At 44.0% G+C, this 144,179-nt stretch overlaps 4 protein-coding genes across 7 annotated transcripts in view; 2 read left to right on the top strand and 2 right to left on the bottom strand.

The window, feature by feature from the left end:
- anxa4 (annexin A4) overlaps window positions 1-16,418 on the top strand; it is a 20,128-nt gene extending 3,710 nt beyond the window's left edge. The window contains exons 3-13 of the mRNA XM_066650580.1: window positions 1-29; window positions 1,354-1,448; window positions 7,264-7,377; window positions 7,582-7,672; window positions 8,125-8,204; window positions 13,397-13,453; window positions 13,561-13,654; window positions 13,925-14,020; window positions 15,540-15,598; window positions 15,727-15,849; window positions 15,938-16,418. The exon at window positions 1-29 is cut by the window's left edge and continues 59 nt beyond it. Of these exons, the coding sequence (XP_066506677.1) occupies window positions 1-29; window positions 1,354-1,448; window positions 7,264-7,377; window positions 7,582-7,672; window positions 8,125-8,204; window positions 13,397-13,453; window positions 13,561-13,654; window positions 13,925-14,020; window positions 15,540-15,598; window positions 15,727-15,849; window positions 15,938-15,997 (898 nt within the window). The 3' untranslated portion in view covers window positions 15,998-16,418. The remainder of the gene's footprint in view (window positions 30-1,353; window positions 1,449-7,263; window positions 7,378-7,581; window positions 7,673-8,124; window positions 8,205-13,396; window positions 13,454-13,560; window positions 13,655-13,924; window positions 14,021-15,539; window positions 15,599-15,726; window positions 15,850-15,937) is intronic.
- A 2,396-nt stretch (window positions 16,419-18,814) lies between these two features.
- LOC136674986 (E3 ubiquitin-protein ligase RNF34-like) lies at window positions 18,815-29,761 on the bottom strand. The gene is given in 11 exon segments (XM_066651347.1): window positions 18,815-19,900; window positions 19,903-20,019; window positions 21,397-21,438; window positions 21,599-21,628; window positions 22,042-22,087; window positions 22,089-22,220; window positions 22,222-22,245; window positions 22,338-22,400; window positions 23,105-23,545; window positions 25,495-25,725; window positions 29,606-29,761. Coding segments are annotated over 11 exon segments (1,203 nt in total). The 5' UTR covers window positions 29,612-29,761; the 3' UTR covers window positions 18,815-19,829.
- Window positions 29,762-37,792: 8,031 nt separating this feature from the next.
- Window positions 37,793-54,566, top strand: ggt1b (gamma-glutamyltransferase 1b). The gene is made up of 12 exons (XM_066651346.1): window positions 37,793-37,965; window positions 38,037-38,167; window positions 39,515-39,604; window positions 40,932-41,124; window positions 43,390-43,550; window positions 43,971-44,120; window positions 48,023-48,159; window positions 48,752-48,939; window positions 53,027-53,154; window positions 53,447-53,559; window positions 53,857-53,970; window positions 54,420-54,566. The coding sequence occupies exons 1-12, from the start codon at window positions 37,793-37,795 to the stop codon at window positions 54,564-54,566; spliced, it is 1,725 nt and encodes a 574-aa protein (XP_066507443.1).
- A 7,523-nt stretch (window positions 54,567-62,089) lies between these two features.
- On the bottom strand, window positions 62,090-104,229 carry ggt5b (gamma-glutamyltransferase 5b). Of its 4 annotated transcripts, none has more exons than XM_066650344.1 (12): window positions 103,909-104,229; window positions 94,081-94,208; window positions 77,764-77,859; window positions 75,628-75,823; window positions 74,880-75,040; window positions 72,023-72,169; window positions 71,756-71,886; window positions 70,657-70,838; window positions 70,201-70,534; window positions 69,142-69,252; window positions 65,114-65,297; window positions 62,090-64,599 (listed from the first exon to the last, which is right to left on the bottom strand). In XM_066650344.1, exons 1-11 carry the CDS (start codon window positions 104,073-104,075, stop codon window positions 65,151-65,153), a joined length of 1,800 nt encoding a protein of 599 aa, XP_066506441.1. In that variant the 5' UTR covers window positions 104,076-104,229; the 3' UTR covers window positions 62,090-64,599; window positions 65,114-65,150. The 4 variants fall into 4 exon arrangements, with proteins under 4 accessions (XP_066506441.1, XP_066506442.1, XP_066506440.1 ...); XM_066650345.1 differs by lacking the exon at window positions 62,090-64,599 and having other exon boundaries at window positions 65,068-65,297; window positions 70,201-70,313; window positions 70,443-70,534; XM_066650343.1 differs by lacking the exon at window positions 62,090-64,599 and having other exon boundaries at window positions 65,068-65,297.
- Window positions 104,230-144,179: the final 39,950 nt, after the last annotated feature.

Genomic DNA, 144,179 nt, shown 5'->3' with positions numbered 1-144,179 from the left:
AGCCCTGAGGAACGCCATGAAGGGAGCAGGTGAGGAGACAACCACTAGTTCACTTACCCCGATTAATGACCCGGTTCACTTACCCCAACCACTGACCCTGATCACTGACCCCGATTACTGACCCGGTTCACTTACCCCAACCACTGACCCTGATCACCGACCCCGATTAATGACCCGGTTCACTTACCCCAACCACTGACCCTGATCACTGACCCCGATTACTGACCCGGTTCACTTACCCCAACCACTGACCCTGATCACTGACCCCGATTACTGACCCGGTTCACTGACCCCAATCACTGACCCTGATCACTGACCCCGATTACTGACCCGGTTCACTTACCCCAACCACTGACCCTGATCACTGACCCCGATTACTGACCCGGTTCACTTACCCCGATTACTGACCCCGATTACTGACCCTGATGACTGACCCCGATTACTGACCCGGTTCACTGACCCCAATCACTGACCCTGATCACTTACCCCAACCACTGACCCTGATTACTGACCCGGTTCACTTATCCCAACCACTGACCCGGTTCACTTACCCCAACCACTGACCCTGATTACTCACCCGGTTCACTTAACCCAACCACTGACCCCAATCATTGACCCCGATTACTCACCCAGTTCACTTACCCCAACCACTGACCCCGATTACTGACCCGGTTCACTTAACCCAACCACTGACCCCAATCATTGACCCCGATTACTCACCCAGTTCACTTACCTCGATTACTGACCCCAATCACTGACCCTGATTACTCACTCGGTTCACTTACCCCAACCACTGACCCCGATCACTGACCCCGTTTACTGACCCGGTTCACTTACCACAACCACTGACCTGGTTCATGTACCCCAACCACTGACCCCGATTACTGACCTGGTTCATTTACCCCGATCACTGATCCTGATTACTGACCGGGTTCACTTACCACAACCACTGACCCTGATTACTCACCCGGTTCACTTACCCCAACCACTGACCTGGTTCATTTACCCCAACCACTGACCCCGATCACTGACCCCGATTACTGACCTGGTTCACTTACCACAACCACTGACCTGGTTCATGTACCCCAACCACTGACCCCGATTACTGACCTGGTTCACTTACCCCAACCACTGACCTGGTTCACTTACCCCAACCACTGACCCCGATTACTGACCTGGTTCATTTACCCCAACCACTGACCCCGATCACTGACCCCGATTACTGACCCGGTTCACTTACCAAAACCACTGACCTGGTTCATTTACCACAACCACTGACCCTGATTACTGACCCGGTTCATTTACCCCAATTGCTTATAAAATTTTGTTTTCACATTTTGTTGTTTGTTTGAGGCACTGACGAGGCAGCGATCATCTCCATCCTCCCTCACCGCACCATCGCTCAGAGGCAGCAGATAGTCGAGGCCTACAAACGCGCCGTGGGGAAGGTAACGTCCTCTCACCACTGATCCCTGTCCAAGGGGTGGTCCCCTCTGACCCAGGGGTCCTCTCCCACAACCCTGACCAGCAACAAGCGCTTACTGTACGTGGACCAATGAATGAGTGGACCAATGAATGAGTGGATGAAGGAATGAATGGACCAATGAATAAGTGGATGAATGAATGAGTGGAGCAATGAATACGTGGATGAAGGAATGAGTGGACTAATGAATAAGTGGATGAACGAATGAGTGGACCAATGAATACATGGTTGAACGAATGAGTGGACCAATGAATACATGGATGAACGAATGAGTGGTTAAAGAATGAGTGGACTAATGTATAAGTGGATAAATGAATGAGTGGACCAATGAATAAATAGATGAATGAATGAGTGGACGAAGGAATGAGTGGATGAACAAATGAGTAGTTGAACGAATGAGTGGACTAATGAATAAATGGATGAATGAATGAGTGGACCAATGAACAAATGAGTGGATGAATGAATGAGTGGGTGAAGAAATGAGTAGTTGAACGAATGAGTGGACTAATGAATAAATGGATGAATGAATGAGTGGACCAATGAACAAATGAGTGGATGAATGAATGAGTGGGTGAAGAAATGAGTAGTTGAACGAATGAGTGGACTAATGAATAAATGGATGAATGAATGAGTGGACCAATGAACAAATGAGTGGACGAAGGAATGAGTGGATGAACAAATGAGTAGTTGAACGAATGAGTGGACTAATGAATAAACGGATGAAGGAATGAGTGGACGAACAAATGAGTGGACTAATGAATGAATAAATGAATGAATGAATGAGTGGATGAAGGAATGAGTGGATGAACAAATGAGTAGTTAAATGAATGAGTGGACTAATGAATAAATGGATGAATGAATGAGTGGACCAATGAACAAATGAGTGGATGAATGAATGAGTGGGTGAAGAAATGAGTAGTTGAACGAATGAGTGGACTAATGAATAAATGGATGAATGAATGAGTGGACCAATGAACAAATGAGTGGATGAATGAATGAGTGGGTGAAGAAATGAGTAGTTGAACGAATGAGTGGACTAATGAATAAATGGATGAATGAATGAGTGGACCAATGAACAAATGAGTGGACGAAGGAATGAGTGGATGAACAAATGAGTAGTTGAACGAATGAGTGGACTAATGAATAAACGGATGAAGGAATGAGTGGACGAACAAATGAGTGGACTAATGAATAAATGAATGAATGAATGAGTGGATGAAGGAATGAGTGGATGAACAAATGAGTAGTTGAACGAATGAGTGGACTAATGAATAAATGGATGAATGAATGAGTGGACCAATGAACAAATGACTGGATGAATGAATGAGTGGGTGAAGAAATCAAATCAAATCAAATCAAATTTATTTATATAACACTTTTCACAACTGATGTTGTCACAAAGCAGCTTCACAGAGTTCCAGTAAGAAAAAGATTTGACATGAAATGTAAAAACAAATGTAAAACCCTCAAGTGAGCGAGGCCAGGGGCAACAGTGGCAAGGAAAAACTCCCCCAGCTGAGGAAGAAACCTTGGGAGGAACCAAGGCTCACAAGGGGTGACCCATCCTCCTCTGGTCAATCTACTGGTGATGATAGTTAGTAGTCCATGAGAACTTCAGTGTAGGGACAGCTTCAGGCACTTGGTGGTTGCTGGAGCGTGGGCAGCAGGTCTGAAGCGTGGAGGAGGATCTCGACAGTCATCCATCAGTGTCCAGACAGACAGGTGGGCAGTCGTTTACTCGGAAAGACGTAAAGGGATGGAATTAGTTTTGAACTGTTTGGTGTTTGTAAAGTAGAAAATATGAAAATTTCCAGAGTGTGGCTAATGACTCCGGCAGATCTGACTATGACAGCTTTAACTAAAAGGAGAGAACCAGGAGGACACACAGACACGGGAGCATCCTGAAACACTGGCATCCCTCCGCTCCACCATCAACAAACCTGAGTGATCGCGAGAAGCGGCGGGACGACACCAGCGTCTCAGTTTACTATAATCCCTGTGTCCATGGACCCCCCGGATCTGCCGCCTTTATCTATGGGGGAGCATTAGCTACCAAATGATAAACTAAACAGATGTGTTTTTAGCCTACATTTGAAGATTGCGACTGTGTCTGAGTCCCGAACATTTTTTGGAAGATCATTCCAGAGTCTGGGGGCTTTATAAGAAAAGGCTCTTCCCCCAGCTGAGGCCTTCTGAATTCTGGGAACAATTAAAAATCCAGTATTCTGTGATCTGAGTGAACGTGGAGGCTCATAATAGGAAATTGTATCTTGAAGATATTCAGGAGCAAGCCCAAGCAAGAAATGAGTGGATGAATGAATGAGTGGACCAATGAATGAATGGATGAACAAATGAGTGGACCAGTGAATGAGTGGATGAATGAATGAGTGGACGAAGGAATGAGTGGACCAATGAACAAGTGGATGAAGGATTGAATAGACCAATGAATAAGTGGATGAATACATGAGTGGCTGAATGAATGAGTGGACCAATGAATGAATGCACAAACAAATGAGAGAACGCTGAGAGAACAATGACTGAAAGAATGTGAGGGAATGCTGAGAAAACACGAGAGAATGGGCTGAAGTGAAATTTTCAGTGAAACCTTACTGTGTTATACAATCCTCCCTCTGTGTGTGTGTGTGTGTGTGTCTGTGTGGTCAGAAAGTGTGAGTCACTAGGGTGGGACCTTACTTCTCCTCTGAGTGTCTTTCTGTCTCTCTCCCTCTGCCTGTTTTTTCCATTGCTCGCTTTCCCTGTCTCTGATCTGATCTGGTGTGGTGTGTGTACAGAACCTGTCTGATGATCTGATCTGATCTGATGTGTGTGTACAGAACCTGTCTGATGATCTGATCTGATGTGATGTGTGTGTACAGAACCTGTCTGATGATCTGATCTGATGTGTGTGTGTACAGAACCTGTCTGATGATCTGATTTGATGTGATGTGTGTGTACAGAACCTGTCTGATGATCTGATCTGATCTGATGTGTGTGTGTACAGAACCTGTCTGATGATCTGATTTGATGTGATGTGTGTGTACAGAACCTGTCTGATGATCTGATCAGATGTATGTGTACAGAACCTGTCTGATGATCTGATCTGATGCGATGTGTGTGTACAGAACCTGTCTGATGATCTGATCTGATGTGTGTGTGTACAGAACCTGTCTGATGATCTGATTTGATGTGATGTGTGTGTACAGAACCTGTCTGATGATCTGATCTGATCTGATGTGTGTGTACAGAACCTGTCTGATGATCTGATTTGATCTGATGTGATGTGTGTGTACAGAACCTGTCTGATGATCTGATCTGATCTGATGTGATGTGTGTGTACAGAACCTGTCTGATGATCTGGTCAGATCTGATGTGGTGTGTGTACAGAACCTGTCTGATGATCTGATCTGATATGTGTGTGTACAGAACCTGTCTGTTGATCTGATCTGATGTGATGTGTGTGTACAGAACCTGTCTGATGATCTGATCTGATGTGTGTGTACAGAACCTGTCTGATGATCTGATCTGATCTGATGTGTGTGTGTACAGAACCTGTCTGATGATCTGATCTGATATGTGTGTGTACAGAACCTGTCTGTTGATCTGATCTGATGTGATGTGTGTGTACAGAACCTGTCTGATGATCTGATCTGATGTGTGTGTACAGAACCTGTCTGATGATCTGATCTGATCTGATGTGTGTGTGTACAGAACCTGTCTGATGATCTGATTTGATGTGATGTGTGTGTACAGAACCTGTCTGATGATCTGATCTGATCTGATGTGTGTGTACAGAACCTGTCTGATGATCTGATCTGATCTGATGTGTGTGTACAGAACCTGTCTGATGATCTGATCTGATGTGATGTGTGTGTACAGAACCTGTCTGATGATCTGATCTGATGTGTGTGTGTACAGAACCTGTCTGATGATCTGATTTGATGTGATGTGTGTGTACAGAACCTGTCTGATGATCTGATCTGATCTGATGTGTGTGTGTACAGAACCTGTCTGATGATCTGATTTGATGTGATGTGTGTGTACAGAACCTGTCTGATGATCTGATCAGATGTATGTGTACAGAACCTGTCTGATGATCTGATCTGATGCGATGTGTGTGTACAGAACCTGTCTGATGATCTGATCTGATGTGTGTGTGTACAGAACCTGTCTGATGATCTGATTTGATGTGATGTGTGTGTACAGAACCTGTCTGATGATCTGATCTGATCTGATCTGATGTGTGTGTACAGAACCTGTCTGATGATCTGATTTGATCTGATGTGATGTGTGTGTACAGAACCTGTCTGATGATCTGATCTGATCTGATGTGTGTGTACAGAACCTGTCTGATGATCTGATCTGATGTGATGTGTGTGTACAGAACCTGTCTGATGATCTGATCTAATGCGATGTGTGTGTACAGAACCTGTCTGATGATATGATCTGATCTGATGTGTGTAAAGAACCTGCCTGATGATCTGGTCAGATCTGATGTGTGTGTACAGAACCTGTCTGATGATCTGATTTGATGTGATGTGTGTGTACAGAACCTGTCTGATGATCTGGTCAGATCTGATGTGGTGTGTGTACAGAACCTGTCTGATGATCTGATCTGATATGTGTGTGTACAGAACCTGTCTGTTGATCTGATCTGATGTGATGTGTGTGTACAGAACCTGTCTGATGATCTGATCTGATGTGTGTGTACAGAACCTGTCTGATGATCTGATCTGATGTGTGTGTACAGAACCTGTCTGATGGTCTGATTTGATGTGATGTGTGTGTGTGTGTACAGAACCTGTCTGATGATCTGGTCAGATCTGATGTGGTGTGTGTACAGAACCTGTCTGATGATCTGATCTGATATGTGTGTGTACAGAACCTGTCTGATGATCTGATCTGATGTGTGTGTACAGAACCTGTCTGATGATCTGATCTGATGTGTGTGTACAGAACCTGTCTGATGATCTGATCTGATCTGATGTGTGTGTGTACAGAACCTGTCTGATGATCTGATTTGATGTGATGTGTGTGTACAGAACCTGTCTGATGATCTGATCTGATCTGATGTGTGTGTACAGAACCTGTCTGATGATCTGATCTGATCTGATGTGTGTGTACAGAACCTGTCTGATGATCTGATCTGATGTGATGTGTGTAAAGAACCTGCCTGATTATCTGGTCAGATCTGATGTGTGTACAGAACCGGTCTGATGATCTGATCTGATCTGATGTGTGTGTACAGAACCTGTCTGATGATCTGATCTGATCTGATGTGTGTGTACAGAACCTGTCTGATGATCTGATCTGATGTGTGTGTGTACAGAACCTGTCTGATGATCTGATCTGATGTGTGTGTACAGAACCTGTCTGATGATCTGATCTGATGTGTGTGTACAGAACCTGTCTGATGATCTGATCTGATGTGATGTGTGTGTGTACAGAACCTGTCTGATGATCTGATCTGATCTGATGTGTGTGTACAGAAGCTGTCTGATGATCTGATCTGATGTGATGTGTGTGTACAGAACCTGTCTGATGATCTGATCTGATGTGATGTGTGTGTACAGAACCTGTCTGATGATCTGATCTGATGTAATGTGTGTGTACAGAACCTGTCTGATGATCTGATCTGATGTGATGTGTGTGTACAGAACCTGTCTGATGATCTGATCTGATGTAATGTGTGTGTACAGAACCTGTCTGATGATCTGATCTGATGTGATGTGTGTGTACAGAACCTGTCTGATGATCTGATCTGATGTGATGTCTATGTACAGAACCTGTCTGATGATCTGATATCGGAGCTGACTGGGAATTTTGAGAAGGTGGTGATCGGATTGTTGATGACGGCTCCAGTGTACGATGCCTACGAACTCAGGAATGCCATAAAGGTCAGAATTCAGAATTCTGTCTGTCTGTCTTTCTCTCTCTGCTCTGTCCCTGTCTCTGTGCCTGTGTCTGAGTTAACATTAAACCAGGGACTCCGAGTGTGCAGATTTATTAGCACTCTGATCATACACTAAATGGATCACTGATCAATACACTATGTGTGTGTGTGTGTGTGTGTGTGTGTGTGTGTGTGTGTGTATTTTCAGGGTGCTGGAACAGATGAAGCCTGTCTGATTGAGATCCTGGCGTCCAGGAGCAATGCTGAGATCAAAGCCCTATCTGCAGCCTACAGCAAAGGTACATACTGAAATACTCACAAATACTAATAAACACTACCTCAAATACTCATACTCACACCAATTCATACATACTACAATACTCAAAAATACTCGTCAATACTCCCATGCCCATGAATACTCAAATACTCATAAATACTTGAGATAATCATCTTAAAAATTAAAGAGACACGAGGACGGGTTTTGTCAACGTTCTCATTCAGAAATGCGGCAGCCGTTGGGTTTTCCTGCTTTGACAAATAGACAAACTCTGTCAGAATAAAAGCCTGTGTCACAGGAACATTTATAAAATACTTAGAGTTTAATAAGTGTTGTATCTACAGTAACAAACCTTGTGCATGACTGAGTACTGCATGGTGTGTCCAGTGGACTCTGCTCTGGTTATGACAACTGATTTGCATAAATATGTCATTATTTGAATATGTAAATCAATGTGTTTTATTTTTGTTACAGAGTACGAGAGGAACCTGGAAGACGATGTGTGTGGAGATACGTCCGGGATGTTTAAGAGGGTCCTGGTCTCTCTGCTCACGGTAATAATCACATCATCACAACAATAATCACAAACACAGTCACAAACACAGTTACAAGCACCATGTCAAACAGTCACACAGTTACATAAACAATTACAAACACAGTCTCATAGTCACAAACACAGTGACACCATCACAAACTCCCTCACAAACACTCTCAATAACACGGTCTCAGTCACAAACACAGTAACACCATCACAAACACCCTCACAAACACAGTAACACCATCACAAACCCCTTCACAAACATTCTCACTAACTCCCTCACAAACACAGTCACACCATCACAAACTCCCTCATAAACACCCTCACAAACACAGTAACACCATTACAAACATTCTCACTAACTCCCTCACAAACACAGTCACACCATCACAAACACTCTCAATAACACGGTCTCAGTCACAAACACAGTAACACCATCACAAACTCCTTCAAAAACACTCTCACTAACTCCCTCACAAACACAGTCACACCATCACAAACTCTCTCACAAACACTCTCAATAACACGGTCTCAGTCACAAACACAGTAACACCATCACAAACACCCTCACAAACACAGTAACACCATCACAAACACAGTGACACCATCACAAACTCCCTCACAAACACTCTCAATAACACGGTCTCAGTCACAAACACAGTAACACCATCACAAACACCCTCACAAACACAGTAACACCATCACAAACCCCTTCACAAACATTCTCACTAACTCCCTCACAAACACAGTCACACCATCACAAACTCCCTCATAAACGCCCTCACAAACACAGTAACACCATCACAAACATTCTCACTAACTCCCTCACAAACACAGTCACACCATCACAAACACACTCAATAACACGGTCTCAGTCACAAACACAGTAACACCATCACAAACTCCTTCACAAACACTCACTAACTCCCTCAAAAACACAGTCACACCATCACAAACACTCTCAAAAACACAGTAACACCATCACAATCTCCCTCACAAACAGTCTCACTCTCACAAACACTCTCACAAACACAGTCACACCATCACAAACTCCATCACAGTCACACCATCACAAACTCCCTCATAAACACTCTCAAAAACAGTCTCATATTGACAAACACAGTAACACCATCACAAACACAGTCACACCATCAAACACCCTCACAAACACAGTAACAACATCACAAACTCCTTCACAAACTCCCTCACAAACACAGTCACACCATCACAAACTCCTTCACAAACACAGTAACACCATCACAAACTCTGTCACAAACACAGTAACACCATCACAAACTCCTTCACAGACAGTCACACGATCACAAACTCCCTCACAAACACAGTCACACCATCAAACACCCTCACAAACACAGTAACACCATCACAAACTCTCTCACAAACACTCTCAATAACACGGTCTCAGTCACAAACACAGTAACACCATCACAAACACCCTCACAAACACAGTAACACCATCACAAACCCCTTCACAAACATTCTCACTAACTCCCTCACAAACACAGTCACACCATCACAAACTCCCTCATAAACACCCTCACAAACACAGTAACACCATCACAAACATTCTCACTAACTCCCTCACAAACACAGTCACACCATCACAAACACTCTCAATAACACGGTCTCAGTCACAAACACAGTAACACCATAACAAACTCCTTCACAAACACTCTCACTAACTCCCTCACAAACACAGTCACACCATCACAAACTCTCTCACAAACACTCTCAATAACACGGTCTCAGTCACAAACACAGTAACACCATCACAAACACCCTCACAAACACAGTAACACCATCACAAACACAGTGACACCATCACAAACTCCCTCACAAACACTCTCAATAACACGGTCTCAGTCACAAACACAGTAACACCATCACAAACACCCTCACAAACACAGTAACACCATCACAAACCCCTTCACAAACATTCTCACTAACTCCCTCACAAACACAGTCACACCATCACAAACTCCCTCATAAACGCCCTCACAAACACAGTAACACCATCACAAACATTCTCACTAACTCCCTCACAAACACAGTCACACCATCACAAACACACTCAATAACACGGTCTCAGTCACAAACACAGTAACACCATCACAAACTCCCTCACAAACACTCACTAACTCCCTCAAAAACACAGTCACACCATCACAAACACTCTCAAAAACACAGTAACACCATCACAATCTCCCTCACAAACAGTCTCACTCTCACAAACACTCTCACAAACACAGTCACACCATCAAACTCCCTCACAAACACAGTCACACCATCAAACACCCTCACAAACACAGTAACACCATCACAAACTCTCTCACAAACACTCTCAATAACACGGTCTCAGTCACAAACACAGTAACACCATCACAAACACCCTCACAAACACAGTAACACCATCACAAACCCCTTCACAAACATTCTCACTAACTCCCTCACAAACACAGTCACACCATCACAAACTCCCTCATAAACACCCTCACAAACACAGTAACACCATCACAAACATTCTCACTAACTCCCTCACAAACACAGTCACACCATCACAAACACTCTCAATAACACGGTCTCAGTCACAAACACAGTAACACCATCACAAACTCCTTCAAAAACACTCTCACTAACTCCCTCACAAACACAGTCACACCATCACAAACTCTCTCACAAACACTCTCAATAACACGGTCTCAGTCACAAACACAGTAACACCATCACAAACACCCTCACAAACACAGTAACACCATCACAAACACAGTGACACCATCACAAACTCCCTCACAAACACTCTCAATAACACGGTCTCAGTCACAAACACAGTAACACCATCACAAACACCCTCACAAACACAGTAACACCATCACAAACCCCTTCACAAACATTCTCACTAACTCCCTCACAAACACAGTCACACCATCACAAACTCCCTCATAAACGCCCTCACAAACACAGTAACACCATCACAAACATTCTCACTAACTCCCTCACAAACACAGTCACACCATCACAAACACACTCAATAACACGGTCTCAGTCACAAACACAGTAACACCATCACAAACTCCCTCACAAACACTCACTAACTCCCTCAAAAACACAGTCACACCATCACAAACACTCTCAAAAACACAGTAACACCATCACAATCTCCCTCACAAACAGTCTCACTCTCACAAACACTCTCACAAACACAGTCACACCATCACAAACTCCATCACAGTCACACCATCACAAACTCCCTCATAAACACTCTCAAAAACAGTCTCATATTGACAAACACAGTAACACCATCACAAACACAGTCACACCATCAAACACCCTCACAAACACAGTAACAACATCACAAACTCCTTCACAAACTCTCACAAACTCCCTCACAAACACAGTCACACCATCACAAACTCCTTCACAAACACAGTAACACCATCACAAACTCTGTCACAAACACAGTAACACCATCACAAACTCCTTCACAGACAGTCACACGATCACAAACTCCCTCACAAACACAGTCACACCATCAAACACCCTCACAAACAGTAACATCACAAACTCCTTCACAGACAGTCACACGATCACAAACTCCCTCACAAACACAGTCACACCATCAAACTCTCTCACAAACACAGTAACACCATCACAAACTCTCTCACAAACACAGTAACACCATCAAACACCCTCACAAACACAGTAACAACATCACAAACTCCTTCACAGACAGTCACACGATCACAAACTCCCTCACAAACACAGTCACACCATCAAACACCCTCACAAACACAGTAACACCATCACAAACTCTCTCACAAACACAGTAACACCATCACAAACTCCTTCACAGACAGTCACACCATCACAAACTCTCACAAACACAGTCACACCATCACAAACTCCCTCACAAACACTCTCAAAAACACAGTCTCATAGTCACAAACACCCTCACAAACACAGTAACACCATCAGAAATTCCTTCACAAACACAGTCACACTCTCACAAACTCTCAAAAACACAGTCACACCATCACAAACTCCCTCACAAACACTCTCAAAAACACAGACACACTCTCACAAACTCTATCACAAAGAGTCTCATAGTCACAAACTCCCTCACAAACACTCTCAAAAACACAGTCTCATAGTCACAAACATCTTTACAAACACCCTCAGGCATACCCTCACTTTATCGTTAACTCCCTCGTTAACAACGTAAATTGTCATTAACAACGACATTACCTCAGTCATTAAGTCTATCATTATCTCCCTCATTAACACCATAAACTCTGTCATTATCACTGTCATAAACTCCCTTACTAACACCGTAATTAACCCTGTCATAAACTCCCTTATTAACACAGTAATTAACTCTGTCATTAACTCCGTCATTAATTCCCTCATTGTCTCTGAGCCAAGCTGAGAGCTGTGTGGAGCTGGTTGCTGAGGAAACAGTAGTCTCTCTCTCCTCAGGGCTGCAGCAACTCTGATTATTATTTGAATTGTAAATCCAGCCCCGGGCCTCAGTGACTCACCTGCTCAGGTGGGTTCTCTCCAGGTGAACGAGTGACTGCGCCTGTGTAATCATTTAAATACTGCAGGAGCTCACCTTAACCACCTGCAGACAAGTATCTTATTCATTCATTGATTTCCTGTAGGCACATTGTCCTGCTCGCTCGCTCACTCACAAACACTCTCACCCAGTCATTCACGCACATACACTCACCCCTTCACTCAGTCAATTACTCACAAACACACCCTCACCCAGTCAGTCTCACACAAACACACACTCAGTCAAAAATACACACTCTCTCTCACCCAGTCATTCACACTCATTCACTCACTCACAAACACACTCTCACCCAGTCACTCAAACACACACACTCTCACCCAGTCACTCAAACACACAAACACACTCTCACCCAGTCATTCACACTCATTCACTCACTCACTCACAAACACACTCTCACCCAGTCACCCAAACACACACACACTCTCAGCCAGTCACTCAAACACACACACTCTCACCCAGTCACTCAAACACACAAACACACTCTCACCCAGTCATTCACACATACACTCACTCACTCATCCAGTCAAAAACACTCACTCACTGACTGGGCAGTCCTGTGTATGAAGGCTGTGTGGTGTAATCTAATGGTCTGTGTCCTGGTGGATGTGTGTTTACAGGCAGGTAGAGATGAGAGCAACACTGTTGATGAGGCTTTAGCCAAACAGGATGCCAAGGTGAGCACACACACACACACGCACACACATATGTGTGTGTGGGCGTGTATATATATCTATATATATATATATCTATATATGTATGTGTATGTGTGTGTGTACTGTAGGAGATTTACGAGGCGGGGGAGGCTCGATGGGGAACAGATGAAGTGAAATTTCTTACCGTCCTCTGTGTGAGGAACAGGAGCCATTTACTGAAAGGTAATCAGTACTGTATACACACACACACACACACACACACACACTGAATGGAAAGATAGATAAAAAAAAGACAGTTGAATGAAAGAGGTGAGAGAGAGAGAATAAGGCTTGTGTTGGTTTGTTGTATTGATTTTAACAGGAATGTGTGTGAGATATTTATCTCCTGTAACACTGAACCTGTGTCCTGTAGTGTTACAGCAGAGTGATGCCCCCATGTGGTGGAGCAGAAGAAGTGCAGTGGACTGACCTGTGTTTTTTCTGTTGCTGCAGTGTTTGAGGAGTACAAGCGGATCTCTGGCAGAGACATCGAAGACAGCATCAAGAGGGAGATGTCCGGCTGCCTGGAGGAAACCTTCCTGGCCATCGGTGGGTGGAGACGCTTTGAGAAGTGATTTATAGCCAGTTCAGGATCAATGGAGGAGAGCTCGGGTTTTATAGAAACAGTGTGGAACCGTGTGGTCAAGCCCTTAAAGCAACCCTAGGTCTTATCTTTACCTTAAACTTCCAGCTTCAAAATCACACTGACGCTCCACTGAGCCGTAAACAGGGAAAACAGGGCCTTTATCGCTGCTGATCTGGGCTCAGCCCTGCAGAAACAGCACTATGTAACTTTTGGAGGGGATGGGGGTAGGAAGCCACCCTGACACCGTCCCCCACCCCCTTGATTTCAGGACTGTGCTGTAAAAGTGAATTAAACTGTAGGGGGAGCCCAAGAGCAAAAATACCACGTCTCGCCTAGTGTTTCTTTAAGAGAGGGAACCCTTTGCATGTTCTGAATCTAAAACCACCAACTCGCCCGAGGTGAGATAGGAACCCCGTCTGCTCAGCTGTAGAGCTTTGGTCCCCAGTGTCCAGTGGAAGATGCCCCCCCCCCACTTCAGGGCAAGACCCGCCTGCTCCTCCACGCTGAACTTTCCCTTTGGCGTCCAGGTGTGTGGATCGCAGCCAGAACAGCGCACACCCTCGCGACACACACACACACACACACACACACACACACAGATGCTGTATGCGGGGTCGGCCCGTAGTGGGCACCACGTCTGTCCAAGAGAGTGTTTCTCACTGTGGTGCGGACAACTTCCAAACATTTAGTACTTTCACTGAAAAAGGAATTACTGAGTAACACAGACTCTACAGCCGTCTTCTGTAACACCACACCATCTGTGGAAACGTTAAATAAATCTGTGCCACTTTCCAATCCCAGAAAAACCTTCCTGCCGTGTGTGTGTGTGTGTGTGTGTGTGTGTGTGTGTGTGAGAGAGAGAGAGAGAGTGTGTGTGTAAGAGAGAGGGTGTGTGGGAGACAGAGAGAGAGAGAGAGAGAGTGTTTGTGTGAGAGAGTGTATGTGAGAGAGAGAGTGTGTGTGTAAGAGAGAGGGTGTGTGTGTGAGAGAGAGAGAGAGAGAGAGAGAGAGAGAGGGTGTGTGTGTGTGTGAGAGAGAGAGTGTGTGTGTGTGAGAGAGAGAGAGAGAGAGTGTGTGTGTGTAAGAGAGAGGGTGTGTGTGAGACAGAGAGAAAGAGAGAGAGAGGGTGTGTGTATGAGAGAGAGAGAGAGAGAGATTGTGTGTGTGTGTGTGTGAGAGTGTGTGTGAGAGAGAGGGTGTGTGTGTGTAAGACAGAGAGAGAGAGAGAGAGGGTGTGTGTGTGAGAGAGAGAGAGAGAGATTGTGTGTGTGTGTGTGAGAGAGAGTGTGTGTGTGAGAGAGAGAGTGTGTGTGTGTGTGTGTGTGAGAGAGTGTGTGTGTGTGAGAGAGAGGGTGTGTGTGTGTGTGAGAGAGAGAGTGTGTGTGTGGGTTTGAGATAGTCTCTTTGCCAGGGAAGAAGATGATGATGATGATGGTTTATCTGCAGGTTTAACCAGTGTGTTTGTGTGTATTTCCTCTGCAGTGCGATGCATCAAGAGTAAACCCGCCTTTTTCGCAGAGAGACTCTATAAATCAATGAAGGTAACCCCCCCCCCCACACACACACCAATCAGCCTTAACATTAAAGACACCTCTCTACTCTTACAGCGAGTGTGTTTAATGCTATAGCTGATCAGTGTGTGTAATAACGTGTGTGTGTGTGTGTGCAGGGTTTAGGGACCACAGACAGTATCCTGATCCGGGTGATGGTTTCTCGTGCTGAGGTCGATATGCAGGACATTAAGGCGGAGTTCCTGAAAATGTACGGGAAAACGCTGCACTCCTTCATCAAGGTGAGCCTGCGGGTGGCGCTGTGTGCACATGGCCCTGAGAGTGGCGCCACTGAGGGAAACGCTGAGTGTGTGTTTTGTGTCTCCGCAGGGTGACACTTCAGGGGACTACCGTAAGATCCTGCTGGTGCTGTGCGGAGGGGAGAAGTAACCAAAACCCTGGTATAATTAGCCTGTAGCTAGCAGCCTGTAGCTTGTTCATTAGCGCATGGCTAATCTGCGTCTCAGCTCTGGGCTTCTGTTTCACCGCACGCTTCAGTCTGAGTTCCTCTGTCCTTCTCAGCGTCTGATGCCAATTAAAGACCAGTCGAGTGCCTTTAATGAACTTGTGTCCTGCCCTTTCAGCTCACGGCCTCCAGGGGGCTTCATTTCCTTTAGCGCTCTGCTGCTGTCAATAAAACCTTTTCTCGGAGTAAACCGCGTCAAGTCAGTTCCTCTCAGCTCACTGATAACGTTACAAACACTACTGCAGCTCTTCCCCTCTCTGAACACCTCCCAGTCCGAGTCCACGTGGCCCATAATCCCCTGCGTCAGCCATAAACATACCGATGAAGGGTGAAAGGCTGATTGTAGAAAAACATCTCAACACGCTTGCAGGAGAACACTAAGTGTCGCTGGTCTTCATCAGTAAAGACATCAGAACAGAACGTGGTGTTAGTCCAGTGACAAATTTTATTAAATCATCTTTGATATTATCAAAATAAAAAGATCTAAATTACAAAGACCACGCTCCTCAGACACCCCCCCCCCCTCCCCAACACACACACACACACACACACACTTCTGTTCAGGGTCAGTTCCATATTCATCGTCCTGGTAGTCTTCGTGTTAGTTTCCTATTCAATAATAGCAGCATTAAACACACACACACACACACACACACACACACATTATCTTTCATTCATGCAGCTGAGCAAATGATCCAAGCTGATTAAATCTAATTAAGATTTAATTAGCCAGCCCCTCCCAGTTGGAGCGCAGCACGCTCGGAGGAGAACACTGCTACAGAAAGATCAGGTGTTCAGTGTTTTTCTCTGGAGGCGGAGTTTGAAGTGAATTGTTTAGTAAAATGTTCTGAAACTGCGCAGCTGCAGGAATCAAACGGAAGTCGTGTTGACGTTTTATTGTGTGGCGTGTCTTTGATGAATTTATGTGGAAAAGGTCGGGCTTTTTGGGGATTTAGAACAAACAAAGAAACAAACACTAACAACAAACAAAGTGTGGCTTAAACCCTGGAGATGAGCTCAATCTGGACACGGCCTAGTTTTCACTCTGATGACCAGCAGTGGACTCGGTGGATGTCTCTGACCTCTGTGGGGCAACAGAGAGCTGTGGGTGGGGGGGGGGTGGGAGTGGACACTTGCACCTCAGAGAGGGGCTTACAGCATTGGACAGAGTCACTCCAGACTACGCTAGAAATGATTAATAAGAACACAAACATAAACAAAACATAAACAACAACAACAAAAAAAAACCAACACACAATAAACTGAAGTGAAACCTCCGCTCCGCTCGGGCTGGGGATCAGACAACAACAACAACAATAAATAATAAAATATTCTGATATTGTTACCATCTAAAGTCACTAAATTATTTCCAAGAGAAAACTCATCACCTGCTGTAACCCTCTCTGACTGTAGGGGTCCTCTCCCGTCGGCGTCTGTCTGCTGCCCCTCGCCCTGGGGTCGGAGGAGTGGTCTCTGCACTGGAGAAACATTTACAGCTTTACATTACAGCTTCCACACACACACACACACCCACACACACACACACACACACACACAGAGAGAGAGCTCAGAGCGAGGGGCGTCAGACAGACCCCGGGGTTCAGAGGGTCTCCTGCTGAAAACACAGGTCGCTACACTGTTTATATTTTAAGCTCAATTTTTCAAAGCTGTTCCTCGAGAGCCCCCAGATGTTCCACGTTTAAACGCGAGACACAAGGCGCTGCTGAGATTTAAAAAATAACAGGTTCAAGTGCCGACAAAGTGATTGGTTTAGTGGAAGCATTAACTATTTACAAACTACAGCTGTCAACAAAACCTGCTCCGTACTCAGAATCATGCCATAAAAAGGAGTTGTGGTGTGTGATGCTTGTAAAAAGGGCGTGGCTAAGGAGTTGTGGGTGTGGCTGGTTGTAAAGAGGGCGTGGCTAAGGAGTTGTGGGTGTGGCTGACTCGGGGGAAGGAATTCTGGGCTCATTCAGTTTCTGGTTCATTTTCATTTACTTTTTTAAACAATAACCCACAGATCCGCTTTCTCCACAAATAACTATAAAGAAGTTTATATGTAATTCATTCGTCCTCGTGGTCTCTGGTGCCCCCTGGTGTTCTGCACTTGTTTGCAGCATGATGGTGTGAGGCCCTCCTATCGTTTACAGAAACAGAGGCTGGAGCTCCTCATTAATGTTTATCCAGTTTATGACGTGGGACGAGCAACAACACACAACAACCGAGGGCCTCAGAGCGGAACAGGGAACGCGGGAACACCGGAACACTGTTTATGGAACATCATTAACTTCAGACTGAACGGAGATTAGACACAAACCGGATTTTCTTCCGTTTCAGCCCATTCCCGACCGGCGGAGAAGGAAAAAACCTCCGGGACCTTTATGGGTTCAGGTACATTTTTAAGTAACCTTTGGTCCTGACTAAGGGCGTGTGTTCAGATGTTTATTTGAATTTTGAGTGCTTTAAGTTTACTTTATTAACGTGACATTTCAAGTCCTTATTTCAGAGACAGTGGGTCAGGACCGGAAACAGGAGAAAACACGTTGAAGATCATTTTTTACATTATTTTTCCTCCTGTAATTGTCAGGAAAGGGCTTTTATTTTGAAATCACTGGCTACATTTCGAGCTGGAGCAGATCCAGTCTGGAGGACTAAAGTGGTTATTACAGTGAGAGTGTGTTGGCACCTGCTGCTGGCTCCGGTCCTTTGATGGACGACCAACAACTCAACACTTTTCAGGAGAACCATCTACTCACAAAATGCATTTTCTTCATCTAATATTGCACATGAGACATTTAAAAGAGTGTAAACCATATCAAAACCCCCTCGGGACACGTTAGCTTCATCGCTGACATCACACCACAGCCGTCACACACTGGACCTGGTCAGGCGTCTGCATGTTCGGCTGCGGGTCACGGGGGAGACTCTACGTCCTGGAAGAGTGGGATTGGGCCGGAGGGTGTCTCTGCAGACGTGGAACAAGCAGGGATTATGGAGCTCAGGATGGAGACGGTGAAGCGTTGATGTGGACAAACCTCCAGACGCTCTCTCACTCTTTAACCCTTCACGGATCAGAGACCTGCTCCTGGTCTTCTACTGAGCTCTACAGTTATCTCAGCTCTTAGCACTAAGATAAACGTTCTGTCTGCGCAGTGCACCGTGTGGGAGTGTGCTCCCCGTACACCACGCCTCCTCCACCCCGATCTTTACTGATATTTCAGTTCAGAAACTAAGACTTCCTCCATCTTCACGTAACGGAGCTGATCTTCTACAGGAGAGAAGGCCTTTTCTGCTCGTCAGCCCACACTTCCACTCATCCCGACGGTTACGGTATTCCTGCTCGGACAACGGCAGGCTCCCGATTTTTAACCCTCAGAAAAACACAACAGAACCAGGTCTGAATTTTCAGCCCGTTCCAGTCGCTAGAGTTTTTTTTTAAAGATCTGTGTGCCTCTTTTCCCCAAAAAGGAAGAGGTTTCCCTCGGTCAACATCATGAGCTCCTTCCACTGATTTCTCGAGCAGTGACGGTCTCCTCCTCCTCTGTAACGTCGATAAACTGTCCGAGTAATCCGGCTCGGTGTGTGACGTCCATCCCTCGCGGTTCCGACAGAAAAACTCACAACAGCTGAGGAGTGGAACAGCGAGAGTCCTGTGACACTGAGAGACAGAGGGCGCTTCTGGCTGAGTGTGTGTGTGTGTGTGTGTGAGAGAGAGAGAGAAAGAGAGGGAGAGAGAGAGAGTGTGTGTGTTTGTTATGATTTGAAGACGTGAACCGCTCGGACCACATACTGCCGACAGATCGGACACTCGTTCATTCTCTTTCGCACTTGGTGCAGGTGACCATGTGACCGCACTCCAGCAGCACGCAGTCGATCACGGCGTCCATGCAGATACGGCACAGGTTCTCATCCACAGAACCCAGGGGAGCTACAGCGCCTAAATCTGGACACACACACAGACACAGACAGACAGAGGGGAGAAGAATCATTTCTGAAGACCAAGTTCACCTTTTCCCACACATTCAGCATCCAGAATAAACAAAGTCCAAACACCAAGAGAACACTTTCACAAACAAACCTCACATCTCACGTTTTTTTGTAAAACTTTAAATCCACATTCATGTCTCTACACTCACTGCCCACTCTGTTAGACGCCCCCACCTCATTGGTCCACCTAGTCCTTCATCAGTGACACAGGACGCTATCGGCTGGATGTTTTTGGTCGGTGGACTGTTCTCAGTCCAGACACTGAGGGGTTTAAAAACTCCAGCAGCACTGCTGTGTCTGATCCACTCTACACCAGCACAACACACACTCACACACCACCACCACGTCAGTGTCACTGCAGCGCTGAGAATGATCCACCACCACATCACACCTGCTCTGTGGGGGTCCTGAGAGCTGAGGAACAGGGGGAAAGGGGGTAACAAAGTATGCAGACCAACAATGGATAATCTCAAATTCTCTCTCTCTCTCTCTCTCTCTCTCTCTCTCTCTCTCTCTCTCTCTCTCTCCTCTTCTCTCTCTCTCTTCTCTCTCTCTCTCTCTCTCTCTCTCTCTCTCTCTCTCTCTCTCTCTCTCCTCTCTCTCTCCTCTCTCTCTCTCTCTCTCTCTCTCTCTTCTCTCTCTCTCTCTCTCTCTCTCTCTCTCTCTCCTCTCTCTCTCTCTCTCTCTCTCTCTGCGAGTGTAAAACTGCGGTGATGATGTATGGTGTATTTACAGAGAGTGAGGAAGGTTGTAACAGAATGTTACAGTGAAGATTGCGCTGAATCACTTCTACACGGTCACAGCGTGTTAATTATTACAGCAACAAACACCACAGATGAAACAGGTCATGCAAAATAAAATGAACACCTTAGGCTGTGGGAACAGAAACAGGACCGTGTCAGTGAGCTCTGTGTTTATAAAGATGTGTAACGCTATTACACCTGCTCCAGTTACGATTACACTTCATAAACTTCAAACATACGGCAGATTCCTTAAAGCACTAATAAACAAACTGTGAGAGGGTCTCGGTCTGTAGTGTTATCCTGTGTCTTACAGAGACTCAGCTATAATGTGTTTACACAGGGTGTTAGACCACGCTCAATCACCTGCACCGTCCACTCCTTTAACTCCTTCCCATTCCCTTCTGCTTCTGTTCCCACTGCAAACACCCACAGACCCCCCTCAGAGTCCCCTCGGCCATGGTCCATGTGTAGGAACATCTCGTTAATGCACTTTAAAGCCATATCCAGGGTCATGTTACCAAGGACTTCATTTCCCAACATGCACTGTGGAGGACTGAGAGTGACGGAATGATGGTGAGTAAAAGGCTTACCTCCGACATCTCCGTCACACACCGGAGGAGGATATGCCACAACTTTAAAGTCAAATGCAGGAGAAAGAAATTGTAAGTCAGAAGATCACTCAGAACTTTCCTTATATATAAAAAACAAAACAATCATTGTGCCCCTGGAGTGACGAAAACAACAACAACAACAACAACAACAGAGCTCTCTCTGTAAACAACACACACTCACCTGCAGTGACGCTGTTACTGACATTCTCCACTGCTGAGAAAACACACCACAGGGCGATTTACCCACAAAATAAATAGAGTAAACAACAGAGTATAAACTGTAAACAACTTGACTGGTTTAAGCAGTGTAAACATAAATTAATAAAGAGTAAAAAGTAAAGAGAATTATTAGTGTAAAGAGCCTAAAGTGTAAACAGTGTACGGAATAAACAGAATAATGGTGTAAAACAGTGTTAGACAGTAAACTGAGTTCAAATATGGAGTAAAAAATATGAACGAAGTACAAACGTAATGGTGTAAACAGAGTAAATGGAATAATCGTGGTAAATGGGGTAATAGTGTAAATAGAGCAATGGTGTAAACAGTGTAAATGGAGCAATGGTGTAAACAGAGTAATGGTGTAAACTGTGTAAATGGAGCAATGGTGTATCAGAGTAAACTGACTGGATCTGCGGTTGATCTCGTTTTCTCTGTACAGTCGGTGGACCCTTTTCCACCAGTTCCCACTTCTCACAGCAGCCGGAAAAATTAACGAAATTCCGAGCCAGGATTTCCTTCAGCTGCCGGACCGTCAGAGCCTCGATGTCCTCCTCATGAGCGAGGTCAGAGAGAGATGCCCTTGCCGCGCCGCTGGAGCACTGGACTCGACTGGCAACACACACACATATGACACAAATGTTTATACCTCATTCATTCATTATGTGTTTACAGATAAATTTTGTGTAATTCAGATCACTGACCTCTAGTAAATGTTCAGTAGATTCCAGGGTCAGGAGGGAGATGGAGGCACTCTCCCCAAGATCCTAACACACACACACAAAAAAAGTCCCACACATTTACAAAACCAATCAATGACATTACCATCCTTCTCCTCACTACATTATAATGAGTGTAAACAGCTCACAGTGGAACTCCAGACCATTTAGATAAAGAAGGGTGTTTTCTTACACACACACACACACACACACGGCTAAATCAGCCTCGTGTCTTTTCAGATATTAATGGCAGAATGTTCCTCATTCAGGAGATGGATCACGGGCCTTCCAGCTTAACCACTCAGACCGAGTGTGTGTGTGTGTGTGTCTATGTGTGTGTCCATCTTCTGGCTATGGAGGGCATAATTATAGCAGGCTGCAGGCTGTTCTACAGTTACATAATCAGCTCAGCCAGGCGGCTCACAGGGAAACACCCCACACATGCACATGCACAAAGACACACACACACTCAAAAACATTTGTTTATTGTAAATAAACTGGTGTAATATAAAGTAACTCGCTGCAACAGAACCATGGAAACAGGTGTGATGTATCCATAGCAACGGGAAGCATGGAACTAAAGAATAATTGAATAGTGTAACCATGGAAACCGTTGTAGTGTACACTGACATTACTAGAGCATAAACATAGCAGCAGGTGGAGTTCAACTACAGACATTAGGACACTGCAACCACGGCATCATGTGTAGCATTGCCATGGAAACAGACGTGAGGTGACTGTGGAGATGTCACCTGGCTGGTTCCTGAGCTGTTGCTGGGGCTGGGTGTATCTCCCTGAGAGGCAGAGACTGACTGTTGGGAGGTGGATCGTGCCACAGGGGGTGGGGTCAGTGCCGGGGGAGGGGCAGGGTGAAGGGTGTCTGATTCTGCCCCCTCTTCTTCTTCCTCTTCCTCCTCCTGATGATGCTGTTCCTCCTGGTCCTCTGGAGGCTGGAGCTCCGCCCCCAAATGTCGGAGCACCAGCTCCACCAGGTCCTCCTTCTCCCGGCAAGTGTCTGTGCTGATATTACGCAGACGCAGGTACTGACGCAGGTCTTTCACACGCAGACGCATGAGCCGACGACGCTGGAATGCCGTTCCCCACAGCAGGTGACAGGTCACACACCGGCGCAGGTTCTCTTGCAGCACCGAGCACAGCGAGCAGAAACACTTCTTACAGTCCGAACACACATGCTGCACAAGAGAGAGACAGAGAGAAATATACAGAGTGACATGTATGACAAACAGAGGGATTAATAAACCTCCAGGTCCAGAAATGTGTTCTTTCATATGCCCCTTTCACACAGGCACAGTAATCCAGACTACCCGGTGTGTGTGAATGCAACCAGTGTAGGGTACAGTGGTAGGTACAGTGTAGGGTACATTATAAGGAACAGTGTAGGGTACATTATAAGGTACATTGTAAGGTACAGTGTAAGGCTTATTGTACAGTACAGCATGGGGTTTAGTGTAAGGTACAGTGTAAGGCTTATTGTACAGTACAGCATAGGGTTTAGTGTAAGGTACAGTGTAGGGTACATTGTAAGGTACAGTGTAAGGCTTATTGTACAGTACAGCATAGGGTTTAGTGTAAGGTACAATGTAAGGCTTATTGTACAGTACAGCATAGGGTTTAGTGTAAGGTACAGTGTAAGGCTTATTGTACAGTACAGCATAAGGTTTAGTGTAAGGTACAGTGTAAGGCTTATTGTACAGTACAGCATAAGGTTTAGTGTAAGGTACAGTGTAAGGCTTATTGTACAGTACAGCATAAGGTTTAGTGTAGGGTACAGTGTAAGGCTTATTGTACAGTACAGCATAAGGTTTAGTGTAGGGTACAGTGTAAGTTACATTATAGGGTACAGTGTAAGGCTTATTGTACAGTACAGCATAGGGTTTAGTGTAAGGTACAGTGTAAGGCTTATTGTACAGTACAGCATAGGGTTTAGTGTAGGGTACAGTGTAAGGCTTATTGTACAGTACAGCATAAGGTTTAGTGTAGGGTACAGTGTAAGTTACATTATAGGGTACAGTGTAAGGCTTATTGTACAGTACAGCATAAGGTTTAGTGTAAGGTACAGTGTAAGGCTTATTGTACAGTACAGCATAGGGTTTAGTGTAAGGTACAGTGTAAGGCTTATTGTACAGTACAGCATAAGGTTTAGTGTAAGGTACAGTGTAAGGCTTATTGTACAGTACAGCATAGGGTTTAGTGTAAGGTACAGTGTAAGGCTTATTGTACAGTACAGCATAAGGTTTAGTGTAAGGTACAATGTAAGGCTTATTGTACAGTACAGCATAGGGTTTAGTGTAAGGTACAGTGTAAGGCTTATTGTACAGTACAGCATAAGGTTTAGTGTAAGGTACAGTGTAAGGCTTATTGTACAGTACAGCATAGGGTTTAGTGTAGGGTACAGTCTAAGGTACATTATAAGGTACAGTGTAAGGTACATTATAAGGTACAGTGTAAGGTACAGTGTAAGGCTTATTGTACAGTACAACATAGGGTTTAGTGTAAGGTACAGTGTAAGGCTTATTGTACAGTACAACAAAGGGTTTAGTGTAAGGTACAGTGTAAGGCTTATTGTACAGTACAACAAAGGGTTTAGTGTAAGGTACAGTGTAAGGCTTATTGTACAGTACAGCATAGGGTTTAGTGTAGGGTACAGTGTGGGGGTTTACTGTACAGTACAGCATAGGGTTTAGTGTGGGGTTTAGTGTAGGGTACAGTGTGGGGTTTAGTGTAGGTGCAGTGTGGGGGTTTATTGCACAGCACAGCATAGGATTTTTTGGAGGGTGCAGTGTGGGGTTTAGTGTAGGGTACAGTGTAGGGGTTTATTGTACAGTACAGCGTAGGGTTTAGTGTGGGGTTTAGTGTAGGGTACAGTGTGGGGTTTAGTGTAGGTGCAGTGTGGGGGTTTATTGCACAGCACAGCATAGGGTTTTTTGGAGGGTGCAGTGTGGGGTTTAGTGTAGGGTACAGTGTGCGGTGCAGTGTAGGGCTTAGTGTAGGATACAGTGTGGGGGTTTATTGTACAGTACAGCGTAGGGTTTGGTGTGGGGTACAGAATACGTTTGAAGCATAAATTTGCCTTAACAGGGTGTTTTTGATAAAGTGGCCAGTGAATGAATCTGTGTGGTACCTTGCGTCTGAAAACAGAGAAGGCAAGTCCACAGGCTTTACACACAAGTCCGGCGGGGTTGCTGGGGGAAGGAGAGGGTGTGGGAGGGTATGTTGAGTACCCTGCACTGGGGGCAAATCTGAAGGGTCCGGCTGCTGCCCCAAAACCAGGCTGCTGCCCCCGAACTGAACCAGTACCGATCACTTCATTCAACAGCCCACAACAGGACGCCCACATAGAGGACGCCCCGGCCTAGGGAGAGAGAGGGAGAGAGAGAGAGAGAGAGAGAGAGAGAGAGAGAGAGAGAGAGAGAGAGAAAATAAATAAAATTAATTATTGCTGATCCACTTACACCAGCACAACACACACTAACACACCACCACCACGTCAGTGTCACCCCAGCACTTAGAATGATCCACCACCACATCACACCTGCTCTGTGGGGGTCAAACCCTGCGCAGTTAAATCCAATGCAGTCAAACTCAACATATTCAACCCAGAGGCAATCAATCTGATCACAGTCAAACCCAGCTCTGTCAAATCCAGATAAGACAAACCCAGCTCAGTCAAACCCAGGTTGGGGAAACACAGCTCTGTCAAAGTCAGCTAACTCAAAGTCAGCTCTGTCAAACCCAGCTCTGTCAAAGTCAGCTAAGTCAAAGTCAGCTAAGTCAAATCCAGCTAAGTCAAATCCAGCTAAGTCAAACCCAGCTAAGTCAAAGTCAGCTAAGTCAAACCCAGCTCTGTCAAAGTCAGCTAAGTCAAATCCAGCTAAGTCAAAGTCAGCTCTGTCAAAGTCAGCTCTGTCAAAGTCAGCTCTGTCAAAGTCAGCTCTGTCAAACCCAGCTCTGTCAAACCCAGCTCTGTCAAACCCAGCTCTGTCAAACCCAGCTCTGTCAAACCCAGCTCTGTCAAACCCAGCTCCGTCAAACCCAGCTAAGTCAAACCCAGCTAAGTCAAACCCAGCTAAGTCAAAGTCAGTTCTGTCAAACCCAGCTCTGTCAAACCCAGATAAGACAAAGCCAGCTCTGTCAAACTCAGTTAAGTCAAACCCAGCTCGGGGAAACCCTGCTCGGTCAAACCCAGCTCGGGGAAACCCAGCTCGGTCAAAATCATCTCTGTCAAATCCAGATAAGACAAATCCAGCTCGGTCAAATCCAGCTATGTCAAACCCAGCTATGTCAAACCCAGTTAAGTCAAACCCAGTTAAGTCAAACCCAGTTAAGTCAAACCCAGCTCTGTCAAACCCAGCTCTGTCAAACCCAGATAAGACAAAGCCAGCTCTGTCAAACTCAGTTAAGTCAAACCCAGCTAGGGGAAACCCAGCTCGGTCAAACTCATCTCTGTCAAATCCAGATAAGACAAACCCAGCTAAGTCAAACCCAACACCCACATAGAGGACGCCCCGGCCTAGGGGGAGAGAGAGAGAGAGAGAGAGAGAGAAAATAAATAAAATTAATTATTGCTGATCCACTTACACCAGCACAACACACACTAACACACCACCACCACGTCAGTGTCACCCCAGCACTTAGAATGATCCACCACCACATCACACCTGCTCTGTGGGGGTCAAACCCTGCGCAGTTAAATCCAATGCAGTCAAACTCAACATATTCAACCCAGAGGCAATCAATCTGATCACAGTCAAACCCAGCTCTGTCAAACCCAGCTAATTCAAACCCAGCTCTGTCAAAGTCAGCTAAGTCAAACCCAGCTCTGTCAAAGTCAGCTAAGTCAAACCCAGCTCTGTCAAACCCAGCTCTGTCAAACCCAGCTCTGTCAAAGTCAGCTAAGTCAAAGTCAGCTAAATCAAACCCAGCTCTGTCAAAGTCAGCTCTGTCAAAGTCAGCTCTGTCAAAGTCAGCTCTGTCAAAGTCAGCTCTGTCAAACCCAGCTCTGTCAAACCCAGCTCTGTCAAACCCAGCTCTGTCAAACCCAGCTAAGTCAAATCCAGATAAGACAAATCCAGCTCGGTCAAACCCAGCTAAGTCAAACCCAACACCCACATAGAGGACGCCCCGGCCTAGGGAGAGAGAGAGAGAGAAAATAAATAAAATTAATTATTGCTGATCCACTTACACCAGCACAACACACACTAACACACCACCACCACGTCAGTGTCACCCCAGCACTTAGAATGATCCACCACCACATCACACCTGCTCTGTGGGGGTCAAACCCTGCGCAGTTAAATCCAATGCAGTCAAACGCAACACATTCAACCCAGAGGCAATCAATCTGATCACAGTCAAACCCAGCTAATTCAAACCCAGCTCTGTCAAATCCAGATAAGACAAATCCAGATAAGACAAACCCAGCTCGGTCAAACCCAGGTCGGTCAAACCCAGGTCGGGGAAACACAGCTCTGTCAAAGTCAGCTCTGTCAAAGTCAGCTAACTCAAAGTCAGCTTGGTCAAGCCCAGCTAACTCAAAGTCAGCCAAGTCAAAGTCAGCCAAGTCAAACCCAGCTAAGTCAAACCCAGCTCGGGCAAAGTCAGCTAAGTCAAACCCAGCTCTGTCAAACCCAGCTAAGTCAAACCCAGCTAAGTCAAACCCAGCTCTGTCAAACCCAGCTCTGTCAAACCCAGCTCTGTCAAACCCAGCTCTGTCAAAGTCAGCCAAGTCAAAGTCAGCCAAGTCAAACCCAGCTCTGTCAAAGTCAGTTAAGTCAAACCCAGCTCTGTCAAAGTCAGTTAAGTCAAACCCAGCTCTGTCAAACCCAGCTCTGTCAAACCCAGCTCTGTCAAACCCAGCTAAGTCAAACCCAGCTCTGTCAAACCCAGCTCTGTCAAACCCAGCTCTGTCAAACCCAGCTCTGTCAAACTCAGCTCTGTCAAACTCAGCTCTGTCAAACTCAGCTCGGGGAAACCCAGCTCGGGGAAACCCAGCTCTGTCAAACCCAGCTAAGTCAAATCCAGATAAGACAAAGCCAGCTCTGTCAAACCCAGTTAAGTAAAACCCAGCTCGGGGAAACCCTGCTCGGTCAAACCCAGTTAAGTCAAACTCAGCTCTGTCAAACCCAGTTAAGTCAAACCCAACTTGGCCAAACCCAGTTAAGTCAAACCCAGCTCTGTCACACCTAGCTCTGTCAAACCCAGCTCAGTCAAACCCAATTGGCCAAATCCAGCTCTGTCAAACCCAGTTAAGTCAAACCCAGCTCTGTCAAACCCAGTTAAGTCAAACCCAACTTGGCCAAACCCAGTTAAGTCAAACCCAGCTCTGTCACACCCAGCTCTGTCAAACCCAGCTTAGTCAAACCCAATTGGCCAAATCCAGCTCTGTCAAACCCAGTTAAGTCAAACCCAGCTCTGTCAAACCCAGTTAAGTCAAACCCAGCTCGGGGAAACCCTGCTCGGTCAAACCCAGTTAAGTCAAACTCAGCTCTGTCAAACCCAGTTAAGTCAAACCCAACTTGGCCAAACCCAGTTAAGTCAAACCCAGCTCTGTCACACCTAGCTCTGTCACACCTAGCTCTGTCAAACCCAGCTCAGTCAAACCCAATTGGCCAAATCCAGCTCTGTCAAACCCAGTTAAGTCAAACCCAGCTCTGTCAAACCCAGTTAAGTCAAACCCAACTTGGCCAAACCCAGTTAAGTCAAACCCAGCTCTGTCAAACCCAGCTCAGTCAAACCCAATTGGCCAAATCCAGCTCTGTCAAACCCAGTTAAGTCAAACCCAGCTCTGTCAAACCCAGTTAAGTCAAACCCAGCTCTGTCAAACCCAGTTAAGTCAAACTCTGGACAGAGGCCCACTGCACTAAACCCAACAGCAGAGACCCAACACCCAAAAAAGCATGAACCCAGAGCAATAAACCCAGCAATAAAAGCCCAATGTGATAAACCCAGGGCCCCACACTATCGCCATTTAACGACCTCAGGTCCACTGTGGACACTGTTCCCACAGATCCTCCTCCTCCTCCTCCTCCTATTTCTCCTCCTTAGCTGATGACTGCAGATGAAGATTAGCATGAACAAGCAGTTCATACCAATCTTCATCTTCATCCTCCTCCTCCGCTGAGAACTGCACCACTGTCCCCCGCCGGTGGCCGCGGCACCGGGCCTGAGCGCCGGGAGGCGAAGTAACGCACCCCCCGCGGTGTTCCGCCACAGGTTCTCGGTTTTTTCTGTACCTTCATCGCGGTCCCGACTCTGAGCTTCTCCTGAAGCCGCTTTCACTGCTCCCTCCGCTCCATCAGCACCGCTCTGCTGGCCCTGGCCTCTCTGTTTAGGGATCTGAGCATGACGTAATGGGCCAACGGGTCTCCGCCAGTCACAACACACGGACTGAAACGTAAACCCCAGGAGCCAATCAGCTTTTCTGAACTGACCCGGGTGGGCGGGCCTGACAAAGAGAGACTAAAGTTGGATTATTTTATCGGAATTGTCCATTCCACCTTAAGAAATGCAGCGGATAATGTTCCATACCACCTTAAACACTGCTGTTACAGGCTGCTGGCAATTTCTTCAGCATTTAAGGTGGAACGGCACATTCAAATAATGCAGCTGATGGATCATTTAAGATGGAAGTTTTAATTCCAGATCTATAATGTGCAGCATTTAAGGTGGAAAGAAAATTGTAGTAACGTACCTGAGGCCACTTTTATTGTGGAAAGGAAAATCCATACACATCAGTTTATGGATGTAATTGATACATCGTTTAAAGTAGAAATGAAATTCTAGTAATTTCGTTTCTTTTGCATTTAAGGTGGAAAGGAAAATCAATAAAAATAAAATGGAATGAAAGAATAAATAACGTAACGGAAAAGAAGTAAACAACTTTTTTAATATTATAATTTATAATATCAAAGTTTTAAAGTGTTTGATGCTTCTAAAAGTCATTAATATGATTTGTATAATTTTGTACCGACTCAGTGACTCCCAGATACAGCATTGTGTTCATGAAGCAGCAGCGCCTCCTGGAGTCTAATGGAAGCATGTCAATATCTAAATTAAATGTAATATGCGAAACGGGAGTGTGATCCAAAGATACTTTTCAGTATCATACATGTTAACGTTAAAATGGTTGTCCCTATGGTGTGTGTGTTTTGGGGGGGGGGGGGGTGGTTGAATAATCCCCGGGACGCTTGTGTCCTGTGTGACGGACTGTCCACTAGAGGGAGGTGTTTATCGCTGTATGAATGAGCTCCGCCGGGAGAAACACGTGATCCACTGTCCTGACGTCACTGGAGTAAAGAGGCTCTGAGGAACGTCACACTAGTGATGGGAATTTCGGCTCTTTTTGGGGAGCCGGCTCTTTTGGCTCGGCTCTTCATAAAGAGCCGGCTCTTTCGGCTCCTAAATAGCTCTTTGTTTTACCACTTATTTCCACTGGTACAGAACAATATTACCTACATTTTACATGACTATATGGACAAAACATTATTGTTCAATATTCAAAATAATAGTTTTGCAATGGCCAATTGTTTTTATGGCTGTCTTGTAATAACTCACTGATTGCACTTAATTGTATAAATAACTGGATTTTTATGTAAACACCTTGTAAAACCACTTGTAAACTCTGAAATACAGCCAATGGAACCCAAAGGTAGGTATTACAAAATAGCTTATTAAATTAAATAATCATCCATTTCTGGGAAATAAAATAAACAAATACAAAGTGCAAAACAGCAGCATTCAATGATGGTGAATAAAACAACAACAACTGTCAACAAACATTTAACTGATTTAACATTTTCTTCTACTATTTTTTGGAAGGCAGATTGGCATTCAGGAAAACCAAGTGTCTCAGCTCGGAGGGTTGGAGCTTGCTTGGTGTTCTCTGATTGGTTGAATGACAAGCCTTAGAAAAAAAATGGCTCGGTCTTAGACGGGAACCGGCTCTCATCGTTCACTTACAAGAGCCGGCTCTTTGAACTGGTTCGTTCGCGACCGACACATCACTACTTCACACTCACACTGTGTCTGAAACGTTTCACTTTATAGGGCACTGCTTTGGGACCTTGTAATAGTGTAAAGAAAACATTGTGCAGTGGTTCTCAAACTATTTCTGCCATGCTCCCCTTTTGTAGATGACAGTATTTTAAGGGAAATTTACCTCATACTTATAGTGTACCTTCACATAACTTACGGGTTATTTTTATGAATCGGTAAATATTAAATATGGGTCCTTTCTAGTTCTTAAATATTGAGGACTATAACTATAATGTCCCATATTTTACCATGTAGTTTCTCAGAATTTATGGTGTACGTTCTGTGTGTTTGACAGTCATTAAACTTTGGATGACCAGCCTTCCATAGCTGTGCATTGAGAGGTATCTTCTTTGTACTCATTCTGTCATGAGCCGCTGTAGAACTGAACCTACAACAGACCTGACATTTCAAAAGTACAGAGCCAATGCTTATCATATGATTCAGAACCATACAACGAAGTACAAGACAATTAGAAGCATAATAAGTCCCAGGAATGTGAGTGAAGCTTGCCCTCTGAATAACAGCGTAAAACAAAGTCCACCATAGTTAAAGCACCAGTATGAACAGATAAGTATTTTTTACTGATTCATATAAATTTTAATCTGTTTGTTATGAGGAGGTACACTGTAATTATCAGTTAAATCCCTCTTTAAAACATGTGTGTGTGTCAGGGTGTGAGTGTGTGAATATGAGAGAGAGAGAGAGAGAGAGAATGTGTGTGTGTGTGAGAGAGTATGTGTGTGAGAGAGTGTGTGTTTATGTAAATGTGTGTTTATGTGTGAGAGAGAGTGTTTGTGTAAATGTGTGTTTATGTGTGAGAGAGTGTGTTTGTGTAAATGTGTGTGTGTGTGTGTGAGAGAGTATGTGTTTGTGTAAAAGTGTGTGAGAGAGAGTGTGTTTATGTAAATGTGTGTTTATGTGTGAGAGAGTGTATGTGTTTGTGTACAGGTCTGTGTGTGTGTGTGAAAGTGTATGTGTTTGTGTACAGGTCTGTGTGTGTGTGTGTGAGAGTGTATGTGTTAAAACTTTGTCTTGTACATAGTAAGCAACAGAAGATACCCATATTTGATCAGGGGCTACAACTGCAGACCCACACAATCAGCCAATGCCAAGTCCCTTTTACAAACAGAGTTATTTGCCAGTAAATGAACAGAGGAGTCTCCATTCATTTCCTGAACACTTGTAAATAAGTTGCTAAGATCAAGTACATCCTTGTTAGAGCATTGGGATCGAGTTGGGACACACACGGGAAAAACAAGGAAATTCAGCCAACTCATTTAAGGAAGGTTCAGACTCAACCTCTGGGATGGGGAACACTTTTCCACCAGCAAGGTCATTACCTAGTATCATATCCACCCCTTCAACAGGTAATCTATTTCTCACAGCAATTCTAACCATTCCACTGACCGACTTAGAATGTAAACAAATGTAATGCAACGACACACCCTCGGGGGACAAATCTATCCCACATACCACCACATAAGAGCCACAAAAAGAGTGTTCACCCAAATCAAGCACATCACTAGAAAGGACTGGGCTGCCCAGGTATCCCGTAAAATCCTAACTGCCACAGTACCCTCATCACTTTTAGACAGAGAAACACAACCATCCAGTACAAAAGGCTGGAAAGTAACATCACACATCTCCTGACTCTGTAGAGCCTCCACAGTATTAGCCGCGGCAGCAGACATACAAGCCACATTCTTAGGTTGATTTCGTTTTTTATTCCAGACTTTACAGTCCGCAATCAAGTGACCAGCTTCCCTACAATAAAAACACACACGCTTCTCAGACGTTTGTGAGGAAGACTGAACAGCAGGAGTATTAGGAGACTTCTCTCGTCTTGGTGACCATCCTGCTTTACCCCTTTTGTCCGTACCACCAACTACAGAAGAGGTAGCATTCCCAGACGGAAAAAAACATTTTGTGGGTTAAAACAAATTAGTCTCTTAAAACAGCAGCATCTGACAGTGTAGAAACCTTCTCCTTTAGATGGACTTCGGGCACAGAATTCTTAAAATCCTCCAATAATAGTAACACTTTTAACTGAGGCAAAGTAGTCACTTTAGAGGCTGAACACCACTTCTCAAACAAGACAGTTTTCTCACGAGCAAACTCAACAAATATACAAATATTTGGTCCGCAGATTTTAGGTGAGACCTAAATCTTTGACGGTACGCCTCAGGCACCAACTCATAGGCTCTTAGAACAGCAGCCTTAACATTTTCATAATCTGTTCAACACTTGGGGATGAACACAATTCCTGCGCCTTACCATGTAGTTTGAACTGGAAAAGTAAAGACCACATCTTTAGGCCAGTGAAAGGTAGCTGCTACTCGCTCAAATGCAGTAAATTAGGAGTCAACTTCAGATTCTCTAAATGGAGGCACTAGAGAGATGTGCTTAGTGATATCAAATTCAGGCAAGTGTGAAGCAGTATGCCTGGGTCATGATTCACGGATGTCGGACGCAAACGCTAATAACACAGACATTTATTTTAACAAGATATAACAAAAGCAAAGACAAACAACGGTGGAGACAAACAGACTCGATACCAACAACAGAAAACTGCAGAGGTAGACAAACTAGACTGATTAATTTGACAAATGGAACAAATAATAAAGACAGACCAGACACGGGAAACAAAACGAGAAACAGCAGAGACCGACTAATGAGCTAAACAATGCAAAACCTAGACTTAGAACGAGGAAACGACAGAGACAGACATACACGGAGCAACAAGCAACAAGACACGGAAACACTGGAAGTGAAACAACACGACTTAGCGAAAAGAAACAAGAAGCAACGTGACTAGGAATTGTAACAAATGACCAACATGAGGAAGAGAGACAAGGGGACTTAAATACATGACACAGACAAAAAACACCTGGAACAGATAATGAGGGCAGGGTAACAAATGAGACACGGACGAGGAGGAGGAACAAAGGCGGGACTAGGGCGGAGACATGAACAATAACAAACAGAGCCATGTGCTAAGTGAGCACATGGCAGGGACAACAGACCTGACAGGACAAGGGCTTGACAGCCTGGAGGAGGAACCCTTATTTGCCTCCAATTCCAAAGGCACGGACCCGCAGCAACTGTGTCTCATGCTCTTGCTGCTTTATAGCAAGATCCAACTCCTTTAGCTTAATAGCCATGTTCAAGTTCATCTCACTAATTGGACCAACTCCAGATGGAGAAGTAACCGGATCTATGCCGGATGGTTTACCTGGTGACTGTCCAGTAGCCTCCTCCACTGTCAAGACATCTGGTTCACCTGAGGCAACACCAACACCATCCACACTAGACAACACGGCTGGATCTGTACTCGCAGCGCTCCTTGTATCAGGGGACACAGGCACACGTCTGTCTTCACGAAGCTGAGAAATCAACACATCCCGTATTTCACCTACTCTAGCTGAGCGAGGTATTGAAATGTCATAAAACTCAGTAACCAACAATAAATCAGCCTTTCGACAATCCCAAAGAGAAACTCACACAGTTTAGAATAAATGGGTAAAATATGGATATTAAACCAAACCAAACAATCAAATAGTATAACAACAACAAACAAAACTTAAAGCCATATCTCCAGGGGTAAGCCACGGCCAAAATAACAAACATAACCCAACACTGACTCCAACCCCAACACTAACTTTGCTATTCAAACAAATCAATGACAATGAATATATCTGACTCCCTATTTATCAATAAACCAAGAGAAAATAGGCAAACTCAAAAGGCGCTTACCCCCTTCCGGCACAGGTGACCATGAAAGTAATAAACAGAACACAACTAACAAACACAAGGAAACACACAGTCTCCAGATCTACACGGTTCTCACACAGAGACAGAGCAATCACCAAGCTTCACACCACATGACAATCCACAATTGGAGAAAGGGGCATGACCATCTTCAGCTTCCTGCTTCCTTTATAGGCAGACACAGGAAACACCTTCTCAGCACCCAGCAACACCGGAGAGCTCCATATTGCCACCTAAAGACAGGGAGGGATAGCAACAACAACAAGTAAAGAAAAAGAAGAGACACAGACATACAAACCCGTAAACAGTAAATTTTGCATTTCCTTTGGAAATCAGGGTCCCAGAGTCTGGAGGAAGAGAGAAGAGGCACAGAATCCACGTTGATCGAGGTCCAGTGTAGAATTTCTCAGTCAGTGATGGTTTGGGGCGCCAAGTCATCTGCTGCTTCCTGCTGCTGACCAACTTTATGGAGATGCAGATTTCATTTTCTAACAGGACTTGGCACCTGCACACAGTGCCAAATCTACCAGTACCTGGTGTAAGGACCATGGTCTCCCTGTTCTTTATTGGGCACCAATCTCGCCTGACCTTAACCCCATAGAGAATCTATGGGGTGTTGTCAAGAGAAAGATGCAATACACCAGACTCAACAATGCAGAAGAGCTGAACGCCACTATCAGAGCAACCTGGGCTCTCATATAACACCTGAGCAGTGCCACAGACCGATCGACTCCACGCCGCGCCGCATTGCTGCAGTAATTCAGGCAAAAGGAGCTCCAACTAAGTATTGAGTGCTGTAAGTTTCATTTTTTGAATGGAATTACTGAAATAAATCAACTTTTTCATGATATTCTACTTTTATGACCAGCACCTAAGTGTGTGTGTGTGTGAGAGAGAATGTGTGTGTGTGTATGTTACCCAGTGTGCTCTGTTGGGTTTAATGTCTCTTACAGCAATAAGTCTGAGTCGTTAATGTTCACCAGGGAAGAGAGAACACCATTCCATTAATGTGTGTGTGTGTGTGTGTGTGTGTGTGTGTGTAGAGCGAAAGGTGCTGAAGCAGAGAGAGTTCAAGGGTTTCACACACTGCACACACACTCTGCCCCCTGCTGCCCCACAGTCACCTCTCACTGAAGTTACTCCAAGTTGAAATCAAAGTCAGAACGAGAGAGACGTGAGACTGTGGTCCTCAAGCCTTTCCTCCTAAGGCCAGATTAGACGTGTGTAAAAGGGCCAGAGTGTGTTAGACTGGACTTGGCAGTGAAAGTGTGAATGGGTGAGAGTTAGGGAGATGTTGGTGACTGAGTGAAGAAGGTCCCGTTGCTGTCGGTGGTGTAATAAACACATGACTGACTGTTTTTACAGATTAACGACTGGTTAAATATTAAAGGCACTGTAATTTCTCTCCAGTCTCTGTCTCTGCCACTCAGTCCAGACCCAACCTCGTCAGGTAAGAGTCCTGTCCTCTCTGTCCTCACGGGGGTCCTGTCCTCTCTGTCTTCACTGAGGTTCTGTCCTCACAGGGATTCTGTCCTCACTGGGGATTCTTTCCTCACTGGGGTTTCTGTCGTCACGATGATTCTGTCCTCACAGGGATTCTGTCCTCACGGGGTTCTGTCCTCACTAGGGTTCTGTCCTCACTGGGATTCTGTCCTCACTGGTGTTCTGTCCTCACTGGGGATTCTGTCCTCACAGGGATTCTGTCCTCACTGTGGTTCTGTCCTCACTGAGGATTCTGTCCTCACAGGGATTCTGTCCTCACTGGAATTCTGTCCTCACTGGAATTCTGTCCTCACTGGAATTCTGTCCTCACAGGGATTCTGTTCTCAATGGGATTCTGTCCTCACAGGGATTCTGTCCTCACTGTGGTTCTGTCCTCATGGGGTTCTGTCCTCACTGGGGTTCTGTCCTCACTGGGATTCTGTCCTCATGGGGTTCTGTCCTCACTGGGATTCTGTCCTCATGGGGTTCTGTCCTCACTGGGGTTCTGTCCTCACTGCGATTCTGTCCTCACAGGGATTCTGTCCTCACTGGGATTCTGTCCTCACTGTGGTTCTGTCCTCACAGGGATTCTGTCCTCACTGGGATTCTGTTCTCACTGCGATTCTGTCCTCACTGGGGTTCTGTCCTCACTGGGGTTCTGTACTCACTGCGATTCTGTCCTCACAGGGATTCTGTCCTCACTGGGATTCTGTCCTCACTGTGGTTCTGTCCTCACAGGGATTCTGTCCTCACTGGGATTCTGTTCTCACTGCGATTCTGTCCTCACTGGGATTCTGTCCTCATGGGGTTCTGTCCTCACTGGGGTTCTGTCCTCACTGGGATTCTGTCCTCATGGGGTTCTGTCCTCACTAGGGTTCTTCCCTCACAGGGATTCTGTCCTCACTGGGATTCTGTCCTCACTGGTGATTCTGTCCTCACTGGGATTCTGTCCTCACTGGGATTCTGTCCTCACGGGGATTCTATCCTCATGGGGATTCTGTCCTCATAGGGATTCTGTCCTCACGGGGATTCTGTCCTCACAGATCCAATGTCCCCGCACTGTCCCCTCCTTAGCTCCACTGTTCACATTGTAATAAATATGCAATTATGCAAGTGTGTTTGTGTGTTTTATCAGGATGGTGAAGAAGTCAGTGGTGCTTGGGTTGGTGGTGTTACTGCTGGCCGCAGTGGGGACATTTTTGGGCGTTTTTTTTGGAGTTGGTGGAAAGAAGCCACCCACGCTGTCAGACGGGTCGTTCTCTCGGGCGGCGGTGGCGGCAGATGCAGGGAAATGCTCAGAAATAGGCAGGTCAGGAAATACACACACACACACACCACAAGTGTGTCCTGCATGGTCAGTTGATGCTGTGAATGTTGCAGGGACGTGTTGCAGCGCGGCGGCTCGGCGGTGGATGCTGCCATTTCAGGGTTACTGTGTGTGGGGCTGATGAATGCTCACAGCATGGGCATCGGAGGAGGACTGTTCCTCACAATCTACAATAGGAACACAGGTACAAACACACTTACACACACACACACACACACACTCAAACACTCACACACTCACACACTCACTCACACACACACACACACACACACACACTCACTCAAACACTCACACACTCACTCACACACACACACACACACACACACAAACACACACACACACACACACACACACACACACTCACTCACTCACTCACACACACACTCACTCACACACTCACACACTCACTCACACACACACACACACACACAAACACACACTCACACACACACACTCAAACACGCACTCACTCAAACACTCACACACAAACACACACACACACTCACTCACTCACTCACTCACTCAAACACTCACACACTCACTCACACACACACACACAAACACACACACACACCCACTCACTCACACACACACTCACACACACACACTCAAACACTCACACACTCACTCACACACACAAACACTCACACACAAACACACACACACACACTCACTCACTCACTGAAACACTCACACACACACACACACACTCACTCACTCACTCAAGCACTCACACACTCACACACACACACACACACACAAACACTCACACACACACACACACACACACACACACACACACTCAAACACTCACACACTCACTCACACACACAAACACTCACACACAAACACACACACACACACTCACTCACTCACTGAAACACTCACACACACACACACACACACACACACTCACTCACTCAAGCACTCACACACTCACACACACACACACACACACACACACAAACACTCACACACACACACACACACACACACACACTCACTCACACATACTCACACACACACACACCTGTGCATGTTGTGTGCATTGTATTTGAGAGAGTGTGTGTGTTGTGTGAGTGAGTGTGTGTGTGTATATGTGTGAGTGAGTGTGTGTGTGTGTTCTCAGTTTCTGTGTTGTGTTTGTGTGTGTGTTGTATGTGTTTCTCAGGCTGTATGTTTGTTGCGTGTTTGTCAGGCTGTGTGTTTGTTTCTCAGGCTGTGTGTGAATTGTGTGTGTTTCTCAGGCTGTGTGTGTGTTTCTTGGGCTGTGTGTGTTTCACAGGCTGTGCGTGTGCATGTGTGTTGTGTGTGTGTTTCACAGGCTGTGTGTTTGTGTGTGTGTTGTGTGTGTGTTTCTCAGGCTGTGTGTGTGTTTTGTGTGTGTTCCTCGGGCTGTGTGTGTGTTGTGTGTGTGTTTCTCAGGCTGTGTGTGTTTTTCAGGTTCTGTGTGTGTATTGTGTGTGTTTCTCAGGCTGTATGTGTGTGTTTCTCAGGCTCTGTGTGTGTGTGTTGTGTGTGTGTTTCTCAGGGCGAGTGGAGACAATCGATGCTCGTGAGACTGCTCCCTCGAATGCGACTGAGGACATGTTTGGGAACAGTACAGAACTTTCACAGAAAGGTACTGACAGCAACACGTGATTCCAGCGAGACACGTTTATGAGAGACTTCAGGAGAAAAGAGAGAAGAGATAAGAGATAAGAGAGAGATGAGAGAGAAGTGATAAGAGTTTCTCAGTCTGATGTTTACAGCTGTTTATGACTTTATCTCACTTCAGCTGTGCACTGACCTCTAGAGTAACAACATTTTAGAATTTTCTACTCGTTCTGTTTAAAGAGTCTCACCTGTTCACTCTAAAGTTATGGTTCAGTGTTTGACTTTTTTTCAGGAAAGTATTAATTTAAATACATTTTCTAGGAGTCTGTGCTGGGTGAATTGTCCTGAAGCTTTTTTTAAGGATAAAAGCACAAAGAAAACATTTCCAACAAGTTCCAATCAGCGAGGGGAGTGGTCTCTGCTCTGTGAGGGGTGTGGTCACTGTTCAGCAAGGGGCGTGGTCTCTGCTTGGTGAGGGGTGTGGTTTCTGCTCTGTGAGGGGTGTGGTCATTGTTCAGCAAGGGGCGTGGTCTCTGCTTGGTGAGGGGTTTGGTCTCTGCTCTGTAAGGGGTGTGGTCACTGTTTAGCAAAGGGGCGTGGTCTCTGCTTGATGAGGGGTGTGGTTTCTGCTCTGTGAGGGGTGTGGTCACTGGTCAGCAAGGGGCGTGGTCTCTGCTTGATGAGGGGTGTGGTTTCTGCTCTGTGAGGGGTGTGGTCACTTTTTAGCAAGGGGCGTGGTCTCTGCTTTGTGAGGGGTGTGGTCACTGTTCAGCAAGGGGCGTGGTCTCTGCTTGATGAGGGGTGTGGTTTCTGCTCTGTGAGGGGTGTGGTCACTGGTCAGCAAGGGGCGTGGTCTCTGCTTGATGAGGGGTGTGGTTTCTGCTCTGTGAGGGGTGTGGTCACTGTTTAGCAAGGGGCGAGTTCTCTGCTTGATGAGGGGCGTAGTCTCTGCTCTGTGAGTGGTGTGGTCACTGTTCAGCAAAGGGCGTGGTCTCTTCTTGATGAGGGGTATGGTCACTGTTCAGCAAAGGGCGTGGTCTCTGCTTGATGAGGGGCGTGGTCTCTGCTCTGTGAGGGGTGTGGTCACTGTTCAGCAAGGGGCGTGGTCTCGGCTTGATGAGGGGTGAGGTTTCTGCTTTGTGAAGGGTGTGGTCTCCACTTTGGGCTTAACTTCATGAGAAAATCAAACATCCGAAAAAGGGCATTTATTTGAGCCTTTTCTTTAAATAAATCTTCAGGAGAATTAACAGAGCACAGATTGCTGAAATTACGGCAGGGTTCAAAATGGACATGTATATAATTCTGAATTAAAATACAAGGAACGTATTAGTAGCTTCCTAATGTTTTTTAAGGTGGTCTGTCCATCGCTGTCCCTGGGGAGATACGAGGTTATGAACTGGCTCATCAGCGTCATGGGAAGCTGCCGTGGAAAGAGCTTTTTGAGCCAAGTATAAAACTGGCTCGCGAGGGCTTCCCGGTGGGCAAGGCACTGGCTTCCGCCATCTACAGCAAGCGCAACATCATCCTCACTGACCCACACCTGTGGTGAGGACAAAAACCTATCTCCATCTTGTGTTGTCATTGACCGTGTCAACGTTTCACATCAGAGGTGTTCCAGCGCAACACTGAATCACATCTAGTTTCACTGATTACATCAAACCAGGATATTTCCTTAGTGTCCTTTAACCCCCTGGATTCTGAGGCCCTTCAGCCTCGTCTGAGGTGATTGGACATGCCTTGACATTTTTACAAATTTCACCTACCTTTAAAAGTTAGTTCCCACAAAGTTACACATGGCAATATTCAGCACAAACCCAGCAACAATAACATGAGATACGTCTGTGTGTCATCCATCTGTGTTTTGTTTAAATTTCCTTTAAACATGGACTTCCCAAAAACCTATTTTCAAAAGCTGATCACACTGTGAACATTTATGAAGTTTTCTTTAGAGCTCTGAACTTTGTACACATGGGTGTTATCTACAAACGGGTGTTTACAGCTTTCTAATGTTTTATTTAGTTTTTCTTCTATTTTGCTCTGAATCTGACATGACACTGTGTTTTTCTCAAAACCTGTGGCTCACACATTGACTCTTCATGAGGTAAGTGTGAAACAGGTGAGGAATCCCCTCCCCACAGTCAAAGGTAATGGCCCACATCAGCCCCCACCACATCAGTGAGAACAACTGAATCGTTTGTTATTTTAGTTATTTAACAACTGCTTTGGAGCAACGTATCCACTATCATACCATAACATACATATGAGCTACAGGCGACTGCTTGAAAGCAGCAGAGAGCATCCAAACTTTATTACAAGCCATTTTTTCCCCCTCTATCAGTTGAGCTCTGTGCCTCTATGTATTTACAAAACATTAACTGTCAGCTTCATAGATTCCACCACTGGATTATGTACTGAATTAGGATACTGTTGAAGCTAACCATCCTAAACGTGCTGCAGAAAAACTAGTCAAATGTAGTTCACTTACTCATCACAACAATGAAGCCATTTGACCTCAGGGAACTGAAATGTGTGAATGTGCCGTCTTCGGGCTCTGCGCTCAGTGCAAAAACACAGCCAGGTGCATTTGTTTATGAGACTAAAAGAAGCGTTTTCACATGTCGTAATCCTCCAATAAGAGTGGCCGGATTATCATGCTATTATCATATGAATATGAATGGGTGGCCATCAAGGGTTGCAGAGTCTCAGAGAAAGAAACATGCCTCTTTTTACATATCTTTCTATAACAACCAGGTAAAAATGCATTTCCTCTGGGGGTTTCTGGGGGTATATTTATTATTTTTCTAGGACAAGAACTCTCCGATTTGCGTAAGTGCTTTGCCACTGGAGAGTTTGGACATGCCAAATTCATTCTAAGTCTGCTGCCGTGTTCTGCCACTGTCTGCATCTCATATGCTGGTGTGTCCATGTGCTTCTGTTTGGTCCTTTGCTGTGTCCCTGTCCACAAATCCTCCCAGGAGCTGTCATTAGTGATGGACACTGACAGCTCGAAGGTGTTAGTGTTGCAGTCACACAGCTCCAGGGACCTGGAGGTTGTGGGTTTGATTCCCGCTCCGAGTGACTGTCTGTGAGGAGTGTGGTGTGTTCTCTCTTTGTCTGCGTGGGTTTCCTCCGGGTGACTGTCTGTGAGGAGTGTGGTGTGTTCTCCCTGTGTCTGCGTGGGTTTCCTCCGGGTGACTGTCTGTGAGGAGTGTGGTGTGTTCTCCCTGTGTCTGCGTGGGTTTCCTCCGGGTGTGCCGGTTTCCTCCCACAGTCCAAAAAACACACGTTGGTAGGTTGATTGGTGACTCAAAAGTGACCGTAGGTGTGAATGTGTGAGTGTGTGTTGCCCTGTGAAGGACTGGCGTCCCCTCCAGGGTGTATTCCCGCCTTGCGCCCAATGATTCCAGGTAGGCTCTGGACCCTCCGTGACCCTGAATTGGATAAGGGTTACAGAAAATGGATGGATGGATGGATCTCTGCATTTTGAAATGTGTTAATAACACTACCTTCACACTTGCATTGTGCTTTCTCTGCTGCTCCTAAAGGAAGACTCTCAGAGCACGTGTGCATCACACCTATATAAGGCTTTGTGGGTTCGGCTTGATTCCCATATTAAAAATGGTGGTTTGTCTGGGTGCCCATATAAGGACATGTGAGTGTGGCTGGGTTTCTCAGTGAAAAAAATTAAGGTGGTATTTAAAAATCACTCTTTTTGTGTCCTGTGGGAAACAAAACAGTTCAGAACCAGATGGGTTTAATGGGCTGGAGGGACTGAGGAAATGTAACTAACATCTGTTTCCTGTTTCGCAGTTCTGTGTTCTGTGATAAAAACGGAGCGATCTTAAAGGAGAACGAGACCATCACCTTCACTAAACTGGCCGACACATATGAGGAAATTGCAGAAAAAGGACCAAACGCCTTCTACAGTGGCTCTATCGCAGAAAAACTTATCAGTGACATTCAAAATGCAGGTCAGCCCACATTCGCAATTCCCATTCTTTCAAATGGCTTTATTCGCATTCGTAAGCCACACAGACTTCTTCCCCAAAACTTCTGAGTTCACTTCCCCGTCTCAGCCTTTACGGGCGCAGTCTGTACTAGCAAATAGGCAGTAGAGATAATGAACATAAGAATGTCTCATTTTCTACACACTCTATTTCTTTTAAGAATATCTATGTTTGGAGATATGAGGTTTTGTCAGCAGTGTGTGAAAAGATCTGAGTGAATGATTAAGTGAAAATAGCACATTGCTGATTTACTGCATGACACGATTCATTCCTATAAAACTCTAACAATTAACTCACATCTCTCTCTCTCTCTCTCTCTCTCTCTCTCTCTCTTTCTCTCTGTGTGTGCCCGTGTGTGTGTCTGCGTGGGTGTTTGTGTGTAAGGCGGTATTATAACTCTGGAGGATCTACAGAACTATACTGCTCTACTTAATGAAAATCCTCTCAATGCATCGGTGGGTAATTTCATGATGTTTGTCCCCAATGCTCCGTCCAGCGGCCCAGTGCTTACCCTCATCCTCAACATCATCAGCGGTAAGTCCAGAGATACTACGACATCACAATATACTCTACATGGTCAAATATCCCCTGCTCATTCAACATCACTTCTGGACTGAGGGCATTAATCACCACTGCATCTCATCACAAAGTCAAGTGAAATGTATTTGTACAGCACTTTTTACAGCCTGAGGTCAGGGGTTTAGTACCTGCCTGAAGTTCTGAGATCATCATAAATAATATTCTAATATTCATTTTTTGTTTTGTTGCTGTTGCGGTGATGCTGCAGGTGGTGTTAATGTCACACAGCTTCAGGGTTATGGGGGTCCTCAGGTCACTGTCTGTGAGGAGTGTAGTCTGTTCTCCCTGTTTCTGCATGGGATTCTTCCAGGTGCTCCCTCAGTTCAAACACTGATCCTTTTACACGTTACAGCTGCTACACCTTATATTCTAATATCAAGCAGACGGAATGATATGACGAAATGTCAGCTAACACACTCTCAATAAAGTTGTACCTAGGTTACGACTCGAAGCAGTGAGTACACAGTCAGTTTAGCCTCTTTGTCTGCTGCCTGGCCTTGGCTCTGGTCTGTCAGCAGTGCTTTATTCTATTAACCAGTATGTAATGCTGCAGAAAAGCAGAGCAGCACCCTCAAATATGGGGTGTATACCATTCAGCCCTAAAAGACCAGGCTTCTGCTTCAAGTTATATCCTATAAATGTATAGGAAGTCAAGTCAAAGTCTGCTTTATTGTCAATACTACAGGCGTTCCCAGGCCATTCGAGAGATGTAGTCTCTCCAGTGTGTTCTTGGTCTGCCCCGGAGCCTCCTCCCCGTTGGACATGCCCGGAACACCTCACCAGGAAGGCGTCCAGGAGGCATCCGGACCAGATGCCCGAACCACCTCAACTGGCTCCTCTCAATGTGGAGGAGCAGCGGCTCCACTACAAGTCTCTCCCGGATGTCCGAGCTCCTAACCCTGTCTCTAAGGGAGAGTCCAGACACCCTGCGGAGAAAACTCATTTTAGCCGCTTGTACCCGTGATCACGTTCTTTCGGTCACTATCCAAAGCTCGTGACCATAGGTAAGTATTGGGACGTAGATTGAACGGTAAATCGAGAGCTTTGCTTTTCTGCTCAGCTCTCTCTTCACCACAACGGACTGGTACAGAGGCCGCATTACTGCTGATGCTGCACCGATCCACCTGTCAGTCTCCCGCTCCATTTTTCCCTCACTTGTGAACAAGACCCCAAGGTATTTAAACTCCTCCACTTGTGGCAGGATCTCACTTCCAACCTGGAGGGAACACTCCACCCTTTTCTGACTGTGTACCATGGACTCGGACTTGGAGGTGCTGATCCCCATCCCCACACACTCGGCTTCAAACTGGTCCAGCAAAAGCTGGAGGTCCCGGCTCGATGAAGCCAACAAGACCACATCATCCACAAAAAGCAGACATGGAATCCTGAGACCACCAAACCGGACACCTTCCGCCACTTGGCTATGCCGAGAAATTCTGTCCATAAAAATTATGAACAGAACCGGTGACAACAGGCAGCCCTGACAGAGTCCAACTCCGACTGGAAACCTGTCAGACTTACTGCCAGCCATACGAACCAGACTCCTGCTCTGTTTATACGGGGACTGGATGGCTCGTTGCAAAGAGCCCAGAACCCCATACTCCCAGAGCACCCCCCACAGAATATCCCGAGGGATACGGTCGAATGCCTTTTCCAGATCCACAGAACACATGTAGACTGTTTGAGCAAACTCCCACGCACCCTCCAGGATCCTAGCGAGGGTAAAGAGCTGGTCCTGTGTTCCATGACTTTACCGGGGGGGCTAAGGAGTGTGATCCCCCTAAAGTTAGAACACACCCTCCGATCCCCCATTTTAAAAAGGGGAACCACCACCCCAGTCTGCCAGCAAAGAGGCACTGCCCCGATGTCCATGCAATGTTGCAAAGACGTGTCAGCCAGGATAGCCCCACAACATCCAGAGCCTTGTGGAACCTGGTGCGAACTTCATCCGCCCCTGGGGCCCTACTGCCAAGGAGTTTTCCTACCACCTCAGCCCCAGTGATAGAGGAGCCCCCCCCCCCGGGGTCCCCAAACTCTACTTCCTCTGCGGGCGGAAGACGTGCTGTTGGGATTGAGAAGATCCTCAAGGATTCCTTCCACCGCCTAATGACATCCCCAGCCGAGGTCAACAACTCTCCACCCCCACCATATACAGTGTTGGTGGAAAGCCGATTTCCCCTCCTGAGTCATCTGATGGTTTGCCAGAAACTTCTCGGAGCCGACCGGAATTCATTTTCCATGTTATCACCGAACTCCTCCCACACCCAAGTTTTTGCCTCAGCGACAGCCGAAGCCGCGAGCGGCTTGGCTCCTCTGTACCTGTCAGCTGCCTCCGGAGTCCCCCGAACCAACCAGGCTCGATAGGACTCTTTCTTCAGCTTGACAGCCTCCCTCACCCGGGGTGTCCACCACCGAGTGCGAGGATTGCCACCCCAACAGGCACCGACAATATTGCAGCCACAGCTCCATTCAGCCGCCTCAACAATGGAGGTCAGGAACATGGCCCATTCGGACTCAATGTCACTGGCCTCTCCCGGGATGCAGTTGAAGCTCTGCCAGATGTGGGAGTTGAAGATTTCTCCTTCTTTTTGAAGATAGGTTCCTCTGCCAAACGTTCCCAGCAAACCCTCAGCACACGTTTAGGCCTGCCAGGTCTGTCCGGCATCCTCCCCCGCCATCTGATCTAACTCACCACAAGGTGGTGATCAGTTGACAGCTCAGCACCTCTCTTCACCCGAGTGTCCAGAACATATGAGCGCAGGTCTGATGATACTACAGGGGCACTTCAGCCATGAAAGATTTTTTCCTTGCTGGTCCTGGCAACCTGAAATGCTTAAGCTTGCTTTTCTAACCCCAAGGCCATGGCTGCCCCTTTAAAACCTTGCCACAGAACCTTGAGCACCAGACTGCTTCGGGTTTACAGATTAAACCTGATTCTGACGAACTAGAGCAACATGCATAAGACTCAGCATGATTAAGCTAAAAGCTGCTGCCACAATAATTTGGAGATGAACCACACTGCACTAGATGTATTTGAAAACTTAACTGTTTCATTCTGATCTGGGTTGTGGTGGGTCTAGAGCCCACCCAGAGTCACTGGGTACAAAAAAGGGCCCCACACTGCATGTGATCCCAATCTGTCACAGGGTATCACACACTCACTCAGTCAAACACACCGGTGGACAGTTTCACACTCTCACCCTGGGGCTGTGACAGTGAAACCACCTGTAGATCCAGCTACTTGTGAAACTTTAAATCACAAGTTTAAATTAGTTTGGAAATTGAATCCCACAGGCACCATTATATACCTAAGCGGATAAAGTCAATTCAGATTCTTTACAGAATCATCTGGAATTTTGAATATTACTCTTCCTGCTAGTATTAGTTACAGATGAACCTAGACTCATACCTGTCCTAAAACTCCTTTCTAGATCATATCTCGCTAAGAGATTACATAAAACCAAACATTTTTTTCAGGCTGTCTCACCAGTTTTAAGAAAAACTCCTCAAACCTGATGAAAAATGTGGAAACTTTATATAATTTGTTCCAGCAGAGACAGACTGACAAACTTTACCCAAATTACATGGTAATACTTGCATGAATGGGCTGTCATTCAGTCAGAGCACATTTCATTTACATTCTCCTTACATTTACATTATTCTTAAATGGTAAAAAAGCAGTGAAATTGAAAGCAACAAAAGAGGTGGGATTTGGCCATGTACACAGTGCAAACTTAATACTTAATCCTAACAAAGAGAAATCCTGCTCATACAAGTCCTTATATAAGCATCCAGGTCACACCCACAAATCTTTATATGAGCATGACGTGACATGACTGGTGTGTTGTTCTTTGTAGGTTATGGGTTCACTGCTGATAGTGTATCTAGTACTGAAAAGAAAGTCCTCACTTACCATCGCATAGTGGAGGCATTCAAATTTGCATATGCGAAAAGAAGCATTCTGGGAGATCCTGACTTCCTCAGAATTGATGAGGTATGCTTTAAAATCTCTCTGGTTTAGAATCTGCTGTTTTTCAGTTTTCACTAAATATTATACAACCTCTGCTATGAATTACTCTTTATCCATAATGAGTTATGTAGTATCCACTATGGATTTTTCCATATCCATTTTGAGTTATTGAATTATGAATGAGCTATTAATTACTCTTTATCCACTGTGAATGATTCATGATGCACTATATATATATTTCAGTTTCTGCTATAAATAATTCAGTATCCACTGTGAGTGATCTATGAAAATACTTAATGTGAATGATACTGATTCGACTAAGGATTTTTCAGTGTATACTGTGAGTTATTCACAATTATTAAATAAGTGTATACCATATTATAGGTAAATGCATAGTGCAGTTTAATGTTGTTGTCGGTGGTGTTGTATTTGATGAAGACAGAATATCACAGCCCCTGAAAACAAGTCCATAATAAGTCAGTCTGTATTTGCTTCTACACACAAGGTCACTATAATAGGCAGCTGTGTATAGACAGTGCTATGTTCAGCAGCTTTGTGAGTTTTTGGTCTTTTTTGAAGACCATAGTAATGAGCTCTGTCCCTCTTTTATTCCCAGTTCATCCAGAATATCACATCAAAGAGCTTTGCTGAGGCGATTCGCCAGAGAATCTCAGATGAGTCCACACAGCCGGAGAGCTATTACGAGCCAGAGTTTTTCATTCCAGAAAATCATGGGACATCACACATCTCCGTGCTGGCAGAGGATGGTAGTGCTGTGGCGGCCACCAGCACCATCAACCACTTGTAGGTCATTACTACACCGCTCTCTCCAGGTGCCTGCTGTTGTTAGGTAGTTGCTAGGGTGTCCTTTGGGGCTAGCTAAATGGATACATGGATGTGTGAATGAATAAATACATAAATTTAGTGATCCCTGATGGATAACATATCAGCAAATACCAGTGAAAAGGACACCACTGCAAAACACCCAAACTCTAATACGCTAAATTCACTTAAACCACACACACAAACTAAATATAGCTAACCTTTGAATGATTCAAACATGGGACTTCTCACTTCTAGACAGGAGTCCTACCAGATGAGCTCATCTATTAATGAGATTTACAAAGGGAACAGATATCCAGCCCCCACTGAATAGGTGCCATGATATGGTTGTTGGGAATCAAGGTTTCAGGAGGATGTTCCTAAGGGGAAGACTCCCACTGATTGAAATCTGGATAGGTGTATCTAGTACCCAGTTAAAACTATAAGATAACAATCAAAACAGGTGAAAAACAATGGCTGTCAGGCCTGACAGGACTTGAGACACTTCACCATAAGCTCTTTGTTTAGCCCCTTCCAGATAGTGCCTATATTCCCCAAGAGGTAACTTTACTGCTAGAAATTCTCAGTCACCCACATCATACTTACATTCAGCCAGGGTGTGGGGATGCAAAATCTACCCCAACCCTGAATGGCAAAACAACATCTGGAATGTGGAGGACAGAAGCCATAGTCAAACGCCATTTGACATCTTCAAACACCACTTGGGCCTCTGTGGTCCACATGAACCACACTGATACCTTCCTCATTAGAACAGTGTGGGGTTTGGCTACAGGGTTAAGTTCAGAAAAAAAAAATGAATAATAAAATAACAAGCCCAAGGAAGTGTAGGAGTAGACACAAAAATGTTCGATGAGGCAAATCCACCAGGGCTCATATCTTGGCCAAGTCTATGCTCATCCAGTTATGGGAGACCACAAAACCCAAGAAAGAGTCTGACTGAGGATGGAACTGAGACTTCTTCAACTTTATCCTTTACCCTGATCTGCACCAGGTTATAGGTGTCACAGCTGAGGCAGGATGAGGATGTACATGCAAGGAATCTTTATTTAAACAAAAAAAGGCAAACAACAAACAGAAAACAAACACGAGCAGGGAGGCAAGAAAACAGAACTAGAACTCAGTGGAACCTAACTAGGACAGGAACTGGTGGTAATGTGTAAGACAACAGACAAAGAAACACATCTACACACACAAGAACTGACAAAGGAGCACTCAAACCACAGGGGTATATAAGGACAAGACAAACGAGGAACACCTGGAGACAATTGGACAGAGGCAGGACTAAGGCGGGACTAGGGCAGAGGCAGGAACAACAACAAACAGAGCCATGTGCTACATGAGCACATGGTGGGGGAAACAAACACAGGATGTTACAATAGGTGCTGTGCAGGTCCATCTTGATAAAAATGGAACCCTTATGCAGTGCCTCAAATGTGGAGGCTTTAACAGGCAACCGATAAGAATCTTTGCTGTTACCTTATTAGTTCCCTATTTATCGATACAGTGAAGAAGGTCACTCTCCTTCTTGCTAACTAAGAACTAAGCCACTACAGGGAACATAGACAGCCAAACAAAGCCAAGAACTATGGCCTCTTAACTTGGTTTGTGTCATTGCTAAATAACTATTTTACAACCATTTACAACCAAACAATTCATTGCGTTCATACTCTTTCATCTTGTAAAATGTGACATCTGTCACACTGAATACAGCTTAAGCTAAAAATAATGATAGTAATAGAGATAATATTAGGAACAGTTAAATCAGACTCTCAAAGTTTATACCAAACTTAGTGTGGCTGTTGGTTGGGTTGGCTATGTTGGGCTGAAGGTGGTGAATGGGAAGGGGGGTGTCGTGCTTGTGTATGGTATGAAACAGGGGATGGTGAATGGGTTCTATGTGACTCGTGATGAGTATAAGAGGATTGGTGACTATGATGTGAATGGCATTCCCTGGAAATGGAGCAAACAGAGTACCTGTCACGGCAATGCTTTGGAGGAGAGTGGTCCTCCCAGTAATCTGAACACTGGTGGTGCATATTGTGGTAAGAATGTTCAGGTCTTTGAAGTTTTGTAGCACAGTCCTCAGAAGAGAAGGAACATTGGTCCTCAGCATGGATAGTCCATTCAGGTGCAGGACGATGACGTCGAGATGGTGAGAAGTCGTCACGAAGGGGTCGCCGTCCTCTGATCTGAACATGCGGATAGGTGACGCAGCAGTCAACACAGCTATGATGATGAAGACTGTCCTGCAGTGTGTGATGTCCCTCTGGGCAAGTGTGGTTCACCATTGTACTTCGCGGATGCCTAGGGTGACCAGTGTTTGGTGGTAACCGTTGAACGTCAGCCACTTGCTGAGTGAGTCGATCCAGTCTACTTTCAGTATGCTTCAGATGTGTTTGTTTCAAATCTTGCAGTTCTGTCCTAAGGTGAGCGATAGCAGCTGTTAAGTCGGCTATTGGATACTGTGAGCCAGAGCCTATTTGTGGTGTAACAGTCACAGGCATAACAGGCGAATGTGCCGACACTGTCAATGCTAGTTGGGCTCATTCACACTAAGCTGCCACTTTCAATGCAGCCTCTAAAGTCACAGCCCCATGTTCATGAATTTTTAAGGAGAGAAGGGTCTAAACCAGTCACAAAACACCAAAAAATTTCACAGCTCTGTGCTTCTGCACCATATTGGGGAAAGGCTTCCATCCCTAAATTAGTGACATCAGCAGCATAAACTTCGAGAGGTTCTTGGGGTCTGCGAGGGCAGGCAGTAAGGTGTGTTTGGAAAGTAGCCAAAAATGAAGCTCGTCCAAAAACTGTGCTCAAACGAGCTTTAGCTTGCTCGTAATTTGCTTTCACTAGTGAAGGTAAACTCTGCCAGTATGAAAATGCAGCCAGTAGTTTTGCTTTCTCCAACTGTGCCATCGAAACATCAAGAGCAACTTCAAAATGCTGAATCCATGAACTAAAGGCTCTAGTCCGTCACTAGTGAAAGGCGCGGGAAGCTCAATTCGAAAAGGGACTGGCGCTATATTGGCAGGAGCTGCTGAGAGCCGTGATACTGAAGGGGCCATTTGCTCTTCGTCCACCATTGCACAGTGTTCACAAAAATAGAAAGTCGCAGCACGTCTTAAACTTAAAAATAAAAACAGCTCACACAAAGTACAAAAACTTCACAGTCTATCGACGATAGTCTGAGTTTTCACAAAAAAAAACGGTTTACTGGGAAAACAAAAACGCCGACCGCCGCTGCCACCAGTGTAAAAGTGATAACTTTTGTACAACCGTTAATGTGGGTTCTTTGTCCTACCCTGATTCAATAGTAGGCCGGTTCCGCTGGTGCAGGGTAGCGTGGTTTGGACGGGGAGGCAATAAGTGAAAGAGACTCGGACATGAAGTTCACTTTTTAATGTAGAACACACTGTTACTCTGGCTACTAGTTAACTGCGAGCTAAAGCATTTCTGACCACCATCTCTCCTCGCTTCTCTCCCTCTCTCCTCCCCTTTAAGTCATACCTCATCATATTTTTCCAACCTGGATCATAGCAAACCATTTACAGTGCATTTGTAGATCTAACAATTTCTGATTATTGCTGTTACAACAGAAACAAGGTGACATACAATATCAGAAAGCTGTAAAAACCAATGTGTAGTCAACACCCAATATTACAGCACCTTTGAAAATAGGTCTTTGGTCTCTACAGCTGTTGGTGTTTACAGTAACTAAGGTGGTTGGGTTGGCACAGCTAGTAGTTGCTAAGGTGTTGCTAGATGGTTCCTGGGGGATCCAAGGTCACTGGTAGGGTGTTTTTAAGTGGTTGCTGCAGAATCTCAGGTGGTTGCTATGGTGATGATGTTGTAGTGCATATTTGTGGTTGCTAGTGTGTTGCAACATGGTTTCCATGGTATAAAACGTAAATGCTAGTGAGTGGATAGGTGGTTGCTAGGGTGTTGCTAGATGGATGTACTGGTAGACTGAATGGCCAGAGTTGGGCTCAAAGGGTCTGTATTGTGATTTGTTTTTTCTTTTCTGTGTTTCTTTTTTTATTTTTCCTAGTTTTGGCTCCAAGGTCATGTCCTCATCCACTGGAATTCTGCTGAATAACGAGATGGATGACTTCAGCTCCCCTCTCATTACCAATGGCTTTGGAGTTCCTCCATCACCAAACAACTTCATCAGACCTCGTGAGGAACCATTCTCTCATGTGTTACGTGCCATACCTTGGTGCTGAAAGACTAGTCATTTTTATTTTACAGTCACACCAGAAACAGCAAACAATACTCAATGCAGTTTCCATGACAAACTGCTGTTGTCCCTGAATGACCAAGTTAATGCTTCATAGAGTGGGTGTACCACATAGGGTGGCCATGTACCATGTTTAGAATGGAAATAGTATCCAAAACATCAAGTATTCCCAGAAAGCCAGCTTTCTGAGTTTCTGAGTCATGAGGTTTTGTGTCCTGTGTGTTATTTTAGATAAAAGGCCCATGTCCTCCATGTGTCCTGCAATTCTCTTTGATAAGAACAACAAAGTCCAGATGGTGGTGGGTGGCTCTGGAGGAACCAAGATCACTACTGCAGTTGCAGAGGTTTTTAAAATATCTAACACTTACCCATGGACTTCTAACAATTTAACATTAAAAAAGTAAATCAATTACAATTAAATCTTAGATAAACATATAATATAATGCTAAAATTTTACAGTAGAAATTATTCAAAGAATTGGATGTCAGGGAAATGATGTGCCGTGCAGAACTAAATAGTACCAAGTCCAGAGTTAAAGACAATGAGCAGAAGGTAGTTATGAGTGATTATGTGTGTGTTGAAGTAGGTAGACTGTTTATTGAATAGTGGAGTGCGATTTTTTTCTGATCTGTGTTTTGTAGGTGATTTTGAAATCTTTATTCTTTAACTACAATCTGAAAAATGCAGTGACGGAACCCAGAGTTCACAACCAGCTCAGTCCAAACCTCACTGAGGTGGAACCAGACTTTGACACGGTCAGTTTGAACAAATGGGTGTTTACCTGATACCCTTTAACATCTTCCTTCAACACGACATGCTCAGACCCTGTTCCCAGGTGTGATTAAGTTAACTGCATTCACTGACATTTTCATTAAAAAAGTCACACACTGAAAAAGCTGAGCTCAGTTATAAAAGTCTGTATCAGACAAAATGACAAAAGTCCATTAATGACAATTTAATCAGTGTAAATACACACTGGAGTTTTGCTCAGTTCTCAGATTTTCACCACATTGACTCGTACCTATTTTGACCTAATTGGAAGTTTCCAGATTATTGTGTGCACTCTTTTCATCAGCTTTATCTGGGATAAGGAATATGAGTGTCCTTTGTAAAGGAGTTTTCCTTAATAAAATGCAGAAATCTGATTGTGATGGTAATATTAGTGAATGTAAACACACTTACTGTAATTGTAAACCCCCTGCAGGCTGTACTGGATGGGTTGACCGCAAAAAATCATGTTATTGAGCAACTGACATCTTATGGTGCTGTGGTGCAGGCCATAACAAGAAATGGTGATAAACTGGAGGCTCAGTCTGACCCTCGAAAAGGAGGATTTGCTGCAGGGTACTGACAGAAACAATGAACAAACTCCAAAACCAACAGCTCACTAAAAACCTCAACCTCCTTAATGAACACCATCAGACCTTCAACAGATAAGACATACCCCATCAGATCTCCAGCAGCTCCACAGACACAATCAGATCTTCAGCAGCTCCACAGACAGAATCAGATCTCCAGCAGCTCCACAGACACAATCAGATCTCCAGCAGATCAGGCAGACACCATCAGATCTCCAAAAGATCTGACAGACAGCATCAGATCTCCAGCAGACCAACAGACACAATGTGAGCTAAAACAGATCAGACAAACACCATCAGACCTCCAAAAGATCTGACAGACAACATTAAATCTCCAGCAGATCTGACAGAGACCATCAGATCTCCAGCAGCTCCACAGACACAATCAGATCTCCAGCAGATCAGGCAGACACCATCAGATCTCCAAAAGATCTGACAGACAGCATCAGATCTCCAGCAGACCAACAGACACAATCTGATCTAAAACAGATCAGACAAACACCATCAGATCTCCAAAAGATCTGAAAGACACCACCAGATCTCCAGCAGAACCACCAATACATTTTGCTCCCAGTGAAGAAAAATACAGAATAGTGTTTGTTCCTGAATGTCCATGTAAGTAGATGTGGTTTTGGATGTCCATTTTAGGATTTGTAGGTTTGACTGAAATATTCTGAAACTGAAAATCGCTGCTGTTGTGCCTCAGTTTTTCTCAGTGAGTAATTCAGCTCAGACCTAGAACATCACATGTGGATCTGGCAGTCATTACATTTTCATGCACCCAATCTGCTGGAGTGTTTTTTTTATTTATTTATTTATTTATTTATTTTTATTTTTTTTGCTGAGCACTGAGTATAAAACACTGTACTTCAGCTTTTTAGCACTGGCTAGGGTCCTGGTCAAAGCAGGCAGGGGTCAGAAAACAGGCACATAAACCTTTGGGAAATCAGTTCTCAAAAAAAAAAAAAAAAGCCTGCACATGAACAAGTCAATGTCTGATAACAAAATAATTACAGGACAGTGTTCAGAACCCAATTCTGAAGCACAGGAACTGACTGGAGTTTGTCAGTTGCAGGTGTGTGTGGTAATGAGGGGGTGGAGTCAGTGAAGAGACTAATTCAATCCCCTTGTAGAATTGTCCAAATCCAAGCTTCATGGAGTAAGCAACATGTCAAAATGCTACACAGTGATTGTATTTCACAACTTTGACTGCATTCTCAGGAGGCTCCTCAACCCACAACCTTCACCACAAAAACAAAGATGATCTGAGATTCAGAACCCTGTGCTGAATATCATGGCTGTTTTCCTGTTCAGACAAGTTCTTATGTAATGGGTTTCAGTCAAACTGATGCTGTCTGAACCATGGGATCATCCTTTTAGATGCCACACTTTTCTTACTGAGATCACACTGAGACTCACTGAGCTTCACGATAAACCCAAACCCAGTCCAGGCAGACAAATACACGACCTTCACACAGCCCCTCATGGCCTGTTTATACACAGCAGTTTCCTTCAGATCAAAGTATGCATGAAGATCATAAAAAGAAAACAAACCTGAAACAAACAAACAAAAAAAAAGTATTAAAACTAAAAAATGCAAAATCAGTGTAAATGTAACACAAACACAGACACAAACACACAGCTGCGTTTAATCAGTACCATGTAAGGAGCAAATCAAAGACGTGGGGGCTAAAACACAAGGGAAGATTAATAAAGAACCCAGTGATCGGTTGCACCAGCTGTGCATAAGTTCAAACGTAGGCTAGTTGTAGCATAAATCTTTACTAAATTTAGGTTTACACATTACTAAACCAAAATAGGTTGCACCACCCGAACTAGTTTTTATATTGGAACGACTGCTAAATATTTACACCTATCCCTAAGCAGGTACATACCTGATGGCAGCCATTCATTCATTATCTGCAACCGCTTATCCAAGTCAGGGTCGCGGTGGGTCCAGAGTCTACCTGGAATCATTGGGCGCAAGGCGGGAACACACCCTGGAGGGGGCGCCAGTCCTTCACAGGGCAACACAGACACACACACACATTCACTCACACCTACGGACACGAGTCATCAATCCACCTACCAACGTGTGTTTTTGGACTGTAGGAGGAAACCGGAGGACACGGGGAGAACACACTCCTCACAGACAGTCACCCGGAGCGGGAATCGAACCCACAACCTCCAGGTTCCTGGAGCTGTGTGACTGCGACACTACCTGCTGGGTGTTAAGAGAAAGGCTAACTCCTTTAGATCACTATAATAATGTGGATATCTGTGCTCGATTTCGGTTCAGAAGAGATCTATATTTAACCATATAGTGCTGATATCACAAATCTATTCTAACACCTGTTTGTCTAAAAAATAGCTCTCATAATATAACAAACTAATTTATTATTCATTAAGACATACCTTTAACGCTGTGATGATTTTTTCTCGACTTTCTCGTCTGCTGCTGCCGTTTCTTTTGCCATTATTAACAAATCGCTATTTTCAAATGGCATTACGTGTTCAGTCTCATGAGGGGATGCCAAGAAAAATAAAGACACAAATATATGCAAATGTATTTATTTAATTCATTTCAGTTTTGAAATTATAAACATAAAGTTTGGTTTAATGTATAAATATTTTAAAATATAGATATTTTCCCATAAAATGTAAGAAATAGGTGCAGGTTGCTGTGTGTGTGTGTGTGTGTGTGTTTGGCAGGTTATACATTTGTTCATTCATCATGAAAAAGTGCCATTGTTTACCTCGGTACACATTAGTTTGTAGATACTAGTTAAGACACAGCATATGGATTTGCGGTGCAACTTGATTTAAATTAACTAAGGACTTAGTTAATATAAAGACTTTACAAGCAAACTTAGGAATTAACTTACGCAAAACTGGTGGAACCCAGTCCAGGGCAAGAGTCAGAAACCCAGCAGTGGACAAGGCATAAGTGCTGGGATGGGGTCTTTTCTGAACTGTTACACTTTCAGATTTGGTTTTTGACATCAGGCTTGATTAGTTTTGGGAGCATTTGCTTCTTTAAATCAGTAAATAATTACTTTTTAATGTTTGAAATAAGGGAAGTGCAAGTTCTCTTCATCCAAAGTTGCACATATTTGTAGTTTCATTGGTTTCATTTTTAGATAAAATTAAAACGATTAAATCAAAGACTGGAACTGTGTTTTTGGAGCAAACCCTTTGGGGATAGACACTGTCACAATGTGTTCCAGATGGACACTTACAGTTTGCTTATTTGTAAAGAGAGAAATGTGTGTGTGACTGTATTTAACTGAAATCAGATGTGATTAGGAATCATGACTCAATGATCCTCCAGATAAAATGTGTTTTTCTTTATTGTGTTTGAGAGCTGGAGCTGGACACAGCTCTGGCCGGTGCCTCTGCACGAGAATGAGAAACCTCCTACATTTATATGAGAAGCAGTGAAATTCCAATGTTCCTCACAATGTAATCAAGGTTTTGTTTAAACAGCAACAATATATGTATAAATACTTATATATGTAAAAGCACTGCAGTTGTGTAGTCATTCTGTAGAGGACATCATGCCCAAGGAGCCCTGGGCCTAAGCCATATTCTCTCACTGACAGAAAACAATGGGATTATGGAAAATCATGACTGTGGTAAACAAAACATTTATAAAGCAAATATTAGCAACACTGTGGCATGTCCTGGGATGTAAGGTCCCTGCCATACCTTGCCCCTGCATCTGTCCCGGAGCTGATGTTTTTGTCTGGTTCCCAAGCTGCTCCCTTTTTTTCCAGTTACTTTAGTTTCTGCAGGTTCCACAGTCAAACTCCCACATTAGAGTCAGTGAGTCTAGTTTACGTTTTTAAGCCAGATTTGGAAACCAGTTTTTCCCCCAGGCTTCTTCTGCTTAAATATTTGCATAACTTTTAGTTCTATGTAAATGTCACGGATAGTGGGGCAGACTGACGGAGATGGACGCACTTGCTAAAACACAGAATACTTTATTTAAACAAAAGATAACAAAACAAAGACAGGCAGACTTGGACAGAAAGACTTAAACAAAGACCCAGACTAAAGAGACAGATACCGAATAAACCTAAACAGAAGGAACTAGACAGACAGACAGAGATAAACTTTGACAAAGGGGGCTTAAACAGAGACCTGAACAGAGAGAGTTAATAGACTACAGACGGAAACCATGAGTACACAAAGCACAGGAAAGGAAATATTAACAGACCAGAGAAACAAGCTCGAGAGGCAGAAGAAAGAGAATAGACAGAGAACGAACTGAAGCGAGGAACAAACAGACTGTACTGAATAACAAGACTACGGAAGCAAAACAATGTGACAAGGAATAAGAACAGGAATAGGAACGACACAAAACGACATGAGAGAGAAAGAAACAACATGACTTGACTGAGAAGGTAACAACACAAATGACCGATAACAGGAAGTAACACACAGGAACTTAAATACTACATGCAAACGAGACACACCTGAGACAGATAACGAGGACAGCGGACAAGGAGGTGGAACAAGGGCGGGACATGGGCGGAGACAAGAACAACAACAGACAAAGCCATGTGCAGATAGAGCACATGGCGGGGTAAACAGACCTGACAGGACGAGGGCGTGACAGTAAAGGGGATATTTTAAAATATATATTTTTTTCTTTTAGTATTATTTGTTTTAGTTTATTTATTTCTATATCTCAGGTATTTTGTTTTAAATTGTACAACACTTCAGCAGGTCTCTGTGATCTACTAAATGTGAATTAGAAGTGTAGTTATGTAATAACATAATTTTGGTAGTAGGACCACGCCCGAACTCCTCCTCCTCTGAGCCCTATATATATATACCCTGCAAATTCACGTCATTTCTGCGTCAGACAAACTCGCCTCATTTAGTTCAGGAGACGGATCTCGACTCGACTGCTTCACGACGTCAGCTCGCTCCTCCACACTGAGTCATTTCTTCTGATCCCCATATTCGGAGCCGTGTTCGGCCTTTATCAAGCCCACTGAGCCTCCTGTTTTAAACTCGCTCCGGCTAAACAGCTATGCGACTGCCCGGTATCTGAAGTTACGTACGGCATGCAACCGCTTCCACTGTTCTATGCTCTGCTGTCTTACCCGCTCCGGATCGGTGCTCTGTTCTCCTGCTTCTCCTCCCGCTGCATTCGGCCTCCCGAGTGACCCCCTGCATCTGCCTCCGACGCTGGCGCAAGGCTTCGAGCCTCCCCTTATCTTCATCTCCGGCTACGCTGCTACGGGACTGCCTCATATATTGGGGAACGTAGCTCCACAGCTACGAGCTCTACAGTGCCTTGAGACTCCCATTTACTCCTCTCCGGCAGAACAGCCTCGGCGTTCCAGCAACGGGCTCCGAAACAATGGCGTCCACTTCGCTCACTCAGCTACAGAGAGAAACCCGTCTGCCGGTGTAAGGATCCCCTGCACAGCAATGGGATAACGTCACAACCTTCTATCTCTGACTCAACGCCCCCTGCTGGAGTATTCTTTGTCTTCCCGTTACCCTTTCTGTTTGTGTCTAAGCTGGAGACATTAGCCTCAATGACTTATAGTCTTTGCTGTCTCACAGGTCGGTGTCTTAGAGGGCTGTTTTGATAATAATATAATTATCTGAGCTGAATTGGATAATGGCTTAGAATCTGCAATATTTATGCACATCTCCAGGGCAGTAGTTTACCTACACTGCTTGCCAAGATGGTCCTATCTGAAATGTTGGGAAAAAAAAAGCAGGCAGCATGTTTAAGCCTCCATTCCAAATTGGCTCCTCTTTCCATCTGAACACTGCCTTGATTGACAGCATTGCACCCATTTAGACACAGCCCTCCAAGTTCATTTCGTTCTCTCTTATCCTCTCTACGCATCATCCCACCCCTCCCTTTCTCTTTCTCTACATCTGTCTCTACGCATCATCCCACCCCTCCCTTTATCATCCCACCCCTCCCTTTCTCTTCCTCTACATCTGTCTCTACGCATATTCCCACTCCTCCCCTTTTCACCCCCCCCCCCCCCCTTCATCATCCCGCTCCGAGCCCCTAAGTTCCAGCTTATGCTCTCTTCTCAGGCATGGCCTTGGACCAGCCCCCCTACACAGCACTCAGGCCCTTGACGCCACCTCAAATTCAATTCACCCTCTCACATGCAGCCTTGTCCCTCTCAGCTTCTAACTTTCCAGCTGGTGCTAGTGAGGACCTTACTCTTTCAACTCTTGCTAGCAACAGCACCTCACCCTGCCTCCTATGGTTCTGTTCGCACTGATTCCTCCAGGCACTGTGGACCTTCAACCTGTCCTCCTATCTTCACAACCATGCCGCTATCTATGCCCTAAGTTCCAGCTTATGCTCTCTCCCCAGTTTACCTTGGACCAGCACTCAGGCACTTGATGCCACCTCTGGCACCTGTTTTTTCAACACCCTCTAGGCATCTTCGTTATCTTGTAGTCAACTTTCTACCTTGTCACCTTGCGTGAGCTCCTCAGCACCTTTTGGATTTTTCTCTTTCAGAGTTTTCTCCCATGTGACAAAATGCCTTCTCTCTATCTCACCTTTCCTGCGGTGCTGACCTTTTTGGGCTTCTTAACTGGCCTCATCTGTCATCCCTCTAGATCACCATTCCGTTCTCAATTCCCTCTATGCCATTGGAAAGGCACCACCAGGGCACACTTGCCAACGAAGAATATCTCGCTTTATTAACGCTGCCCCTCTGTAGTACTTGACTTCAAGGCTGCTACTAATCCACTTTCCACCTATTGTTGCCAGCTTCAGACCCCTCACTATTACCCAATCACCATCAATTACACTGAAATAGAAATTGGACTTAGCAACACTCTGTCATGGTGGCCCCAGATAAATATCACTATTATTGTTACACCGTACATGACATGACATTTAGCTGGTGATACGTTAAAATTCTATTATAAGTTGATCAATTTGATTTCTGCCAATGTGATGATCTTCCCATCTTAAGACCAACTCTGACTCTATATCACTTTTCGCAATCATCACCCCTTTACCGCTAACTAAATACTCAAATTACCAGTCACGCTAGAATTTCCGTTATCATAATCAATAAAGGACATTCAACTTACTCATGCTATTTCTCTACCATCTCACATGACACTCAGTTATGCACCAGTTTATTAAAGGTAGTTAATTCAAAGACTCACTAACCCCTTCATTCACCTAAACACAATCAGGACACCAATCAAACCCTTGACCAGAGTACCTGAACCTATCCATTCTGTAGCACTTAATGACCAGCATTCCTGTACATTTTTGGGGGTCTGGCTTCATACGCATTCATAAGCCGCCCTGAACTCTTCCCCAAAAGACTTCTGAGTTCGCCTCCCCGTTTCAGCCTCTACTGGCATGGTCCGTACTAGCAAAATAAAGCTCGACTTGACTTCCCTGAGGTTAAAGGAGGTACAGTCACTGACATTACTCACGGTTGTTTCTTAATACTATCAGATCCTCACAGCAATGTTTTAAAATGTAATATAAAGCTTTCCCAGAAAAGTACAGACTTACTTCATGGAAGAGGAACACACTCCTGGTTAATGCATTTTAGGTCAGAAAAAATGGATGTATAACGAGGGCACTCTGGCTCCTGGAAGATCTTGCACAGTGGTAAGTGGAAGATTTAAAATTGATCCCGTGTTAAAAGCACAACTGAAAGTTACTAATTACTTTCACATAATACAGGATCTGGAAACACATCTTTATTAATTCTTGATCTCAGTTATGCCTGTGAATATTTATAGATAGACATCAAATGATTTAATGGAACACATTCAGACATCAAACGTTCATACATAACACATTCAAACCTCCAATATTCAGACATCAGAGCAGACATCAGATGAAGTATTGACATCACACACTGAAATGTTCATCCACACTGAAAACAGAATACAGACCAAGCACAGTAGAGATCGAGATTAAACTAGAAATTAAACAATGAAAACTCAAAGAAAGCACTCTGATGAAAGCAGAATGTATGGTGATGACTGAATTATGATGCTAAACCTTATTAAAGCCTCTGTCCATGGCAGGAGCTAAAATATCAATCTGAGAAATCAATACAAATATGAAATACATCGTTTAAAGAAAGTTGAAAATGAAATCATAAAAATAAATGTACAAACAGTTACAAGATTGATTTCTAATCAACGTCACATTTTAAATTCACAGTGTTTGCATGCATCCTCATGTCAGGCAGCGTGCGTAGGAGATAAGAGACAAGTCAAACTTAATCTGGATAAAAAAGGAACACATGAGTAAAGACAGAAATACCAAAACACAAACACACACACACATATTTACACCATCACCTCCTAACAAACTCATCAAATGAGCAACAAACATGACCGGGCTTATATAACAACAGGGAAGGATACACATGTCAGTTCAGTCACATGACTGTCTCACAGGTGAAGGATGTGAGTAAGTGAGGGAAGAAAACAGAGCACAAGGCTGAGACAAAACCAAAACATTAGTGATGGGTGGAATATGCCTGTCTTGAAATCAGACAATGATGAGTGAGATCTGGTGGCTGTAAGAAATAATTGCAGCCTGCAGTTTAACACTGAAACAAATCCCTGTCATTTTACAGTTGACAGTTGATAACTGTGTTTAATTTTTAAAGTGAGGCTTCATATACTGAGATGCTGTCATTATTGATTATAGAGTTTATGATGCCAATGGAAAATAAATACCAGCAACATAAACATTTGAGTGATTCATGATTCATGTAGGGAATAGTCTACATATCTTTGCTGGAAATATTATTTGAGGAAATATTTTGCTCAGGTGCAGTGGGACGAGCTTGTAGGAACTGGGAGCAGATCACTGTAATGCAGAGGTGGTGAGCTTTTCCACAAACACTGAGCATGGCTGTAGATTTCCCAAACCACCAGAAGCTTCAGTAAGCTGAGCTTAAATCTCAGAAATTTTTGTTGTAACCCTATTTCCATTTCCTAGTTACACCCCCCCCCCCCCCAATCTTCTAAATGTAAAGGTCTTTAGAAAGCTTGTTTGAGGTAGGCACTGCCATTTTCATTTTTATTTTTTAATTTTTTGCCTGCACAGCTGTGACTCTGCTTCACAATGTGAACATAAAATTAGAGAATATGGGTTAGCTCCAAAATTGTGAACCAGTCCTACCCACATCGATGGCTGACTGACGTTTTCAAAGCTTCAAATGTCAATATCTTGTGATCGGACTGACTTCAGTATGAGCCCTGGCACACTGTGACTAATCAGAAAGTGCTGGATGTGACATGTTTCAAAGCCCTCGAAATCGAACGTCCCATCCCTACAAAATAGAGAGTGATACTGACACTGCGCTGAATATTTCTGTATGTTTTTATGTTTTTCATATTTCTCTTCCCAAAACTAAAGCTCGTCTGGTATTTTTTAACACAGCTGTGACATACAGATTGAGATCATCCCCTTGGTTTAATCGTTGCTTTGTTCTCTGCAGGTGAAGTGTTTACTCTAAAGAAGCGTCTTTGGAACAGAGGTGGACTCAAACATGACAGGACAGTTTTCTCAGAAGCTCAGGTTCAGACTCTTCTAGTCCAAAAGGCATCCTCATCATTTCTAACCTGTGTCCTCTAACTCTGATGTGATTAAAAACCACAACAAGGTTATCACCCAATGCTTGGGATTTAGTGTTCCCTGGTGCATTTAAGACTCCAGGTGATTAAAGCACTTCTGTCTGTAACTGGCTCAGTGCAGCAGGATTCTCACTGGGTTTTGATTAAGTTCTGGTGAGGTACTTACAGTAGTCTGTTGAGGTTCTAATGGGTTCTAGTGTTATTCAGGTGCTGTTTTGTGAGGGTTAATGGGGATTTGTGACACTGTGGCAATGGTCCTTGTGGTGTTCAGGTGCTGTTCTGGTAGTGGTCTGCTAGGTTTCTGGGTAAAACTTTATGTCGACGGTCGCTCCGGAGATATTCAACATATTTTCAGTCACCTGTTAACAGTGCATCTGTTGACTAGCAGTAAGACAGTATCTGTAGGGAATTAGTTTATTATTAATAAATACATCAGCAGACTGTCAGTTTAATTTATTTCAGCACTCATTTTGTCACTTTATTATAGACTACAGAGACATATTTGTGTGAATTCAGTTGACACTCAGTAAAATGTAAAGACAAAGATTAGTCATCTAGTTATCATCACTAGACTCTCTTCACACCATCAGTCTTATTTCTGTAGATGTGCCACATTAATAACATATTAATATTTCAGTAGAATGAATGTAGAAATTCCCGAGCTGTCAGTAATCTTTGTCTTTACATTTTACTGAGTGTCAACTGAATTCACACAAATATGTCTCTGTAGTCTATAATAAAGTGACAAAATGAGTGCTGAAATAAATTAAACTGACAGTCTGCTGATGTATTTATTAATAATAAACTAATTCCCTACAGATACTGTCTTACTGCTAGTCAACAGATGCACTGTTAACAGGTGACTGAAAATATGTTGAATATCTACAGGGGGACCATCAATATAAAGTTTTACCAGGATCTGGTGGGGTTCTGCTGTGTCAGATAGAGGGTCAGTATCCTGCTGCTTCCCCCATCTTTCTGGCGTCTGAGACAGCGGTGATGCAGCCATTCTCTCTTTCCACTGCGTTCACCACATTCAGGAAATACTTCCAACTCTTCACAGTATGTCCTCGATGCTTCATCTGCTCAATCAGATCCTGCAGGACCAACAGCCAACAATCAGACATGCACCAACCGGACAGGTACCAATCAGACTCACACCCACTGGACATGCATCAATCAGACATACACCCACTGGACATGCACCAATCAGACTCACACCCACTGGACATGCATCAATCAGACTGACACCCACTGGACATGCACCAATCAGACTCACACCCACTGGACATGCATCAATCAGACACACACCCACTGGACATGCACCAATCAGACTGACACCCAATGGACATGCACCAATCAGACTCACACCCACTGGACATGCATCAATCAGACTCACACCCACTGGACATGCACCAATCAGACTCACACCCACTGGACATGCATCAATCAGACTCACACCCACTGGACATGCATCAATCAGACTCACACCCACTGGACATGCACCAATCAGATACTCACCCACTGGACATGCACCAATCAGACACACACCCACTGGACATGCACCAATCAGACTCACACCCACTGGACATGCATCAATCAGACACACACCCACTGGACATGCACCGATCAGACACACACCCATTGGACATGCACCAATCAGACTCACACCTACTGGACATACACCAATCAGACACACACCCACTGGACACGCATCAATCAGACACACACCCACTGGACATGCATCAATCACACACATGCCCACTGGACATGCATCAATCAGACACACACCCACTGGATATGCATCAATCAGACTGACACCCACTGGACATGCACCAATCAGACTCACACCCACTGGACATGCATCAATCAGACATACACCCACTGGACATGCATCAATCAGACACACACCCACTGGACATGCACCGATCAGACACACACCCACTGGACATGCACCCATCAGACACACACCCACTGGACATGCACCAATCAGACACACACCCACTGGACATGCACCGATCAGACTCACACCCACTGGACATGAACCAATCAGACTCACACCCACTGGACATGCACCAATCAGACACACACCAACTGGACATGAACCAATCAGACATGCACCAATCACACACTCACCCACTGGACATGCACCGATCAGACACACACCCACTGGACATGCACCAATCACACACACACCCACTGGACATGCATCAATCAGACTCACACCCACTGGACATGCACCAATCAGACACAAGCCCATTGGACATGCACCAATCAGACATTCACTCACTGGACATGCACCAATGAGACACACACCCACTGGACATGCACCAATCAGACACACACCCACTGGACATGCACCAATCAGACACACAGCCACTGGACATGCACCAATCACACACACGCCCACTGGACATGCACCAATCAGACTCACACCCACTGGACATACACCAATCAGACTCACACCCATTGGACATGCACCAATCAGACACAAGCCCATTGGACATGCACCAATCAGACACACAGCCACTGGACATGCACCAATCACACACACACCCACTAGACATGCACCAATCAGACACTCACCCACTGGACATGCACCAATCAGACACACACCCACTGGACATGCACCGATCAGACACACACCCATTGGACATGCACCAATCAGACTCACACCTACTGGACATACACCAATCAGACACACACCCACTGGACACGCATCAATCAGACACACACCCACTGGACATGCATCAATCACACACATGCCCACTGGACATGCATCAATCAGACACACACCCACTGGATATGCATCAATCAGACTGACACCCACTGGACATGCACCAATCAGACTCACACCCACTGGACATGCATCAATCAGACATACACCCACTGGACATGCATCAATCAGACACACACCCACTGGACATGCACCGATCAGACACACACCCACTGGACATGCACCCATCAGACACACACCCACTGGACATGCACCAATCAGACACACACCCACTGGACATGCACCGATCAGACTCACACCCACTGGACATGAACCAATCAGACTCACACCCACTGGACATGCACCAATCAGACACACACCAACTGGACATGAACCAATCAGACATGCACCAATCACACACTCACCCACTGGACATGCACCGATCAGACACACACCCACTGGACATGCACCAATCACACACACACCCACTGGACATGCACCAATCAGACTCACACCCACTGGACATGCACCAATCAGACACAAGCCCATTGGACATGCACCAATCAGACATTCACTCACTGGACATGCACCAATGAGACACACACCCACTGGACATGCACCAATCAGACACACACCCACTGGACATGCACCAATCAGACACACAGCCACTGGACATGCACCAATCACACACACGCCCACTGGACATGCACCAATCAGACTCACACCCACTGGACATACACCAATCAGACTCACACCCATTGGACATGCACCAATCAGACACAAGCCCATTGGACATGCACCAATCAGACACACAGCCACTGGACATGCACCAATCACACACACACCCACTAGACATGCACCAATCAGACACTCACCCACTGGACATGCACCAATCAGACACACACCCACTGGACATGCACCAATCAGACTCACACCCACTGGACATGCACCAATCAGACACACACACACACCAGTCAGACCCACGCCAGTCAGGCACACACACACACACACACACCAGTGAGACACACACAAACGCCAGTCAGGTACACACACACACACACAACTCAGACTCACACAAACACCACTCAGACACACACACACACACACCAGTCAGGCACACACACACACACACACACCAGTGAGGCACACACAAACACCAGTCAGGCACACACAAACACACAAACACCAGTCAGGCACACACACAAATACCAGTCAGGCACACACACACACACCAGTCAGGCACACACACAAATACCAGTCAGGCACACACACACACGCCAGTCAGGCACACACACATACGCCAGTCAGGCACACAAACACACACCAGTCAGGCACACAAAAACACATACATACCAGTCAGGCACACACAAACACCAGTCAGGCACACACACACACGCCAGTCAGGCACACACACACACGCCAGTCAGGCACACACACACACGCCAGTCAGGCACACACAAACACCAGTCAGGCACACACACACACGCCAGTCAGGCACACACACATACGCCAGTCAGGCACACAAACACACACCAGTCAGGCACACAAAAACACATACATACCAGTCAGGCACACACAAACACCAGTCAGGCACACACACACACGCCAGTCAGGCACACACACACACGCCAGTCAGGCACACACACACACGTCAGTCAGGCACACACACACACGCCAGTGAGGCACACACACGCACACGCCAGTCAGGCACACACACACGCCAGTCAGACACACAAACACCAGTCAGGCACACAAAAACACATACATACCAGTCAGGCACACACAAACATATACACACCAGTCAGGCACACACAAACATATACACACCAGTCAGGCACACACAAAAACCAGTCAGGCACACACACACACGCCAGTCAGGCACACACACGCACACGCCAGTCAGGCACACACACACACGCCAGTCAGACACACACACATGCCAGTCAGGCACACACACACACACACAAGTGAGGCACACACACGCCAGTCAGGCACACACACATGCCAGTCAGGCACACACACACACACACACACAAGTGAGACACACACACACACACAAGTGAGGCACACACACGCCAGTCAGGCACACACACACACACACACACACACACACACACACACACACACACCACTCAGACACACACACACACACCAATTGGACACACACCAATGTTTTCTCTACAGTGTTTATGTAGTGTATATTTTGTGTGTAATGTGGTCAGTACCGTGTCAAAGCCCTTCTCAAATTTCACTGAGTTCTGAGAGTCAACAAACACCAGTTTTTCATCGATGGCATCTTTCAGACTCTTCCCCAGGAACAGGTGATTCATGATGGACTGAGAAAGAGGAGGATGACCAGAGTTTAGAGACTGAGATTAAAGCAGAATTCATGAATTTTGACTTCATTGTAAATAGAGTGCTCTACAAATTATGCCACAAAATATATTTCCAGTAATACCTTGACTTACGAGTTTAATTCGTCCTGTGTCCGAGCTCGTAACTCAGTTTTCTTGTGCATCAAAGTAAATTTCCCCATTTAAATGAATTGAAATGTTATTAATCCATTCCAGACCCAAAAACCACACCAGTTTTTTTGTAATATAATTTTAAATAAGACAAAACTATGTCAGAGATGCTCGCACAGCCAGGTAACCGTGAGAACTGAGCACGAGAACCCTCGCTGGGACCTAGTGGTGGTGGGTGTAAGCTCGCTCGCTCGTAGCTAAGATCTTGGCTTAAAGCGATACATTAATCTGTCATAAAGCAACAAATGGACCAAGCAAGGGCTTGTATCTCTGTAAATTGATTCACTCATATGTCAAGGTTTTACTGTAATATATATATATATATATAATAAACAATGTAATTACTTTCTCCTAGCATTTAGTACATTGTTTTGAACATTATTTAATTTAAAATATATATATTATTTATTTTAGTCCAAAGTCTGAATCTGAATTACAGGTTTTATTCAGTAAAATTCCTTGTAGATCCATCAACACTAATAAAGAACCAGAGTTTCTCTCAGATATTTATTTCTGCTTCAGTTTCAGTTAGGAACTCAAGATGAGACATGGACATGTTCTACAAAGTCCAGTCCATGGTCTAAAGAGGCCTCCCACCTGTGGGCGACCATGTTCAGATTAGAACAGAAGTTTTAAAACCTTCAGGGGCCCAGGGGTCACTGAATAAAACAAGATTGTAAATAAAATAACTGTGTTAATGTGTTAGTTGTAGATGGTGTGTGTGTGTGTGTGTGTGTAGTCTGTAGGTGGTGCTGTAACCTGTGCCATGGCAGAGGTGATCATGCTCCCCCCTGAGCCCCCGATGACCAGCAGCTTGTCTCCCTGGGTGGAGCGCAGGATGGTGGGAGACATGGAGGAAGGTGGCTGTTCTCCTGCACACACAGATGAACAAAGTAGCCCCGGGTGGAGACAGTGAGAGGGAGAGAGAGAGAGAGAGAGAGAGAGACAGAGTGTGTGTATATTATTAAACTGATTCAGTGATTGATGAATCAGCTCCTGACCTGCTGTAAATGAACCAGCTCTTCCACAGAAATCAGCCAGTTCATTATTCAGGATGATTCCGGTGTTTGGAGAATACACTGCTGACCCAAATCTAAACCAAACAAACACATTACATCATTACTGTCCACACACAGTTTACTTCTAGGTGTGATCAGTAGAGAGAAAGAGAGAGAGTGTGTGTGTGTGTGTGTGTGTGTGTGTGTGTGTACGTACATGTGGTTGATGGTGCTGGTGACGGAGACGGCCGAGCCGTACTGGTCGATGGCGGAGATGTGTGTGGTTCCAAAGCGGTCACCGGACGCTGTGATGTTGTAGGAGGACGGAGGGAGTGTAGCATCGTTTTTAATCATCTTCCTCAGATGGTCGATAAAATCCATCTTTGTCAAAAATTCCACCTTAAATAAATAGAACACACTGTTGTGAGTGTTTGATGGCAACAATGAGGTCAGGGGATTCATACCCCTTTAGACCAGTCACAGTGAATCGGTGACAGAGAAGACTGAGCTCTGCTGGTCGAGGGTGGAGGTGTGTGTGTGTGTGTATGGTGTTGGGGGACTACTGTCCTCAAATCCCAACTCTGAATGAACCGTAAAGCAGTGTCCTGTAATCCAATCTTTGGCATCTTGTCAATAAGAGGAGTTTGGCTGGATGTGGGTGGGTGTGGCTGGATGACCATGGACGGAGTTGGAGGAAGTGTTCACTTACAGCACGTAGCATCACTGATACAAAGCTCTTTAATGAGCTGGCAGTTCAGAGCACTACACTAAACTTAAAATGGCCACTTCCCTGTGGGTGAGGTGATGGAGCATTAACTGGTTACTTCAGGGATGACAGAGTGGTTTGTGTCATTTAATTTGGGCTGAAATATATTTACTTTCTTAAACACTGTCTAATTCTGTTGGAAAATGAATTGACTCAATGCACTTTTAAAGCTTTAGGTTTATTAGTTTTCAGAGAGTCTGAAAGAATGTGTGTGAGTCCAGCCTCTGGACATGTGCCAAAGCAAAACACTGCCCAGTGAGCAGAGAGTTTTCAGATCATTTTGCCTCATTTCAAGCACTTTCTCCTGTAAATTCTAAAAAATAAAAGATTAAATTGATTAAAAGGCATTAAGTCGATGGAAAAGAACCGGAGAGAATCAGACTGAGATAGAAACTCAGCAGGTTAGAGGACAGTTTGGACAGTGGAGTTGAATGCTGGGACTTGGGAATCTTGGGAAGTGAAGCGGAAGATATTGTGAGACTCGGTAAGAAAGAGTGCAGCTGGTAGATGAGTGCAGACCAGAATGTTAAGAAGATTTCGTCTCTCTCACATTGTGACGGTGGAATTCGGGGTCTTTTATATTCCCCTTTTGCCCATTGGTGAACTTAACAGCCTCTATGTAGCGATGGAGAGTCAGGGCTCTGTTTTCTCCCTGTGAAGACGCTGGAGAGAGTCCAAAACCTGGATGAGCACAAAAAGAGTCAGTAGGAACATTCTCAGAGCAAGGAACGTCCCTAAAGGGGTTTAGGAGGCTTTAATTTTTGATGCAGGAACTGCAAGATTATCTGTTTACAGCAAAAATTCAGTGCAGACTCACCCTGCATGATGTTGAGTATTAAGCTGACAAGCACGCCTCCTGCAGGCAGAGGGGGCAGGAACATGTCGTATTCTCTGACACGGATGCTCTGTGCATCGTCCTCTCTCACCTTAAATGAACGCAGGTCCTCTAACGATAAAGTGCCCCCTGAAATATATAACAGCTTTGCTAACTTCAGAAACACTTCAGTTCTGAATAAACCAAAAATGAACCAGCTTCTTATTCAAGTTTCCCCATTCCACCTCATGAGATGTATACTCTGGTGACTACAGCCCACATTAATTGGTGTAGCACTCACTCATGATGCCTCTAGTTCGCCATAAAAGGAAGGGAGTCTGATCCACCTTAAAAATGGCGATGAAGTTATGTTTTGGTTGTTATTAAAATCTTCACAATTTAAGGTGGAAGGACAAATTTGAATCAGTGGCTGAAAATGCTGCCAAGTTTAAAGAACTTGTGTTCTCTTGCTAAAAGTAATTTCAGAGCCATGTAGAGAAGAAAATCGCATCAATGGAGATCCATATTGCTTGCTCACTGCAAAAAATGAAATCTAAGCGAGTAAAATTTACTTAAATCTAGTCTAAATATCTAGTGTTACTCATTTGGAAATTTGGAAAAGAATATAATAAGATTATTTAACTTCTTTCTAACTTGATTTTACCTGTTTTAAATCATTTTATCTACAGAAAGTGTCTTATTCCAGTGGCAGATATTTGTGCTTCTTTTAAGCATCATTTTATGTTGTTTCTTGAATTAAGAACAAATATCTGCCGATGGAATAAGGCACTTTCTGTAGATAAAATAAGTAAAATGCAGTGCTCGTTTGACTCATGCAGGCTTCAGATTCAGAACGCTTTGCGCAATTTGACACATCGGCCTGTGCATGTGGTTACATCATTATGATTTAAAAAAAGAGAGACAAAAAATCACCACAGTTTCAGAATTACTGTGAAAATCTGGTATTACTTTCCTCACAGACATTTTTACACAGATATCTCACTTACCACATGTTCCTGTTGTTGATGGCTTTCAAATCTTCTTTCAATTATAATCACTAGTTTGTAAACTTCTATAGTTGTCAGTATAAAGCAAGTCCTATGGTTTCTGATTGAGTTTTAGGGTTAGGGTTAGGAAGAAATATTAAGTTAAGATTAGTTTTCTTACACTAACACAATGGTGGTGGTAGTAATCAGTGGTAACTCAGGACTCAATATTAATGACTAATGGAGAACCTCTCATATCAGACTGGACAGGAAAAGGAACCAAAGAAACTTGGTTTGCGTTTTAGAAACGTGTTATTAAAAATGGTACATTAAAAAATCACGCCCAGTCAGGACCGATTAAACTACATTTATATTGCACACATGAATATTTTACCCTGCATTTATTTACCACAAAACACACGTGTAGCAACAATTTGTGTCCTATCTCACTATGGTTTTACAGTCCTGCGTGAGGACGCTATAATCACTTGGAGAAAGCCGGTAGACTGTAGGTTTAACACTGACACAGAGAAATTATGGCTGGTTCAAGTCGGTAGTAGAAACCTTAAATAATTAAAGATTACAACAACAAAAAATATTTGAAGGAATTCTGTTAAAATTCTATTTCCACGTTTCACAGAACAAAGAGCACACCAGTGGAATCTTGTTGTTTGCTTTATTTTAAAAAACTACTCAAGGTACAGGGTGGAAGAGAGCACTTTTTATTACTGTTTAAATGTCTCAAACATGCACACCATCCTATTCTACATAATCACAAAAACTATTCTGTTCCTTACCGTTCTGTAACTGTAGCTTGTATTGAAAAATAAATCCTCATTACATCTTCTCCACTCACAACTCTACAGTCAACTCTAATTCCTCAGTGGAATTAATCATGAAATGACTTTAAGAGAGGATAATTTACAGCTGTTCATTCATTCATTATCTATAACCGCTTATCCAGTTCAGGGTCGTGGTGGGTCCAGAGCCTACCTAGAATCATTGGGCGCAAGGCAGGAATACACCCTGGAGGGGGCGCCAGTCCTTCACAAGGCAACGCAGATAGACACACACATTCACTCACACACTCACACCTACGGACACTTTTGAGTCTCCAATCCACCTACCAACGTGTGTTTTTGGACCGTGGGAGGAAACCGGAGCACCCGGAGGAAACCCACGCAGACACAGAGAAAACACACCACACTCCTCACAGACAGTCACCCGGAGGAAACCCACGCAGACACAGAGAAAACACACCACACTCCTCACAGACAGTCACCCGGAGGAAACCCACGCAGACACAGAGAAAACACACCACACTCCTCACAGACAGTCACCCGGAGGAAACCCACGCAGACACAGGGAGAACACACCACACTCCTCACAGACAGTCACCTGGAGGAAACCCACGCAGTCACAGGGAGAACACACCATACTCCTCACAGACAGTCACCCAGAGCGGGAATCTAACCCACAACCTCCAGGCCCCTGGAGCTGTGTGACTGCGACACTAACCTGCTGCGCCACCGTGCCGCCAGATCTACTGATTTACTTACTTTAACACATTTGTTAATTACATACAGGTGTGCTAATAACATATAATCTATTGCTTTAAACATCTTAAATTTTCACACTTGTGTCTGTTCTGCTGTAACTCTATGTTGTTGTCTGTGAACTTCTGAGAACTACTGAGAGGCTCTGTGACGTGCCATCGCTGTAAATATGGTCTTTTGGAGTGAAAGGGTTTGACGCAACTCTTTCTCTACATGGTTTTGAATAACATTACTTGTAAAGTGTACAGTGTCCATAAACACACACACACACACACACACACACACACACACACAAAGAGAGAGAGAGAGAGAGAGTACCAGCTTCCTTCACATCGTTGATCAGGTCCTTTGCAATGTGTCCAGTGTAAAAGGCCTCAGCTCCTTCCCTGCCGATGGTTTCCAAGGTTGTTGCAAGCTTTGGAAACTTCAGTGTGTCGTTTACTGTAAGGACCCTCTTGTTCTTGTCACAGAACAGTTCACTTGAGCAGAAAGCAGAATCAGTAACATGACTCACACTCACTCAGAAAAGAGAAGGTTGTTTGCTGGGTTCTTCTGCATCCCGCACTAAACCAGCCGCTCACCCTCCAGCTACTGCTACCAGACTCAGAGCACATGTGCAAAGGTACTAATCAAAATGGTTCTGGAGGCAGTGCTGCTTTCAAGGCAGAAGGAACATCATTGACTACCAGCCAACAGACTTTCTTGATTAGAGGAGGACAGTCCAATGGGTGACTCAGTTCCTCTCAAAGTTCCTCCAGCCTTGAGGGTGTTTGCCATTGCTTCAGCTGCTCACCTGGGTCTGTCTGATTTACACTGTTATCTGTTCTAACAGTTTTAAAAAGCATTTTATACATACATTTTGATGATGATGCTAAAGATGATTAGATCTGTCTAAAAATGGACATACTGCAGATTAAAAAAAACCCTGACCTCTACTGTAGTAAAGAACATGAGCTAGCTCACTCACAAGACACAACCGGTAGAACCCACTGTGTCAGCACTGGGAGCAGCTCAATGATTTCCTGTAATGACAAAGTACCTCAGTTTTGCCACTGTTCATATTTACCACAGAGAAGAATTCTGCACCAAGTTGGTGATTTCTGGATACTTCAGAAAATTGGCGAGGTATGGAGGCAATGGGAACCCATCTCGTGCCAGTTTAATATTTGGCTCAAACAGACGAGACCACTTTAATTTTCCGTAAAGAGCGTGAGCTCGAGCGTAACCTCGCAACTCCCCTGGAACACCGATCCACTCCGGACCTGCAGGTGACAGAGGTCAGGAAAAGCATTGTTCTCTTAGTAAGTAGAAGTCATCCGATGGTCCTCGGAAAATGCAAAGACAGTTAAGGTTGACAGTGACTGTTATTTGCCAAACGACTTTTTACAACAACAGGTCCTTTTAAAATCAAAGGAAAAAATGACAGGGACTGTGAGGGCATTTACCTGCACTTACTAATCCATTCTTAATTGGATTTCTGCATTTATCTTTATGTGTGTCTGAATTTATTGTGTCTGTATAGTCATTATGTACCACTCGCCCGCCCCAGTCCTCACCAGGTCATGTGTCTGTAACTGAGGGAAACACTGCATTTAAAACAACAGATGCTCATTTTAAAAAGCTGATACAGATAAATCTGGTCCATGTTTAAAAAAAGAGTGCAGCAGGGAGTTTATGACATGTCTCAATATTATGGGATGTTGTGAGGCAGAAATCATTGCTGGCCATTGGGGCGGCACGGTGACTTAGTGGTGAGCACGTTCGCCTCCCAGCGCTGGGACATTGGGTTCAAGTCCCATCTGGGTGGAGTATCCATGTTCTCCCCGTGTCTGCGTGGGTTTCCTCCCACAGTCCAAAAAAAAAAAAAAACATGGAGGGTAGGTGAATTGGCTTCTGTCTAATAACTGTCCTGCTATGTGAGTGAATGAGTGTGTATGTGAATGTGTGTGTGCCCAGATATGGATTGGCGTTCTGTTCTGGGTTAAACCCTAGTGCCCGATGCAGTCCTCCAGGTGGACGGTCGTTCCTGGTCGAGAGTACGCTGTGCGCGTTTGGCTGCCGCTTCTCGCCAGTGTGTGTGTGTGTGGATTGAGTGTTCTGAGCAGTGTGTGGATTGTAAAGAGTCCTTGGATGACTAGAAAGGCGCTATATAAGTGTAATGATAGATAATGGGAAAACTCAATATTTCCAAAGTGCTATCAGTATCTGATTATTAAGTGTACGTAAACACAGTCAGAAACAACGACAGAGGTCCTTAGAGTGAAAGACTAGGGAAACAGTTATAGGAAATACAGTGCATCCAACAATAAAGAAAACCCTGCGTCTTTCGTAACTCTTTAAACCATTGTGGTTTAAATTTTGCATTTTTAATACTTTTCCATTTTAATCTGAATTTCTGCATTGTATAAAAAGTTTCTTTATGAATCTGCCTCTTTCCACAATGGCCTTTGTTCTTGTGGCAGAAATAAAAATAACTCTCTACTCTTCCTCATGTCTGTAAGGGTTTTATGTTGTTTTTGAAGAGATGCCAAAAAAAATGTTCTGTTTCACAACCTCACTGTTTATTTTAATCTGAGTTTAACCCTTGCTCTGCTAAGAACAGGACAAAAGCAAACCTTTATTTTCCGGCTGTTGGTTTTGATTTAGATAACTTAGAAACCTACACAGCTCAGGTTTCCGACACGGAAACACCTCAGGGCATAGAAAAACCAGTAAGACCTGCTGTCTGAGAAGATAAGGAGCTTATCTCAAGCAGGACATGAACAGTTTACTTTTCACTTTAAGACCTGCAAAAGATATCACTGCACTATCGTCTCAGATTAAAGAAGCTGATGGAGATGTATAGATGGTGCACCTTTGAACTGTGTGTGTTTTTTTTATGAATTTACAAATACCCTCATGTGTATAATTCATGCTCACATTTTCAAACGCCCAGATTAATGGATCAGTTTTTAAAATGGGGGTTTAGTATAGAATGACAAATCCAGGTCAAGTGTCAGTGTAACCACTGTTTTAGAGCATGGAGTAGAATGAAGAGAGGTAACGACTGATTTGTTTATGTAATATTGTGTTTGTGTGATTTTAGAGAAACACGCTACTGATGTTTAAACTGTGGAGACAAATAAAGAACATGTCATTTCAGTGTTCAAATGGCAATAAAACAAATGCTCTCTGAATATCAGAGAGAGAGAGAGAGAGACACCTGTCATGAGACTGAAATGTTCTGGACAACGCTTCAACAGATCTAGATTGGAAGTCTTTGGAACAGTTTCCCTGGAGCTGATCACCTTCACTTTTCCTGAAAAACAAAAGACGGAAAAAGGGTCAGAGAACAAAGGAAGATTGTGTTCGAAAGATTCATATCCTTTACACACTAGGAACTTTCTGTTTCTCTAAAACAAAAACAAAATATGGAAAACTATAAAGTAAAGTAAAAGACAAAAAAAAAAAACAGACATAAAAATTATAGAACGAGGAAGACTTTACTTACACAACCCCCACTCCCCCACCCCCCTTTCTGACTGTTGTGCTCCTCTTCTCGGCCCAGCAGCAGTCTCTCTAATGTCCATCCCTTTCACCCTGATTTTGTCTTTGAGAATATCTTCAGATCAAAAACCTCACCATGTGAACTTCACCCTGCTCCATCACCACTTCTAATATCTGTCTCACTGACATTTCTTCCATCAAATAATCTCTGACACACTTCTGGCTGTGTTCCTGCTCTGAAAAGTACTGCCGTTGCCCCTATCAATAAAAACCCTGGCTATGACCGCTTATTTACGGAAAATTTATACCTGCTTTTTGTCTAAAGTTCAGGAGAGTGTTGTTGCCTCACAGCTGCAAGATTTTTTTTTTTTTTTGAACACTTTATTTATAGTTTTAAATCAACTATACATAAAAGAGAAGTAGATATTAACAATTCTAATACCCATTCCCACCCACTCTGAGGCAAAAAAAAAGGGAGATAAAAGAAAGGGTGTATGGTAACGTAATGCATATGATAACGCATTTGACCTATGCATCAATTGGTAGCATAGATTGGCCTGTTTCATTGTTTATATTGAACCAACTATACATGAGATCTATAATAAGCACTGATTGGACTGGGGTACTGTATAGTTCTATGTATGAATGGATCCAATTGGACCATGTATGTATAAGTGAATTAATCAGATCATTCTAGAAAAGGAGCCCAGATTTGAATGTATTTATCCCTCAAACCTCTTCATTTGTATCTCATCTTCTCTAGTGGAATTATAGCAAGTACTTCCATTACCCAAAATTGAAATAAGGATGATTTGACATATTTCCACCCCTGGAGAATCAACTTCCAAGCCAGCAGTGTAGCAAAGGCCTTGGCATTTGTCTGAAGGGCAGTAAACAGTTCTCCTAATGGAGATACTCCAAAAACAGTGGTTATAGGGTTAGGATCTACTGTCCTACAACACATATGGGAGAGATCCTCAAAAACCTCGTCCAGAAATTGACTAGTGAATTGCAGGCCCAGAACATGTGTCCTAAAGTGGCTGCTGCAAGATTTCCTAAACACCAATAAGTTATTTAAGTCAGAGACTTTGCTCCTGTTAATGAATTGTAATGATGTCCTCTGACTCTGGCCATACTTGTCTTAATTCTTCTTGATCTTGTTCTGGCCCTTGTTACAGTAAATCATGAAAAATCTTTTGACAACTTTGCAGCATTGGAGACTCTACCACAGTGTGATCTTGGTTCACATACTGTTTAATAGATAGGTCTAAAATAGTGATGTCTGGGAGACACTGTACTAATTGCTTTGGTTACTCATGGGGTTTCTTACTCAGGGCTTATTATCTACATGCTGCTCCTCTTTCCCATGGTGTAAAGCTCCACTGCTATGCTGACGACACACACACACATATTTGTTGTTTTTAAACCCACAGAATCTTTCTCACCATCCACACTGCTGTCCTTTGCCCAGATGTTAACCCTCTGGAGTCTGAGGCATTTCAGCCACATCAGATTACATATGCTTTGATATTTTAACAAATTTCACCTACCTAAAATGTATGTTTCCAAAAAGCTACACAAGTTAATATTCAGCACAAACCCAGCAACAATAGTCTGTATGTCATTCAACTGTTATTTGTATAAATTAACTCTAAAGCTAGACTTCCCAAAAAAAAAAAAAACTATTTTCAAAGGTGTTGATATATTGTAAAAAACACAATGTGAACATTGACACTAAGTTTTCTTTTCAGCTCTTAACTTTGTAGACATGGGTGTTGGCTACACACTGGCATTTACTTTCAGACAGTATATGTAGTTTTAATCCTATATTGTTACAGATGTGACGGTGACAGACTGCTTTGGAGCAGCAAAGCCATAAATATGAACTTCAGCTGTGTGCTTGAAAGCAACAGGGAGCATCCAAATTTTACTACAAGCTGTTTATTTCTCTATCAGCTGAGCTCTGTGTTTCTGCGCAATTATGAAACATTTACTGTCAGCTTCCCAAATTCCATCGATGGAATATAGTACTGAACTATCATAGCATTGACACTAATCAGCACCAAATGTGCTTCAGAAAAATGAGTCAAATATATTTCACTTATTCATCACAAAATAAAGCCGTTCCTCCTCGGGCAGCCAAAATGTGTGACTGCACTGTCTTGGAGCTCCATACTCAGTGTCACGATTCACGGAGGGCGGACTGACGGAGGCGGACGCACACGCTAAAACACAGATATTTTATTAACAAAACAAAGAAACTTTAACAGAAAGATAACACACAGGGAGCTAACAGAGACAAACAAAGGGAGGTAAGCAGACTAAACTAAAATACAAAGAGCTAGACAGACTAAATTTAAAACAGAGAACTAAAGCAAACAGGAAAGACAGACAGACTAAAAAACTTGACAGAGATACTTAACAGAAACCTATACTTCACAGAAACCTAGAAAGCTAAGTAAACACAGATAGCTAAAGCTAAACATAAACACAGAGCTAAATATGAAACCTAACACAGAGGGCTAGAGAAAACACGACAGACAGACTTAAAAACATGACACAGGAAACGACTGAGACAGACAGACCAGACTGGGTAACATGACACGGCAAAAATGGAGGAGGACCAACATGACTTGGGGAGTGAAATGATTTTCGGACTTGGAACGAGGAAACAAAATGAATGACCGATACGAGGAAATGACACAAGGGAACTTAAATACATCTACCGGACAAGACACACCTGAAACAGATAACGAGGAGTATGGACAAGGAGGTGGAACAAAGGCGGGACAAGTGCGGAGACATGGACAATAACAGACAGAGCCATGTGCTGAGAGAGCACATGGCAGGGAAAACAGACATGACAGGACGAGGGCGTGACACTCAGTGTGATTTTGCACAAGTTCTGATTTATCCTGCTGTTGAGAGTGCTGACTCCAAAGGGTTAACACACATATTATATATATGTGTATTTTTTAAGCTAAATGGAATATGCTAAAAAGTTTTCTTTGTTAGTTCCAAGCCATCTAATCTTTGATGATTCAAAGAGCATCATTCCTGCTGATGAAATCACAGTCAGCGAATCCTTTACTGTGTGAAACCTATGTGTCCTATTTCACACCTGTCTCACCTTTGCTTTGCACATGAAATCACAGACCAAGAATTTTCCCAAAATGTTTAGTAGTCTGCTATGCGACGCCACAAAACTAATCTGAGGATTCACACATTAGCCTCATTCAAAGATTCCATCCATCCATTATCTGTAACCCTTATCCAGTTCAGGGTCACGGTGGGTGCAGAGCCTACCTGGAATCATTGGGCGCAAGGCAGGAATACACCCTGGAGAAGGCGCCAGTCCTTCACAGGGCAACACAGACACTCACACGTTCACTCACACACTCACACCTACGTACACTTTTGAGTCGCCAATCTACCTACCAACGTGTGTTTTTGGACCGTGGGAGGAAACCGGGGCACCCAGAGGAAACCCACACAGACACAGGGAGAACACACCACACTCCTCACCGACAGTCACCCGGAGGAAAACCATGCAGACACAGGGAGAACACACCACACTCCTCACAAACAGTCACCCGGAGGAAACCCACACAGTCACAGGGAGAACACACCAACTCCTCACAGACAGTCACCCGAAGGAAACACATGCAGACACAGGGAGAACACACCAACTCCTCACAGACAGTCATCCGAAGGAAACCCACGCAGACACAGGGAGAACACACCAACTCCTCACAGACAGTCACCCGGAGGAAACCCACGTAGACACAGGGAGAACACACCACACTCCTCACAGACAGTCACCCGGAGCAGGGATCGAACCCACAACCTCCAGGTCCCTGAAGCTGTGTGACTGCGACACTACCTGCTGCGCCACCGTGCCCATTCAGAGATCCACTGCTAAAAATAAAAGCAGGTCCTGTAACCACACATTTTACATTAGTCTACAAATTAAAAAATATATATAAATTATTCTGGAGAGCTCAATATTTTAAAAATATGAGCTTTATTAGGTTTAAATGGTACACCACTAAAAAACAGCCAACCCAAGCAAATTATGAATGAGAATAATGTAATATTTCAATATATGGGCAAAGTGTTTAACATAATGCTTAGTCCACATTACATTTAAACTACGTACATGACTTTACAAATAATTTAGGAAGAGTTTTTTGTGTTTTTTTCACCATTAGTCACAATGAAAATATTTAAGCCCACTATGCTACATTTAAACCAACATCTGCATTTCATTGAGGAGGAACATGTTACACACTGCTGTGCCCAATCTATAACACCTTTTCAAACCATATAGTCTGGATTAGATTTTATAATCAAGTACATGCAAAAATGGAGAAGTCCAGTCTTGCACACTGATACATTTTAATTTCTCTTCAAATTTGAACATTAGACAATACATTGCCTCATTGTTTGGGATGAGGATGGTGGCACAGGCAGTTGCAGTGGCCCCTCTCTCTCTGTGAAAGTTTGTGTTCCTGTGTTTGTTTGTCTATCGCATGTCTGCTAAAGTGTGCAAAAATGCTGCTGCCTTGTGGCTAAAAGAAACACATCTGATCCTGGATCATGAAGTCACAGAAAAGCTTTAAGATCGCTGTCTTGTCCACCAGAGTAGCAGATCACCAGACTCACCAGCTGGTCTTCACACAGGGAGGTGGTGCCAGAAACAGTGTGAGAGGAAACAGAAGTGGGGCAAGCACACATTCTGGCCAATGTATACTCATTAGAACCATATTGTTATCCTGAGATTGACACTACAAGAGGTTAGAGATTGCTGTGTGTTCATTTGAATGGAATCCTGGATGAATGAGAGTATCCCGGAATCCACTATCCAGCTAGCTAGGCTAACATGCTACAGTGCTGACAGAGTGGGGTGGGGTGTATGCTTGGTGCCAGAATGTTACTGTCATTTACAAACACTGTTCTCCTCTGTTGGAATTATAAAATGCTGACCCTTTTATCTACCAAGGTGGGTTTGCATTGATTCTGATTATCAAAATACCAAGAGAGAAGCACTGAACTCTCGCACCTCCAACATCGATGACGCTGCAGTCAAAAAAAGTCCACAGTCCAAAAAAAAAACACACGTTGGTAGGTGGATTGGCGACTCAAAAGTGTCCGTAGGTGTGAGTGTGTGCGTGAATGTGTGTGTGTCTATGTTGCCCTGTGAAGGACTGGCGTCCCCTCCTTTCATTAGTTGTCAGTTATAATCATTTAAAATATATATATATACATATGATATATATAAAATCAATTAAGAGAAATAAACTTGAAATATATCAGTCTATGTGTAATGAATGAGTGTAATATACAGGTTTTTAACATTTTAAATTTACAAACAGACCCTGAACCACACTGCAACTTTGCAAACAGCTCCAAAGTGCTGCCAAGACCATTTCATTGGCTCTTGGGTTGCTGAAAGCTCTACTTTTAGAAATTCACTGCTGAGACAAATAAATGTAAACTCAGCTTGGATTTTAGACCCATAACTCAACTCAGACTCACACTACAGTGACTTATATGACTACAACTCAGATTATAGTGACTGATCACTAAACTTACACTCATTCCAGATTTGACCTTGATTCAAATTACTCTAGTCCTTTTCCCCAGCTGGCTTTCTTTCTCAGGACTTGTTTGGGCACTTGTTCCTGAACACGTTTGCTATTAAAAAAACCTGCCTTAAGGTAGTGAAACAAGTAGGTGATCCTATTCCAAAAAATATCTGATTTTACAGTTTCCTGCTGCAACATGAGACACACTGAAGCTCTGCAAAGTGATCCGATGGGAATCAGCCCAGGTTTGTGTCGAAGTTCTCAAATTGTGAAGATTTGTGTCCTGCAGCTGGTGCTGTAGAACCTGAGAATGTTTGGATTATGTTTGGACAAAGGCACCAGGGCATATTTCTGCTCTGTATTACTGAAGAGAAAACTCTGCCATCTTTATATTTATGGCATGAATATTGAACTAATCTGATCAACTACTATTTGAGCAGTTCCAAAAACTTTCTCAAAGCTATACAGAAACATATAAGCTCAACATATATATATATATATATATATATATATATATATATATATGTTATTATATGTTTATAAAAATTATATGTATATAATTTTAATTTAGACATTAATATAAACCCCCAGCATCACATTGACGGAAATGTGTGCTGTAAAGTGTAGGCGCTTAATCAACACCATACTTAATTAATGTTTATGTGGATTAATACAATCATATCTTCACATTATTCAGCTGCTGCAGAGATTATATCTTCAATAATCAATATACATTCCAAACAATCATCAATAATCAATATACATTCCAAACAATCATCAATAATTAATACGCATTCCAGACAATCCTCAATAAACTATACACATTCCACACAATCATCAATAATCAATACACATTCCAAACAATCATCAATAATCAATATACATTCCAAACAATCATCAATAATTAATACGCATTCCAGACAATCCTCAATAAACTATACACATTCCACACAATCATCAATAATCAATACACATTCCAAACAATCATCAATAATCAATATACATTCCAAACAATCATCAATAATCAATACACATTCCAAACAATCATCAATAATCAATAGACAATCTACACAATCCTCAAAAATCTATACACATTCCACACAATCATCAATAGACAATCTACACAATCATCAAAAATCTATACACATTCCACACCATCTTCAATAATCAAGGCAAGGCAAGCATGTTTATTTATAGAGCACCTTTCATACAAAAGCAATCCAAAGTGCTTTACAGAAAAAAACAGTTCAATTAAAAGCAAAAATAAAAATCATAAAAGTCCAATAGAACAATTAAAATATTGCAGTAAAAGGAAATACATAAAAAGAGTAAAATGATTAAATGATTAAAATGATTTAAAATGATACAATTAAAGAAAATAACTAAAGTTGTAGAATAAAAGTGCAGAGTATTTTAGACTGAGCTGTAGCCACTCAAACAGCAATGTTTAAAGTCTTCATTTAAAAGTGTCTAAAGTCAGGGCTCTTCTAATATTCTCAGTCGGCTGGTTCCATTTATGAGCGGCAGGACTAACTGACTAGTTCCTAAAGATCTGAGATCTCTGCTCGACTCATATCTCTGTAGCAGATCTGATAAATACACTGGTCCTACCCCATTTAGACATTTATAGACCAGTAATAACAAGTCTATTCTGTAACAGACTGGTATCTAGTGTAAGGATTTGAGAATGGGGTGATGTTATTTTTTTGCTCAGAGTGAGACCCTGGCAGCTGTGTTTTGTATCAGCTGAAGCTGTTTAATGGTCTTTTTTGGAAGTGTCCAGCTAAGAGACCATTACAGTAATCAATGCTAGAAATAAAAGCATGGGCAAGTTTCTCCAGCTCTGGTTTAGTCAGAAAATCTCTGATCTTACTGATGTTCTTAAGATGGTAAAATGATGATCTAGTAACAGCTTTAATATGAGACTAAAACTGAGATCTGAGTTCATTAAGGCACCAATGTTTTGAGCCAGTTCTTTAGATTTGAGGGCTCTCGGGTCCAGATACGTAGCCAATCTTTGTCTTACTGCTGTTCCCATATAGAATAATCTCTGTTTTATCTTTATTCAGCTGCAGAAAGTGGCATCCCATCCAGTTAGTGATGTGTTCAAGGCACTTGCTTAATGAGTCAGGACCAGAGTCGTTTGGGGACAGGGCTGTGTAAATCTGAGTATCATCTGCATATCTGTGGTAGGAACAGCCCATAGTCTTATTGAATCTGGTCAAGAGGAAGCATATATAAATTAAATAAAAGTAGACCAAGAATAGAGCCCTGGGGGACACCACAGGTCACTGGCATGTTCTCTGAAATATTAATTTCTATTTCTATAAAGTAGTTCTTGCCTTCCAGGTAAGAAACGATCCACTTCAGGACTGTTCCTGAGAGTCCAACCCAGTTTGCAAGTCTATCTATAAGAATCTTATGGTCAATGGTATCAAAGGCAGCATTAAGGTCAAGGAGTAATAGAAAAGATACCTTTCCAGCCTCCGTATTTAAGCAAATGTCATTAATTACCTTGTTTAGAGCAGTCTCAGTGCAGTGATTACACCAGAACCCAGACTGCAATTTGTCTAGGCTGCTGTTTAAGGACAAGATGCTAGTGATTTGACTGAAAACTATTTACTCAATGATTTTGCCAGTGAAAGGTAAATTAGTAATTGGTCTTAGTTATTTATCTGAAATTACTCTAATTTTTTTTTTTAGAAGAGGCTTTACAACTGCAGTTTTTAGTGAGGAGCTTGGAAAGACCCCCGACATGAATGAGGTGTTAACAATGTGAAGAAGGTCTGGTGCTACAGTGTGAAACTACAGAACTACAGAACTTTCAGAACTACACAGAGATTCTCACATGTTGTGAAGTCACCAAATGATAACTGCTTGCACTGAAAAGAATCATGGAACAGAGCAGATAGATCTTCACTTTTTTTACTGGCAAGAGATGCATTTAAAAAATGAAAATCTGAAGGAGCCGACTCCAATAAAACAGTTGCAGCGCTTCATTCATTTAGTCAAGTCTCAGTTAAGAGTATAAAATCAAGCCCATGTGCTGTAATAAAATCATTAATTAAGTGTCATTTGTTTGTGACAGATCTGATATTTAGAGCTAACTTAGTAACTGCACTTTCCCACAGAATCTCTGTCTCACATTTTATTTGCTGTAGATTGGCTACATTCACAGAATCTGACCTGAACTCTCTGTTCTTTCTCTCTCTGATATGTACTGGCTTGAGAGAGATTACAGGCACTCAGGGTCCAAGCTTGTTTTGAAAACATGTATGGCTGACATCATCACTGCAGCAGCCAGGACCTGAAAAACATCTCTTTTCTTGACCCTTATCAGCGGACGAATCTGTGTGGAGCTGCTGGCGATGGGGCCATGAGCAAAACTGTCTTTCCGGAGTCGAGGAGCTTGTCTATTCCTTTGAGGTGCTCTTGGCGGTGATGGAGCATGATTTTTCTTAGGGGACAGTCTGGGAGACTGCAGTGGGGAAGTGGCAGTAGATGAGCGTGGAGTAGTAGCTGGGGTGGTTCTTCTTTGCACCCGAGGGCTGGCTGACAGGGAAAGTGCCAGCCTTGTGCCAGCTGATACGAGGTTCTCCATGGCTGCTGGGAGGTTCAGGTGGGGTGATGTGGGAGTGGTGGTTGTGGTGTGTCTGGCAGCTGTTAGAATTGGTTGTTGCCACTCATGTCCAGTGCCTGCTGCTCCCTCAGGTCATCCTCAGTGGTGTCATCAGCTCGTACAGCAGAGTTCCTGGATGTTGGTGCTGATGTGCCACCACCAAGAGAAGTGGATAAATTACACACAGAGAAAATGAGATTGTCTGTAAGAAGATAACACTCCTTTTGTTCGTGTGCAGTCCATCTCTCCTAAAAAGGTCTCTCTTCCCAAAAAAACAAGTTAAAGTTGTCAATGAAGTTCAGTCCATTTGACCATCAGCTGTTCTGTAGCCAGGTGTTTAATCCCAGTAACCTTCAGAACATACTGGTGCCTCCTGCAGGTAGAGGTCCACTGATGAAAAATATTATGTTGAACTTACTGAGTGTGTTAAGGAAGTCATTAAAGTCCCTTTTTAAAACTTCAGACTCCTGCTTGACAGTGTCATTCTTTCCAACGTGTGCAATAATCCTCTTCACATTCGTGTACTCAGTTAGTACAGCTGGAAGCTTTGCAGTAAGTTCAGGGACTGTGATGTTTGGCTCACATTGCACTATGACTTTTGGGTTTGTTGCTCCAATAACAGTGTCGTCTCCAAAGATGACGATGCCTGCTGTAGGTTTGTTAGGGTTTTGGGACCGGCTGACACCTCTGGCACTTTCTGTGTTCACTGCGTTTGTGATTCTCACCAAGGGCATGCAGTGGTTCAGATTTGTTTTTCAGCTGAAGTGAGTAAGACCGATATTCTGGTCTGGTTTTGTGCTGTGATCTCTCAGCAGCAGTGTCAGGTTCAGCAGCTGAAACTGCTGTCATACCAGGAGTAGAAGACAAGACTACAGAGCTATACAAAGCACAGCGTTTGGGTCTAGCTTCAGTCTGCACCCATTGCCCATCTCTATCTGTACTCATGGCAGTGTTGCCATCCACATGATCCTCTGGTCTGCAATTCTGACAGCACATGTGTTTAACAAAATGATGAGGCATTTTACAAGTTTCTTCTACTGTAGCCTGTTGAAACTGTCCTGGTTTTTGGAACTGTCCTGGTTTCTAGAGCAATTGCACTACTTTAAAAAGTATCAAAAACAGAAAATATCCAGTTTTGGCTTCGTAGTGCTGCTGACTTGTGTATATTTAAAAGCTCAGATACTCTATCACAGAAAAACAAGTAGGTTTTGAAAAAATAAAAGAAAAGAAATAAAAGATAGCAGAGCTAAACAGCAAAATCTCTGAACGGCAAAGAAGCAGGAAGCAGCAAATCCTCAATCAATACACATTCCACACAATCCTCAAAAATCATTACAATTATTGAGGAATGTGTACGGATTATTGAAGATTGCATAGAATGTGTATTGATTACACACTATCGTCACAATCCTCAATTATCAGTACACATTCCACACAATCTTCAATAATCAACACACATTCCACACAATCCTCAATAATCAACACACATTCAACACAATCCTCAATAATCAACACACATTCAACACAATCCTCAATAATCAACACACATTCCACACAATCCTCAATAATCAATACACATTCCACACAATCCTCAATAATCAACACACATTCCACACAATCCTCAATAATAAACACACATTCCACACAATCCTCAATAATCAATACACATTCCACACAATCCTCAATAATCAACACACATCCCACACAATCCTCAATGATCAATACACATTCCACACAATCCTCAATAATTAACACACATTCCACACAATCCTCAATAACCAACACACATTCCACACAATCCTCAATAATCAACACACATTCAACACAATCCTCAATAATTAACACACATTCCACACAATCCTCAATAATCAACACACATTCCACACAATCCTCAATAATCAATACACATTTAACACAATCCTCAATAATCAACACACATTCCACACAATCCTCAATAACCAACACACATTCAACACAATCCTCAATAATCAACACACATTCCACACAATCCTCAATAATCAACACACATTCCACACAATCCTCAATAATCAACACACATTCCACACAATCCTCAATAATCAATGCACATTCCACACAATCCTCAATAATCAACACACATTCCACACAATCCTCAATAATCAACACACATTCCACACAATCCTCAATAACCAACACACATTCCATGTTCCAAACCTGGATCCTGTTTATATCTGGGTTCTTTTCTGCATTTAGATTAGATTAGATTAAATTCAACTATATTGTCATTGTGCAGAGTACAAGTACAGAGCCAATGACATGTAGTTAGCATCTAACAAGAAGTGCAGTTGTGATTATTTACATAAAGTACAGTTGTGATATAACATTGTGATTATGGAAGTTTATGAGGGTTAACTTGTGTTTGTGGATGTGGTGATGAACTGTGTTCACAGACAGTAGGTTTGAGGAGTGTTTCTGACCCATGCAGTGATTTCCACAAAAGAAACCTGTCTGTTTTTAATTCAGTGCTGTCTGAGGGCTAGAAGACCACAACCAGATACTGGTTTTGGGCTTTGTCCCTTACATATAGAGTTTTCTCTGGATTCTCTGAATATCTAAATATTGAAATATGAATCTGGGATCTGTTGTTCTCTCTGACTGCATTGAGGTGGTTCTGTCCCGGGACTGACTAGTCCTTCCCAGTCACGTCAGTCAGGTAGGTGGATTGGATATAGAGAAGGTAAGTAATATTAAAGTTCCTAATTTTCTACCTGACCATCTCTCAGCTGTTAGTATGGTGAGTAACATGTCCATATCACCCAATCTGATTAGCACTAATTCATTTTTCAGCATTGAAACTGTGTCTGTTCCCCACAAACCTTGTTATCATAGACACCCAAAATCAGTTTTAATAGCCTAATTAGAAATAACACCAATTCACTGCAGTGAACACAGGGCTTCAGCACCTCCCATATTAAATTTTAAATATACAATATCTAGCATCTAAATCACACTGTGATATCATTACTGATAACAAACTTTATATTATATCTCTTATATTATATCTCTAAACCCAATGAATACATTGCCCTGAATGAGTTCACTCCCCCTGTGTCACGCCCTTGTTCTGTCATGTCTGTTTCCCCGCCATGTGCTCTCTCAGCACATGGCTCTGTTTGTTATTGTTCATGTCTCCACCCTCGTCCTCGTCAGTCTCGTTGGTGATCCGTCCCCCTCGTTATCTGTTCCAGGTGTGTCTTGTCTGTGTCAGGTATTTCAGTTCCCTTGTGTCACTCCCATTTGTCGGTCATTTGCATTGTTGAGTTTCATGGTTCCCAAGTCTGTCTGTCTTTGATTAGTTTCATGTCGTTTCCACTATTGTCACCGTTTCCTTTCCACCGTCATTGTAGCAAGTCTGCCTGTTTCTGTTATTCCTCGTTTTGGTTTGTTTCCTTGTCTGTTTCATCTGTTACTAGTTTTGTTTTTGCCCAAGTCAGTCTTTCTCTGTTTTGTTAGTTCGCTTTAATAAAATCACTGTGTTTTAGCGTTTGCTTCCGTCTCCGTCAGTCCGCCCTCAGCGTTCCTGACAGAATGACCGACCAATATAAGGATGCAGCAAACACAGACAATCCTTTTGCAAGGTGTGCTATTCGCTGGGGCCTGTACAGAATGGCGTCCAGCGAATAGCACAACTTGCGAAAGGATTGTCTGTGTTTGCTGCGTCCTTATATTGGTCGGATATTCTGTCAGGAACGCTGACAGGGGTATGTCCTGTGGGGTATGTTTTAGAGGCGACTGCGGAATGGAGTTGCCGGCTTCAGCACATGCACGCCGCTGTTGCTCAGCGCCTTCAGGAGTCGACGACTCATGAATCGAGTGATTGCTCCAGCGCGAGTCGAAGGATCCGGCGAAAGAAGCGTGCTGGAGTCTCCCCCTCGCTGGAGGATTACCCCCTCAGGTCTGGGGAAATTTTTTGGGGGGGATAAAGGGTAGGGGCTGTTAGCCTCCAACCTCAGGACAACGGAGGTGAGGCTAACAGGGGCGCATCTCTGGGGGATCCATGGTTGATGAAATCCCTCATGAGTGTGCCCATCAGACCCCCTAAACCCTCCACAGCTCCAGCTGCTCCTGTCCCTGTGAAGGCAGCGAACCCAGCTGCTCCTGCCCCTGAGATGGCAGCTTCCTCGGCCGCTCCTGTCCCTGAGACGGCGGCGTCCTCGGCCGCTCCTGTCCCTGAGATGGCGGCTTCCTCGGCCGCTCCTGTCCCTGAGATGGCGGCTTCCTCGGCCGCTCCTGTCCCCATGTAAGCGGCACCCGCTGCTCCAGTCCTCGAGAAGGCGGCTTCCTCGGCCGCTCCAGTCCCCGAGAAGGCGGCTTCCTTGGCTGCTCCAGTCCCCGAGAAGGCAGCTTCCTCAGTCGCTCCTGTCCCCGAGAAGGCGGCTTCCTCAGCCGCTCCTGTCCCTGATATGGCGGCTTCCTCGGCTGCTCCTCCACCTGTGACTGTGGGCCCAGCCTCTTCTGCACCTGTGACTGTGGCCCCGGCCGCTTCTGCACCCGTGACTGTGGCCCTGGCCGCTTCTGCACCCATGACTGTGGCCCCGGCTGCTTCAAGTCGTGTTTGTAGGTCGGCCCCAAGGACTTTGGGGCCGATCCCTAGAGCTGTGCCCAGGCTGGCTTCTCGGACAGCCCCACAGACTTTGCCAGCCCTGGGCACACCCCAGTTGTTTTGGTTCCCCTGTCTGTCCCTGTCCTGGTTCCTGTCTCTATCCTAGTCCCTGTCACTGTGTTTGTGTCTGTCCCCATAAACATCCTGGTCCCTGTTCCCCTGCCAAATCCTGTCCAGTCCCCTGTTAATCCAGTCCAGTCCCCGTTTCAACCCTCTGTCCTGTCTCAAGTCTTGTCTCCAGTCCAGTCCTCATTTCAACCCTCTGTCTGGTCTCCTGTCCATTCCCAGCACCCAGTCCCATCACCTGTCCTGCCTCATGTCCAGTCCCAGTCTGTAATCAAGTTCAGTCCCCTGTCCATTCCCAGTTCTCCATTCCATCACCTGTCCCGTCTCCTGTCCAGTCCAGTCTTCCGTCTCAGGTCCTGTCCTGTCCTCAGTCTTGTCTCAGTTCCTGTCCAATGTGCAACCCCAGTCTCCTGTCACGTCTCGTGTTTCCACTCCCGTCCTGTCTAGTCTGTTCCAGTCCCTAGTCCCATCTCCTGTTCCATTTTGTAAGTCACCTGTTCAGTCTCTTGTTCAGTTTCCTGTCACCCCCCTTTGTCAGTCTCCTGTCCTGTCCCGAATTCAGTCTCCTGTATCCGGTCCTGTCTTGTCCCAGCTCCTGTGTCTGTTCCTGTCTTGTCCTGAGTCCTGTCACCCATTGGTTAGTTGTCTTTTCCTGTCAATTAAAATGACTTGCTTAGTTTAATCAGTAACTGATGGCTTACTTCTTTCACTTGATAAGGGATGTATCTCTACTCTGATGCTGCTTGACCTTAGCGCAGAATTTGATACCATAGATCATGTGATACTACTTGATAGGCTGGAAAATCTGGTAGGAAAAAATGAATCTGCCCTCTCTTGGTCAGATTTATCTGACCATTATCAATTTGTTTATATGATTAATAAATCCTTTAATCATACTTTAGTTAAATATGGTGTTCCACAAGGGTCAGTGCTTGGCCCTGTTTTGTTCATGCTCTACATGCTGCCACTGGGTCGACTAATCCGTAAGCATGGGATTCAATTCCACTGTTACGCTGATGACACACAACTGTGTATATCAGCCAAACCTAATGATGTCGCTTGTCTACGTAAAATAACAGAATGTCTAATTGACATGAAAGACTGGATGATGCAAACTTCCTCATGTTAAATTCTGATAAAACTGAGGTCTTGTTACTAGGTACAGATACTCAGATACATTCACTCAGAAATGCTGCTATTAATCTTGATAATTCAACAGTAAAACACAATACCATCATTAAAAACTTAGGGGTAGCTTTTGATTTGACTCTCACATTTGATACCCTTATATCCAGTACAGTCAAAACTGCCTTCTTCCACTTATCAATACTGCCAAAACAGTAACTTAAATGATGCAGAAAAACTAGTGCATGCATTATAACTTGTCTAGACTACTGCAATGAGCTGGGTTCTCTTGCCTGGCCCGTGGATGATTTTTTTGCAGGACAATTTTGCCCCTGCTTTACCATGAACCTACTAACCCCTTTATTTTTTCCCCTTGTCTGGTTTTCTTTCTCCTGTCTCTTTCATGCATTGAGATATCCTGTTCCTGCAGCTCTCCTGTTGTTGCTCAAGATCTTGGCTTTGTCTCATCTACAGTATCATGCTTGGCTATTCATGAATGATGTTTTATCTCAAATTAACTCTGCATCTGCCTTTACCTCCCACAAAATCATTCACCACCTCCTCCTTCCTCATACTCATATATCACTAATATTTTACTTTCACATTACTATAACTCATTTATCTCTATCAGTTCACTTTTATTTCTGTTCTGTTCTGTTCTCTGCTGTGTTGACCCAAGGAGGATGGGTTCCCCATATGAGTCTTGGTTCCTCCCCAGGTTTTCCCTCCTCCCAAGGCTTTTTACTTCTGAAAGACTCTGCCTCTCTGATTTGTTCTAAACCAAATCATGTCACTGATCTGTTGCCAATTGACCTTGTTTACTTTTCTGAAGCATTACATACATTTACCAGCCTTTTGTTGCCTGTACCATATTTTTTTGAATAATAAAAATGGGCAAAAACAATAAAATTTTCCACTTTCAGCATGAACCTGTTAAGATGAAATGAATATATAAATAAGAATCACAGAGCTGTTTTTTATTTGTGAACGTACCTTTGTTGTCCATAATAGTGAAGATGGCTCCACCCCCAAGGCCCATGCTCTGAGGGTTTACCAATGCAGTACACACCAACGAAGCGATCGCAGCATCTACTGCAGACCCCCCCTCCATCAGCACATCTCTGAAAACACACACAAATATACACACACCACCACATTGTCAGTGTCACTGCAGCGCTGAGGAGGATCCACCACCACATCACACCTGCACTGTGGGGGTCTTGTGGGGGTCCTGATCATTGAAGAACTGTGAAAATGGGCCAAACAAAATATGCAAAAAAACAGAATGTATTTCTACAATTTGCAAGTAATCAGAGTGACTGGTGTGGTCAGTGGAGCTAAGAGAACGGACAGTGAGTTTAGAAACAAGGTGGCTTTATTGTTATGGCTAATTGGTGTGTAATCAGTAGTAAAGAAACTGGAGAAGTTTCGCATTGCCCCCTGAGCACTGAAGTAAATCACTAAAGAGAGACAGTAGAATAAACATCAGAGCAGGAGGCGGACACACAAATAATGTTTGTTTGGACATTCACAGACCTACAGCGCTGACCACTGTCACCTCACCAGTTCAGCATTTCCCTCTGGATATGTGATAGAAGTTGTCAACAAAGAAACAAGCATGGTCGATGTGACCTGGTGAAGAGGTTAAAGTGCAGAATCACTTTCAGTAGCCAGTGACGCAGGAGAGTCCTTAAAGCAACCACTGGTGTCAAGAAACATCTGCCCCATATCCTTCCTGAGTCCAGAGGAATAACCAGGCAGTTAATCCATTAAACCCCAGAATGTACTGGACATATCCATAATTAAATTAAATTCAGTTCAGTGTGTGAACATACTAGAATGTGGTAATGAAGTTATTTAATAGTTACAATGATGACCTTTAAATTTAAACATTTTGTTCTAATCCTTAATAGCCTTGGGATTTCAGGACTCTGCTATTGTGAAAGTCTCAGCAGGAGGCAGAAGTTATCCCCCTGCCCTAGCCCCAGCCCCCGCCCCCACCCCCGCTCAGCCCCCCACATATAATGACCTGAATTTTTTTCAAGGTTTCACCCTGAGTAACTTTCCCAGGAATCATTGATCACTAAAGTTAACATTGGAATTTTACCAGAAAAGACATCTGCTATTTGTGTAAACACCATTTACACACACACACACACACACACACACACTTCTGTAATAACTCAGCAAGTTTATCACTGACACACGTACACACACACACACACACACACACACACACACACACACATACACACACACACACACACACTTCTGCAATGATTCAGCCAGCTACTCATTTACACCCACACCCACACTTCTATGATAACTCAGTCAGCTTCTCTCTCTCTCTCTCTCTCTCTCTCTCTCTCTCACACACACACACACACACACACACACACACACACACACACACACAAACACTCACTCTCACTTATACACTAAGTCCATCAGCTTTAACCTCCACCACACACTGGCAGTAAGACAGATGATGGAGGCTTGTTGGACAAAGTCTGGTTGGATGATGGCAGGTTGGATAGAGGGTGGTTGGATGGAGGCTGGTTTGACAGTGGTTGGTCAGATGGAGGCTGGTAGGACAGATGATGATGGGATGGATGCTGGTGGGAGAGAGGTGTTTTGGATGGTGACTGCAGACAGGGGTGTGGTCAGGGCAGCAGTCACTCAGCAGTGATTGGTCAGTGGCATGCCTAAAGTTTGAAGCTGCTGAGCATGTCCACACACTGAGAAGGTAATATTCAGCGCTGCTGCAGACAATGAATCCTGGTTTGAGGATGAATGGACTGAGAGATGTGTGCTCAGTGTGTCTCGTTCATTTGACACATATGGAGCTGCAGCTCAGAACTAAAACTCACCCTCAACCAATCTCCATCCAGACAGTCCCTGACCCTCACACATCTTCCTGAAGATTCCCATTTGAATGATCTGAGTTTGTCCTGACCCTAGTACACACATTTTAGTTGAATGTCTGAGTGACACCTGTGTGAAGTGAGCTGGGAATTTTCCAGAGAATCACACTGTATCTCCTGCATTTGCTGCACAGTTTCCAACCCCTGCCTGAACCACACACTGCACAGGCTCTGCCCCCTACTTTCACCCTGTGAACATTTCCAGCTGTGGCTATATGTGTGAAAGGGCAACCTGATTCCTCAAAGACGTTTTATGGAGTTCCCATGTGAAAATGGCCTCACACACACACACACACACACACAAACACAAACACACACAAACACACACACACACACACACTAATTCTCATTCTTTCTCTCTCTCTCTCTCACACACACACACTAATTCTCATTCTTTCTCTCTCTCTCTCTCTCTCTCTCTCTCTCTCTCTCACTCTCTCACACACACACACACACACACTTTCACAGTTTTTGGCCTTTACCCAAACTCTTGAGAATGAAGATGAATTTAGTCACAAGCAGAGACACATCCTCTGTTCCACACTCTGCTTCAGAGATATACATGTTTACCACAGAGCCTCATCTTTTTATTCTTATCAATTCACCACCTCACCATCTCACCACAACACCACACCACAAGACCATCTCACCCCTCACCACAACACCACCTCACCACCTCACCACATTACCCCTCACCACAACACCACCTCACCACCTCACCCCTCACCACAACACCATCTCAACCCTCACCACCTCACCACCACACCACCTCACCATCTCACCACAACACAAGACCATCTCACCCCTCACCACAACACAAGACCATCTCACCCCTCACCACAACACCACCTCACCACCTCACCCCTCACCACAACACCATCTCAACCCTCACCACCTCACCACCACACCACCTCACCATCTCACCACAACACAAGACCATCTCACCCCTCACCACAACACAAGACCATCTCACCCCTCACCACAACACCACCTCACCACATTACCCCTCACCACAACACCATCTCACCACCTCACCCCTCACCACAACACCATCTCACCACCTCACCCCTCACCACAACACCATCTCAACCCTCACCACCTCACCACCACACCACCTCACCATCTCACCACAACACAAGACCATCTCACCCCTCACCACAACACCACCTCACCACCTCACCACCTCACCACATTACCCCTCACCACAACACCACCTCACCACCTCACCCCTCACCACAACACCATCTCAACCCTCACCACCTCACCATCTCACCACAACACAAGACCATCTCACCCCTCACCACAACACCACCTCACCACATTACCCCTCACCACAACACCATCTCACCACCTCACCCCTCACCACAACACCATCTCAACCCTCACCACCTCACCACATCACCCCTCACCACAACACCATCTCACCACCACACCACCTCACCATCTCACCACAACACAAGACCATCTCACCCCTCACCACCTCATCACAACACCACCTCACCCCAACACCATCTCACCACCACACCATCTCACCACAACACCACACCACAAGACCATCTCACCCCTCACAACAACACCACCTCATCACAACACCACCTCACCCCAACACCATCTCACCACCACACCATCTCACCACAACACCACACCACAAGACCATCTCACCCCTCACCACATCACCCCTCACCACAACACCATCTCACCCCTCACAACAACACCACCTCACCCCTCACCACAAGACCACCTCACCACATCACCCCTCACCACAACACCATCTCACCCCTCACCACAACACCACCTCACCATCTCACCCCTCACCACAAGACCACCTCACCACAACACCATCTCACCCCTCACCACAACAGCACCTCACCACCTCACCCCTCACCACAACACCACCTCACCACCTCACCACATCACCCCTCACCACAACACCATCTCACCACAACACCACCTCACCACATCACCCCTCACCACAACACCACCTCACCACCTCACCACATCACCCCTCACCACAACACCATCTCACCCCTCACCACAACACCACCTCACCACCTCACCCCTCACCACAACACCACCTCACCACATCAACCCTCACCACAACACCATCTCACTCCTCACCACAACACCATCTCACCACAACACCACCTCACCACATCACCCCTCACCACAACACCACCTCACCACATCACCCCTCACCACAACACCATCTCACCCCTCACCACAACACCATCTCACCCCTCACCACAACATCATCTCACCACAACACCACCTCACCACAACACCATCTCACCACCACACCACCTCACCCATGACCACAACACCATCTCACCACAACACCACAACACCCCCTCCCCACAACACCACCTCACCACAACACCACATCAGCCCTCCCCACAACACCACCTCACTACAACACCATCTCATCCCTCACCACAACACCACATAACACCTCACCCCTCACCACAACACCACCTCACCACATCACCCCTCACCACAACACCATCTCACTCCTCACCACAACATCATCTCACCACAACACCACCTCACCACAACACCACATCAGCCCTCCCCACAACACCACCTCACCACAACACCCCTCCCCACAACACCACATCAGCCCTCCCCACAACACCACCTCACCACAACACACCTCCCCACAACACCACCTCACTACAACACCATCTCATCTCTCACCACAACACCACATAACACCTCACCACAACACCACATCAGCCCTCCCCACAACACCACATCAGCCCTCCCCACAACACCACCTCCCCACAACACCACCTCACCACAACACCACCTCACCCCAACACCATCTCACTACAAAACCACATCAGCCCTCAGAGCAGTGTTTGCTTGTGTCATATAGGGAGAGAATCTAATTGTAATGAGTTTGAATGAGGACTGGCTTTATCTGTGATTTCTAGTGGACTGCAGATCCCTTAATGACTAATGGTCCTCTCATTCTCAAACACGCAGAGCTTTGACCCATGTAAGCACAAAAGACTGATTCATTGTTTATCGAAACACGTTGCCTTCATTTCATTAATCATTCTTGTTTAAGGTTAGTTTTTTCCCCTAAAACAGTACAACATTCACCAGATAAATATCATGAACTGTAAACCACATGTTTCTGAATTCAGGTTTGTCCCTTATTCCTTCTGACATGAAAGGCATTAATCAGAAGTGTCTTACACTTCACATTAGTAACATCCTAATCTTCTGGGAAGGCTTTACACCAGATTTCAGGACATTGTTGTGAGGATTTCATATCATTCAGCAACAAATATATGTGAAGTCAGATGACGTTTTTGGGTCATTACCTCAAGTATGATGTATCACAAATACCACTCCAACTCCTTGAATATGATCTGAATGTTACCCCATTATTTCCCAGAACACAGTGCAACTTCTCCACAGCACTGTGCTAATGTAATAATGTGCGTGTGGGGGGGCACATAGGAGTGGTCAAGGATGGAGGTAGATGCAGGAGACAGAGGGAAACAGTCACATGACAAGGGGAGCACAGAACATTAATTCATTAATTCATTCATTGTCTGTAACCACTTATCCAGTACAGGGCAGCATTGGGTCACTGGGTGCAAGAATCTCTCAGTGCAAGGTGGGAACACACCCTGGAGGGGGTGATAGTCCTTCAGTGTGCAATCCACCTACCAATGTGTGTTTTTGAAGCATGGGAGGAAACCGGAGCACCCAGAGGAAACCCACGCAGACACAGGGAGAACACGCCACACTCCTCACAGACAGTCACCCGGAGGAAACCCACGCGGACACAGGGAGAACACACCACACTCCTCACAGACAGTCACCTGGAGGAAACCCACGCGGACACAGGGAGAACACACCACACTTCTCACAGACAGTCACTCGGAGGAAACCCACGCGGACACAGGGAGAACACACCACACTCCTCACAGACAGTCACCCGGAGGAAACCCACGCGGACACAGGGAGAACACACCACACTCCTCACAGACAGTCACCCGGAGGAAACCCACGCGGACACGGGGAGAACACACCACACTCCTCACAGACAGTCACCCGGAGGAAACCCACGCGGACACGGGGAGAACACACCACACTCCTCACAGACAGTCACCCAGAGGAAACCCACGCAGACACAGGGAGAACACACCACACTCCTCACAGACAGTCACCCGGAGGAAACCCACGCAGACACAGGGAGAACACACCACACTCCTCACAGACAGTCACCTGGAGGAAACCCACGCAGACACGGGGAGAACACACCACACTCCTCACAGACAGTCACCCAGAGGAAACCCACGCAGACACGGGGAGAACACACCACACTCCTCACAGCTCAGCCGGAGCGGGACTCGAACCCACGACCTCCAGGTCCCTGGAGCTGTGTGACTGTGACACTACCCTGTAATGGGTGTAAAGGGCTGTTTAGTGGAAAGTGGAAAGTTCTGAGTTTCTTGACAGAAAAGGAGCATTAACATTTCAGATCATAGCTGAGACACAGAGGAAGCAGACATAATACAACTTGGGAAATCACAGTTCAACAAGAAAACAAGAAAAACAAACAAACGATAAAACACCAGGAGAGAGGGAACTCAGCTGTGTTCTCTGCTCTGGGTCAATCACTGAACTTTCAGAGTCACTGACCAAGAGGAAAATGACCATCAAATCAAGGGCAACAGACTCTGAACTGAACGTGGGACAGTGTGTTTGTGTGTGTATGTGTGTAAGAGAGAGAGAGTGCAAGAGAAGACAAAAGAGAACAACATGCAGAACAACAGAAGAACTACATGTTGTAGATACAGAGTGAACATTTTTAGTCAGGCTGTGTATTGTATATAATTGAAATTATAAGAAAATTATTAAAATAATAAAAATAACCCTAACTCCAGCAATCCACAAAAACACAATACAGGTAACATCTCAGCATAATTTGACACTTACAACGCAGTGGTGTGGACAGAGTGTGGTGATGTAAAAAGAGGCAGAGTTTAATACTCTGTCTTTTGTGAGGTATTTGTTTATTTGTTTGTTTTGGGGTGTGGTCACTTTAAAGCAGCCGCTCCAGACTCGACTCACAGTTTATAATCCTGATTATCACATCAGACTTCCATGCCCACACACTAAACATAGACACTGCCCTCATTGCTCTCTCTTTCGCTCTCTCTCTCTCTCTCTCTCTCTTACACGCACACTCACACACAGGATTCACAAAGATACTGAGTCATGTATAATTTATAACACAACCCTACAACTAACACTGAATCCTAATCCTTATAGTTAAACCTAGCACTAACACTTAGTCTAAAGCACTGTTGCTCTGTCTCTGCCCTGTCTGAGCCAACGTGATGGGGGTGCTGATGGTTTCTGTTTCAAAAGAAATATTATACACATATTTCATGCAGATTACAAATTAAACCATATGTGAGTCACACTATATGAATGTGCAACCATAGTGTACTTTAATAAGTACAGTGCCTAACTAAAACAGTAGGTAAGATATTAGGATAGGCTAATAGATATACAGGGTGGGCCATTTATATGGATACACCTTAATACAATGGGAATGGTTTGTGATATTAACTTCCTGTTTGTGGCACATTAGTATACGGGAGGGGGGAAACTTTTCAAGATGGTGGTGACCATGGCGGCCATTTTGAAGCCGCCATTTTGGATCCAACTTTTGTTTTTTCAATGGGAAGAGGGTCATGTGACACATCAAACTTATTAGGAAGAAAAGCAATGGTGGTTTTAACGTAACTTTATTCTTTCATGAGTTATTTACGAGTTTCTCTTTGTTTACAGCCATTGACATGTCTCAGAGGTTAACACGTGAGGAGCGGATAGAAATTGTGTTGATGTCTGGTGAACGCAGTAACCGGGGCATTGCAGCAGATTTCAATGCAAGACACCCTACGAGACCAACCATCTCCAACGCTACAGTTAGCAAACTGCTCGCCAAGTTTTGTGAAATTGGTTCAGTGTTGGAGTTGCCAAAATGTGGACGCATGAAAACTGTCGCTAATGAAGAAACATCAGTGGCTGTCCTAGCTTCATTCAGCAAGAGCCCACAGCATAGCACTCGCCGCATGTCACTGGAGAGTGACATCAGTCAAACATTCCTTCGGCTTCTCACAAGTGGCACCCTTACAATCTCCAGCTGCTGCAGCATCTCAGCGAGGATGACCCAGATCAGCGCACTGAATTTGAGAATGGGCAAAACAAAAATTGGAGCAGGACCCTCAGTTTACACCGAAGATTTTGTTCAGTGATAAAGTAAACTTTTATGTGAATGGTGAAGTTAACAAACAAAACCACCGCTATTGGTCTGACACTAACCCACATTGGATAGATCCCTCCAAGACTGTTGGAACAAAAAAACTGATGGTATGGTGTGGTATATGGCGTACAACGATAGTGGGGCCATTCTTCATCAATGGAAACCTCAAGGCCACTGGATATGTGAAATGATGATGTGTTTTTCCAGTAAGATGGTGCACCACCAAATTATGGGTGTCAGGTCCGAGAATTCCTAGATGAACAGTTTCCTGGAAAGTGGATTGGTTGTCGTGGGCCAGTTGAATGGCCACCAAGGTCTCCCGATCTGACCCCCTTAGACTTTTATCTTTGGGGTCATCTGAAGGCAATTGTCTATGCTGTGAAGATACGAGATGTGCAGCACCTGAAACTACGGACACTGGAAGCCTGTGCTAGCATTTCTCCTGCGGTGTTGCTATCAGTGTGTGAAGAGTGGGAGAAGAGGGTTGCACTGACAATCCAACACAATGGGCAGCACTTTGAAGACATTTTATAAGTGGTCAGAAACTTGTAAATAACTCATGAAAGAATAAAGTTACATTAAAACCAAGCATACCATTGTTTTTCTTGTGAAATTCCCAACGAGTTTGATGTGTCACATGACCCTCTTCCCATTGAAAAAACTAAAGTTGGATCCAAAATGGCCGACTTCAAAATGTCCACCATGGTCACCCCCCATCTTGAAAAGTTTTCCCCTCCCATATACTAATGTGCCACAAAACAGGAAGTTAATATCACCAACCATTCCCATTTTATTAAAGTGTATCCATATAAATGGCCCACCCTGTACATCAGAAAATGCTCCCAGCAGAAGTATAAGCAGCAGATATGCACAGGCTAAAGCCCCGTGTGAGGGGAAAGATTCGTTAATTTTTGTAATAATATATTGTTTATAAATCTATACATTTTTCCACATCTGATTCAGCAGTTTCAGTCATGGAACTCTGAAGGAAATAACAGTGAGCTCAGATTGTAAAATCCACCAGAAGAAAACAAATTTACTGTGAAAAACACATGAAAATGTTTAGAATTGTGGGACAGGTTTCGATAGGTAACATAACGGGTCATAACCACTGTGTAGCTCTTACAGAGAATGTACAGCCTCAGACTCTGAGTCCCACCACAGACCACACTCAGCTGTACATTAATGAAGTAAACCGTACGTAGCCTGAGCCTGGTGTTTACTGGTAGATTTTTAATTTATTCAGATTTCAAATGGTGATCTCACATATAAAATTTTTTGTGAACACTCATGTGGATACAGAGAATACAGAATTATTAAATTATATATGGAACAATTCATAACAAATAATTAATTACAAATAGCTGATGATAAATAATTCTAAGCATATACTTAATAATTCATTGTCTATGCTAAATTATTCACAGTGGATGCTAAATTATTCATAGCAGATACTAATAAATCCATATTGGATACTTAACAATTTAATGGCAGATTATTCAAAGCAGACTTAGAATAATTAGTTATTAATGATGGTGTGTGCGCTTGTGTGTATATGCAGGTTTGTGTGTGTGTGTGTGGGGTGTGGGTTTTTTTTGGTCTTACCTGCCGATGTTTGAACACCTGAGTGAGTCGGCTGCGATTGCAGCGTGTGTGAACTGTCCTCCAGAACACACACACCTCAAATACACCACCAAAAACACACACACTAACACCACCACTAATAGCAACACACACCACACACACAAACACCTGACCCGGTCCTTTGCCATTACTGTCTATACACACTTACCCTTTAATAAGTCACTTTAACCCTATACACCCTTTCAGTAAACATACACACACATAACATGTCATACACACTCTATACACAGATTACATTGAATGCATAATCTATCCTCATACCACAAACACTCTAAACACTAACTCACTACACACACTCACTACATACACTCAATCAGAGCCATGCATTAACACACACAGTCACCGAGTTACTAACTCAACACCATACAGAGAAGCTGAACAATCCCCACCCTTAACTCCTCCCATTTCCCCTCACTCCACTCCTCACACACACACAATCATTAAGCTAGTTACTCAGCAACACATTCAAACAGAAAAGGTGAAAAACCCTGCTTTCACTCTCCTTCAGTGTCCATTATAAACACACTCTCACATGCACACATTCACCACATCACTGATGCAGCACCACACAATTTTACAGATGAGCTGAGATCATATAGGTAAAGGAAATATACATGTAGGGGCTAGTGCAGACATTCTGAATTAATCAACACAGGGATATTTAATCTGAGAGCTCCATGGTGGCTAAAATTTCTTTCCACACTCCAAAAATATGTTGGTAAGTGGATTCACTGAGTGAAACTGTCTGAAGGTGTGTGTAAATGATTGGGTGAATGTTTGAATGACTGGGTTAGTGTCATGACCGGACAGAGAGCAGACACGTGGATCACAGGTGAAGTGTTTATTATAACAAAAGTCCAAAAGAGTGGTCAAACACAAGAAGGGGTCAGTAACAGCAAGCAAAAACAGAACCTTAAGTACGTACCAAAACTCACAGAAACAAAACAGGCAGAGTCCATAGCCAGAGAAGTCAAAAATACAGGAGGTACACCGCAAAAGACGATAAAGACAACAAAAGGTTGGCAATGAGGACAGACAAGGAGAACAAACTTTGTTTGCAGGGACGAACCACAACAATACTTGGCAAGGACCAAGACTGTGAACAGTGATTAAATTAGGATTAAACAGGTTTATGTGATTATAACTCACGTGAATTAGACCGGCGTAGTGTCATGTGACATTGACTGGGTGTCAAGTGAGCATCTGGTGAATTCTGGGATATGGAGTCCAGAGATCAAATCAAAATCAAAACAAATTTATTTTTAAAGTGCTTTTTACAACTGGTGTTGTCACAAAGCAGCTTCACAAAATTCCTGTAACGAAAGTTTTGACATGATATGTAAAAATGTAAAGAATGTAAAGATGAGAGTCCTTGTGAAACAGGCTTAGGCAAGACCATATTGATAGGAGAAGCGGACATGACAGTTAGTGTGTGATGACCTGTGATGGACTGGTGTCTTGTCCAGGGTGCGTCTCTGTCTAGAACCCAGTGATTCCAAGTAGGCTCAGTTACAGAAAATGAATTCTGGGCTTCCAGCCCCTTTTACAGACTGTTATGGAGGCTGGTATCATGAATCTACAAAAGGTAGTGAGTCTTATTTGTTCAGCTTCAGTTCTCTTAGATAGTCTCCATGCTCAAGTATTTTGATATAAAACTTGGTTTCACCTCAGCATCTTTCTATAAAACACCAGCACTGGTGACCCCAACGTCTGTTAAAACAATCCATTATGCATATGCCACAGCACTCAAATTACTGGACTTTGGGAGTATCAGGATCGCGAAGTCGGACTGATGGAGGCAGATGCACACGCTAATAACACAGACGTTTATTTCAACAAAATAACAAAACAAACACAAACAGACTTGAGGGCAAACATGAAGCGAGGAACAGATGAGGCAGACTAGGACAGGAAACGTGACAGCTGAGAAACAAAACAATACAATAAGAGGAATTGGAATGAGAACATGACTTGGAATGTAGAACAAGAACATGACTAGGAATATAGAACAAGAACATGACTAGGAATACGAACAAAATGAATGACTGATCTGAGGAAATGACACAAGGGAACTTAAATATGATACAGACGAGACACACCTGAAACAGATAACGAGGAGGACGGACAAGGAGGCGGAACAAAGGCGGGACATGGGCAGAGACATGGACAATAACAAACAGAGCCATGTGCTGAGAGAGCGCATGGCAGGGAAAACAGACCTGACAGGACGAGGGCGTGACAGGGAGGAGCATGCAGCCATTTGCTTTGCTCAACCTGAGGTTAAGCTTGCCACATTAAGGATCAAAGATGGTGAGTTTCCTCTAGGTTCCACAGAGAATGAATATGAGGATTTGAAGATGCTTCTCTCACAAATGTTTCCTCTGTCTGAATCAGACAGCACCCACTGGCTCCTCTCATTGCTTGGTTAAACTATCTGGGTTTATCCTGTCATCTCCTATCAACTCCCCAATTCCCATGTAGTGGAGGAAGGCCCAGGTATGCTGGGGCTTTTTTAGACTCTGGATCTAAATCAAGAAGTGGACGAAAGTTTCAGCATTTGACTGTCTTTCTTCAAAACCTTACATTCCATAGCAGTGAGCTGTGAGGACCTATGAAACACACACACATACCTCCCAAGTGGGCGTAATGGCGCCACATAGAAAACAGCGGTACGGCCGAAAGGGCGTGAGTCGCTTCGGAAGAAAAATGTGTCAGAGTTTAAGAGTCATAGAAATCTTCTGAAAATTTGAGCAGTTGAACGGAGTCGACTCCCCACCTCCTGAAAGACTCTGATAACGGCCCAATCTTATGCAACCGAACAAGGGACGCCTTGAGTCAATTTAGCATTTCTTAATTTAGTGATTGAGTCAGATAGTTAAACCTGTAGAAATAACGTTTTTATGGCTAATCAAAGCAAGTGAAACTTATTTTTGGCCAGAATAAGATACCACCTCTGAGATTGGTGAAATTTTTTAGTATATGAATTTTATAATTTTTATAATTTTACCGACTTTAAGACAACACTTCTGAAAATTCGAGAGAAGAGAGCCTCTTTCGATGCCCCCTTTCGGGGACTCCCAACCAGGACATCGAGCCGAGAGGAAATTCTTCAACTGATGTCACAACGCTCTGAGGGCGCCTGAAGCGGCTTGCCACTCCCCCGTGAGTGACGACTCCTTAGCGAGCCCCGCCTCAGCAGCTCCCACGAGGAGAGTCTTGGACTCTCTGCTGCCACCGCAACGGAACCGCTGTACCCATCGGTTGGTCGACCTGTGCAAAGAGTACGCTAAAAATATATCATTTTCAGAAGCTGATGTCTAATTAAGTCTCTTGATAAATTTACATATTAATCATTAGTTAAACTTTATTAAGCAACACATATTAGTCACAAGTCATATAGCCTAGCCAATTATTAAAATCATAATAAGGGCTTCATCTGCATTGATACCGTTGTTGAGATTTTGATAATTATGCTATGTTTATCAACTGATTATTATTCCTTTCTTTGATTTGAAATAATACTGTGCAGTTTGTCCATAAAGTCTGAAAATCCTGATGAAAAACCCACATTCTAAATTATAATAATTTATAATTTATAACCACAATTAATCAGAAATAATCCAAATACTGTTACCACCCAACTAATGTTTTCCTCCACAACAATTTGGTAATCTGCATTTGGATATGTGGAGTTATGGCTACCACCATGAGGGTTCTCTCACTCCATCATGCTCATTGAAAGAACCCCATGGTAGCCAGAGGCCATTCCACTGTCACCTAGGTCATCTTTCAGCAATGCCCATGTGTTCACTGGGATGTGGGTCACATAGTTTGATGTCATCTCACTGGACTGTGGGCCTCAGTTTAAATGTGGAATTGTTTGCCTAAAGATCCCAGAATGCAACTTTACTGCACCACTGTCTACATCCTCCAGGCCAAAGGATTAATGACCAGTTCCTTCTTTATATTAAAGCTATGCTCCAGACCAGCGTCAGGGATTTCACTGTCAGGTAGACAGACCTTAGCCCTGCCCCCAAGGTAGATGTCCAAGCCTGCAAGTCCCTGGGGAGGGACTTCCAACTGTGTGCTTAACCATTTGGTCCACCATTAGGGGTTTGCTATTCACGTTTTTCACACGCTCCTTTTTCTGATGCACATTTCAACTTATGAGTTGCTGTTGTCAGCATGATGCGGGCTAGAGTGATGCAAACTGGGCCCTACCTCTGAAAGTGCCTGGACATCCGTCAGTTTTTGTGAATTCTGGGGCAGCATGTGTAGGGGCTACTGCAAGGTTCCTAATATAAGTCACACAGAGACATATGGTGAGTAATTCAGGGCATTTGGGATGTTTACTGGTTTATAAGCTCATACACCTTGGTACAAAGTCAGCCTGTGGAATTAAGAATATGGAACAAACATAGACCAAATGTATTTTGCCCACCTTGCCCACCTCAGATAGACTGGTCTTGTCTATCTGATTTTAGAGTGAATCCCATTTCACCCTTGCCCCAAACCTTTAGCCCTAACCATGTTGCCTAGGATTAGTCGTCTCAGTTCTTATTGGGATAGAGGAGTATTGTGAAGTGTTAGGGTGACATGGCCCTTCAAACAGAGTCATACTCCAAACTAAGGGTATTTTCTCATTTAAAATATATGATAACAATCGTATTATTTGAGTCTAATGTAGTTTCAGTGTATGGTGACCCTTTAATTCATAACAAGCAGAAAAAGTTTGATGCTGGAGGATAAGTACTTACAGTTTCTAACTTCACACAGAAATAAAAGCAATGTATGCACTGAAGCCATGGTTCAAACTGAAAGCTTGTTGCATCAGCTGCATTTACAAAGCTCTGTTCCACATGCTCTTGTGTGTTTACCAGAATTTGACAGAACACTGCTCAGAAACTGAAAGCACACTCACTTTATGTTTGTTTCGCAACAACCCTATGTGAAGACAATGGGCACTGTAATTGTTTGCAACTGTGTTTGGCTCATAGTGTTTATGGCCACATTCAAATAAAGATTTTTCCGTTTTATTTGTGTTTCTTCCGAATTGTTTGGAGGTTTCGTTGTCATTCCTCATTTTCTTTATTTAACACTTTTTAGAGTTATTTTACATGTTTCAAACAGAGGCGACTGCTCTAAGACTGCAAGAGAAGCTCAGCTTCCCCTAAAATGTCAAAAAATAAGTGATCAAATATATACTGTTGTGTGTACATGTCATTGAATAAATATGCACTACAACGCGCTCAACTTTTGTTCAGAATCAGCTTCTTATCACTGGTAAAGACCTCTCAATCATTCCCGCAGCTTCACAGTGCTTTAAACGGTGTGAATGCTGAGCTTCCACTGAGTTCAATAGCGAAGCAGCGAAGTGCAGTGAAATGAGACGAGTTATTGGATAAATAAGCTTTGTCCCACCCATCGGACGCTCAGCGTCTCTGGGGGTCTATGGGGCAGTGGGCTGGCCTCGGCTGGCCCGGACGCTCAGCTTCTGCATGATGATTGGATGATCTGTCTGAGGCTAAATCCCTTTTTGATTGACAGCAAAATGAGCGAATCAGCGATCCTTTGGTATAAAGATCCATGGGAGCATTACATTTTCATTCTGTTCTGAGTTGAACAGGAGACTTTCTTAAACCTCTTAGCGGCATTTTCTTTGTTAAAAACGACTAGCGACAAATCGAGCTTCTATTACAGGTGGGGTATTTTGTAGATGCTTGTGTTTGGAGACTGACTTCTATCACACTTTCTGACTTCTATCGCAGTTTCTGTCCAGCGGGTGCTGCTGAGCCCCTCTACCGTCACAAAGCACTCACAGGCGGACACACTTCACATGGGCTAAGGCCGTTTAAGCAGCCTAGCTCTGCTGGCCATTGAGAGGACACTAGTCAAGTCCCTGGAAAAGACGCCTTGTTGGTACGACAGGGTCACAGATCATTTTCTTAAAAAGGAACGGAGGGTAGAATTTACGTATAAATAAACCGACACATTTTATGACGTAGGCCGAAATTGAGCTTCCCCTCCTTGAAAGACCAGCATCCGCCACTAGTTTCAAAATAATGCCAAAATTGTCTGGACACTTGCTCACAGCATTTCTTCTGAACTGATGGGCAATAATCAGGAGAGAGTTTTACTGCAGGAACTATCTCAAGTTTTCCTGGATTTCCATTTCCATTGAATGACCTAAATATATCTCTAATGTGATTCTGGAGATTAATGCATGCTGAACATGAACATTGTGTAACTCAGAACAATGATCTGGTCCAAGAATCAAATCCAGACAAAATGAAGCAGAATTTAGCCACTATACCAGACGAAATCATCCACATTTAAACCCCAGTTCCCCAGTAATAACTTATTTTGCTCTAATTCAAAAAGAGTTCCTTGAATATGGAAACCCATATATTTCTGATGTTTTAAAGAATGTTCCAAGCTTACTTTGTGTTTTGAATAAATATTTTTTTTTACTTTCTAAACTTTATTTTCCTTTTCTTGCTATTCAGAATTGTGAGATTTTTTGTTTTGTTTAACTCAGGTATCCATTCATTCATTCATTCATTCATTATCTGTAACTGCTTATTCACTTCGGGGTGGCGGTGGGTCCGGAGCCTACCCGGCACCAGTCATTAACAAGGCAACACACATACACACACTCACACACACTTTTGAGTCACCAGTCCACCTACCAACATGTGTTTTTGGACCGTGGGAGGAAACCCATGTGGATACTGGGAAAACACATCAAATTCCAGGCAGTCACCCAGAGCAGGACTCGAACCCACAACCTCTAGGTCCCTGGGGCTGTGTGAGTGTGACACTACCTGCTGTGCCACCCTTAACTATAATAAGTTTCCTTTTGCTTTTTTATTTTATATTTTTCCATGAGTATTTTTAATTATTACTGTCTTCTTCATCCTCTTATTAGTTTTTCATGGTCACTTTAGCTAATGTTATTGTTTTTAAATGTTTTATTCTTCCTTAAGTTGCTGACTGTGTGAATTGTGTGTGACTGAAAGGGAAACCGTGATACAATCTTAGAAGGTGGTATGAGGAAAGGAGCTTAATTATGTAAACAACAGTAAATCATTGTATAATGTTTCATATAAACAGAGGATTTCTGACTTCATGAAGAGTTCAGGGGAGTTACTGTTTATAAGCCCTGAAGGGCAAGGTGAAAAATAAAGTTTAAACTATGTTATTTTTTTTTCTGCCTGTTACACACACCAAAAACAGTTGAAAAAGTATTTCTAGTATCACTTGTACATTTGTAGCCATCAAAATGAATGAATAATGTATTTTTTCCAGTCATGGAAATGATTAACTAATAATAAATGAGACTGAAAGTGGTCTTTGAGTAACCTTTATTGAGAGCAGCTAAAAGCATGCACCAACCCTCTACTCTGCTCTGCTCTGGCAAAAGAAAACTCTGTTTTATACACACACACACACACACACACATAAGCACTTCATCATCTTATAAGAAGTTATTTTGTAACTGAACCACTTATGTCTTTCTTCCTTTATAACAGCTTTGTGCAGAAACTGAGTTCTAAGAATCAGCTACATCAAGTGCCTGTTAGAATCAAAAACGTCCTTGATCTCCTGTGTAACTCTTTCAGGCTTCACTCCCATATCCTCCCGTCACATTCCTTTTCAACAAAAGACTCACTGAAACACTTTGAGACAATAGAATAATGCAACATACATTTCATAAAACGGCTTATCTTCATATAAAAGAAAGACTTCTATTAATTGTCAGTGATTACTACTAATTTATAGTGATTTCCATTTAACACTAGTAATAAAAAGCATGCATTTAAAAATTCCCTTCACACTCCTCAATTATTTATTTATTTATTTGATTTTTGATGGATACATTGAACATGTGATCCTAGAAATTGTTTTTCAACTGTTTGTGGTGTGTGTAACAGGCAGCAAAAATTATGTGGGAAACTAATTTAAACCTTGCCCTTCAGGCCTTCTGTTAAATATTCATTCATTCATTGTCTGTAACCCTTATCCAGTTCAGGGTCGGGGTGGGTCCAGAGCCTACCTGGAATCATTGGGCACAAGGCGGGAATACACCCTGGATGGGTGCGCCAGTCCTTCACAGGGCAACACACACTCACACATTCTCTCACACACTTTTGAGTCGCCAGTCTACCTACCAACGTGTGTTTTTGGACTGTGGGAAGAAATCGGAGCACCCGGAGGAAACCCACGCAGACACAGAGAGAACACACCAACTCCTCACAGACAGTCACCCGGAGGAAACCCACGCCGACACAGAGAGAACACACCACACTCCTCACAGACAGTCACCCGGAGGAAACCCACGCAGACACAGAGAGAACACACCACACTGCTCACAGACAGTCACCCGGAGGAAACCCACGCAGACACAGGGAGAACACACCACACTCCTCACAGACAGTCACCCGGAGCGGGAATCTAACCCACAACCTCCAGGTCCCTGGAGCTGTGTGACTGCGACGCTACCTGCTGCACCACCGTGCCGCCCTTCTGTTAAATATGTTTTTTAATAATATTTTTGAGGATCTCATAAACATTAGTAAAGTCTGGTGCTGATGCTGTATGATTATTTCTAAATTTCCACCACCACTCCCAACTTGCAAAAGGTGTTCCAGCGATAATTTCAGAGAATGTAATTACAATGCTACCCAATCCAGAGCTGTTAGGGGACTTTCCTCGGTGTTGATGGTATAACACACTTATTGCTGGTGATATTTCAATGTTTATTTTCTGAAAAGTTTACTGAGAAAGAATTATAGGGGTGAAACTCACACACACACACACACACATTCACGCATAATTTATTTCAGTATCTATATAGATAGATAGATTTAACTGTACTGTCTTTGCCCTGAACTGGATGAGCAGTTACAGATAATGAATGAATGAATGAATATACTGTCATTGCTCAGTACAAGTGCAAGGCAACAAAATGCAGTATACAGCCTTGTGCAAAACTAATTATATTCTACCAGTGACACTAACATTTTCATACAAAATGGTGCACTAATGTCACAAAAAAAAACAAAGCTTTAACAGTGTTATTGTTAACCCACAAAAACAGGGAGACAGGTGTTCCAACAATGGACTTTCAGGATTATGAGGTAGGCAGGGTGTCTGCAGTGCTATAAGCAGATTAACAGTGACCTTCATAGTCAGTGAATTAAAGTATGTGTATGGTAACTGACATTTACAATGAAGTACAATGAATGAATTAATGTAACCTTAAGCCTGTCTGAAATAACATGCTTGTGTACAGTTTTTCAATATATACAATAGTATTCGCAGAGTAAGTGTCTGAAAAAAGAAGCCAGAATCTTATATGTCCAGTTACACAAATGAAATTTATTTGGATAGCATTTTCTACAACTGATGTCACATATTTTTACACTCACACAAAATTTTAACAGTTACTCCTAACCCAGAAACACCTGACTTTTCAGGATTGTAAATCACAGGACCAGTTGTTGACCTTCTGTTTTTCTAGAGGTAAGGGAACCGGTTTCTATGCATCTAAGTGTTGCTGTGGGCCAGCAGTTTCTTATTGGTAATGTGAGAGATTGTGAGGTCATAGGGGCATCACACTTGGGTCATGCAAGTACATAACATTTATCAATCACACCTTTAACGTAGGTGAACTTAGGTAAAATATTTTATTCTTAATTCAGGTCTGGGGAATGGGCAGGCCAGTCCTTAGCATCAATGCCTTCATCATGCAGTAACTGCTGATACACTTCAGTCACATGAGGCCTAGCATTGTCATGCACCAGGAGGAACCCATGGCCCACTGCACCAGCATATGGTCTCACAATGGGTCTGAGGACCTCCTCCTGGTACCTAATGGCAGTCAGGGTAACTCCGGCTAGCACATGGAGGGTTGTGTGGCCCTCCAAAGAAATGCCTCCCCACACCATTACTGACTCACTACCAAATCAGTCATGCCGGAGGATGTTGCAGGCAACAGAACATTCTCCGTGGTGTCTCCAGACTCTGTCACATGTGCACAGTGTGCACCTGCTTTCATCCGTGAAGAGCACAGGGCACCAGTGGCAAATCTGCCAATCTTGGTGTTCTCTGGCAAATGCCAGTCACCCTGCACAGTGTTGGGCTGTAAGCACAAGCCCCACTTGTGGATGTCGGGCCCTCATACCACCCTCATAGAGTCTGTTTCTGACAGTTTGTGCAGAAACATGGATATTACTGGACTGCTGGTGGTCATTGTGCAAGGCTCTAGCACTACTCCTGTTCCTCCTTGGACCCCCTCCACATCTCCCGGTGTACTGGCCTGCCACCTGGTATCTCCTCCATGCTCCTTCATGTAGACATTGGTGTTGGCTACGCACTGGTATTTAAAGCTCTCTGTCAGGGACTCGCGGGCATGGACGAGACGAAACGAGGAACAGACAAACTGAAGGGAGCGATACGACTATGACATTAGAAATGAAACAACTGGATACAAAACACAACCAAGGGGAAATGACCGACAAGAGGAAGTGAGAGAATGGGACTTAAATACAAAACACAGACGAGACGCACCTGAGACAGATAACGAGGGGGAAGGGTAACAAATGAGACACAGACGAGGAGGCGGAACAAAGGCGGGACTAGGGCAACAACAAACAGAGCCATGTGCTGAGAGCGCATGGCAGGGAAAACAGACATGAGGACGAGGGCGTGACACTTTATATAGTTTTACTATGCATGAGATAGACAAGGACACACAGGTGAGAAATTCTCTCCCTTCTGTCACAGACAATGCCCATTTAGCACCACTCCTCCCCTCCACCCACCAGTTTAGAACATGTAGGATAGTGAAGAGACAGTATACGCTTTTTGTTTTATTTATTGAAAATAATAGGTACAAATGCAAGCAATAAATGCAAAAAATATTTTAAAGTCCAACATTATTTAATGTGCATCACAGTAGTACTGAGAAAATGTGACACTGAATATTTAAACAAACACACCGTTAGTCCAATCTGTCACGTTCTTGTCCTGTCGTGTCTGTTTTCCTCCCCATGTGCTCACTTAGCACATGGCTCTGTTTGTTATTGTTCATGTCTCCGCCCTTGTCCCGCCTTGTTCCTCCTTCTCGTCAGTGTCTCATTTGTAATCCGTCACCCTCGTTATCTGTCTCAGGTGTCTCTTGTCTATGTAATGTATTTAAGTTCCCTTGTCGGTCATTTATTTGTCTGGTCTTGTGCTTTGGTTTGCTCTCTTCTCATTTCGTGTCCTGTCATCGTGTCGCCTAGTCTGTCTGTCTCTGCTTATCCTCATTTAGGTTTTTTCTCTGTTTTATACCCTGTTTAGCTCTCTGTCCAGTGTTAGTCTGTTTATCGCTTTTGTCTGTCTGTCCTGTTTAGTTCCCTTTGTCTTAGTTTCTGTCAGCTCCCTGTATCTTTCTGTTAAAGTTTCTCTGTCTGTATCTGTTATTTATCTTTTGTTTAAAATAAATTTCGCTGTGTTTTAGCAAGTGCATCCGCTTCCATCAGTCCGCCCCGCAATCCATGATGCTCTAAAATAATTTCTTCCTGGCTGCAGGCAAAAGTAAACATCACACATGTCACATATTGACAAATGTTTAATTTATATCTGGAATACGCAGAAAATCACTCTCAGGTCCAGATGATCTCAAAAGATTGAACAGGAATATGTAAAGGGTTAAGTTAGAGTCGAACATCAGATGGTCATTATTGCCGGAGCACTGTAGGGGACTATGAAAAAAAGCTTTAAATACATACCCTCTGAATTTCAGAAGGGACTAGGAAGGGTATGATTTTTGGCCAGTTCTGTGCTGTAGGACACTGGACTGTGTTGTGACACCATGTGTCCAGCAGCAAGGCTTCATCTTGAGGGTTCTGTGTCATTCTGATGTAAGAGCTGATGGTCAATGTGAAGTTTGTTAAACATTTGAAATACTTTGCTCATGTGTTTACGGTACGTTTTTACTTTAAAGGAGAAACCTATCTGTTTTTCTAAGATTGAGTGAATAAAGTGTTAAAGTGTAGTGGAGAACAGTACAACATAAAAAGTGTCACCCAGACTCTGGGTTTGTTTACAGTCAGATCCCACTGACTGGTCTATGTGGTGTAACCAAGGCCGTCTCCAGTCTGGTGTAGAGCTCCTCTTGTGGTGGGATGAAAAACTGCACTGTGTTCATGGATATAAACTGGGTTCTAACTGGTTTCCTATGGAGTTAGATATGAGGCTTGTTTATCCATGTCTCAGACCAGTTGAGGGTAGGCTGATGGTAGAAGACTGATAATGGTTCTGAGGCATTTGGTCTGGTTTTGGGCATTGGGACGTTTAGGAGGAACACTGCATTTGGTAAATAATCTTTGTTGATTTGATAATTACAGTGATAATCTGCATAGAACCTGTGTTAGATTAAGGGCTATTTTAATGAAAGGAACTTAAATCATCAAAACCAAACCTGCCACTGTCCGTAGCCCCCAGGGTCTGGCTGGGCCTGTCTCCTGCCTATTTAATTTAGGGCATTAATTGCTAAGGGCTGAAATTCAGGTGCTGATCAGTACAAGGAATCTGGAGGACGATGTATGAACTAAAGTTCAGAGATGTTGGGAAATACTTTGCATATCCATGTCCAATTAGACCACAGTGCCCCCAATTATATATTCATTTCCCTCAATTTACCAAACAACACAAAAAATATATAGTACCAACTTATTCCACCTGAAAAATCAGATTCACCAATAAACAGAAATGTTACAGTATTCACCAACAATGTATTTCCTACAGAGTTATATATGGGGTCTGTTTATACATGTCTCAGACCAGGTGAGAGAAGGCTAAGGGTAGAATGCTGATAACGATTCTGATTTGTCTGATTTAGTTTTGGACTTTAGATTTATGCTATTATTTTACAAATGATCTCTGTATTCTGTAGTCATTACCCTTAACCTAATCTCTAGGTCCTGTCTCTTTGATTTGGAAGTTTAACTTTAAAGGTCTCAAATGCACAGAGGTGATGATCAGTGACATTTGCATATTTGCATATCCACATCCAGCTTCAATCACAGCAGACATTTGCTAGGTCCTCTGGTTCTGGAGAGGATTGCTCTTACCAGGTAACATGGAATGGATCTACTTACATTCCATGCAGGCTCCCCACAGATGTCCCTCAAGGCTCTGTGCTAGGTCCTTTTCTCTTTTCGTAATATACCTGTTCTCTTGGTGATATAAGTACCTCTCATGGTTTCTTTAACCACTATTATGCTAATTGCACTTAACTAATACTTTTACTCCACCTTTTGATACTAAGGTCACATCTAGACTGGTCTGACTGACACTTCTTTTGCATGACAGCTCACCACCTGAAGCTCAGTCTTGCTACTTTTTATCACTGGAACAGCTGGTCCTCATCAAGATCTTGCTATCTCATTTGAGAACTCCTTGAAACTGCAAGGAGCCTTGGTGTGTCACTGGATGGCCAGTTATTGCAACCCATATTACAAACCTGACGTGGTCATGTAGATTTCTACTATACAACATCCCGCAGATTCGACACTTTCTTTCTCAGGAGGCTGCCCAGGTGCTAGTTCAGTCTCTAGCCATTTCTAGGCTTGACTACTGCAACTGGTCTTCCTCTACAGGCTGTCAGGCCCCTTCAGATAATCCAGAATGCAGAATGCCTTTAATCTTCCTAAATTCACCCATGTCACTCCACTGCTGTGCTCTCTTCACTGGCTTCCTGTAGCTGCCTGCATCATGTTTAAAACTCTCATGCTTGCCTACAAGCCAAGCCCTATCTTATGGCAATGGTCAAGAGTCAAACTGCACCTTGAGCCCTTCGAGCTTCAAGTAAAGCTTGACTTGACCTGCCATCCGTCAAGACCCTAGCATCAAGACTCTTCTCATTCTTGATGCAACACATGCGCAAATACAGAGATTCCTTACACACCACCAAGTCTAGGTATCTCTCAGGTCTTATTAATAGGCCTAATGCTAACCCCCGTAATCTCTTTACAACAATCTCTAAACTTTTCAAAGCCCCTGGCAGCAACATGACACCCTCCTCTGAACTCTGCAACTCCTTCTTACACTTCTTTGAAGATAAAATTTCCAATATTAATAACTCTCTTACGATTATCTCATCTAAATCCACCTTTCCTTCCTCACTGTCTCCACAGCCCTCAGTCTGTTCTATATCCATGCCCTGTTTTTCTGATTTCAGCCCGGTTACTCCTTCTCTTATCAGTGATATCATTACCCATTCTAAAAGTACCACCTGCTCTCTTGATCCCCTCCCTACCTCACTAACGAAAGCCTGCATGACTGCTTTGGTCCCTCATCTAACCTCTATTATTAACCATTCACTGTTTTCTGGCTATGTCCCCTCAGTTTACAAATTAGCTGCAGTTACACCTATCCTTAAAAAACCTGGTCTTGACCCAGCAAATCTAAATAATTTCCGTCCGATTTCAAATCTTCCATTTTTTTCTAAAATCCTTGAGCGTGTCGTAGCCACCCAGCTGACAACATATCTAGAATCCAATAACCTCCTCGACTCATTTCAGTCTGGTTTTCGCCCTCACCATAGTACCGAAACTGCCTTGGTCAAAGTTATCAATGATCTGCTGGTGGCTGCAGATACGGGAGCTCTAAGTATTCTGGTCCTCCTTGACTTAAGTTCTGCCTTTGACACAGTAAATCATGCCATCCTCCTCTCAAGACTGCGTGAGCTGGGTGTCACTGGTTCTGCCCTTGACTGGTTTAGATCTTACCTAACAGATCGAAAACAATTTGTCACACTTTCTGGACATAGTTCAACCATTTCATCCATCTCACAAGGGGTCCCACAAGGCTCTGTCCTTGGCCCATTACTGTTTATTGTCTATGTACTTCCCCTCGGTCATATTATCCGTCATTTCAATCTTGATTTTCACTGTTACGCTGATGACACACAGATTTACCTCTGGACCAATTCTTTCAACAACCCACCACTCTCCAAATTGGAACTTTGTCTCTCAAAAATCAGGCACTGGATGACACAAAATTCACTAATGCTTAATAGTAATAAAACTGACCTAATCCTCATTGGCTCCAAATCTACCCTAAATAAAACTGGCTCCCTCACACTCTCAATTGATGATGTCACCCTGTCCCCCTCCACTGTGGTCCGAAATCTTGGTGTCACCCTCGACTCTACGCTCACGTTTCATTCCCATGTTAGTTCCGTCATAAAAACCTCATTCTTCCACCTTCGCAACATTGCAAAATCCGTCCTTCTCTTTCCCAGTCTGCCTCTGAACGCCTCATCCATGCATTCATCTCCAGCCGTCTTGACTATTGTAACTCTCTTCTTTCTGGCATTAGCTCCTCACTACTACATAAACTCCAAATGGTCCAGAACTCTGCTGCCCATCTCCTCACCCACACCCGGTCCCACCACCACATCACCCCAGTTCTCCACAACCTCCACTGGCTTCCTGTTAAATATCGTATTCAGTTCAAAATCCTCCTTCTCACCTACAAAGCTCTCAATAACCAAGCTCCCTCTTACTTATCGGACCTTCTTCAACCATACACACCTAATCGCATTCTCAGATCTTCCTCAGCCGGTTTACTCACCATTCCCCCTTCTAAGCTGCGTAGTCTTGGAGATCGAGCCTTCTCCAGACATGCCCCTCACCTCTGGAACTCCCTTCCTCCAGAAATTCAACAGTCAACATCTCTATCACTATTTAAATCCAAACTTAAAACACACCTGTTTGCGGCTGCATTTAATCCCTCTGTTTCTGATTAGCCCTTGTTTTTTTTTTTTTATAACCTTGTTCCTGTTTTGTATCATTGTATGTTATGTAGTGTTATGGATGTGATTGTCTTTATGTGTTCATCTGATTGTAACAGCGTCTTTGGGTTACTGAAAAGCGCTTTAAAAATTCCATTTATTATTATTATTATTATTATTATTCCTACTCCTACTTAAGGGAAGCCAACACACACCTCTGTGCTCAGTCTTGGGTTTCTCTTTTCAGAGTGCTGTGCAAGCCTGACCGGTAATTTGGTAAAGGCTCTTGAGTTTTCTCCTGGGTCTCTCTCTATTTTCTTCTTCTCCACCAGAGCTTTCTCTCTGGTTTCTCTTGGGATTCAGTATTTTCTTTTCTTTACCATTTTTGGTATGAATAAATAATTAGTAATAAGATAAGGTATTTTATCTTTAATTTCTGTTGTCTTGTCTCCCCCCCCCCCTTTTGTTTTGGGAAACTCTCTTGCCTTCTGTTTTCTTTTGCTCAATTTTGAGCTGATCAGTTTTCCTCTGGTATCTTAAGTTTTCCTCTCTTGTGTTTCATTTTTTCCTGACACTTTTAACATCCAGAGGGGTTGTTTGTGTGTCTCTGCACTTGAGGCCTATTTCTCTAGTACTCTGTTGGTGGCTTGCCCTGTTCCAATACACCCCTGGGTGAGCTGCCACGTTACAAAGAACTCTGTAATTGAGTCCACCACACCCCTGTCCCATAACAATGTGTTTGATTTGTCTTCTATACTTCTTAAATGTTGCCTCTACATCTTCTATTTTCCCAATATGTCTGGTATCCTGTCTTCTATCTTTCTTCTATGTTTTGCTAGGTGTTCCTACACGTTCCATAGTCTGCCTATAACACTGTTCAGAAATAAAACACAACACCAAGTATCTCCTATTGTCCCTCTACTTCTTCTCACTATGTCTGCGAGGTCTTCCTACATGTCCCAAATACTGCCTATAGCACTGTTCAAAAATAAAATGTGACTGAGTATATTAAATGTAATTTTGAAAAAGAACCAAAGTTAAATAAATTATGTGCTAGCCAAAGTGGTTTACTTCTGTAAACTTTCCAATTTAAAGCCACATGCGTAACTGAAAATAACTTCATTGGGAACCTCAGACAGACGTTCTAGGATTGAGCTTAGAAAATGCATTCAATATAATCTAACCAATGTGTATTTTCAAATCTGTATCAAACTCAGTATAAAATATCTGTACAAATATATCAGCTTGATGGTGTATGAACCAAAACACAGGGATGATGGGAAGTAATTTGCATATCCACATCTCACACAGCAGAATATTCACCATCAACATGATTGTGATAGTTTGGAATAGGTAAAGAAAATATCTGCTGCATTAGAACTGCAGCCAAAAACTGTCTGCAAGGTGATGTATTACACGAGACCTACTTATTAGGGCTGATTGGAAGCTTAATATTTCAGGGTCATTTGAATGTACGCAAATTGTTTTCTAACACTGAGCTGCTTGTGCCTGGCTTCCTGGGTCTGTGTTTGCTCCCAGCTTCTCATTTTGGAACAGAGCACATGATTATACAGAATACAATGGTTAAGGTTAGGTTTAGGGTGAGGTTAGGTTTTAGGGAGGGGTTAAGGCTAGTTTTAGGGAGGGGTTAAGGTTAGGTTTAGGGAGGGGTTAGGTTTAGGGTGGGGGTGAGGTTAGGTTTAGGGTGAGGTTAGGTTTTAGGGAGGGGTTAAGGCTAGTTTTAGGGAAAGGTTAGGTTTAGGGTGAGGTAAGGTTTTAGGGTGGGGTTAAGGTTAGGTTTAAGTTTGGGGAAGTGTTAGATTTAAAGGTATAAGGGTTTTGTTATTGTATTAAAAAAACAAACAAACAATTAACCGAGGTCCAAAACGAGTCCAGGAAGCCTGCACTGGTCCGGAGCCTATGCAGGGCACTGGCTTACCTAATGTCACCAATCACAATCTACACATTGTCCATATGATCCCTTAGCTCCCGTCCCGAGTCACTGTAAAGCCCTCCTCTACTCATTCAGTCCCCAAGGATGCATTGATCCCAGTTTGTTTGTCCAATTATATTCCATCTTTTTTCTGGTGGCGTTACACTGTAGTCCGCATTACCTGCAGGTGTTCTCTCTGTGTCTGCGTGGGTTTCCTCCAGGTGACTGTCTGTGAGGAGTGTGGTGTGTTCTCTCTGTGTCTGCATGGGTTTCCTCCGGGTGACTGTCTGTGAGGAGTTGGTGTGTTCTCCCTGTGTCCATGTGGGTTTCCTCTGGGTGCTCCGGTTTCCTCCCACAGTCCAACAACACACGTTGGTAGGTGGATTGGCAACTTAAGTGTCTGTGTGTGTGTATCTGTGTTGCCCTGTGAAGGACTGGCGCCCCCTCCAGGGTGTGTTCCCGCCTTGCACCCAATGATTCCAGGTAGGCTCTGGACCCACCGTGACCCTGAATTGGATAAGCGGTTACTGATAATGGATGGATGGACTCTCTTTAGAGAATGTGGTGATTAAAGGGATCATCTCTGTGTTCCGTTCCTTTTTGGACAGAAATTTCTCCAAGCATCCTCGGAGGACTGAGCGCGAGTATCCCCAATCTCTGAGGGCTCGGAAGAGAATGCTCTTTGCCATCCAGAAATCCTCTTTTTGGATGCAAATTCTGTGAAATCTCAAAATCCCCTTAAAAGTATGTTTGGGGGGGATAACTGGATTTGAAGAGTAGGGCATGTGTGTCTGCTTCTTTAAAATAGACCTTGACATGAAGTTTTAATGTATCCGAGAAATCCCTTCCGTTATAAGTGACCGTGTCTAAGAAATACCTCCCTGTTCTGTGTCATTTTGATTGACCGATTAATTAATTTGTTCTTCCACTTTCAGGGCCCTGGAAATGTTAACCAGCGGGATCGAGATTGGCTGCATCCGGAAATTTCTCCTCTGCTGCCTTTAGAGCCCGCTGAATTTGTTTAATGGCGGTCCCCTTACATTTTTGGTTTCGATGATTGATACCAAAAGAAAGGATGACTGTTTCCACCTTTGTACGCTCCTTAGCCCTGAGAATGATGCTCTCTGTGTGACTAAATGTAGCCCCTGGGTAGCTATCTATCTGCACATCCTTTATAGGTGTGTTCTGTGATTCTCGCCAAGAGTCCCCAAGGATACACACAGGCTTGCGGGCATTAAGGTTCCATGTGGGAAGATGCCTATTTGTGGAAACATGTCTGGTTGGCCTAAAGGTCCTTGCTGTATTTTTATGCGAGACCACTGGTTCAATGGGGGGGTCCAGCAAGAGGCTCACCTCCTGTTCCTCCATGGGAACACTGCCCAAAAGGTCTACTGGTGAAATAACTTCACCCAGCTGGTTCCCCCTAGTCCTCCCCATTGGAGTAAAATGTATTTCTGCGCTTAAAGTCCTCCAGCAATATCACCTGATGGTGTTCATCAGCTCCCTGGGTGTGTGTGAGAGGGCTGCTCTCTGCATTCACCTCCACAATTGCTGGTGACACACACAAGGACTCCCTCCGCGGCTCCTCAATAAGCGGCCGGTTCCTCGTCTCGTGCGTCAGCACAGGGTAAAATCTGAAGTAAATCCAGACGGTCCTCTGTATGGACGACTGCTTTATTTTTATCTGCAATTTTTTGTCTAGGCTGGTTCCTGGGTGGATGAGGTGGCAGTGCCATGGAGAAAGGGGTTAGAGGTCCCCATGGCGTGGACCGTGGCGAGGGAGTACACACACGGTGGAAAATCCCTCTTCATTTAGAGGAATGTCCTGTTTAGTTCCCTTTGTCTTAGTTTCTGTCAGCTCCCTGTATCTTTCTGTTAAAGTTTCTCTGTCGGTATCTGTTATTTATCTTTTGTTTAAAATAAATTTCGCTGTGTTTTAGCGTGTGCATCCGCCTCCGTCAGTCCGCCCCGCAATCCATGATGCTCTAAAATAATTTCTTCCTGGCTGCAGGCAAATGTAAACATCACACATGTCACATATTGACAAATGTTTAATTTATATCTGGAATACGCATTACACAGGCTACATCAGTGAGACCAACAGTCACAAAGTTATACTGCCCTTATGAGTCTGATTTTGCTGGCTTCAATTACTATGATTTCCATTATTACAATAAGCTTTAGCCTATTCGTCAGTAAAGATGTGACTGAAATCTTGTGTATTTGGACAGCAAAGATATATGTACCAGTAGTAAACTCTGACTAAAAAGTTTGTGAATAGGTTGTAATTGGTTGTATTTTAGTTATTTAGCAATGGCAAAGACTACTTTGGACCAATAAAGCCATAAATATGACCTTCAGATTAGTGCTTGAAAGCAACAGAGAAAATCACTCTCAGGTCCAGATGATCTCAAAAGATTGAACAGGAATATGTTAAGGGATTAAGTTAGAGTCGAACATCAGATGGTCATTATTGCAGGCGCACTGTAGGGGACTATGAGAAAAAGCTTTAAATACATACCCTCTGAATTTCAGAAGGGACTAGGAAGGGTATGATTTTTGGCCAGTTCTGTGCTGTAGGACACTGGACTGTGTTGTGACACCATGTGTCCAGCAGCAAGGCTTCATCTTGAGGGTTCTGTGTCATTCTGATGTAAGAGCTGATGGTCAATGTGAAGTTTGTTAAACATTTGAAATATACTTTGCTCATGTGTTTAAGGTACATTTTTACTTTAAAGGAGAAACCCATCTGTTTTTCTAAGATTGAGTGAATAAAGTGTTAAAGTGTAGTGGAGAACATAAAAAGTGTCACCCAGACTCTGGGTTTGTTTACAGTCAGATCCCACTGACTGGTCTATGTGGTGTAACCAAGGCCGTCTCCAGTCTGGTGTAGAGCTCCTCTTGTGGTGGGATGAAAAACTGCACTGTGTTCATGGATATAAACTGGGTTCTAACTGGTTTCCTATGGAGTTAGATATGAGGCTTGTTTATCCATGTCTCGGACCAGTTGAGGGTAGGCTGATGGTAGAAGACTGATAATGGTTCTGAGGCATTTGGTCTGGTTTGGGGCATTGGGACGTTTAGGAGGAACACTGCATTTGGTAAATAATCTTTGTTGATTTGCTAATTACAGTGATAATCTGCATAGAACCTGTGTTAGATTAAGGGCTATTTTAATGAAAGGAACTTAAGTCATCAAAGCCAAACCTGCCACTGTCCGTAGCCCCCAGGGTCTGGCTGGGCCTGTCTCCTGCCTATTTAATTTAGGGCATTAATTGCTAAGGGCTGAAATTCAGGTGCTGATCAGTACAAGGAATCTGGAGGACGATGTATGAACTAAAGTTCAGAGATGTTGGGAAATACTTTGCATATCCATGTCCAATTAGACCACAGTGCCCCCAATTATATATTCATCTCCCTCAATTTACCAAACATCACAAAAAATATATAGTACCAACTTATTCCACCTGAAAGTCATACTTTTTTTTCTTTGTCAGATTCACCAATAAACAGAAATGTTACAGTATTCACCAACAATGTATTTCCTACTGAGTTATATATGGGGTCTGTTTATACATGTCTCAGACCAGTTGAGAGAAGGCTAAGGGTAGAATGCTGATAACAATTCTGATTTGTCTGAATTGGTTTTGGATTTTAGATGTATGCTATTATTTTACAAATGATCTCTGTATTCTGTAGTCATTACCCTTAACCTAATCTCTAGCTCCTGTCTCTTTGATTTGGAAGCTTGACTTTAAAGGTCTCAAATGCACGGAGGTGATGATCAGTGACATTTGCATATTCACATCCAGCTTCAATCACAGCAGAGTATTCACCACCAATGTGATTATTATGAAGTTAGATATCAGGCCTGTCTGGCCATCATTCAGACCAGAAGGGGGAGTGCTGATAGTAGAAGCCTGACAACATTTGCTGGGTCCTCTGGTTCTGGAGAGGATCGCTCTTACCAGGTAACATGGAATGGATCTACTTACATTCCATGCAGGCTCCCCACTGATGTCCCTCAAGGCTCTGTGCTAGGTCCTCTTCTCTTTTCGTAATATACCTGTTCTCTTGGTGATATAAGTACCTCTCATGGTTTCTCTAACCATTTCTAGACTTAACTACTGCAACTCACGTCTGGCTGGTCTTCCTCTACAGGCTGTCAGGCCCCTTCAGATGATCCAGAATGCAGCATGGCTTGCCTTCAATCTTCCTAAGTTCACCCATGTCACTCCACTGCTGCGCTCTCTTCACTGGCTTCCTGTAGCTGCCTGCATCATGTTTAAAACTCTCATGCTTGCCTACAAGCCAAGCCCTATCTTATGGCAATGGTCAAGAGTCAAACTGCACCTTGAGCCCTTCGAGCTTCAAGTAAAGCTTGACTTGACCCGCCATCCGTCAAGACACATGGAAGACCCTAGCATCAAGACTCTTCTCATTCCTGTCAGCCAAATGGTGGAATGAACTTCCACTGGCTATATGAACAGTGAACTCTCCTGACTGAAGACCCATCTCTTTATGACCCACCTAAGTGCACACTATAACAGACTGTATGGCACTTTTTTACTGCACTTAACTTCTTTCTAGGTATAGCACTGACTAGATGCTGTGTACTGTACTTACCATGTTTAGTTCTTCCTAGGTATCAGCACGGGCCCTTGTTCTGGCACTATCTGCACTCAAGGAGAGATTGGACTCTAACCTATTTGTACTTGTGAGGATAAACATTCTATTTGAACACTAAGCACTTTTGTGTGTCGCTCTGGATAAGAAAGTCTGCTAAATGCTGTTAATGTAAATGGAGGTTTGGTAGTTGACTGCCATTAGTTTGCAGCTCTTTGGGTTCCAGTGTAGTAGAAGCCTGGTGTTTTCCTGAAAAATATTTGAAAGGGATGCTTTAAAATGGATAAAGGAGCTGTTTGCTGCATTGGTGCTCTGGCTGAAATGTCTGGGAAACTACATATTGCATGGGATCTACCTTCCTGGGTTTGGTTTGCCCACCTGGCAGTGGGGGTGGCTGAGGTCTTGAGGGCTCTGGAAGCTGATGGTTCATTTTTAGCCGATCCTGTGCTTTTAGCTTTTGCATTCCTTGTTTTGGTTCCTAACACAGCAGGCCCCCAGCAATGCTAAGGTAACTAAGATATCTAGCTGTGTTAACGGGGCCTTGGGCAAGGTGGCCGGGAGCTTCAGAAGTTTGGGAGGCAGCAATCAGTGTGCAGCTGGCCTTGTTTCCTGGAGCTCTGGACAGCAGGCCCTGTCCTTCTCTTTTGTGTAGACTTGGATAGGCCCAAGATGAGACCACTTCATAAGCTACAAATCCTTCCACAATAAAAACCCAGATGATTCTTAACTCATTATAACCTTCAACTCTAAGGTTATTTTGCCTTTTAAGTTTTAAGCTTTATTAGAAATCCTTTGCAAAATGCTGGCTTAGTTGTCAATTTTGTCATAGGACAGACCTGAGTGTGTATAAGTCTTCCCACAATATCTGCTGGATCTTCCTACATGTCCTAAAGCCTTCCTAGGTCTCCTATTATCCCTCTGTATCTCCTATTTTTACACTATGTCTGCTAGGTCTTTCAGTATTTACCATAAATGTGATTATTATGAAGTTAGATATAAGGTTTGCCTGGCTATTATTCAGAATAGAACGTGGAGGGTTTGTGATTGACATCTACTGAACTTTGTTGAGCTCTCTGGTTCCGGAGATATGGTAGTTGTCTGCTATCTGTTTGTAACCATTTGAGGTCCCTACACAATAGGCCCTTGGTAGTGAAGTGGTCAGGTGCTACTCCATCATAACAAAGGTTGCTGGTTCAGACCCAGCTCAGTGCAACTTGCACACTAGTATTCTTTACTTTTCCTTTGAAGAAAAGAATAATATAACAAGCAAATAAAATAATCTAACAACATAATAAGAAAAAACAGAACACGAGTGTAAGAGGTCTGCCTGGGGCTGGGGCGAGGCTGCCTGCTAAGCCACCCCCAGTCACTAAAGGGAGACAGAGACACTCTTAAGTTGAGGCAATTAGTTCCACCTGGGCTACTCCTACTTAAGGGAAGCCAACACACACATCTGTGCTCAGTCTTGGGTTTCTCTTTTCAGAGTGCTGTGCAAGCCTGACCGGTAATTTGGTAAAGGCTCTTGAGTTTTCTCCTGGGTCTCTCTCTATCTTCTTCTTCTCCACCAGAGCTTTCTCTCTGGTTTCTCTTGGGATTCAGTATTTTCTTTTCTTTACCATTTTTGGTATGAATAAATAATTAGTAATAAGATAAGGTATTTTATCTTTAATTTCTGTTGTCTTGTCCCCCCCCCCCCCCCCCTCTCCCTTTTGTTTTGGGAAACTCTCTTGCCTTCTGTTTTCTTTTGCTCAATTTTGAGCTGATCAGTTTTCCTCTGGTATCTTAAGTTTTCCTCTCTTGTGTTTCATTTTTTCCTGACACTTTTAACATCCAGAGGGGTTATTTGTGTGTCTCTGCACTTGAGGCCTATTTCTCTAGTACTCTGTTGGTGGCTTGCCCTGTTCCAATACACCCCTGGGTGAGCTGCCACGTTACAAAGAACTCTGTAATTGAATCCACCACACCCCTGTTCCATAACAATGTGTTTGATTTGTCTTCTATACTTCTTAAATGTTGCCTCTACATCTTCTATTTGCCCAATATGTCTGGTATCCTGTCTTCTATCTTTCTTCTATGTTTTGCTAGGTGTTCCTACACGTTCCATAGTCTGCCTATAACACTGTTCAGAAATAAAACACAACACCAAGTATCTCCTATTGTCCCTCTACTTCTTCTCACTATGTCTGCGAGGTCTTCCTACATGTCCCAAATACTGCCTATAGCACTGTTCAAAAATAAAATGTGACTGAGTATATTAAATGTAATTTTGAAAAAGAACCAAAGTTAAATAAATTGTGCTGGCCAAAGTGGTTTACTTCTGTAAACTTTCCAGTTTAAAGCCACATGCGTAACTGAAAATAACTTCATTGGGCACCTCAGACAGACGTTCTAGGATTGAGCTTAGAAAATACATTCAATATAATCTAACCAATGTGTATTTTCAAATCTGTTTCAAACTCAGTATAAAATATCTGTACAAATATATCAGGTTGATGGTGTATGAACCAAAACACAGGGATGATGGGAAGTAATTTTCATATCCACATCTCACACAGCAGAATATTCACCATCAACATGATTGTGATAGTTTGGAATAGGTAAAGAAAATATCTGCTGCATTAGAACTGCAGCCAAAAACTGTCTGCAAGGTGATGTATTACACGAGACCTACTTATTAGGGCTGATTGAAAGCTTAATATTTCAGGGTCATTTGAATGTACACAAATTGTTTTCTAATACTGAGCTGCTTGTGCCTGGCTTCCTGGGTCTGTGTTTGCTCCCAGCTTCTCATTTTGGAACAGAGCACATGATTATACAGAATACAATGGTTAAGGCTAGTTTTAGGGTTAAGGTTAGGTTTAAGTTTGGGGAGGTGTTAGATTTAAAGGTATAAGGGTTTTGTTATTGTATTAAAAAAACAAACAAACAATTAACCGAGGTCCAAAACCAGTCCAGGAAGCCTGCACTGGTCCGGAGCCTATGCAGGGCACTGGCTTACCTAATGTCACCAATCACAATCTACACATTGTCCATATGATCCCTTAGCTCCCGTCCCGAGTCACTGTAAAGCCCTCCTCTACTCATTCAGTCCCCAAGGATGCATTGATCCCAGTTTGTTTGTCCAATTATATTCCATCTTTTTTCTGGTGGCGTTACACTGTAGTCCCATTACCCGCAGGGATTCATGGCCATGACCGATAAAATGCTGGACCAACAGGGTGTGAGCCTCTTTCCTGTTTTTAATGTTGTGTCTATGCTGAAACATTCTGGTGGCCAAAGTGTTCCTGGTCTCACCTACATATTGCTTATTGTATTTTATGCAGTAGATCAGATAGACACAATTTGAAATACTAGGTTTTAGAGCTGGCCAAATAGAAAATGTGTGTTTTGTGCCTGGATTGGAGATCCAGCGTTTAGGTCCAAATTTAATGATAGAGGGTTTGGCCCTCACCCCCTGTGTCTGGGGTAATTTTGTGTGGACCAATAAGTCCTTCAGATTCTTAATTTTATGATAGGCTGAGATCACCCTGTGATGTACAGCATTCCGTCAGCCGTGGTGAAGTTGGTGTCACAGGTAGGTGTCGCAGTCACACAGCTCCAGGGGCCTGGAGGTTGTGGGTTCGATTCCCGCTCCGGGTGACTGTCTGTGAGGAGTGTGGTGTGTTCTCCATGTGTCTGTGTGGGTTTCCTCCGGGTGACTGTCTGTGAGGAGTGTGGTGTGTTCTCCCTGTGTCTGTGTGGGTTTCCTCCGGGTGACTGTCTGTGAGGAGTTGGTGTGTTCTCCCTGTGTCCATGTGGGTTTCCTCTGGGTGCTCTGGTTTCCTCCCACAGTCCAAAAACACATGTTGGTAGGTGGATTGGCAACTCAAGTGTCCGTGTGTGTGTATCTGTGTTGCCCTGTGAAGGACTGGCACCCCCTCCAGGGTGTGTTCCCGCCTTGCGCCCAATGATTCCAGGTAGGCTCTGGACCCACCGTGACCCTGAATTGGATAAGCGGTTACTGATAATGGATGGATGGACTCTCTTTAGAGAATGTGGTGATTAAAGGGATCATCTCTGTGTTCCGTTCCTTTTTGGACAGAAATTTCTCCAAGCATCCTCGGAGGACTGAGCGCGAGTATCCCCAATCTCTGAGGGCCCGGAAGAGAATGGTCTTTGCCATCCAGAAATCCTCTTTTTGGATGCAAATTCTGTGAAATCTCAATGACTGGGACTTCACAATCCCCTTAAAAGTATGTTTGGGGGGGATAACTGGATTTGAAGAGTAGGGCATGTGTGTCTGCTTCTTTAAAATAGACCTTGACATGAATTTTTAATGTATCCGAGAAATCCCTTCCGTTATAAGTGACCGTGTCTAAGAAATACCTCCCTGTTCTGTGTCATTTTGATTGACCGATTAATTAATTTGTTCTTCCACTTTCAGGGCCCTGGAAATGTTAACCAGCGGGATCGAGATTGGCTGCATCCGGAAATTTCTCCTCTGCTGCCTTTAGAGCCCGCTGAATTTGTTTGAGGGCGGCCCCCTTAAATTTTTGGTTTCGATGATTGATACCAAAAGAAAAGATGACTATTTCCACCTTTGTACGCTCCTTAGCCCTGAGAATGATGCTCTCTGTGTGACTAAATGTAGCCCCTGGGTAGCTATCTATCTGCACATCCTTTATAGGTGTGTTCTGTGATTCTCGCCAAGAGTCCCCAAGGATACACACAGGCTTGCGGGCATTAAGGTTCCATGTGGGAAGATGCCTATTTGTGGAAACATGTCTGGTTGGCCTAAAGGTCCTTGCTGTATTTTTATGCGAGACCACTGGTTCAATGGGGGGGTCCAGCAAGAGGCTCACCTCCTGTTCCTCCATGGGAACACTGCCCAAAAGGTCTACTGGTGAAATAACTTCACCCAGCTGGTTCCCCCTAGTCCTCCCCATTGGAGTAAAATGTATTTCTGCGCTTAAAGTCCTCCAGCAATATCACCTGATGGTGTTCATCAGCTCCCTGGGTGTGTGTGAGAGGGCTGCTCTCTGCATTCACCTCCACAATTGCTGGTGACACACACGAGGACTCCCTCCGCGGCTCCTCAATAAGCGGCCGGTTCCTGGTCTCGTGCGTCAGCACAGGGTAAAATCTGAAGTAAATCCAGACGGTCCTCTGTATGGATGACTGCTTGATTTTTATCTGCAATTTTTTGTCTAGGCTGTTTCCTGGGTGGATGAGGTGGCAGTGCCATGGGGAAAGGGGTTAGAGGTCCCCATGGTGTGGACCGTGGCGAGGGAGTACACACACGGTGGAAAATCCCTCTTCATTTAGAGGAATGTCCTCCACCAGAGCGGCATTTACCCCATGTTCCTCCCCTACAACCTCCGGTGTGCTTTCTGGTGTGGAAATAATCTCCACACTATTAACTGCACTCCCCATGTATTTCTTTGGGTACCTTTTTTGGTGCCATCTAGTGGCGACCTCTAGTGCCTCTTTCCCGTCCTGCACCACCATTTTTTTCAGCACTGCAGATTCCTGGCTGATGTGTGTATGTATGAGCCGTGTGGTGTAGGCCCAGTTTTTAGCATTCCCCTCTAATAAAGTTCTGGTCTGAGGTGTGATATTAGCAGGTTTCACCACCTCTGAGAGGTAAGTAGTCAGTCTTCTCCAGGTGGTGGTGAGACCACATTAGATTAAATAGAATCCTCACCAGACCAGTGAATCTTTTTTGTATTTGGGGTTATTTTTGTCCTGTGTATTAATTTGTGGGTGGGAAGAATTTGGATTTGTGTTTTTTTTTGTTGTGCTTCTTGTTTCTTTGTTTTGTTTCTAGTTTCACAGGTGCGGCACCTCGTTTACCACTTGGATTTTTCAATGCTGAAGCACTGTGGTTTTTGGGCCAGTTGAGTACTGTATTTTGTTCCTGGTTTTTCGAAAAATTTACATTATTCCCACGGTTGGGAAATGCGAGTTGTTTTGTGCGTTTAAAGGTCTCCGAACCCTCGTGACCTCAGGCGGAAAAGGCCGATAATCACGGACCTCAGGTCTCCTACGCTGTGACCTGGGTCCACTTTCAGCCCGGAAAGACTGCACGTCGGGTCTGATCCAGTGGGACCGGGGCTCATTTTCAAAAGACCTCCTCCAGAATCGAGGTTCCTGTCTCTTAAACTGAATATTATAATTTCTTCAGCTTTGAAACATTTTCAAATTGGGTACGAGTCTGTTGTTGCAACATTTCTATCTATCATAGCCTTTCTGGACACCCAAGGACGCTTTACAATCCACACTGCTCAGAACGCTCAATCCACACACTGGCGAGAAGCGGCAGCCAAACGCACACAGCGTACTCTCAACCAGGAACCACCGTCCACCTGGAGGACTACATCGGGCACTAGGGTTTCACCCAGGACAGAGGACCAATCCATATCTGAGCATACACACATTCACCAGGACAGTTATTAAAGAAGCCCATTCACCTACCCTCCATGTTTTTGGACTGTGGGAGGAAACCGGAGTCCCCGGAGGAAACCCACGCAGACACAGGGAGAACATGGAAACTCCACCCAGATGGAAGTTGAACCCAAGATCCCAGCGCTGGGAGGCGAACGTGCTCACCACTGAGCCACCGTGCCGCCCGACATGCCACATTTGGGTTTTACAGAATATAAACCTTCTTCAGGCACAGACTTGTAAAAAAATTGAAAGATTTTTTTGGTTTTTGTATTAAAGGGTCTTTCCTAAGAAAATAATTTTAATTTCAGTTCCAAAAGGAATATAAAGAGTTAATAGAAGGTGAAAAAGATGATGGGGGTATTTTTTTTTTCAAAAGGAAAATATTAATGTAAATTGAAAAATATGAACAAATAAGAAAAGGAGAGAAGGATATTTATAAATATCACCATCAATAATTAAAATAATAATCTCAAATAAAGTTCTCTTCCTGAATGAGAGAGAGAGAGAAATTTTTAAGGAAAAAGTCAAAGGCCTGTCTCTTCCTAAATAAGAAAAGTAAATAAAATAAAAAGAAAGAAAATATATATTTCTTTTTACCACAAAGAGAGAGAGAATTGAAGGAAGATTCAAATAATGCCTCTTCCCAAATGGAGAGAGATAGGGAAGAAAATATGTAAATTAGCGGAGTAAAATAAAGTGAAATACAGTTTAAAGTTGGAGCTCTAAGAAGATCTTCTGTGGTCTTGTCTCAGGAGAAAGGGGTCGGTCCGTGTCTCTCTCGGAGCGGATCCGGTCGTGGAGGGAGGGTCTCGCGCAGCTCTGTTGTAAACTCCGCTGTAGGACCGCCCCCCGGTGACCGTTTGAAATTTTTAAATGATGCACTTTTTCTAAACGGCAGAAAAGGCACGTTTCACCTAATATTTTCTCCCTCCAATGAAAAAGAAGGAAAAAATAATGTATATAAAAAATGGAAGACCCTTAAAATAATCCTGAAACGCTTTTAAAGTGGAAAATAAAATATTAATTTGGAATAAAATGTTTGAATAATAAAACTAATGCTGATATTGTTTTAATTCACTGTTTTTAAAAGGTCAAATACTATTTTATTAATGGACAAATGTTTTGTTTCTAAATCTATAAATGTAATTTTTTATGGAAATGTCAATTGTGATTTAACCCATTAAGTTCTCTATTTTGTGGTCAGTTTAAGGCTTGTGTTCAGGATTCAGGTAAGTGCTTTAATATTTTATTATTATTTAAAAACGTGTGTTGGTTTCCTCCCACAGTCCCAAAAACACCATACGCATTAGTAGGTGGATTGATTACTTTAAAGTGTCCGTAGGTGTGAGTGTGTGTTGCCGTGCAAAGGACTGGCACCGCCTTCAGGGTGCGCCCGGACCCTGCTCCTGATGATTCCGGGTAGGCTCCGATCGCGCCACAGCCCTGAACTGGATAAGCGCTTACAGTCAACGAATTAATGAATTAATGTAACATTTTTGAAACTCAATATAATTTTCTGTAATTGCTTTTTGTCCTGTTCAAGGTCAGTTGGGCACAAGGCAGGAACACACCCCAGATAGGGCACCTGTCTTTTGCACTCACCTATGGACAGTCAATCCACCTACCAACATGTATTTTTAGAATGTAAAGGGAAAGCCACACAAACTCAGGGAGAACACACCAGACTCCTCACAAAGTGACCTGAGGCACAGGTTCAAAGTCATGACACCAGAAATACTACCTGTTGTTCCACAGTGCTGCCCCACGGGCTCATTCATTCATTCATTATCTGTAACCGCTTATCCAGTTCAGGTTCGTGGTGGGTCCTGAGCCTACCTGGAATCACTGGGCATAAGGTGGGAATACACCCTGGAGGGGGCGCCAGACCTTCACAGGACAACAGACACACACACACATTCACTCACACCTACGGACACTTATGAGTCACCAATCCACCTACCAACGTGTGTTTTTGGACTGTGGGAGGAAACCGGAGCACCACGCAGACACGGAGAACACACCAACTCCTCACAGACAGTCACCCGGAGCGGGAATCGAACCCACAACCTCCAGGCCCCTGGAGCTGTGTGACTGCGACACTACCTGCTGCGCCACCGTGCCGCCCTCACCAAGGGCGTGCTCCTGTCCTTAGGTCCTGTGCCCCACCTCTCCTTAATAACTCTCTGTTGTCCTCAGGAAGAGCAGACTCCACCTCCTCCTGCAGACGAGAGGCCACCCTGGACGAGTGTAGCCCAGTCACCTCTGTGAATTCTGCATCCTTCTTCCACCCCCTGACGTTCAAGAGGTGCCTCATCTTAGTGCACCCCTTCCTGACTAAGCTCGCTCGCACACTTGCTGAACACAGCAGTCCAGTCTGTAACAGTGGGTTATACAACAGCGGTTCCTCCCAGACCCACTCTCCTATGTTGCTGACCTCTCTGGATACTTTGAGGACATTGTTCCAGACTCTGAGAAAAAGGAGTAAAAAGGAGTCAGAGCAGACAGACTGACTTCGGCCAGTCTAATCCAGAACAGCTGAACGTCGTAACCCAGGTCTCCTGCCCGGTGCAGGATATTATCAGTCACCCGAGTCCATGGCAGATCACGCTGGTAGAGCAGTCTCTTTATTGATTGCAGTCGAAAAGCCTTCACTCGGCTCTGAATGTCCACCAGACCCTGTCCTCCTTCCTCCACTGGTAAAAACAGTACCGCCGCTCGAGTCCAGTGCTGGCCACTCCAAAAGAAATCAACAAATTTCCTCTGTATCTTTTCTATCAGTTCTGCAGGAGGATCTAAAACCATCAGCTTGTGCCACAGTGTGGAGGCGACCAAGTTGTTCACTACCAGCACTCTCCCCCTGTACGACAATCGTGGTAACAGCCAGTTCCATTTAGACAATCGGGCAGACACCTTATCCAGCATACCCTCCCAGTTCTTCTGCTGAAATAAAACACTGCCTAAAAACACTCCTAAAACCTTTAAACCTTCTCTTCCCCAGTTCAGCCCTCCAGGGAGTCGAGGAACTTCAGAGTCAGCCTAGCGACCAATCAAATACCCCTCACATTTACCCCAGTTCACTTTAGCAGAAGAGGCCTCCTCATACACTCTCAGACTTCTCTTCACTACCTTTATGTCCGCTTGAGCTGTGACCAGAACCGTGACATCGTCCGCGTAAGCAGACACGGAAACTCTTGATTCACAAAGATCTTGCATTATCTGTACACCCTTCAGATCTCTTCTCAGTCTACAAAGCAAAGGTTCAATAACCAGACTGTACAGTTGACCCGACAGTGGACAGCCCTGCCGTATACCCCTCTGAACCGGCACCTTCACGCTCAGAGCCCCACCCGCCTTTACCATGCGTCATTGTACAAAAGTTTCATCCAAGATATGAACCTATCTCCACATCCAAACGCTGCTAGAGTTTTAAAGAGATATCTGTGATCCACTCTGTCAAAGGCCTTCTCCTGGTCTATAGACAAAATCCCCAGTCTCTCATCATTCATTAAGCTAAAATCAATGACATCTCTCAGTAAAAACAAATTGTCCATAATCGTCCTGTCGGGCACACAGTACGTTTGGTCTTTGAGTCCAGATAACATTTCAGTCTGTTAGCCAAGCACTTTGACAGTATTTTGTAGTCCAGGCACAGTAGAGAAACGGGTCTCCAGTTTTTTAAAAGCCCAAGGTCACCCTTCTTGGGAAGAAGGGACAGCACGGCTCTCCGGCAGCTGGTTGGGAGTAGACCAGTCTGTAGACATTCCTGGATCACTTCATAAAAGTCCTGCCCCAAACATGTCCAGAAACATTGATAAAACTCAGCAGGTAGTCCATCCACTCCGGGGGAACGTCCCGTAGACAGCTGCTTCACTGCCGCAGTAAGTTCCTCAAAGGAAATGTTGGTGTCCTGCTTCCTCCTTTGCTCAGGACTTAACTGCGGAAGGTCTTGGAGAAGATCCTCTGCACTGACCACGTCACAGTCATTGGCCTCGTAAAGCTCAGAATAAAACTCCACAGCCATGTTCCTCATCTCCGCTGGATCAAACGTCACTGTTCCGTCAGCGCGCCTTAAAAAGACCATCTGCTTTTGTTGAACTGTCATTCTTTCTAAATTAAAAAAATAAGCACTGGGAGCGTCTATGTCTTTAATGGAACTAATCCTCGCCCGTATCAAGGCACCTTTAACCTGGTCTTACAGGTAAGATCCCAGTTCTTGTTTTTTGTCCGCCAGCTGTCTTTGGAAGTCCACACCATTGTCCTGAGACATCAGTCCCTCCAGACTCTCAATGTCCTTCTGCAGTTTCTTCACAGCCATGCGGACAGACGATGCAGCATGAACAAAAATTTCTTATCTGTGCTTTCCCTACATCCCACCACTGCCTTAAGTTTTCAAACTGAGGGTTTCTGGGCTTTCCACTCGTCCCAAAACAATAAAAACCTCCCACAAAAAACTCTTACAATAATTTAACATTAAAATGCCAATGATACTGTGCACGGATTATGGACGCCCTACTAATCTCTACAGTGACCATGTGATGATCCGAGAACCCCCCAGGAAACACCCCAGCCCTCACCACTCTGTTATTAATACATTTACTCTCATAGATCCTGTCCAATCGAGCTCCACACATTCTAGATTCCCTCACTTTTAACCACGTGTACTGCCTCACGCCTTCATTCTTCTCCCTCCACACATCCACCAGCTCACATTTACTAAGCAAGTCAGTAAGAAGTTCACTAGAGGCTTTATGAGGTTCTTCTCCATTCCTGTCTATTGTGAACTGCGTAGTGCAGTTCCAGTCCCCTCCCATTACCACACAAGTACCAGCCTCATCGTAACCTGAAAGTGCATCCAGTAACTTAGAAAAAAACTCCAGCCGTTCAGAACCTTTATCCGGTGCATAGGCATTCACAAACAACAATGTGACCCCCTCAGTTTCTGCTTTGATTAAAAGCATTCTGCCTTTCACCAACTCTGTACTTGATAAAATATTTACAGCCAGTGATTCAGAGAACAGAATAGACACCTGCACTCATATTAGTTCCATGGCTAAGTACATAATGTCCCTTCCACCACAAACCCAATAAATTTCATTATCACTAGTCGAATGTGTCTCCTGTAAAAACATTACATTAATCTTTCTAACACTAATCATCTCAGAGAGCACCCCCAACTTATTCCTGTCCCTACCACCGTTCATGTTTAAAGAACCCACCCTGAGCAGCTCCATAAAGAGAAAGATAAAGGAGGACAGGCCTAGTAAGAGCACCAAAAGCAAAGGATACACCTCGTGCAGTGTGTTCCTGATCATTTTTTCTCGGAGCTAGGACCTTTACCTCTACGTATTCTCGTTAAAATCTTTTTCAGTCGAAACCTGAGAACGTCATACCCTACAGTCCTCTGAATACGTACGACCGACGTGACAAACTTCTCTACATCAGGGAAAAAATCCTTGACTTCTACCGCTCTACCAAACGTCTCCAAAAATACATTAATCTCCTGAAGAGAATAAAGATCAGACTCTTCACACTGAGACCCTAGGTCAGAAACACCAGAAAACACAGAGCAGGCATCCTCCTCCCCTACCGCCTCTCTATCAGCAACCACTTCTACTGCAGGAGGCACCACTGTCTCCATCTCTGAAACCTCTTCCTGCACAGGTTCCAGTTGTACCCTCCCCCGTTCCTCACCTTCATCCATCCCCGTAACAACCTCCTGCACCGGTTCCTTTCCTACCCTTACCCCCATCCCTGTTATCTTCTCTTGCACAGGTTCCCGCTCTACCCTCCCCTGTTCCTCACCTTTATCCATCCCTGAGGTTTTCCTCTGCGCACTAGTCCCAGGCTCCGGAGACCCGTTTATTATTAGCTCTGTCTCAGTGTCACTGTTCTGGCCATTCGCCTCTCCAGGCTGCTCACCACCAGCCCCCATAGCACTATCACTAGTGTCCCGGCCTTCGCTCTGCTCACCAGGGCCTCGTTCACTACCCTCCCCTGACGGAGCTGTACTCGGGCCCGCCGTCTCATCTCCACCAGCCTTGTGTGGGCACGTTTGTCTTTTATGTCCGATATCCCCACACTCAAAACATCTCAGACTCCCCGTGGCAGCGTAAGCGATATACGACCTGCCCTCGTGCCAAACTCTAAACGAAACATCCAACGTCGGTACGTTCAAAAACATAAACATGTCCTGTCGTTCCGTAGGCAGGTGTTTAAGAGCCTCAATTTTACACCTGAGTGGAATCATCTTAATCCCACTGGCTAATTTACCGAGCCGGGAGAGCTCGCGCTCAATAACCGCATTCGGAATAAACGGCGGGACGTTTGAAACCGTGACTTTCACCGACATCGCAACAACCGGCGTCACCGCAAGAAACACTCCACTCACCCACACTCCACTTTCCACCAGTCGATTCACAAAACCCTGATTCACCAGGAAAACCACCACAGCTCGGTTCATCCTCGACGCCGAAACAATGTTCTCACAACCGATCAGCGCCCCCACCCCCACCAGAACCTCCACCTGATCCTGCGACGGAGCGACTGAGACGGCGCACTCTCGCTTGGGGGGGACGCCATCTCCACACACTGCCGCGAAATCTGCGGCCAAACCACCAAACAACCTCACCCCCTCACACAGTAACACACTATACCTCACCACAGCAAATTTAAACAAATATAATCACTATAAACTCTATCGTGAAAGAAAATTAAAGATAGATTACAGCCCAGAAACGCTCTCACCACGCACCTCCACCTCCACCTCAGAGAGAGAGAGACTTCAGAGGAATTCCTCACATCACATCACAGTCTACAGATGGAATGCAGGCGAGGTCAAAGGGCAATCAGCTCAAGGGGGAATAGCCCAATACACACACACACTTCCTTATTCAAACACAACCCAGAAAACTCTGGGAGGAGCCTAAATAAACAGAAACACCTGCAGGTAAAGGCCACACCTGGTCAACAACAACCAATCAGCTTCCGTGTTTGTTAATGTATGTTTTAACCCTTTAAGCTCTGAGCTCAGAACTACAGACAGAACTGTTACAGAGACCGATCTTAAAGGGCACACCTTCAGAAATAAGACAAATAATCACCTTTATTGAGCCCCTTGGGGAATTACTTCTCTGCATTTGATGCATCCGTGGCAGTGAACACACAAACACTCACTGGTGAGCGATTCTTCACACACACTAGGGGCCGTGAACACACACACTGCCGGAGCAGGGGGCTGTGACCACCTCAGCGCCCGGGGAGGGGACAGTTTGGTGGATAGGCGCCTTGCTCAAGGCCACTTCAGCCGTGAATGAATTTTCTCTTCCTGGTCCCGGGAACTGAACCGGCGACCCTCCGACCTCAAGCTCAATCCTCTAACCTCAAGGACACGGCTGTCCCCAGAAATCGCTTGTTCAATGTCTGTGGACATTAATGCGTGTACCTGGAGTCCACCAACCCACACACTGTGAAACAAGACCACTCCATCAGTTTTCTGTGCGCTGCTTAAGTCAGAAAACTCGGGATAAAACGAGTCGTTCTGATTCTGCTCCGCCTTTGACGTCAAGTGCAGAGACTTTAGAATGGCCCCGCCCCCTGTGGACATTTTCACACACTCACCCAGTCACTCACACACTCACTGAATAAACACATGAATAATTTGTAATTGGTGCTGAACATTGCTCCATATCTGAAATTTCTTTGGTGTTTCTCTCTCTCTTTCTCTCATTAAATCCTGGATTTTAATCCTGTGTGAGATCTGTTTTCTTACAGCAGCACAGAGCAGGGATGAGGAGCATGGTCTCACATGTCCAGATATTTTTTGCTGCTCAGAAATCCGACCAAAAGATTCCCATCCAATCAGCACTGTCCGGTCACTCCAGGTTTATTTAGTCTCTGTGAACTCTCTGTACATCCGTCCACCAATTAGCCGTAAAGTATCTGGACGCAGTGGCCAATAAGTGATGCAGGGTTCCAGTTCAGAAATTCCACAGTCCCGGTGTCTCTGTAAAACAGGTCTGACCTCAGTGACCCCAGCCCACACTTCCTCACCACTGAACCCCTGCCTGGGGTTGCCAAGTCCATCGTTTTCACCCAAACACGGAACTATTCCGACACTGATGTCAAATTCAGAGGCGATTGCTCTAAGACTGCAAGAGAAGCTCAGCTTCCCCTAAAATGTCAAAAAATAAGTGATCAAATATATACTGTTGTGTGTACATGTCATTGAATAAATATGCACTACAACGCGCTCAACTTTAGTTCAGAATCAGTTTCTTATCACTGGTAAAGACGCGGCTTTCCTCTCAATCATTCCCACAGCTTCACAGTGCTTTAAACAGTGAGGACGCTGAGCGTCCACAGAGTTCAATAGCGAAGCAGCGAAGTGCAGCGAAACGAGACGAGTCATTGGATAAATGCTGGGCTTTGTCCCGCCCATCGGACGCTCAGCGTCTCTGGGGGTCTATGGGGCAGTGGGCTGGCCTCGGCTGGCCCGGACGCTCAGCTTCTGCATGATGATTGGATGATCCGTCTGAGGCTGAATCCCTTTTTGATTGACAGCGAAATGAGCGAATCAGCGATCCTTTGGTTTAAAGATCCGTGGGAGCACAGGCGGACACACTTCACATGGGCCAAGGCCGTTTAAGCAGCCTAGCTCTGCTGGCCATTGAGAGGACACTAGTCAAGTCCCTGGAAAAGACGCCTTGTTGGTACGACAGGGTCACAGATCATTTTCTTAAAAAGGAACGGAGGGTAGATTTTACGTATAAATAAACCCACACATTTTATGACGTAGGCCGAAATTGAGCTTCCCCTCCTTGAAAGATCAGCATCCGCCACTGGTCAAATTGTATCATTAATTACAAAGAACAGGTCCAACATAAGGCACATTCGCTTTGAAGGAAAGGTTACTGAGTAAATCTTATTGCTATGATCTGGCAACCCAACCCTGTTTGATAGAATGGAGCCAGACCAAAGCTAATGCTACATTTCTTCTACCTGAAATTGTCATGTTTTGCTGTGTAAAAAAACAAAACTAAAGAAAATAAAAGTATGATGGATAGTATTTTTGGACAGTGATGATGTAGATAAAGTACAAATTTGAATTTACTATATATATATATATATATATATATAAAACTTATAACGTATTTAAAAAAACATTAATTGTAATATCTTTTCTGTAAGTATTTGAATTAGAAAAAGAGTTAATGTGTCATTCTCATGTCCTCAGTGTCCTATATTCCCCAAGTTAATATGGCACATTATTAAAAGGGACCTATGTTCCCCAGTTATGTGTTCCATAAAACACATAATACAACCCTGAAAAATACGTTCCCAGCTATTTTATTTCGCTTAATATTTGGCTACAGTGGGAACTTTTCAAAGGGTTTTTCCTGGTCTCCAGTGCTGCCGTGTGCTCTCTCTATAACAGGCCTACGCTTGAGGGAACATCTCAAACCAAATCATCTGGTCACAGAAACAGGGTCAAATCCAGGCCACTGAACACCGTGGGGTTTTAACAGTGTGGCCAAACCTAGTCCACAATATCAATAAAGCCAGACGTTCTGATTCTGCTCCGCTTCTGACGTCAAGTGCTGAGACTTCTAACTTGTCTCTAATCACAGTGCTGGACCCTTTGAACAAACCCTGTGACAGACGTTAAATTACGAAGACAGGACTCAGTTCAAATTGTGGAAAAGGCGAGTGTAAGTTTGGCTTTAATATTCCTGGCCCAGACCACCTCAGCCCTTCTTCAAACATTCAGCTGTGTTAATATTTTAAATCCATTTTCCAATTTTCAAGATTCAAATTTGAACCGAAACATAATGAAGATTAATATAAGAATATGAACTGGGGAACATCTAGGACATAAGCAACGACCTGAACATATTTCAGATGAACCTCCCCTGAGGGCAAGGAGAAGGCGGGCATCGGCTGATGACTGAGGGTAAAAGTTGGAGCTCCACTGGCGTTTGACGCAGTGTTTTCTGGGCGGACCGCTGGTGATTTTCATTCATTGGTTTCTTTGTTTTTCTTTATAAATTATATTAATAAATAATCTTAATCCAGCACTGTGTGAACATGTTGGGATTTTGTGATTAAATGCTGAAAAAGTGGGACACAATCGGGAATAAAATAAAATATCAAATAAAAAACTGAAAAGTGGGGCATGCAATGTTATTCGGCCCTCTTAATGATATTGCATATTTTATTTTATTCCCGATTGTGTCCCACTTGTTGTTGATTCTTCACAGAAAAATTGAAATTTCATATATTTGTTTGAATCCTGAAATGTGGCAAAAGTTTGAAAAGTTCAAGGGGGCCACATACTTTCGCAAGGCACTATATATTCTGCTGTTGCATCCGTGGTCTCTTCCCTGCAGTTACATAAGCATGGCATGCTGTACTCTGGGTTGCTCTGTAGCGGACGGACGCTCTCATTTGATTGGTTGTCATGTAGGTTATGTTCAAAAACATAGACAGCTAGGGTTAGTTTCCAACCTATACCGAACCACCTCTAACCCCCCCCAACTCCAACATCCTAACAACTTGAACGTTAATAATTATCAAAATTATGAAGAACTTGAATTACTGTGTATTAAACAGCTGTGCAGTCTGCCTTCCAAGCATCACAGAAAAACAACTGTAACTCAAATGCTTTTGCCATATGATATGAAAATGCACAAGGTCCTTTCCCATGGGCTTCAGAAAATATCTTTCTTATCTAAGCGAAGCATATACAGTGAAATTTTGCCAAAATCATACAGCTGATAGCCAAGAGGTCCCTCTGTTTAATGACAGTGGAATGGTTTAGGCATTATGGGTAGATTTTGAGAAATCCATATTGGTAGGTATTCAGTATAAATCCATGAGAATATTATACAGTGAGCTACCTCTGTTTAATGACAGTAAAATGTAATCTGTATTTCTACATGTCCACCAGGATTACTATTCAAAGCCAGTTAAGTGCATTTACTGATGTAGTAACAGAGACATCTGCTCAAACGTTGGTTTCAGACTCTCTCTCCGTCCCAAAGCGGATGTGGTGTTCTCCGCAATGAAAAACCGTAATGACGCGCCTATACGTGCAGTCGGATTTGAAGCGCGGGTGACTTGACCGTCAGTTTCTAAAGTGCGGAGAGCTTGACTCCAGTGAGTAAGGTCAGTATCTGACAAGCTCTGACGTTGAACAGTAGATGAATGTGGGTTCAGTATTTGGCAAATGACGGGTCACCGCTACCCTTTCAGTGTGTGTTATAAATGATTATTATCGATTTTTAATGTGTCTACAACTCCATTAATTAACAGATTGCAATGTGTAGTTATATTCTTTAGTGGCACCGGGTTAAATGTTGGCTCCACGGGGAGATGGTGTTCAGGGTCCCCAGGAAACATACAGCCGTCGATTCAACGTTGAAATAACGTAATGGTTGAAAAATGAAAGTTGAAGAGGATTTT

This window comes from Hoplias malabaricus, chromosome 18 (genome assembly GCF_029633855.1).
Source record: "Hoplias malabaricus isolate fHopMal1 chromosome 18, fHopMal1.hap1, whole genome shotgun sequence".
In the NCBI taxonomy this organism is placed as follows: Eukaryota; Metazoa; Chordata; class Actinopteri; order Characiformes; family Erythrinidae; genus Hoplias; species Hoplias malabaricus.
The sequence above is the reverse complement of the archived record's forward strand: the minus strand, read 5'-3'. Positions and strand labels throughout refer to the sequence as shown.

What these genes read in the sequence shown, in the direction of transcription:
- ggt1b (XM_066651346.1), top strand. Translation starts at nt 37,793, where the DNA reads ATGGTGAAGAAGTCAGTGGTGCTTGGGTTGGTGGTGTTACTGCTGGCC. An exon ending in AAATGCTCAGAAATAGGCAG is followed by an intron (nt 37,966 to 38,036) that starts GTCAGGAAATAC and finishes TGAATGTTGCAG; the next exon opens with GGACGTGTTGCAGCGCGGCG. An exon ending in TCACTACTGCAGTTGCAGAG is followed by an intron (nt 53,560 to 53,856) that starts GTTTTTAAAATA and finishes TGTGTTTTGTAG; the next exon opens with GTGATTTTGAAATCTTTATT.
- ggt5b (XM_066650344.1), bottom strand. Translation starts at nt 104,075, where the DNA reads ATGGCAAAGGACCGGGTCAGGTGTTTGTGTGTGTGGTGTGTGTTGCTA. An exon ending in GTGCAGAATTCTTCTCTGTG is followed by an intron (nt 75,041 to 75,627) that starts GTAAATATGAAC and finishes TTTCTGCTCAAG; the next exon opens with TGAACTGTTCTGTGACAAGA. An exon ending in CAACGATGTGAAGGAAGCTG is followed by an intron (nt 72,170 to 74,879) that starts GTACTCTCTCTC and finishes TATATATTTCAG; the next exon opens with GGGGCACTTTATCGTTAGAG.